We start from the raw sequence: 144,179 nt of genomic DNA, 5'->3' as shown, positions 1-144,179 counted from the left end.
GGGATCTGAAACGAGTCTTTCAGCTCTTGGAAGACTTTGGAGCAGTTTCGGGCTACAAGGCCAACCCTACTAAGTCTGAACTTCTCTTATTACATAACCGGCCCAAAGACACTGCTTCTTTCCCGCTAGATGTTCCCATTCATATAGCTAGTACTTCCATAAAATACTTGGGAATACATATAGGAAGGCGTCCGGAATCCCTGTACTTATTGAATTATCCCCCTCTTATTAAATCTATTTTGGCAGATTTGGATAGGTGGAGAAAGTTCCCGCTGTCATTGGGGGGGAGATGTCAGTTACTAAAAATGATCAGCATCCCGAGGATATTATATCATCTGCAGAGTATTCCTCTCTTGCTCAAACATTTAGACATGGCCAAACTGGAATCAGCATTCCGATCCTTCTTATGGGTTGGGAAGATGCCCAGAATAGCTTTACGTAAGCTTCAATTACCAAAACAAAAAGGTGGGCTGTCATTTCCCTGTCTTCGGCTTTATAATCTGGCAGGATTGCTGAGACACTGTATTGATTGGATCTTTGACACCAGCTTCTACTCCAACTGTAGGTTGGAATCTCAATTGGTTAGTCCCTGGTCTTTGGGAGCGCTGCTTCACACTAGGCTGGCTGACATTCCTCCCCTAATCAAAAGCAGTCTTACTGTTCGGGATACTATAGCTGCCTGGAAAGAGGTATGTAAAACCCTTAAATTGCCCTTCTTGCTCTCCAAGCTCATGCCTATCTGGGGACATCCAGAATTTGCGGCGGGAGTGGAGTCAAAACACTTTGGGGAGTGGAGAGCAAAAGGAATTAAAAGAATGAGAGATATCTGGAATGGCCAGGAGGGGCGCCTTAGCTCCTTCTTGAAAATTAAGGACAAATATAGGCTCACTCACTCCCAACACTTATTTGCATATATGCAAATTAAACGTTTTCTTAAACATAGAACCCAAACCCCTGCGGCAATAATGCTCCCTAATGTCTTGGACAGGCTTTTAGGTAAGGGAAAGGTTAAAAAATCCCTTTCAGAGTTATATTTGGAACTTAGGGAAATTAAACAAAAAACTTTGTCAGACACGGTTTTCGCACACTGGAAAAAAGAGTTCCCTCTCATATCGGCGGAAAATACAATCATCCCAGGATTAGAAAAGGTTAGGAAAATAACTTGGAATGAAGGATGGAGAGAAACACACTTCAGGATATTACATAAAGCCATCTATGGCTTCAACTGTGCTGGGAAAGATCCGGACCAATCTAGAATTGTCGCTTGTCCAAAATGTCACCTTAGGGGGTCGGATATGATTCATGGGCTCTGGTCTTGTCCAGACTCCATGCAATTTTGGAAAATGGTTAAACATCATATCAAAGCACATCTGAAAATAACGATTCCAATCACACCAGAACTTATTATTTTTCATTCATCTCCAGAACGTAACCTCATTACTCCAGTAGTCCACATAGCAATTTTGACGGCCAAGCGTTGTCTTCTGAGAAACTGGCTGCAACCTCAGGTTCCGACAGCCTCTGAGATATTCATTCAAATCAAGAGGTGCTTTGATATGGAAAGAATGGAGGTGGAACAGGCTGGAGGGTCATTAATTAGTTTGTTCTTTAAAAAATGGAAGACATTCATGTCCACGGTATACTCAGACCAAAAATTGAAAATACTCATGAAACCCTTTTTGGGTTCAGAATGGTACCTAAAGAGCAGGATAGCAGGCTCCTTAGGGAGGCTATTATTAGTTGATTAGGTTGTTAATCTTAACTGTGTTGAAGGAGGGACACCGTATTGTTTAGGGGGGGAGGGGGTATAAGTTGGAAAATTAAGATGACTTATGTGAAGTAACAGTAGGTCAACTCTATTCATATGACTGATTTAATTGACAATGGATGGTAATGATATTATGTGCAAATCTCATATACGGGTTTTGTATATGTTTCATGCTATTATATATGTGATTCATTGAAACTGATTAACATTAATGTGAGCATTATGTATGTACTTAAATTCATTCCATGGCTATGTACTACTAAATATGAATGATCAATAAAAATTTATATTTAAAAAAAAAAGTGTATAAAGTCAAATTTAGCCTGCAGCATTTAAATAAACTGTCATATGGCAATGACAGTTTATTTAAATGCTGCAGGCTGTTCAGGAGGAAGCCGCGCAGCCTGACCTCAGTGGATCCCCTGCAGCAGTCGCAGCTGGCTCCAGTACACCGCCAGCCGCTGCAGCAGCCAGCATGATGCCACTAACCATGCCATACTACTTTGGAGCCCCTTGGTTCCCTCGATACTCTGGGGAAACTCACACCCTAAGAGACTTTAAAGAGAAAATGTGTGCCTTGTTCAGATTGTTTCCACAGAGCAGCAAATGGAAATACTAGGAGCCGCACTCCGGGAGGTGAAGTTCTGGCCTAGCTCTGAAAGAAGAACACCGGGACAGATCTTTGAAACACTCTACACCACCTTTGAACCCAAGACTGTGTCAGAAGTCAAAATGAGGTTCTTCAGCACAAAACACCGAACAGGTGAGTCACTCAGAGACTTTGCATTGTCATTACAAGAAGCCCTTAGAGCTGTCATTCAGGTAGACCCCCGTGAGGCAGAGAACCAAGACAAAACTTTAAAGGAACAATTCATTGAAGGTGTTAGCACTGACAATCTAAAGAGCCAGTTGAGAATGTTAGCTGCACAACACCCAAGTGTCACATTCCTAGAATTTAAAGAGCTAGCCATTAGTATTCTGGGAAAGAGTCCGCAGCCAGAGCCTACTAAAATTGCTGAAACTCTTGTCCACACACCTGCTACCTCTTCCAAATGTTGTCCGGTAGCCAGTCAGGCAGCTCAAACTCCAGACCCTGACGCTGTAGCAGCCTAGACAGAACAGGTTAACTTTTTGACAAAAAGTCTGGAGAAGGTTTGACAGAAATTAGAACAGTGGGAGAAGCCTTTATTATTAGAGGATAAGAGACCAGTATGAAAATAACTTTTCCCTCCTGACTACAAAAATATATATCCTAGAAGTCCTGGCGGGCGCCCAAATGACCACTCCAACGTCCGCAGGTGACCTATTTGTACCTACTGTCATAGGATAGGACATACAGAAACAATGTGCTGGTGGTTAAAAGAGAAACCCTTGAGACTGAAGATCGCCCCTCGAGAGGTAAACCAATAGGTCCACAAGATCCCAACTGGATGCCCAGATATGTAGGATCCTGTCCAGAAGTAGCAATACGAATTAACGGAATTCCTTTTGTCGCCCTACTGGACACCAGATCTCAGGTCACTACCATCCTACGGCCTGCATTTGATAAATACTGGGACCAGAGCCAACTTACGCAACCACCAGAATCCTGGTTGGATCTTACAGCTTGCAACGGGAAACCCGTACCTATACATGGTTATTGGGAACCAACTCTGCAAGTAGGAGAAACCACCCTACCTAGACAAGGTGTTATTGTTATACAAGACGGAGACAAAGGTGGCTTAGTAATTGTTACACTGAAATGCTTGAGGCATTACACCAATCTATGCCTACTGCTTCACCTGCCTCCAAAAGGGGAATACAACAGACCATCCGTTTGCTAAGCGCACAACAGAAATTTGCCAATGACAAAGGAGAAATCTGCTGTGTCCACATCCGAGGTAACCAGCCTGTGATCCTTAAGCCAAATACAGAGACACTCTTATGGTGCCGTGCCACCCTGGGAATTCAAGGTCAAGACTACCAAGCCATGGTAGAGCCCTTAGCGCTAGATGACCATCCTCTAGTCAGAGCCGCCAGGAGCTTAGTGACTGTTTCCCAAGGAAAAGTGCCTGTCCGTCTCATAAACTTGAATGATCACCATGTTACCCTCCATAAACATTATCCTGTTGCTCAGTTATTGCAAGTCTTTTTCCAGGATGTTATCAGCGTGCCTACAACTAAAATAGGACAATCTGCGCAGAGCTCCAGTACTCCAGAACATGCTCCGCCTGCATCATGGTGGTAAGAACTCAACGTGGGAGACAACTCTACGCCCAAAAACCAAATTGAAGGAGTTTTGAACATCGTGAAGAAACATCATCAAGCCTTCAGTAAGCACTACGGATTATGGGGAAGTCCATGGGATCAAACACACTATCCCTACCGGTTCTCACCCCCCAATAAAAGAAAAGTACCGTCCTATACCACCCACGATGTACCAATCTGTGAAACAAATGATCTGAGGGATGAAGGATTCCAATATTATCCAAGACAGCCATAGTCCATGGGCTGCACCCCTAGTTCTAGTCTGGAAAAAGGATGGCAATATCAGTGTCAACGCCACTTCTGTGAGAAGGTCTGGCAGACGTTCTTCTCTACCTCTTGTATGATGTTCTTTGTTTTGGTTTCACTTTCTCATCTCCTTTCCTTCTGCCAGGTGTCACTTATTTAGACATAATCGTCTTCCTTTATATTCCCTCCCATACTGCCTCACTTTGTGGTTTATACTACTTCCTGGATGAAGTGTTCACTGCTAGAGGCTGCGTCTGCTGTTTGCTCAGATAAGTCCTTTACTTTATTGTGTTTGCTTGCTGGCTTGATTCTAGGAGACCCTGACTCCCTCCGTATTAAGTGCAGGGAGCCGGTGGTCGTGTCCCCTCACTATTATAGGGTTTTCAGGTGTCACACAGGCTTAGGTACGTGGGCATGCAATCATCTACCATCGAGACCCTTGTATGTGCATAGCAGTCAGGGAGAGCTCTTAGGGTTTTATGGGGCTCACCTAATAGCTCCTTAGTTTGGGATCAAGCCATTTGCTTGTTTATTTATAAGTTCCAGCTATCTGCAAATCTCATCCATGACATTATAAACCGCCATAACCATCTTAAGCATGGATCCGGTTTCAGCCTTGATTGACCGCATGCAAGGTTTTTCGCTGGAAGTAGCAGATCTCCGTAAAACTGTGTCTTAGTTTCAGGTGACCGGTTCTGCTGGAGTTCATGGAGTTTGTTCCGAGCCTAAGATCTTGCTTCCGGATACGTTCTCCGGGGGTAGTGAGAATTTTGTTCGCTTTAGAGAGGCTTGCAAACTCCATTTTCGCCTACTTCCCCATTCCTCTGGTGATGAGGAGGAGAGGGTGGGGATCATCATCTCGCTGTTCAGGGATAATGCTCAGTCTTGGGCCTTTTCGCTGCCGGTGGGGGCACAGCCCCTCCGATCGGTGGATGAATTTTTTGTAGCCCTGGGGCAGATATATGATGACCCGGATCGTATTGCTCTGGCTGAATCTAAACTGCGTTTTTTATGCCAGGGTAAACACTCCGCAGAGACATATTGTTCTGAATTTTGGAGTTGGGCAGCTGATACTGGTTGGAATGATGCTGCACTCCGAAGTCAATTTTGCCATGGTCTTTCGGAAAGATTGAAAGATGCATTCGCTTTTCATGAGAGACCAGCGTCATTAGAGTCTGCCATGTCTCTAGCTGTTCGTATTGGCAGGCATCTTAGAGAGAGAGAGGAGACCACTCTTTCCTGTCATATTCAGCCCAAGGACAGTGGGGCTGTCTCATTCAGTGTGCAGGGGTCTCAGTCTGTCTCAATCCCCTCTGAGGAGGAGGCCATGCAGCTGGGTTTGCTTGCCTCTGATAGTAGAGGATTCAGCTCTCAGAGGAGGGTTTGTTTCTGCTGTGGGGGTATAAATCATTTAGCTAATGTTTGCCCCTCTAGGAGATTCATGAAGTTTTCTGAGGGTAATAAAAACAAAACAAAACAAAAAAAAAACTCATTTGCTACTATTGGCAAGGTTGATGCGGAAATTGAAGGTTTGCCGTTTGCTTGTAGTTCCCGTTTTCTTCTACCTGCCAGGGTGGCATTAGACAGCAAGAACATTGTGAGATTTTTGGAGATAGTGGAGCAGCTGTCAATCTCATTGATAATCAATTTGCAACAACGCATGGTTTCCAGGTATGCACTTTGTAAAAGGATATACCTGTTTTTGCTATCGATTCCGCTCCACTTTCCCAAAGATCGTTAAAGGGCATAGTTCACAATATCCGTTTGACTGTGGGTGACGCTCATGTTGAGGATATGTCATGTTTCATCTTAAACGGATTACCTACTACTCTAGTGTTGGGGCTACCCTGGCTCACTAAACATAATCCCACCATTGATTGGCAAGCAAGGCAAATAAATGGTTGGAGTGAGTTTTGCAGAGAGAATTGCCTCACGGCATCTCTTATAGAGGTTACTACCAAGACTGTGCCATCTTTTCTCTCAGAATTTTCGGATGTGTTTTCCGAGAGTGGCGTCCAGGAGTTGCCCCCTCACCGGGAGTACGACTGCCCTATTAATCTCATCTCAGGCGCCAAGCTGCCAAAATCACATCTATACAATCTCTCCCAACCTGAAAGAGTTGCTATGCATACTTATATCTCTGAGAGCCTGAGAAAGGGACACATCCGACCCTCGAAGTCACTTGTTGCCGGTTTTTTTTTTTTTGTTAAGAAAAAAGATGCTTCTTTAAGACCTTGTCTGGATTTCAGGGAGCTGAACCGTATCACGATTCGTGACCCATATCCGCTTCCTCTGATCCCGGACCTGTTTAACCAGATTGTTGGGGCTAAAGTTTTTTCTAAGTTGGATTTAAGAGGGGCATACAACCTAGTCAGGGTCAGGCAAGGGGACGAATGGAAGACGGCCTTCAAAACCCCTGAGGGTCATTTCGAAAATTTGGTTATGCCCTTTGGCTTGATGAATGCTCCGGCCGTCTTCCAACATTTTGTGAACAGCATTTTTTATCATTTAATGGGGAAATTTGTACTGGTGTATCTAGATGACATTTTGATTTTTTCTCCTGATTTCAAGACTCATCGGGACCACCTATGTCAGATCTTGCTGATTCTGCGGGAGAATAAATTGTACGCTAAACTGGAAAAATGTGTGTTTGCGGTTCCGGAGATTCAATTTATTGGTTTTCGGATGGACCCTGAGAAGGTCCGCGCTGTGCTTGATTGGGAGCTTCCTGAGAATCAGAAGGCACTGATGCGGTTTTTGGGTTTTGCCAATTATTACAGAAAGTTTATTTTGAATTATTCCTCTGTTGTTAAGCCACTCACTGATATGACTAAAAAGGGGGTGGATTTTTCCTCGTGGTCAGTAGATGCGCTTAAAGCCTTTTCTACTATTAAAGAGAGTTTTGCTTCCGCTCCCATTTTGGTACAACATGATGTCTCTCTACCTTTTATTGTTGAGGTGGATGCTTCTGAGGTGGGTGTGGGTGCGGTCTTGTCTCAGGGTCCCTCTCCTGCCAAATGGCGACCGTGTGCCTTTTTCTCAAGGAAACTATCATCTGCAGAGAGAAATTACGATGTGGGAGATAGGGAGTTGTTGGCCATCAAATTAGCTTTTGAGGAATGGCGCCATTGGTTAGAGGGAGCCAGACACCCTATTACCTTGTTTACCGACCATAAGAATCTGGCCTACTTGGAATCGGCCAAGCGTCTGAACCCGAGACAGGCCAGATGGTCTTTGTTCTTTTCTAGGTTTAATTTTGTGGTTATGTTCCGCCCTGGGGATAAAAATGTGAAGGCGGATGCCCTGTCACGTTGTTTTCCGGAAGGGGGGAACTTTGAAGACCCGGGTCCCATTTTGGCTGAAGGGGTGGTCGCCTCTGCTCTTTATCTTGATTTGGAGGCAGAGGTTCAGGCAGCCCAGGCAGAGGCTTCTGATCTTTGTCCTCCTGGGAGGTTGTTTGTGCCTCTCGCTTTACGACACAAGGTTTTAAAGGAGCACCACGATACTGTCCTTGCTGGGCACCCGGGGAGTAGAGCCACAGTGGATCTCATTGCTCAGAGATTCTGGTGGCCGACTCTTCATAAGACGGTTGAGGGTTTTGTGGCAGCCTGCGAGACCTGCACTCGTGCCAAGGTCCCTCCTTTGCGGCCATCGGGTTCTCTCCTCCCGTTACCCATTCCTTCCCGTCCTTGGACGCATCTGTCCATGGACTTCATTACGGACCTGCCTCGTTCCTCGGGGAAGACTGTGATTCTGGTGGTAGTGGACCATTTTAGCAAAATGGAACATTTCATTCCCTTTCCTGGGTTACCTAATGCTAAGACGCTGGCGCAAGCGTTTGTTGATCATATTGTTAAATTGCATGGCATCCTTTCAGACATCGTTTCTGATAGGGGCACGCAATTTGTTTCCAGATTCTGGAAGGCTTTCTGTTCTCGCTTGGGGGTTCGGTTGTCGTTCTCTTCTGCTTTTCACACGCAGTCGAATGGTCAGACCGAACGTGTCAATCAGAATCTGGAGACATATCTGCGCTGTTTTGTGGTGGAGAATCAGGAGGATTGGTATTCTTTTTTGTCCCTTGCTGAGTTTGCTTTAAATAACCGTCGCCAGGAGTCCTCTGATAAGTCACCATTTTTTGGTGCATATGGGTTTCATCCGCAGTTTGGGCATTCTCTGGAGAGGGGTCTTCTGGTTTACCTGATGAGGAGAGATTTTCCTCGTCTTTGTCATTTATTTGGCAAAAGATTCAGGGTAATCTGAAGAGGATGAGTGAGAGATATAAGCGTGTGGCGGATAAGAGACGTGTGCCTGGTCCGGACCTGAATGTGAGTGATCTGGTGTGGTTGTCTACAAAGAATATCAAACTGAAGGTTCCCTCCTGGAAGTTGGGTCCTAGGTTTATTGGGCCTTACAAGATCTTGTCCGTCATCAATCCCGTTGCCTTCCGTCTTGATTTTCCTCAGACTTGGAAGATCCATAATGTTTTTCACAAGTCCCTATTAAAACCTTATGTCCAATCCACTGTACCCTCCTCTTTGCCTCCTCCTCCGATTATTGTTGATGGTAATCTTGAATTTCAGGTCTCTAGGATTGTGGATTCTCACATTATCCGCGGTTCTCTCCAGTACCTCGTTCATTGGGAGGGTTATGGTCCTAAGGAGAGGATGTGGGTCCCAGTGGCGGACATTAAGGCCACTCGTTTTATCAGGGCTTTCCATAGGTCTCATCCTGAGAAGGTGGGCTCTGAGTGTCCGGAGTCCACCCGTAGAGGGAGGGGTACTGTCACCGCCACTTCTGTGAGAAGGTCTGGCAGACGTTCTTCTCTACCTGTTGTATGATGTTATTTGTTTTGGTTTCACTTTCTCATCTCCTTTCCTTCTACCAGTTGTCACTTATTTAGACATAATCGTCTTCTTTATATTCCCTCCCATACTACCTCACTTTGCGGTTTATACTACTTCCTGAATGAAGTGTTCACTGCTGGAGGCTGCGTCTGCTGTTTGCTCAGATAAGTCCTTTACTTTAGTGTGTTTGCTTGCTGGCTTGATTCTAGGAGACCCTGACTCCCTCCGTATTAAGTGCAGGGAACCGGTGGTCGTGTCCCCTCACTATTATAGGGTTTTCAGGTATCACACAGGCTTAGGTACGTGGGCATGCAATCATCTACCATCGAGACCCTTGTATGTGCATAGCAGTCAGGGAGAGCTCTTAGGGTTTTATAGGGCTCACCTAATAGCTCCTTAGTTTGGGATCAAGCCAGTCGCTCGTTTATTTATAAGTTCCAGCTATCTGCAAATCTCATCCATGACAATCAGGTTCTTTGTGGATTACAGAAAACATAATCAAATCACCCACAAGGATGCCTATCCTTTTCCCAGAATTGAAGAATCCCTGACAGAACTGGGGTCATCTCTCTACTCTTGATCTGACCAGTGGATACTGGCAAGTACCCATGGCTCCTGAAGACCGAGAGAAAACAGCTTTTACCACCCCCATGGGCCTATTTGAATTTAATTCCATGCCCTTTGGACTTTGTAATGCGCCAGGAACGTTTCAACGACTAATGGAACGCTATTTAGGCCATAGAAACTTTGAGACTGTCCTACTCTACCTGGACGATATCATTATTTATTCCAAATCCTACGAAGACCACTTAAAACATCTTGCAGAAGTCTCCCAAGTCTTCATTAAACATGGACTTAAGATCAAACAATCTAAATGCTACCTGCTGAAGCCAGAAGTCAAGTACCTGGGACATGTTGTCAGTGGAGAAGGTGTTAAACCCGATCCTGAAAAGTTAGCTGCAGTCCGGAATTGGCCTACTCCTACCACAGTAAAAGAGGTGAGAAGTTTCATTAGTTTTGCAGGATATTACAGACGCTTCATCCCTCACTTCGCCCAGATTGCTGAGCCAATTCAGGAACTCCTAAGAGGACATCCAAAGAAGTATCAGAAGACGCAGATACCTGTGGAGTGGAATGAAGACAGAGAAATTGCCTTCCAGCTCTTGAAGAAGAAGCTGACCGAACCACCTGTTTTGGGATATTTAGATTACCAGCAGCCCTTCCATCTCTACACTGATGCCAGCTAGAAAAGCCTGGGAGCTGTTCTGTCCCAAGTGCAAGAAGGTAAAGAGAGAGTAATTGCTTATGCTAGCAGATTCCTGAAAGGAGCTGAAAGGAATGACCGGACCTACAGCTCTTTCAAGTTAGAGTTCCTCGCACTTGTGTGGGCTGTCACTGAAAAATTTAAGGATTACCTTGCAGCAACTCCCTTCATAGCTTTCACTGATAACAACCCACTGGCACATCTCAATACAGCCAAGCTAGGTGCCTTAGAACAAAGATGGGCATCACGCCTTGCTAACTACAACTTCACAGTCAAATACTGAACAGGCAAGTCCAACGAGAATGCACATGTCTTATCGCGCCTACCTACCAAAGAAGATCCTACTACACACATAGATGTCTGGGAAGAAGGGGAGATGCCTAATTTCTACAAAAACTTCGCCCAACAAAGCATCCTCTCCATCAAAAGCAAAATAGTCCTAAATCCCAATCTACAGAACAATCCAGAATCTCAAATTGAAAAGGAGAGATGAATCAAACTTCAGTTAGAAAGTAGAGTAATCGGAGAACTACATGACTTCCTCACAAGTGGAAGAACACCTGAGAGAATCCGCAGAATAAATGCAGATCCAGAACTGTTGAAGCTGTGGAGACACCGAAAACAACTCTTTCTGCAGAAGGGACTACTATTGAGAAGAAGCCTGGATCCTATGACAGTGTATACCAAATCCTAATCCCCTGTCGGGATGCAAGCATAATTCTTGAGATGTACCATGACAAATCAGGACACTTTGGAGTGCAGTAGACAGAAGCTAACGTCCGTAGACGATTCTATTGGATTGGAATGCGAGAAGACATTGAGAAGTGGTGTTCCGCCTGTGCTATTGGACGAGGTGAAAAGCATGACCAAAAAGCACCTTTACATCCTATTGTAAGCCAAAAACTATTGGAGATCGTTGCAATTGACCATGTGAAGCTAGAACCAAGTCGCTCAGGCTACACATACGCTATGAACATCTACACCAAATTCATTGTAGCCGTACCTGTTAAAGACTTGACTGCTAAAACAACTGCAGATGCCTTCTGGAAACATTTCCTGTTACCATACGGATGTCCAGAGAAAATTCTTACAGATCAAGGATCTGCCTTTGAATCACAACTCTTCAAAGAACTTCACAATTGCCATAAAATCAGAATGACAGCTTACCACGCCCAAGGTAATGGACTTTGTGAAAAAATGAACCAGACCCTAATAAAAATGATTAGAGCTGTGCCACCTGCTACCAGAAATTATTGGCCTACTCTTCTACCTCAATTGATGCATACCTATAATAATACCATTCACTGTTCTACGGGGTATACACCTTACTATCTCATGTTTGGCCGACAAGGTAAACTACCTGCTGACCATACTTTGGACATACAAGTGCCTGATGCCATCAATCCCTTGCCAAAAACTGAGTGAACATCAAAGACGTCTAGCTGATGCACAAGAAATTGTTCACCAATGCATGGAACATGCTCACAAAAAGCAGCAAAAAGAATATGACCAATCTGCCAAAGCAGAGCCTCTTGAAATTGGTGATTATGTCTGGCTAAAGAACAACCATCGCATTAGCAAGTTGGATAGTAAGTGGGAAAGAGTTCCCTACATCATTTCAGGTATCCCTAATCCAGCAACTGACACCTATGAGATCACCAGAGAAAACAAATCACCTCCAATAGTACATTGCAATTGCTTAAAAATTGTGTAACAAGGAGAAAGATACTCCAAGAGGAATCCTTCCAGATGAAACTGTTACAGAGGAACATCAACCTCCAATTCAAGTGCCTGAACTACCAGTTAAGTCTGTAAAGCCTATGCAAACTTTTGAAAAACTAACGACAGAAACAGATCCTCTAAAATGGTTCCTTACACCCTGGTTAAACATTGCTGTGCCTGCTCCAGTCAGTACAGTGTCACATCAGCCAGAGGAACCACCTCAAGAAGAAGTTTCAGTAGAGCAAGAAACTCTAGAAGTACCAAGTCCCCTTGCGCCAAGGTGAGAAGAAGGACCACTACTTCGCAGATCCAGTCGGATTACAAAGGGACAACTACCTGCTCGTTATAGGGAGTATTTAATTTAGAATCAGTGGAGAGACCTTCCAGATACTCCAGTTTAATGTGAATTACAATTTTGCGTTTTGATGAGACTACAGAGCCTGAGTAAGAGACTGCTTGACTCTGATTATTTGACTTACTCAAGGGACTCTCTACAGCCTTGTTTGTTTTGTTGATGCAACGTTCAAGACTGTGCTCGGAGATAGACTCAAATGCATCTGAGCCTCTGTGTTTTTCATCATCTTTACTTCCCCTATGCTCAGGGAACGGACTCATGCCCTGTGAGCCTCCTGATTTTCATTCATGTTCATTATTTTCCCCATTATTGACTATCCTGGTGTTATTGGTCCGCTGTGCCAGGTCAGCGCCCCGGTTCATCAGTCTTCAGAGAAAACAAACAATGCCCCTTTCCACTTGTTTATTACCAATTGTGATGTTTGCCTGATATTTACAATTGTGCCTAACCAATTGCTTTTCAGATGTCAAGAAGAAGTATTGATATGGGTTATGGTACTGTTCTTTATACCTGCAGGATTTTTCTCTTTTTCATTTTTCAGGAGACCTACATCTTCATGTCGAGGCCGACACAGGTTAAACAAGAGGGGTATGCAGCGTCCCACTACCCTTGTGGGTACTGCAAAGTTGTTGTATTGTACTTATAATGCCTTATATAACCTGTTTTTATGCTGCATTGTGTCCTTATGCATAATCCCTGCTAATAGGTGTATTAGAATGCATTTACACTGAGCTTACCACTAGGGGGAGATAATACCTCCCATATATATAGTTCAGCTCAGGCCTAGCCAGTTCAGTTCAAATTCCAGATAACTTCCTGTTGAGACTAGAGTTACAGTTGAGCACAGCCTAGCAGTTTATGCAGTCTGTTATCTTTATCCCTCAGCCAAATCTTAGCCCAGAGCTGAAGTGATTTATCTACATTACAGAAAGGAGACCCCCAAAGGGTTATGAACACATCTTATTAGTGCCTTAGGACCTTTGGACTCCACCGTGAAGGATTTACCAGCTTTTGGCAACTTCACCAGCCTGAACCAGGATCACAAGGACCGTTCCTGAGGACCTCTATCAGTAAGGCTACAATTTCCTTATTTAATATCTAGAGAGGGACAGTTACACCTGTCAGCAGAGGACTTGCAGCAGTATATGTCTGTGTTAAGAGACTGTTTAAATGCTTCAGATGCACTGTTATCAAAAGTCATCTTCAGTAAAGTTCCCTTTTGAGTTCCATCCTGCTTGCCTCAGACTAAAGTTCCTCTATTAATACTATGGTAAATGGTTGTACCTCCATACAAAAGGTACTGGCATCATGACTACAAGGGACCTTTCCATAGGCACATTAATACACACCACCAAGGGCACCTCAAACCACCAAATGGCCTGTGTCCCTTACACCAGAGTGTGCCCCAGAGAATTCTTGTGCCGTTCTCCTTTTCACTTATGCGAGCCTGCCCAGGGACGACATAACCGTGAGTAACCAGAACTGTATTTACCTCGGCACACCTATTGCAAGGTCTGGCATACTGCAATAATTGAAATTGGCACTGTGTGAGAACAAAACCTGCAAAACCCTGCTTTATTGTGGATTGCCTATTGTGAATGAGCCCCAACTGTTTATTGCTTCTATTGGGCCAAGGAACTGTTAAAACTGCTTAAAGACTGTCTGCATGTATTACGACCTCATACATAATTCCCCTGCAAGGTCTGGCATACCGCATGTTGAGGACTATGTGTCAGCCAGTGGTACCTGTGCACATGGTAAGGTGACACATACTCGGCCTTCCGGATCTCTGCTTCCATTGCCCATCCCATCCAGACCTTGGACCCATTTGTCCATGGATTTTATCACAGATTTACCGAATTCTTTGAGAAAAAACATGATTCTGGTGGTTGTCGATCGTTGTAGTAAAATGGCACAATTTATTGCATTACCTAGTCTACCCAATGCTTAAACTCTTGCTCAGGTGTTTGTCAATAACATTTTTGAACTACATGGCATTCCCTCTGATGTGGTGTCCGATAGAAGGACTCAGTTTGTTTCCAGATTTTGGAGAGCGTTCTGTACTCGTCTGGGTGTACAATTGTACTTCTCTTCGGATTTTATTCCTCAGTTGAACGGACAGACGGAGCGCACTAATCAGAATCTGGAGACATACTTGTTTTGTTTCAGACTATCAGGAAGAGTGGTCTTTATTTTTGTTGTTAGCTGAGTTTGCTATAAATAACCGTACACAGGAATCCACTGATAAGTCGCAGTTTTTTGGGGCATATGGGTTCTATCCACAGTTTGGTACATTTTCTGGTGCTCAAAATTCCGGCATTCCTGAGGAGGAACAATTTTCCTCTTCTTTGTCTTCTATTTGACGGAAAATCCCAAATAACCTGTAAAAGATGGGCAACAGTTACAGTACAGACCAAAAGTTTGGACACACCTTCTCATTCAAAGAGTTTTCTTTATTTTCATGACTATGAAAATTGTAGATTCACACTGAAGGCATCAAAACTATGAATTAACACGTGGAATTATATACATAACAAACAAGTGTGAAACAACTGAAAATATGTCATATTCTAGGTTCTTCAAAGTAGCCACCTTTTGCTTTGATTACTGCTTTGCACACTCTTGGCATTCTCTTGATGAGCTTCAAGAGGTAGTCCCCTGAAATGGTTTTCACTTCACAGTGACTGTGCCCTGTCAGGTTTAATAAGTGGGATTTCTTGCCTTATAAATGGGGTTGGGACCATCAGTGGCGTTGAGGAGAAGTCAGGTGGATACACAGCTGATGTTCTTACTGAATAGACTGTTAGAATTTGTATTATGGCAAGCTAAGTAAAGAAAAATGAGTGGCCATCATTACTTTAAGAAATGAAGGTCAGTCAGTCAGCCGAAAAATTGGGAAAACTTTGAAAGTAAGGGCTATTTGACCATGAAGGAGAGTGATGGGGTGCTGCGCCAGATGACCTGGCCTCCACAGTCACCGGACCTGAACCCAATCGAGATGGTTTGGGGTGAGCTGGACCGCAGAGTGAAGGCAAAAGGGCCAACAAGTGCTAAGCATCTCTGGGAACTCCTTCAAGACTGTTGGAAGACCATTTCAGGGGACTACCTCTTGAAGCTCATCAAGAGAATGCCAAGAGTGTGCAAAGCAGTAATCAAAGCAAAAGGTGGCTACTTTGAAGAACCTAGAATATGACATATTTTCAGTTGTTTCACACTTGTTTGTTATGTATATAATTCCACATGTGTTAATTCATAGTTTTGATGCCTTCATAGTCATGAAAATAAAGAAAACTCTTTGAATGAGAAGGTGTGTCCAAACTTTTGGTCTGTACTGTATAAGCGTGCGGCTGACAGGAGATGTATGAGTGGTCCAGACCTGAAAGTGGGTGATTCTGTGTGGTTGTCAACAAGAAACATTGAACTTAAGGTACCTTCTTGTAAGTTAGGCCCAAGATTTATTGGTTCATATAAGATCACTGCCATTGTTAACCCTGTAGCCTTCCATCTTGAACTTCCTCAGGCTTTGAAAATCCATAACGTATTTCATAGGTCGTTGTTAAAAAAATGTGTCGAACCTGTTGAGCCGTCCTCCTTACCTCCCGATCCTGTCATGGTGGGTGGACGACAATTTAGAATTTCAGATAAAAAAGATTGTGGACTCCCGAGTTCTCCGGAGATCCCTCCAGTATCTCATTCATTGCAGAGAGTATGGACCAGAGGAGAGGATGTGGGTTCCAGTGACCGATGTTAATGGAGAACACCTTGGCGCCGACAATCTGATTGAATAAATCTGGGATCAAAGGAAGAGGTTAGGGATCACGGATAGTGATGGATTACGGTCACAGAAGAGTTCCATCCATTTTTTTATTAACAAAGAAGAAAACCCCGTTGTCATTGGTGATTTGGATGTTCTAATATGTCCTTTAGCCAAACTCTCGGTGATATACTCTTGCACGGCTACTCTTTCGGGTTCAGAAAGATTATACAACCGAGACTTTGGCAATCTAGCTCCGGGAATAAGGTTGACGGGGCAATCATACTCCCGATGAGGAGGCAACTCCTGGTCTCCACCCTTAGAGAATACATCAGAAAAATATGAAAGGAAAGGAGGTAACATTTTAAAAGTTACAACAGAAAGCGACGTGTCAAGGCAGAAATCACTCCAATCGAGAATCTGTCTCGCTTGCCAAATCAATAGTAGGGTTATGTTTGGTTAACCATAGTGAATATAACACCAGAGGAGCAGGCAAACCCTCCAGCACAAAACATGAAATGGATTTGATATGAGAATCTCCCACCTTTAGGCGAATGTTCTGCACCATTTGAGAAAGACACTTTTGAGAGAGAGGGGCGGAATCAATCACAAACACAGAAATATTTTTGTCTAATGCGCTTGTTGTCAAACCATGCATACGGGCAAACTGGCCATCCACTAAGTTAACCCCTGCCCCACGGTCAATAAATACTTCCATTTCCACAGTTTTGGAATCTAGCGCCACCTTGGCAGGCAGGAGAAATCGGGTACTACCAGTAAAAGACAAAAGTACATTCTCAACTTCCCCATCCACACTACCAAGAGTGAGAAGAGGACTAGACACATTAAGACTTTTTTTCCCTTTTCACCTTGTTGTTTAACATAAGGACATACATTAACAAAATGTCCCCCTTGACCACAGAAAAAGCAAAGTCTTTTCTTAACCCTAAAGTTTTTATCCCCTGGTCCAGGGGTGACCTGACTCAATTGCATTGGCTCATCACCAGACACGAGCTCGAGTATCTCTTTACCCAGAGTGTCAGAAGAGACCACTTCCCTGTATGATAATACGTCCCAAGCGAGAGAAACTTTAGATCTCTCCCTCAGGCGTCTATCAATACGCATCAAAAGAAACATGGCTGCCTCCAATGACTTTGGATTTGCATGAAATGCCAAGGCGTTCTTCAGGTTCTCAGACAGTCCTTGACAAAATTGGCTATGGAGAGCTGGGTCATTCCACTCCGTATCAGTTGCCCACCTCCTAAATTTAGAGCAACAGGACACCGCTGAACGTTCTCCCTGCCTCAAGCAATGCAACTTAGATTTGGCCAGGGAAACCTGATCTGGGTCATCGTAGATAAGTCAGAGCTCTCAAAAATGTATCTACCGACTGGAGGGATTGTGCACCAGTGAGCAAAGAGAAAGCCCAAGACTGAGCGTCACCTTTCAGCAACGAAATAATAATCCCCACTCTCTGACTCTCGTCCCCAGAGCTAGGATGCAGTCTGAAATATAATTTGAACGATTCTCTGAAGCGAACAAAGTTGTCATTGACCACGGAAAACCTATCCGGGAGAGCAACCTTCGGTTCAGGGCAGGCCTGGTTCCCACTGTGGTCTCTGAAACTGTGCAATGGCCATGCGGAGGTCAGCCACCTCCAAAGACAGCCCCTGCATACGATCGACCTGTGCAGAAACAGTATCCATAGCTGCACTGATAATACAAAGGATAACGGTTTTGGCGGTTGATAATGTCACAGGTTAAGGGGAAGGGAAAACACCAAATACACACCACAACGAATAGACTACAATCTAGGCCTCAAAAGCTAAGGAAGAGGGTTGGTGACCTCCTAGTAATCCCTAGGCCTTTCCCTAACTCCTGCCAGTATGAGCAGATCCTAATGGTGGAAATACTCATACACCGGATACCTAAAGCCCTGCTAAAACTGACAAGCCCTAGGATAGGTAGCAGGGGATGAGACAGCTGGTTCCTTCCAGAATGAAGGAACCTGCGTCTCCCTGAGGCCTAGAAACAACACATTACAGATAATAAGAAACAGCGAAGGCAACAAGTACTTAGCTTAGAGATGTATGGAGAAGCAGGAGATCCAAGACAATCCAGCACTAGCAACTCTAAGCAGAAACTATCAACCGTATGGTCAGCAGTGTGAGGCGGATCTAAATGGAGCCTCATCACTGATAACGAGCGTGTCACGATACTAGTGGAATACTGCTGCAATCCAATGGCAGGGACAAGGCCTGTACACAGGAAACACTGGAGTCTTGAATAGAAGGTTGCAGGACTGAAGGATGTAGCAGAGCCAAGCAAGCGGAGCCATAACCGGTAGCAACGTGCAGGACTGAAGGATGCAGCAGAGCCAGGCAGGCGGAGCCGTTACCGGTAGCAACGGTGCAGGACTGAAGAATGCAGCAGAGCTGAGGTCAGACGAGCAATGGGTCAAGGGCAGGTGGCACAGGAATGTAGTCAAGCAATCCGGGTTGGCAACAGGATCTCACAAGGTAGCAGGGTAAACCACAAGTAGGAGGAACAAACCAGAGAGATAGTTCCAAGCAAGAGGACTGCATGAGCAGAAGCTAAGCACAATACTCAAGCAATTAGTAACAGGCTTGATTGGTTTAAATGTGAAACAGGAAGTAAGATAGCACCCAGCTGAGACACAATCCACCATCTTAACTGAGGGAGAACTTGATGGCAAGAGAATCTGAACTAAACAGACGTAGCAGGATGATTCCTGACAGAGTGGCACCTGAGGAGAGGTGCGATCCTGCCAAATAACAACATACATAGAGAAAAACAGAGAGACCTGTTAGATAGCCTCACGTGCAGCAAGTCTATCCGATCTCACCTCTCTCACAGGAGGGACCGTGACACCCATCCACTTCTCCGCCCATGCCATGCTCCCTATTTTAAACCTGGTGTGAGTGGGGAAAAGTTGCAGATTGCAGCGCAAATAACCTTTGAGACACAATCTGCGACAGATATACAACAGAAAATTGGCATGTATCTGGTAATGACGCCCTGAGAGCCTAAGTATAGCTGTGCAAGAGTACAGCTGCCATGAGACAACCCTAAGCAAGAGCCAGAGGCTAGGATAAAAGCCTGACTCATACTGCACAGCAAGGTCTAAGTCTAGCTGCCTGGAGACAAGTGTTGCAGGGCCCTACGAGGTACTCGAAAAATTGGAGATGTAAACTACAAGGTACACCAGTCAGGGTGGCGAAAGCCTGAGCAGATTTACCATGTGAATTTACTCAAACCGTGGAAAGATAGGGGAACCTGTACAGAAGACAGACCCTCTGTCTGATGCAAGAAAGGTGGCTGCCACAGTAAAAATTGCTGACAGCCTCTCCTCTAAACAGATTCAAGAGGCTATGGAGTTCGCTAGTCGGAACACGGATGTGTTCTCGGACCTCCCTGGATGCACTTCCATAATCCAGCATGACATTGTCACTGAGCCTCAGGCAAAAGTCTGATTAAAACCATACCGGGTACCCGAGGATTGGCGATGAGCCATATCGGAGGAGGTGCAGCTAATGTTGCAGCTAGACATTGAGGAGTCAAAAAGTGAGTGGGCCAGTCCTATAGTATTGATACCCAAGCCAGACAGGACGTTGCGGTTTTGTAACGACTTTCGAAAAGTTTACGAGATTTCCAAATTTGATGCATATCCCATGCCCCGGGTGGATGAGCTCATCGAGAGGTTAGGACAAGCTCGGTATTTTTCTGTTTTGGACCTCACGAAAGGGTACTGGCAGGTGCCCTTAATGGAGGCTGCCAAAGAGAAAACTGCCTTCATCACGCCTGAGGGGCTGTATCAATATAAGGTCTTACCCTTTGGTCTGCATGGCGCCCCCGCCACTTTTCAGCGACTAATGGACATTGTGCTTCGTTCACATCGTTGGTACACTTCGGCTCACCTGGACGATATTGTCATCCACCTACCCCAAATAGGGCGACAAAAGTCCTTTTAAGGACTGGTACAGGTGTGCTATCGATAGGTGTGACTTACTGAGGGGTGTAATATACTTATAATATACTTTCTAACATAGAAAGTATATTATAGTGTATTTGTATTGTGCAGCAGCTGTGTGCGGTTCTGCTGCGATTCTGCAGCTACAAAGAGTGCCAAACGCTATTGGAACAAATAATTTCTACTGGTGTGATATACCAGTTGCCCCCCAAAAAAACTGATTGAAGCAGGGGTGTTGTATACCAATAATATACTTTCTATATAGAGCAGTTGGGTAGTGCAGCATTTGTTTGCAGTTTAGCTGCATTACCTCAGCTACAGATATTGACAAACGACATTGGAATAAATAATTTCTACTGGTGTGATATACCAGTTGCCCCCCAAAAATTTTTATTGAAGCAGGGGTGTGATATACCAATAATATACTTTCTATATAGTGCATTTGGGTAGTGCAGCATTTGTTAGCGGTTTAGCTGCATTACCTCAGCTACAGATAGTGACAAATGACATTGAAACAACGTGGCCTAAAATAAAAATTTTCTAGGCTCCAACAGGACACATTTCAGAGAATTTCCTTTTAAGGCGCATACAAATGTCGCCTGATTAAGATACATATTTTTTGTTGGAATTTTTGTCATTGATCCCCCTCTAGTATGTCACTGTCCATGTTGTGGGACTATTTGTACACTACTACTAAGTATTTGGCGGCTGCAAATATGAGCTAAAGGTTTTTTAGGTTCGTCTGCCATTAAAGTGAATGGAGCCCGCTGCAAACTTGCGGTTCGCGAGCATTTGGTCGCGTTCGTGCGATCGTGTTCATGAACCGTCCCAGCCGGTGGTCATCCATCACTACTCCTGGGAATGGTGGGCTACTACATAAGGTTTGTTCCCCACTTTGCTACTCTAGCCGCGCCCTTGACAGGGCTCTTGAAGGGAAAAATCTGTGATGGTTCGCTGAGATGATCGGGAAGAGGCTTTTGGCGCTTTGAAGTCGGCCCTGTGTGGGTCACCTGTTTTGGTGACGCCTGACTTCAAAAGGGAGTTCGTGGTACAAACGGATGCCTCTGAAGTAGACCTCGGTGCTGAATTGTCTCAGGAAGTCAACGGGGAGGAGTATCCCATTGTCTTCCTGACTCGCAAGCTCACCCCAGTCGAAACCAGGTACAGTATAGTGGAGAAAAAGTGCCTGGCTATCAAGTGGGCACTCGAGTCTCTCCGCTACTATTTGTTGGGGAGAAAGTTCCGCCTGCTGACCGACCACTCCCCTCTCAAGTGGATGAGCCAGGCCAAAGACAGGAATCCCTGGGTCACCAGATGGTTTTTATCTACATAGAACTTTAAGTTCTTGGTAGAACACAGAGCAGGCCGGTTGCAGGGAAACGCGGATGCCCTGTCTCGGGTGCATTGTCTGCCATGTGTCCACCCCCTCAGGGTTGAACAAAGGGGGGGTATGTGACACAGTGAGGGGTTGTGTCTGGCAAGGCAGGAATTTTCCTCCCAGCATGTGCGGCTGGGCTGGTTTCCAGCCAGGTGAGGTCAAATACCGGACCGGAGTTTCAGTGCTGTTCCAGGTTTTGGCAGCACCTGGCTGTCCTTAAATAGGAAGCTGGGCTCAGCAGAGATGTCTCTGTTTTGGGATCTGAGGCTTTGTGCCGTGCTGGAGGGCTGAGAGCCGCACGCTGGGAAAACAGGCCCCCTAAAACCTGCTGTGGACTACTGGAGGCAAAACTGCCAGCAAGGTGACTTGTGTTATATTAACTTTCCATTGTGTGTGAATTAACACCAAGACTGCAAAGTTATGTGCTGTTTTGTGCAATTGCCTCAAGTGTGAATAAACACTGATGTTTTGAGTTAAGAACTTGTATTTTGCATCTGTAATGCGCCCACTTACCCTATCTACCAAAGCGAAACCCCACAGCAGTGAATAGTACATTCCTGGAATACTGCTATAAAATCATTTTTTCAGTGACTAATCTAGGTAAAATATGTTTAAACAAGTTCAAACCTTGCATTAAAATTACTTTCTAAGTATTTATGTATGAATAAACTGTGAATGGAATCATATACTATGTGCAATGTTTAATTAGTAATCCCCTTCTACTCTTCATTCGCACATCAGCTGTACTTCACCTGAAGAAAAATCTATTTGGAGCCAAAACTAAGAAGATCGCTCATTTGGTGGCATCCTGTTATTTCTGCTTTTTCTTTGGCTATGTGCTTACACTCCGGATGTAAATACTTGCAATGCTGACAGTCTCATCAGGATGGTTTTTCTAAGAACGTAACCCAAGGATTCATGACATGAACGTGGTGTTAATGCCTTCATAAATATGCCCCAATGTGTTTATTGTTGAATCTGGTCCAGTATGGAAAACTATTTTTTAATATGTTGGTTTACATAAGAAAGATGACCTAGAAACAATATAAAGCATGTGCAGTGACCCATATTCATCTAACCCAACAATCAGGAATCCAAGCTGTAGATGGCCATTGTTAACTTTGTCATTATCAACACTGCTAGTTTTCAAGAACTATAAGAGAAATCATAGCAAATATGTAAAAGTGTTGCTCTCCTTTTTTGGGGGGCATTTGGGCAGAACCCCCCTCCTGGCCAGAACTGCCCAAGGAAGCATAATTACATGCTTCCTGCTGCTGGGTACCAGCTTCACTATCTGGCCGCCGCTGCCTCAAGTCTCCTGCTGTCAACATCTACTTTGATGCTACTGCAGCCAATAACTGGCTGCAGCGGTAAGCTGCCCCCCTTGTCTCATGTCAATTTGGCTTTTGATACAAGGGGCCAGGTCAACAATTTGCAGCCAGTCATAGGATCAACGTGTTCCGCACATGGGACTAGTGGCTTAGGTGATAAAAGGGGCTGTCCTTCCCCTCAACAGTGAAAAGGGCCTATAGAGACACTACAGGCATACAGATGAGAAGCCACATGCCAAGACAGTTCCATGTGGAATACTGGCTACTTGGAGACTATAGAAGAAAGAGGCTGTGAGTGTGACCCCGGACCACAACGGGATTGGGTGCAGAATATAACATACTGTACAGCCAATTGGGGATTCCCTCACATTTAACCTCACTGAGGTTAACCAAAGATCTGTAATACCGAAAAAGTATCCTTGGGTGGTAACGGACCCTGTAGTTTCATAACTATTTTTATTTGTTCAAGTTTTCTGATGTGGTTTTGGAAGCCAAAATTAGAAGTGGATCATAAAAGTAAAGAAAGTATTCAGGACAGAAACTTCTCTTTTTTGAATTCACTCCTAGTTTTGTCTCCCAAAACTGCATCCGGAAACCTGGCCATGTTCTTTACGGCTTTGTAGGCTCTCAATCAAGGTGGCATAATACATATTATGGCATCAGCAAGATTACTGACAATACCCTATCAGTATGCAGCTTGCTGAATAGGGGCTTCTTGAGACACTGATGATGTCATAGGGTTGCAGATTTCCCCCAACCCCTATAGCTGTTTTACCTCTGCTCACAATTTTTGTGTGGGTTGCAAAAATATAAAAAATAAGCCCAGATAGACTCTGTTTGGCACATCCTCCTCCAACTCAACGCACACTGACATTGATGTTGAGCATTCTCTGATGCAATAAAGCTGGAGAGGACAGTGATGTTGTGGACCTGGCAACCAGAATCTAGATTTCGCTATACAGGTGTAGTATAGAAAACCATTATATTAGAGCAATGTCAGAGCAAAAGCTGCTGCATATTAGTTTCTCTCCCTCTGGCTAAAAACAGTGGGTAATCCTCTATGATGTCCATTTGCTCTGAAAGGCATATGGATGGAGATTGCCCCAATGGGACAATCCATTTAACTTTGGCTAACCTGGAATCGACTGCATAATTCGATGCTGGGCTACGTACAGGAAGTGAAATTCCATTTGGTTATGTATTTTTCACTCTCCAATGCTCTTGTCTTAACCTAGGTCTAAAGGTGGACAGCAGGAACATTGCAGTGGGCAACATAATAAGCTGTCAAGTGTCACCTGCACAATGAGTCTTACCATACTCATTAGGGAGTATGTGTGATTATTTGCCATGCTGCAGTGTGGGATAGACAGGAATACGACAAGAACTCTAATAAAGGCATCAGGTGATGATAGCAACAGTAAAGATATGTCATTCAGTGTTGTTTCTAATCTGAACTATAGCCCGCTCAGAATTCTTAGATGAGTTAAACAAAATGAATGAACTGAAATAGAAAAAAGTAAAAATACTCCAATATATCTTTAGCATGTTGCCAGTGATAATTCAAAAATGTGCTTAAAGACAAAGTAATAAATTCCCAAAACATTAATCAAGAAGCAAAAACAATGACATAACAAAACAAAGTGCCAATTTCAGTGAGAAAGAAACTCTTTCAGATCTTTAGCTACAAGGCAAGCACAATGAACCTCTTAAATGAAACTTGCCATCACAAAATGACATTGTTTAAATGAAGATTTTATGGTCGACATATTTTAAAGTATTTAGCTGATGTTATTTTTAATTTTCTGTCACTATCTATATCTAAAAAAAAAATTCCTAAAATGCTGCAGTTGTTGTGCTGGCCACTAGGCCTAATAATAGGTGCGACTTCTCGGTCTGTACATATCACTTTACTGCAGTTACCTGATTATCATTACTAGAGGTGGGACGAATCCAATTATTTTCGAATCCGAATCCGAAAAGGTTCTCGAATATATCGAATCTTTCGAATCTCGAATCCTACGAATCCTGTACATAATTGTGTGAACGGTGTAAGAAACAAAGTCAGACCGCGTCAGTTTGTCTGAACCTCCACCTCCCAGTCACGGTCACACCCTATATGACCGCGATGACCCCTGCTATGACCCCTGCTCCTATCACTACAGAACATACAGGGTAATACAGCCACATACCTCTTACATCCAGTGACGTCTCTTGTAGATGTTCTCTTTCCTCATCTTCTCCTTTCAAACCTTCAGACCAGACACCATTTTTCAGCCATTTTTCGTCTCTGCAGCTTGACAAAAAAAAAATCTTAGTTTACTACTTTTCCATCATCCTCCCATCTTCTGGACAAATCATCCTAACACCCCCAATACTGTTCCGCTGTGCTCCCCTATACTATACTGCAGAAACAGATAATACCCCTGATAATACTAGTACCACACAGAGCCCCCCATATAAAATACCCCTTCTTTGTGGCCTCAGTAGATGCCCCCATAGTGCCCCCCAATAATGTGCCAATAAGAAGTGGCCCCACAGTGCCACCCAATAATGTGCCAGTAAGTGTCCCCATAGATGCCCCCCTAATCATGTGCCAGTATCAAGTGCGGAGTGCCTCTCTCCTCCCCCCCATGTGCCGGTATCATAGTGCCATCTCCGCCCCAATGTGCCAGTATCATAGTGCCACCTCCCCCCATAATGTGCCCGTATCATAGTGCCTCCCCCAATGTGCCAGTAGTATCATAGTGCCTCTCACCTCTCCCCCTGGCATCCAAAGATCCCCCATCCTATAACAGTGCCATCCACAGACCCCCCCATCCTATAACAGTGCCATCCACAGGACCCCCCACCCCATAACAGTGCCATCCACAGACCCCCCCCTACCCCATAACAGTGCCATCTACAGACCCCCCCACCCCATAACAGTGCCATCCACAGACCCCCCCACCCCATAACAGTGCCATCCACAGACCCCCCACCCCATAACAGTGCCATCCACAGACCCCCCCCATCCTATAACAGTGCCATCCACAGACCCCCCCATCCTATAACAGTGCCATCCACAGACCCCCCCATCCTATAACGGTGCCATCCACAGACCCCCCCACCCCATAACAGTGCCATCCACAGACCCCCCAACCCCATAACAGTGCCATCCACAGACCCCCCCACCCCATAACAGTGCCATCCACAGACCCCCCACCCCATAACAGTGCCATCCTCAGACCCCCCCACCCCATAACAGTGCCATCCACAGACCCAGCCCACCCCATAACAGTGCCATCCACAGACCCAGCCCACCCCATAACAGTGCCATCCACAGACCCAGCCCACCCCATAACAGTGCCATCCACAGACCCCCCCACCCCATAACAGTGCCATCCACAGACCCAGCCCACCCCATAACAGTGCCATCCACAGACCCCCCCACCCCATAACAGTGCCATCCACAGACCTCCCCCATCCTATAACAGTGCCATCCACAGACCCCCCCATCCTATAACAGTGCCATCCACAGACCCCCCCACCCTATAACAGTGCCATCCACAGACCCCCCCACCCTATAACAGTGCCATCCACAGACCCCCCCACCCCATAACAGTGCCATCCACAGACCCCCCCACCCTATAACAGTGCCATCCACAGACCCCCCCACCCCATAACAGTGCCATCCACAGACCCAGCCCACCCCATAACAGTGCAATCCACAGACCCAGCCCACCCCATAACAGTGCCATCCACAGACCCAGCCCACCCCATAACAGTGCCATCCACAGACCCAGCCCACCCCATAACAGTGCCATCCACAGACCCCCCCACCCCATAACAGTGCCATCCACAGACCCCCCTATCCTATAACAGTGCCATCCACAGACCCCCCATCCTATAACAGTGCCATCCACAGACCCCCCCCACCCTATAACAGTGCCATCCACAGACCCCCCCACCCTATAACAGTGCCATCCACAGACCCCCCCACCCTATAACAGTGCCATCCACAGACCCCCCCACCCCATAACAGTGCCATCCACAGACCCACCCCCCACCCCTTAACAGTGCCATCCACAGACCCAGCCCACCCCATCCTATAACGGTGCCATCCACAGACCCACCCATTGCCGCTCCAGTAGTTATAAAATGTGTAATTCTGATTAATAATCATGCTGCCCCCTCTGTCTGTAGTATAACATTCAATGAATCTTACTCACAGGGCTACTGCTATCGTAATGCAGGCCGGCCGGGCAGACGAGCGGCAGTGACTGACTGACGTCACCTGCCTGTGCCGCCTGCTTTATGAATGAAGCAGGCAGCGCAGGCAGGTGACGTCAGTCAGTGACGCTGCCGCTCGTCTGCCCGGCCGGCCTGCATTACGATATCAGTAGCCCTGTGAGTAAGATTCATTGAATGTTATACTACAGACAGAGGGGGCAGCATGATTATTAATCAGAATTACACATTTTATAACTGTACTGGAGCGGAGGGGCCGGAGCACAGTGAACGCACCGGCCCCCAGCTCCTCCTCCCAGTCCCTCCCACCGAGATTCGTCGGATTCGTTTCAGGCAAATTACGTCGGGATTCGAGTCCACGAATCCCACGAATCCAGCAAGATTTCTGTCCTGTCTATTGTGTCTATGGCCAATTTGGCTGCCATAAAGCATATCTCTAAATGCTGTTAACAACAGCTCAGGTAAGGCTACTTTCACACTGGCGTTTCTGGGTCCGCTTGTGAGATCCGTTTCAGGGCTCTCAAAAGCGGCCCAAAACGGATCAGTTCAGCCCCAATGCATTCTGAATGGATAAGGATCCGTTCAGAATGCATAAATTAGGCTGCGTTTAGTCTCTGTTGCGTTTTTTAGATGGTCACTGAAACGCAGCTTGCAGCGTTTTGGTGACAATCTGACGATACGGAGCCAAACGGATCCGTCCTGACTTACAATGTAAGTCAATGGGGACGGATCCGTTTTTCACTGACACAATCTGGTGTAATTGAAAACGGATCCGTCCCCCATTGACTTTCAATGTAAGTCAAGACAGATCCGTTTTGACTTAGAATTTTTTTGAATAAATAATGCAAACGGATCCTTTATTAACGGATACAAGCGTTTGCATGATACAAGACGAATCTGCACCAAACGCGAGTGTGAAATTAGCCTAAGATGGCAGACCCCTTAATCTTGTTCAGGAAAGAGAATAAAAAGATCTTCATAAAATAGCAGATCAGACAAAAAAGGATATGTGTCACTATCTGGTTTTAACTGGTGGAAAAAATGATAGGTGACATATTCTCTTTATTTCTAGTATTTTGTCCCAGGTCAAAAACACCCACCCATGGCTGTCCTTAGAGGTACGCACATCATGCTTGCACAGTTAGGGAATGTCACCTTGCCTATAGCTCCTGTAACCGACTATTCCATCCCTATTCCCATTCTTTAGTCTTCTTCCTCTTCATGGTAGGCTATTTGCATACCACCGTCCATAGTCCTCAAATAAACTTTATGTCTGTAAAGAAATTGTCTCCTTAAGTTGTTGGGCCCCATAGCAGTTGCTATGTCTGGTAGTCACACCTATGCCTATAGGTGTGACCAGCTTTTATTACAAATAGACATCATAGAGGACTACCCCCTGTTTTTAGCCAGAGGGAGAGAAACTAATATGCAGCAGCTTTTGCTCTGACATTGCTCTACTATAATGATTTTCTATACTACACCTGTGCAGCGAAATCTTTTCAGCGACAATGAGATTTGTGAGGATAGTTAGCAGTTACAAGCCAGCCCAGACTTGGAGGAGAGATCTTCTGCGGACTCCTTTATGCGTGCAACTACCGATTATAACATTCGGGTGAGAGCACATGTTGAGAGAGGTCAGGGATGTGCGCAAAAGACAGGTGAGGGTGACACAAATGACGAGCAAACATATGTAGATGATGTAGCCAATCGGAAATGGGAGCTGGGTGAAGAGGGGGCATTGTCATCATCAGGGGGGCGAGGGTGACTGCGTGAGCGTGAGCCAGCAGGGTGGAAGCAGTGGGAGATCTGGAGCCAAACGTGGGTACATCGTCATCTACTTGGGAAACTACCTGTGAGGAACACACTAGCAGAGCATTGGTTCATAAAAGCAGTGGCAGACATCATGCAGTAGTGGAGGGAAAATGCCATACTTGGCAGTGTGGGTACATTGTCACTGGGGGACACTAGCATGGCAGTATGCAGGATGTGTGGGCAGAAGGTGAGGCCAGGGTGCTAATGTTGGCACAATGGCCCTGTGTCAACACATAGAGCATCACCATAAAGTGGCGTGGGAAAATCATGCCACTTATTCAGCATTACAGCCTGATCCAGCATCTCCCACCGGCCCACACCCCCTCTTAGGCTACATTCACACGAACGTATTTTGTTTCCGTGTCCATTCAGTTTTTTTTGCAGATAGGATGCGGACCCATTCATTTCAATGGGTCTGCAAAAAATGCGGACAGTACACCACGTGCTATCCGCATCCGTATGTCCATTCCGTAGCCCCGCAAAAAAGATAGAACATGTCCTATTCTAGTCCGATTTGCTGACAAGGATAGGCATTGTTACAATGGATCCGCAAAAAAAAAACGGATGCCATACGGAACTTCATCCTTTTTTTTTGCAGACCGCAGAACACATACGGTCGTGTGAATGTAGCCTTAAGCAGTCAGGGCTCATCAACGTCAGCAGAAGGAAGCTGTGGTTCCTTCCCATCCACATGTTGTTAATTGCTCCTGATGCTCCTACTACTACTACTCGTTACCTGGTTTGACAGCAATCGATCACGAGGCGATTACAAAAATACAACAGTATGTGTACACTCATCCAATGGCACATAAGCTGAACATGCACCTGGCCAAGTTGCTGGTACTACAGTCCCTCCCTTTCCATATAGTTGCACACTTCAGAGAACTGATGGTTTGTGCCCACCCGAGATGGAGAGTCCTGTTGTAGAAATATTAATAGTTGTAATCTGCTCTCCAATGTCTTTATGTACGGAAATGTAAAAATCTCAACCGCAGTCAGCCAAAGATGTTTTCATGTTGAATTCTTGCTGAGCAACCGCCCCGCCCTGATCAATCTGTTCACTTTTATTTACTCACAAAAGGTGTAAAAGGGGCTGGCCCATAACAAGGATACAGGAAGTGATGACATAGGAAGACAAGACACCATCATTTAGAATACCGTAGCCAACAAACACATGTATGCAATAATCTACCATTACCACTGGAGTTAATTTTATCCAGCCTTGCTCAGTGATCAATGCCAGATAAAGTTACTATGATCCTCATGCATGTTTATTTACAGGACAACGTCATTATCTCCAGCGGCTGATCAGGCGCACTAGAGACAACAAACGCACGTTCCTTTCATATATTGTTCTCTTAACAAATGCATCCACGCCAAGCCAATAAATCCACGTCTTGAGCGGGGGCCCTAGCCGGCGTCCATACATCAGTCAACAAAACACTGCTCTGCTGAACACATCAGTCTCCCCCGTCCACAGCCCAGTGCTTAGCACATGGACCATTCGCCGACGGAGACCTCTGCGCCCAGCAGCTGTGACAGGACATACACGGGAAGATATCCACTCCAATGGTTTACCCTGACACTGAGAGACATGGTGACAATACACAATATATTAAATACACATCCTAATAAAATTTCCACAACAGTCCCAAGCCATGGTGCATGTCTTCAATTTAATCCTCACCTAGTTCCTCAAGTCTTCCATTGAACTACAAGAGCTGTTAAAAATGTCCAGGAAACCGTGCATGCACTTCAGCCTCTCTTACCATGCAAGATTAGAAGTCTAGTGACAGGTGCATTGTCAGGATTTGGCAAAGGGCTGACTACTGGCTATCCGCATTGTTTCACCATCGCTATCGGTTAAATTTTTTTTAGACCTTTTGAGAGGGATACAAAAATGGACTACTAGAGACATGGGGCCAGATTTATCATTACTCTGACAGCTCAATCCACTTTCACATATGGCTAAAGTCAGTTTTAGCCAAGTCAGATTTATGATCGGCCCTTTAAGACTGTAATAAATGTGGTTTGACGGTAGCAGTTTATCCATCAGTAAGCAGCTTTACAAAAGTCGCACATCTTTACGAAAAAGTCACACGTTTTTATGAAAAAGTCGCATGTTCTATTAAAAAGTCTCATAAGATAAGCATGGTCCTCACTGGAGTGAAATTGCGACTTTTTAAATAGTCCCAATAGTAAATCTGTCTAGAGATTCATTTACATAAGAAAACACGCCCACTTTCAGAAAACTGGCGAGCATAGTGCAGAGCAGAAAAAAGTCGCAAATTTGTGCGCAGTTTTAGCGTTTGGGACTTTTTTTGGGACTTTTTCACTCCATTATTCTGACCTGAGCTAATGATAAATCTGGCCCATGCTGTATAGTTGGTTGGTCACTGCTAGGGATAAGAAGGTACCACTAGGAACCAAACCAGAGTTCGAAACCAAGGTTTTTACAGTAATAATTAATTCCCGAAGTTATTACATGAAGTCTCGTGCAACTTCGCGAAGCAATAACTTTGGCTCATGGGAGCCAATACATTCTAATACTGTACGGAGCGGGATCTCCGTACAGTATTAAAACGTAGTTTTTAGCGAATCAACTTAGGATGGTACATTCACTCATCCCTAGTAACTGCCTACGAGCGCCATCACGAAGGTCTGTCATGGAGCCACTATTGTCACTATTACCACCACTGCTGTTGCTGTCACCCCTCCCACTCTGTCACGGGGCCACTACTGTCACTGTTACTGCCACTGCTGATGCTGCCACCCTCCTTACTCTGTCATGGGGCCTCTAGTGTCACTGTTACTGCCTCTGTTTCTGTTGACACCCTCCCCACTCTGTCATGGGGCTACTATAGTTACTGCCACTGCTGCTGCTGCTGTCACCCGCCTCACCATGTCATGGAGCCAGTTTAAGACCTCAGATCAGACCCCCATTAGACCCCCATGTCAGAACCCCCAATATCAGACCTCAGATCAGATGCCCAATAGACCGCCATGTCAGACCCCCCAATATCAGACCTCAAATAAGACCCTCATTAGACCTCCAGACTACTCATATCAGACCTCATACCAGACCCCATTAGACCTCTCAAACCCCCATTAGACCTCTCAGATCCCCATATTAATCCCCCATTAGACCTCCAGACATCGATATCCAACCTCAGACCAGACCTCCAGACCCCCATATCAGACCTCAGACCAGACCTCCAGACCCCCATTACACCTCAGACCAAACCTCCAGACCCCCATTAGACCTCAAGACCCCCATATCAGACCACCAATAGACCTCCAGACCCTTATATAAGACCACCATTTGACCTCCAGACCCCCAATTAGACCTCCATTAGACTTTCAGACCCCCATCAGATCCCCCATATCAAACCTCAAATCAGACTTTAAAATAAATAAACTTACCTCTCCTGCACAGCAGCCACTCTCCCATTCCGGTGGTCTCCCCGACTCTCTTCTCTTCTTTGGGCCTGTGCTGCAGAGTCACCTGACTGTCTGCAGCATCAGGTCACAGTGCCCTCTGTACGTCCTGACGCTGTAGGCAGAGCAGCGTGGGCCCTGACAACAGCAAACAAGGAGGAGGGGTAAGTACAGCGCTGCTGCCACCTTTCCCACTCTGTCATGGGGCCACTATTATTACAGTTACTGCCACTACTGCTGCTGCCACCCTCCCCACCATGTCATGGGGCAACTATTGTCACTGTTGCTGCCACTGCTGCCATCATCCCCACTCTGTCATAGGGCCACTATTGTCACTGTTACTGCCGCTGCTGCCAACCTCCCAACTCTGTCATGGGGCCACTACTTGAATATTGGTGCACTGCACAGTTAAGTACATGGTGACAAATTGTAGCAGAGTCTGTAGTTCAGCAGTCTCCTACATTCTTCCTGCAGTTTAACTTCCAAGTCTTCACATTGAGATTGGGCCACCAAGAGGGAAGAATATGATTAGTCAGATTGGGCTGGGTATACCAGATTTATAGCTATTTGTGACTAATTAATCCAGAACTAGAGTTGACGAACCCGAACTGTAAAGTTCGGGTTCGTACCGAACTTTAGGGTTTTCGGGTTCGGTGTTCGGCGATTTTTAAGGCGCTTTTTGAAAGGCTGCAAAGCAGCCAATCAACAAGCGTCATACTACTTGCCCCAAAAGGCCATAACAGCCATGCCTACTATTAGCATGACTGTGATTGGCCAACTGCAGCATGTGACCCAGCCTCTATTTAAGCTAGAGTCACGTAGTGCCGCCTGTCACTCTGCTCGGATTAGTGTAGGGAGAGGCTGCAGCTGCTGTGAGGGAGAGATCAGGGAGAAATCTTATCAAGAACTGCTTCTTTACTCAGCGATCTGCAGAAAAAGTGTTTTGTGGGTGCAGTGCACAATTTTTTTAAGCCTGCCCTGAGCCAACTACTGCTGAAAACGAACTTTTTTTTTCTTCAGTTAGTCAATATCAATACATGATCGGCAGCCATTTTATGCAACGATAGTGCACCAGCATAGGCTATCTGCAAGTCCAGAAATATAGCTTTGGCATACTGGGGTGAAAAAACCCTTTAATATACTGAACATCTGGGATTAGACAAGCATAAGGCCTCATGCACACGACCGTTGTGTGCACCCGTGGCCGTTGTGCCGTTTTTCGTTTTTTTTTCGCGGACCCATTGACTTTCAATGGGTCCGTGGAAAAATCGGAAAATGCACCGTTTTGCAGCTGCATCCGTGATCCGTGTTTCCTGGCCGTGAAAAAAATATGACCTGTCCTATTTTTTTCACGGCCAACGGTTCACGGACCCATTCAAGATTGGCATCCGTGTCCGTGATCCGTGGCCGTAGGTTAGTTTTTATACAGACGGATCCGAAGATCCGTCTGCATAAAAGCTTTTTCAAAGCTGAGTTTTCACTTTGTGAAAACTCAGAACCGACAGTATATTCTAACACAGAGGCGTTCCCATGGTGATGGGGACACTTCAGGTTAGAATATACTAACAGAACTGTGTACATGACTGCCCCCTGCTGCCTGGAAGGTGCTGCCAGGCAGCAGGGGGCAGCCCCCCCCCTGTAGTTAACACATTGGTGGCCAGTGTGGCCGCCCCCCCCTCCCTCCCCTGTAGTTAACTCATTGGTGGCCAGTGTGGCCGGCCCCCCCTCCCTCCCCTGTAGTTAACTCATTGGTGGCCAGTGCGGCCGGCCCCCCCCTCCCCTGTAGTTAACTCATTGGTGGCCAGTGGGCCCCCCCTCCCCTGTAGTTAACTCATTGGTGGCCAGTTCGGCCGGCCCCCCTCCCTCCCCTGTAGTTAACTCGTTGGTGGCCAGTGGGCCCCCCCTCACTCCCCTGTAGTTAACCCGTTGGTGGCCAGTAGGCCTTCTCCCCTCCCTCCCCCTCCTAATTAAAATCTCCCCCCTATCATTGGTGGCAGCGGAGTGTACCGATCGGAGTCCCAGTTTAATCGCTGGGGCTCCGATCGGTAACCATGGCAACCAGGACGCTACTGCAGTCCCGGTTGCCATGGTTACTTAGCAATGGTTACTTGTAGAACCATTATACTTACCTGCGAGCTGCGATGGTCTGCGTCCGGTCGGGAGCTCCTCCTACTGGTAAGTGACAGGTCATGTCACTTACCAGTAGGAGGAGCTCCCGGCCGGACCTGTCACTTACCAGTAAGAGGAGCTCCCGACTGGACGCAGACCATCGCAGCTCGCAGGTAAGTATAATGCTTCTACAAATTTCTAAGTAACCATGGCAACCGGGACTGCAGTATCGTCCTGGTTGCCATGGTTACCGATCGGAGCCCCAGCGATTAAACTGGGACTCCGATCGGTACACTCCACTGCCACCAATGATAGGGGGGAGATTTTAATTAGGAGGGGGAGGGAGGGGGGGCCCACTGGCCACCAACGAGTTAACTACAGGGGAGGGAGGGGGGCCGGCCACACTGGCCACCAATGAGTTAACTACAGGGGAGGGGGGGCCCACTGGCCACCAATGAGTTAACTACAGGGGAGGGGGGGGCGGCCGCACTGGCCACCAATGAGTTAACTACAGGGGAGGGAGGGGGGGCCGGCCGCACTGGCCACCAATGTGTTAACTACAAGGGGGGGGCTGCCCCCTGCTGCCTGGCAGCACCTGCCAGGCAGCAGGGGGCAGTCATGTACACAGTTCTTTTAGTATATTCTAACCTGAAGCGTCCCCATCACCATGGGAACGCCTCTGTGTTAGAATATACTGTCGGATTTGAGTTTCACGATGTAACTCAAATCCGACTGTATATTCTAACATAGAGGCGTTCCCATGGTGATGGGGACGCTTCAATTTAAAATATACCATCGGATTGGAGAAAACTCCGATCCGATGGTATATTAACTCCTGACTTTACATTGAAAGTCAATGGGGGACGGAGCCGTTTGAAATTGCACCATATTGTGTCAACGTCAAACTCCGTCCCCATTGACTTGCATTGTAATTCAGGACGGATCCGTTTGGCTCCGCACGGCCAGGCGGACACTAAAACGACTTTTTTTTCATGTCCGTGGATCCTCCAAAAATCAAGGAAGACCCACGGACAAAAAAACGGTCACGGATCACGGAAAAACGGAACCCCGTTTTGCGGACCGCAAAAAAATACGGTCGTGTGCATGAGGCCTAAGTGACTGTCACATTTAGGACAGAAATACAGCTTTTTGGTTAGGGTGAAAAAAGCCTCTAATATACTGCACATCTGGGATTAAACGTCCATAAGTGACTGTCACATTTAGGACAGAAATACAGCTTTTGATTAGGGTGAAAAAACCCTCTAATATACTGCACATCTGGGATTACACGTGCATAAATCACTGTCACATTTAGGACAGAAATACAGCTTTTTGGTTAGGGTGAAAAAACCCTCTAATATACTGCACATCTGGGATTACACGTGCATAAGTCACTGTCACATTTAGGACAGAAATACAGCTTTTTGGTTAGGGTGAAAAAACCCTATAATATACTGCACATCTGGGCTTACACGTGCATAAGTCACTGTCAGATTTAGGACAGAAATACAGCTTTTTGGTTATGGTGAAAAAACGCTCTAATATACTGCACATCTGGGATTACACGTGCATAAGTCACTGTCACATTTAGGACAGAAATACAGCTTTTTGGTTAGGGTGAAAAAACCCTCTAATATACTGCACATCTGGGATTAGACGTCCATAAGTCACTGTCACATTGAGGACAGAAATACGGCTTTGGCATACTGGGGTGAAAAAAGCCTCTCATATACTGCACATCTGGGATTACACGTGCATAAGTCACTGTCACATTTAGGACAGAAATACAGCTTTTTGGTTAGGGTGAAAAAACCCTCTAATATACTGCACATCTGGGATTACACGTGCATAAATCACTGTCACATTTAGGACAGAAATACAGCTTTTTGGTTAGGGTGAAAAAAGCCTCTAATATACTGCACATCTGGGATTACACATGCATAAGTCACTGTCACATTGAGGACAGAAATACGGCTTTGGCATACTGGGGTGAAAAAAGCCTCTCATATACTGCACATCTGGGATTACACGTGCATAAGTCACTGTCACATTTAGGACAGAAATACAGCTTTTTGGTTAGGGGGAAAAAAACCTCTAATATACTGCACATCTGGGATTAGACGTCCATAAGTCACTGTCACATTGAGGACAGAAATACGGCTTTGGCATACTGGGGTGAAAAAAGCCTCTCATATACTGCACATCTGGGATTACACGTGCATAAGTCACTGTCACATTTAGGACAGAAATACAGCTTTTTGGCTAGGGTGAAAAAACCCTCTAATATACTGCACATCTGGGATTACACGTGCATAAGTCACTGTCACATTTAGGACAGAAATACAGCTTTTTGGTTAGGGTGAAAAAAGCCTCTAATATACTGCACATCTGGGATTACACATGCATAAGTCACTGTCACATTGAGGACAGAAATACGGCTTTGGCATACTGGGGTGAAAAAAGCCTCTAATATACTTGTCACGGATGATGTTGCAGATAGCTGGAAGTTATAAATAAACATCCGACTGGCTTGATCCCAAACTAAGGAGCATAAAGGTGACCCCTATAAAACCCTAAGAGCTCACCCTGACTGCTAAGTACATACAAGGGTCTCAGAGGTAGACGATTGCATGCCCTCGTACCTAGACTGTGTGACACCTGAAAACCCTATAATAGTGAGGGGACACGACCACCGGCTCCCTGCACTTAATACGGAGGGAGTCAGGGTCACCTAGAATCAAGCCGAAAAGGAAACACAATACATGACAGGACTTATCTGAACAAGCAGCAACAGAAGTCTCCAGCAGTGAACACTTCAATCCAGGAAGTAGTATAAACCGCAAAGTGCGGCAGTATGGGAGGGAATATAAAGGAAAGAGGATTAGTCTAAATAGGTGACACCTGGGAGATGGAAATGAGATGACAAAGTGAAACCAAAACAAAGAACATCATGCAAGAGGTAGAAAAGGACGTCTGTCAGACCTTCTCACAGAAGTGGCGGTGACAATACTGCACATCTGGGATTAGACAAGCATCAGTGACTGTCACATTTAGGCCAGAAATATGGCTGTTTGGTTACTGCGGTGAAAAAACCCTCTGATATACTGCACATCTGGGATAAGACGTGCATAAGTGAGTGTCACATTTAGGCCACAAATACCACTGTCATATAGACTTTAAAAAAAAAAATAGAGTGCAATACCCTACATCAGGGTTTATATTGGCAGTTAATAATTTTTAACATACTTAACCACTTTTTACTTTGCTTTGTGAACGCTAACTATGAGGCAAACATCTAATAAGGGACGCGGTCATGGTCGTGGTGGTGCTGTTGGTGGAGCCTCTGGTGCAGGGAGAGGACGTGGCCGTTCTGCCACAGCTACACGTCCTACTGAACCTACTACCTCAGGTCCCAGTAGCCGCCAGAATCTACAGCGATATTTGGTCGGGCCTAATGCCGTTCTAAGGATGGTAAGGCCTGAGCAAGTACAGGCGCTAGTCAATTGGGTGGCCGACAGTGGATCCAGCACGTTCACATTATCTCCCACCCAGTCTTCTGCAGAAAGCGCACAGGTGGCGCCTGAAACCCATGCCCATCAGTCTGTCACATCACCCCTGTGCATATCGGTGAACCTGTCTGAGCCTCAAGTCATGCAGCAGTCTCTTATGCTGTTTGAAAACTCTGCTGGCAGGGTTTCCCAAGGGTATCCACCTAGCCCTTCCCCAGGGGTGGAAGACAGAGAATGCACTGACTTTCAGAGTTTGGAGGAAGAGGCAGTGGTGAGACCGAGCCAACAGCGTAGCAAAAGCAGGAGCAGGGTGCAAAAGCAGAGCAGCCGTCGCCAAAACAGTTTGCCTGCTACTGGCCACCGTCAACAGGGACCGAGCACACCAAAGGCAGCTTCAAGGAGTTCCCTGGCATGGCACTTCTTCACACAATGTGCTGACGACAAGACCCGAGTGGTTTGCACGCTGTGCCATCAGAGCCTGAAGCGAGGCATTAACGTTCTGAACCTTAGCACAACCTGCATGACCAGGCATCTACATGCGAGACACGGGCTGCAGTGGAATAAGCACCTTCAAAACCAAGAAAGGGCTCAGACCCTTCCTGCTCCCTCTTCTGCTGCTGCCTCAGCCTCTTCCTCCGCCTCTGGAGGAATGTTGGCACCTCCCAACCAGCAAACAGAGGATGTGCCACCAACAACACCACCTCCGTCACCAAGCATCTCCACCATGTCACACGGAAGCGTTCAGCTCTCCATCTCACAAACCTTTGAGAGAAAGCGTAAATTCCCACCTAGCCACCCTCGATCCATGGCCCTGAATGCCAGCATTTCTAAACTTTTGGCCTTTGAAATGCTGTCATTCAGGCTGGTGGAGACGGACAGCTTCAAACAGCTCATGTTGCTTGCTGTCCCACAGTACGTCGTTCCCAGCCGCCACTACTTCTCCTGGAGAGCCATGCCCTCCCTGCACAACCAAGTATCCGATAAAATCAAGTGTGGACTGCGCAACGCCATCTGTGGCAAGGTCCACCTAACCACAGATACGTGGACCAGTAAGCACGGCCAGGGATGCTATATCTCCCTAACTGCACACTGGGTAAATGTAGTGGCGGCTGGGCCCCAGGCGGAGAGCTGTTTGGCGCACGTCCCTCCGCCGCCAAGGATCGCAGGGCATCATTCTTTGCCTCCTGTTGCCTCCTCTTCCTACTCGGCTTCCTCCTCCTCTTCTACCACCTCCTCATCTGGTCAGCGACAGACCTTCACCACCAACTTCAACACAGCTAGGGGTAAATGCCAGGCCCCACACCGCACAGGAGTTGTGGCGGGGTATAGAACAACAGACCAACGAGTGGTTGCTGCCAGTGAGCCTCAAGCCCGGCCTGGTGGTGTGCGATAATGGGTGAAATCTCATTGCAGCTCTGAGACTAGACGGTTTGACGCACATCCCTTGCCTGGCGCATGTGCTGAATTTGGTATTGCAGAAATTCATTCACAGCTACCCCGACATGTCAGAGCAGCTGCATAAAGTGTGGGCCGTCTGTGCGCGCTTCTGGCGTTCTCATCCTGCCGCCGCTCGGCTGTCTGCTCTACAGCGTATTTTGGCCTTCCCGCTCACCGCCTCATATGCGACGTGCCCACCAGGTGGAACTCCACCTTGCACATGCTGGAGAGACTGTGCGAGCAGCAGCAGGCCATAGTGGAGTTTCAGCTGCAGCAGGCACGGGTGAGTCGCACTGCAGAACAGCACCACTTCACCACCAATGACTGGGCCTCCATGCGAGACCTGTGTGCCCTGTTGCGCTGTTTCGAGTACTCCACCAACATGGCCAGTGGCGATGACGCCGCTATCAGCGTTACAATACCACTTCTATGTCTCTTTGAGAAAACACTTAGGGCGATGATGGAAGAGGATGTGGCCCAGGATGAGGAGGAGGAAGAGGGGTCATCTCTAACACTTTCAGGCCAGTCTTTTAGACGTGGCTCAGAAAGAGAATTTTTGCAACAGCAGAGGCCAGGTACAAATTTTGCCAGCCAGGGCCCACTACTGGAGGATGAGGAGTAGGAGGATGAGCAGGAGGAGGAGGATGGGGATGAAGCATGTTCACAGCGGAGTGGCATCCAACGCAGCTCGGGCCCATCACTGGTGCATGGCTGGGGGGATACGGTGGACGCAGACAATACGCCTCCCACAGAGGACAGCTTGTCCTTACCTCTGGGCAGCCTGGCACACATGAGCGACTACATGCTGCAGTGCCTGCGCAACGACTGCAGAGTTGCCCACATTTTAACGTGATCTGACTACTGGGTGGCCACCCTGCTGGATCCCCGTTACAAAGACAATGTGCCGTCCTTAATTCCCTCACTGGAGCGTGATCGGAAGATGCGCGACTACAGGCGCGCGCTGGTAGACGCGCTCATGAGAGCATTCCCAACTGACGCCGGGGGACAAGTGGAAGCACAAGGCGAAGGCAGGGGAGGAGGAAGAGGTCGCCAACGCAGCTGTGTCAGCGCCAGCTCAGAAGGCAGGGTTAGCATGGCCGACATGTGGAAAAGCTTTGTCACCTCGCCGCAACAACCGGCCCCAACTGCTGATATAGAGCGTGTTAGCAGGAGGCAGCATTTGAACAACATGGTGGAACAGTACCTGTGCACACGACTAAACATACTGACTGATGGTTCTGCCCCATTCAACTTCTGGGTCTCCAAATTGTCCACATGTCCAGAGCTTGCCCTGTATGCCTTGAAGGTGCTGGCCTGCCCTGCAGCCAGTGTACTCTCTGAACGTGTATTTAGCACGGCAGGAGGCGTCATTACAGACAGATGCAGCCGCCTTTCCACAGCCAACGTGGACAAGCTCACGTTCATTAAAATGAACCAGGCTTGGATCCCACAAGACTTGTCTTTACCTTGTGCAGAATAGACATTTATACCACCATCAAACATACATTCTTGTACTCAAGTCAAATGCAATGATTCTTTGTTTTATTTTATTTTATTTGTCCCAATATTTTGGGGGCTACCTACCCCAATAAAAAAAAAAAAAAAACATTGTTGGCTACCTCCTCCTCCTCCATTGCTGCCTCCACCTACAACACCACATTCACCGCCTCCTCAACCTCCGACTCCATATTCACCTCCTTCTCTGAGTTGCAGGTTAATAATTTGCCATTTTTAGTTATTTTATTTCATTTTAAGTTATTTCCCTATCCACATTTGTTTGCAGAGCAGTTGCCATGCTCTTAAGCACATTTTACTGCCTTTTACATCCCTCTAGCCTTCTCAAGGACTATTTTAGAGCCAATTTAATAAAATAAAAAAAAGTGCCAATTTTAGTGCCCTAAATTGAAAAAATTCTTATTTTCAATTGTCGGGTGACATTTTACCATTTTTGGCGTATACAAACCCCTGCTATGCCTGGGTGACAGGGGCCTAAATCTCTCAAAATCCTCTGTTGTATTGCTGGGTGACATGAACCCCCTTTTGCGGTGAATGAACCCCTGCTGTGCCTGGGTGACAGGGGCCTAAATCTCTCAAAATCCTCTGTTGTATTGCTGGGTGACATGAAAACCCTTTTGCCGTGAATGAACCCCTGCTCTGCATTGCTGACAGGGGCCTAAATCTCTCAAAATCCTGTGTTCTATTGCTGGGTAGAGATGTCGCAAACATAAAATTTTCCATTCGCGAACGGCGAACGCAAATTTCTGTAAATGTTTGTGAACGGGCGAACCGGGCGAACCGCCATAGACTTCAATAGGCAGGCGAATTTTAAAACCCACAGGGACTCTTTCTAGCCACAGTAGTGATGGAAAAATTGTTTTAAGGGGACTAACACCTGGACTGTGGCATGCCGGAGGGGGATCCATGGCAAAACTCCCATGGAAAATTACATAGTTGACGCAGAGTTGGATTTTAATCCATAAAGGGCATAAATCACCTAACAATCCCAATTTTTTTTGAACAACGTGGTTTAAAACATCCAGTGTGTGTATACGATCAGGTATGATGTTGTATCGATCAGGTAGTGTAAGGGTTACGCCCGCTTCACAGACATTGACAGACCAAACTTCCCTTTTAATGCACCGCAAACAACCGCAAACAGTCCATTTGCCCAACCGCAAACTCCCCATTTGTACAAGGTTGGATACCAAGCTAGCCATGTCCCGTTGATGTCATTGAAGGTTTCTTCCTCCACCCAGCCACGTACAACACCAAGGGTCCCGGAAAGGTGAATTGAATAGATTTTTTGAACGGGGAGATGGTTAAAAAAACGCTGTCTCCCTCCCCTTTGTTTGAATCCATGCCACGGTCACTGCGTCTGCGCCGTGCAATTTACTGTCACACCCGATATGAGTGGTATTTTCTGTAGTTCTCTCTTCTCATCAGTTTAATCCCTGTTACGTCCCCAATCTGGGGTCCATTTATTAAATAGATTTTTCGAACGGGGAGATGGTTAAAAAAACGCTGGCTCCCTCCCCTTTGTTTGAATCCATGCCACGGTCACTGTGTCTGCGCCGTGCAATTTACTGTCACACCCGATATGAGTGGTATTTTCTGTAGTTCTCTCTTCTCATCAGTTTAATCCCTGTTACGTCCCCAATCTGGGGTCCATTTATTAAATTGATTTTTCGAACGGGGAGATGGTTAAAAAAACACTGGCTCCCTCCCCTTTGTTTGAATTTACGCCACGGTCACTGCGTCTGCGCCGTGCAATTTACTGTCACACCCGATATGAGTGGTATTTTCTGTAGTTCTCTCTTCTCATCAGTTTAATCCCTGTTACGTCCCATATCAGGGTGGGATTGCCTTTTGTGAAAAAAAATTTAGGCCCGGTACCTTCGACTGCCTTCACAGTGACAGACCAAACTCTGATACACCAAACTGAATTGATTTTAGGAACTGGGAGATGGAAAAAGCAGCTTGGTTGGTCCTCTTACTCCCAAGTTGGGGCACTGCGTGTGCACGGAGCAATGTGCTGTGACACCCTATATGAGTGGTGTCTTAACTAGTACTATTCCTATCAATTTAATCCCTGTTACGTCCCCTATCTGGGGACGTGTGTCGAATTGATTAACCATTGTCGAATTAACAAACCATTACGACATCCTGGAATAATTTAGTTCTGAGCTTTGTACTTGCTTTGTATTGGAATTGATGGGGATTTTTTTTAATTGTCTGCATTATTTCTAATAAACTATTAAGAGACTTTATTATGATTTTTTTATTTTATGTATTAAAAACCCACCCATACAACTTAAAAATAAAAAAATAAAAAATTTAGTTTTTTCTATGAAAAATTATCCAGCCGATCGCTTTTGGTCTGATCATAATGAAGCAACGGCCTTATCATCTGGGGTGTGGCAACATTGCCAACACACTCAGAGGTGATGATCGCTTCATTGTGATACGCAAGCCCCTTCACCACAACAAGGTAACGATCACGAAGGGGAATTGACACTTGTATGTGCCTTTTTTTTTTGTTTTGTCTTTGCAGCCACAGTGCAGCACCAGAGGCCAGAAAAATTAGGCATGTACACATGCCTGAAAAATAATGTTATTGTTGCAGCCGCTTTTGTAGCAGCGGCCGGAAAAATTAATGTTTTCAAGGCAGAAAGGTGACTAAAACATTGCGGCTTGAACCCTAGTTGGTGGCAGAGAATTCAAGAAAGTCATCCGGTATGCAGACATTAAATACAGCAGCGTGGGGACCATTTTGAGGCCAAGGCATGTCATCAGGCCTTTTGTTAGTCAAACGTATCACCCACTGTCAGTCCCTTCGGGATCCATGCCTCATTCATCTTAATGAAGGTGAGGTAATCAACACTTTTTTGACTGAGGCGACTTCTTTTGTCAGTGACAATGCCTCCTGCTGCACTGAAGGTCCTTTCTGAAAGGACACTTGAAGCGGGGCAGGCCAGAAGTTCTATCGCAAACTGGGATAGCTCAGGCCACAGGTCAAGCCTGCACACCCAGTAGTCAAGGGGTTCATCGCTCCTCAGAGTGTCGATATCTGCAGTTAAGGCGAGGTAGTCTGCTACCTGTCGGTCGAGTCGTTCTCTGAGGCTGGATCCCGAAGGGCTGTGGCGATGTGTAGGACTGAAAAAGCTCTGCATGTCCTCCATCAACAACACATCTGTAAAGCATCCTGTCCTTGCCGTCGTGGTCATGGTAGGAGGAGGATTACTTTCACCTCTTCTTTCATCTCTTAGATTCCCGTTGTGCTGTGACATCCCCCTTATAAGCTGTGTAAAGCATATTTTTTAGTTTTGTTTTGAACTGCTGCATCCTTTCTGACTTTCGGTAAGTTGGTAACATTTCCGCCACTTTCTGCTTATACCGGGGGTCTAGTAGTGTGGCCACCCAGTACAGGTCGTTCTCCTTCATCCTTTTTATACGAGGGTCCCTCAACAGACATGACAGCATGAAAGACCCCATTTGCACAAGGTTGGATGCCGAGCTACTCATTTCCCGTTCCTCGTCCTCACTGAGGTCATTGACAGTCTGTTCTTCACCCCAGCCACGTACAACTCCACGGGTCCCAGATAGGTGACAACAACGAGCACCCTGGGATGCCTGCTGTGGTTGGTCTTCCTCCTCCTCAAAGTCACATTCCTCCTCTGACTCCTCTTCCTCATTCTCCTCTTGCAGCGTTGCCGCAGGTCCGGCAAGCGATGATGACAAGGCTGTTTCTGGTGGTGATGGTGACCACAACTCTTCCTCTTCCTCTTCACGCTCATCTACAGCCTGATCCAGCACTCTTCGCAGGGCACGCTCCAGGAAGAAAACAAATGGGATGAGGTCGCTGATGGTGCCTTCGGTGCGACTGACTAGGTTTGTCACCTCCTCAAAAGGACACATGAGCCTACAGGCATTGCGCATGAGCGTCCAGTAACGTGGAAAAAAAAATCCCCAGCTCCGCAGAGGCTGTCCTAGCACCCCGGTCATACAAATACTCGTTGATGGCTTTTTCTTGTTGGAGTAGGTGGTCGAACATTAGGAGTGTTGAATTCCAACGTGTCGGGCTGTCGCAAATCAAGCGCCTCACTGGCATGTTGTTTCAGCGCTGAATGTCTGAAAAGTGCGCCATGGCCGTGTAGGAATGCCTGAAATGGCCACACACCTTCCTGGCCTGCTTGAGGACGTCCTGTAAGCCTGGGTACTTAGACACAAAGCTTTGTACGATGAGATTCAACACATGTGCCATGCACGGCACATGTGACAACTTGCCCAAATTCAATGCCGCCAACAAATTTCTTCCATTGTCACACACCACTTTGCCGATCTCTAGTTGGTGCGGGGTCAGCCACTGATCCACCTGTGCGTTCAGGGCGGACAGGAGTGCTGGTCCGGTGTGGCTCTCTGCTTTCAGGCAAGTCAATCCCAAGACAGCGTGACACTGTCGTATCCGGGATGTGGAATAGCCCCTGGGGAGCTGGGGGGATTCAGTTGATGTGCAGCCAGACACCGCAGCAGAAGAGGACTCAGCCGAGGAGGTTATGGAAGAGGATGGAGTAGAAGGAGTAGAGGAGGTGGCAGTAGGCCTGCCTGCAAGTCGTGGCGGTGTCACCAACTGCGCTGCAGAGCCACGCATTCCATGCTTGTCAGCCGTCAGCAGGTTGACCCAATGCGCAGTGTAGGTGATATACCTGCCCTGACTGTGCTTTGCAGACCAGGTATCAGTGGTCAGATGGACCCTTGCCCCAACACTGTATGCCAGAGATGCCATGACTTCCTTTTCAATCACTGAGTAGAGGTTTGGGATTGCCTTTTTTGAAAAAAAAATTCGTCCGGGTACCTTCCACTGTGGTGTCCCAATAGCGACAAATTTTTTGAAGGCCTCAGACTCCACCAGCTGGTATGGTAAAAGCTGGCGGGCTAAGAGTTCCATCAAGCCAGCTGTCAGACGCCGGGGAAGGGTGTGACTCTGTGACATTGGCTTCCTACGCTCAAACATTTCCTTTACAGACACCTGACTGTGGGCAGATGAGATGGAACTGCTGAAGGTGAGAGGCGGAGTGGCGGGTGGTTGAGAGGGGGCAAGGAGGACAGCAGTGGTTGACGTGGCTGAAGATGCTGGACCAGGAGGAGGATGGTGGCTTTGAGCTTGTGTGCTGCTTCTACTCGTCATCATGTGTTGATCCCATAGGCGTTTGTGATGTGCGATCATGTGCCTTCGCAAAGCAGTTGTACCTAGGTGGGTGTTGGATTTCCCACGACTCAGTTTCTTTTGGCACAGGTTGCAAATGGCATCGCTGTTGTCAGAGGCAGACACACACAAAAAATGCCACACTGCTAAGCTTTGCAATGACGGCATTCTGGTGGTGGCAACAGCATGTGTTGATTGGCGTGATGTCTGGTTGACCCCAGGTGCCGATACCTGCTGTCGTAGTGTGCCACTAGCTCCTTGCGACGACCTCCCCCTGCTTCCAACTCATCTCCTCCTTCTCTCTGTCTCCCCTTCTGAACTTTCCCCCTCTTCTTCTTCTCTTCGAGCAGGCACCCACGTGGCATCCACGGACACATCGTCATCATCAACCACTTCATTTGTATCTGACACCTCAGCAAAGGAAGCAGCAGCAGGTACAACATCATCATCATCACACTGTACGTCCATGTGTGTAATGCTGCCTGACTGAGACATATCCCTGTTATCTCCATCCTCTGGCAATAATGGTTGCGCATCACTAATTTCATCCAACTGATGTGTAAATAACTCCTCTGAGGGATCAAGTGAAGCGGCTGTGGTGGTAGTGGTGGTGGTGGCGGCGGGCGGGAGAGTGGTAACTTGAGAGCAGGTGACCAAAGCTCAGCTGGAGGAGGATGGTGCGTCAAGGTTCTTAGCGGAAGCTGTTGAAGATTGGGTGTCCTATGTAAGCCAGTCAACTATTTTCTCAGAATTTTTTGGGTTCAGGGTACGTGGCCTCTGAACACTGGGCATTATTCCAGGGCCAGTGGAAATCACAGCACCACGAAAACGACGGCCCCTGCGGCGTGGCCTGCCTCTGCCTGTCATTTTTTATTAGATAAGTGTTACTATGCGTCCAAGGTACTGTGCCACCCTATATAAGTGGTGGGCAGTGGGCACAGTACAGTCTGTGTGGGTCTGGCACACACTGGCTTGCAAATGTGATTATATCACAGAAAAATATTAAATAGAATTTTTATTTATCTGCGAGGTATTTGTAAGTGAGTGACACCCTGTAACGGTATAAGTGGAGGCCTAGCCACTAGCCAGTGGCCACAATACAGTCTGTGTGGGCCTGACACACACTGGCTTGCAACTGTGATTATATCACAGAAAAATATTAAATAGAATTTTTATTTATCTGCAAGGTATTTGTGAGTGAGTGACACCCTGTAACGGTATAAGTGGAGGCCTAGCCACTAGCCAGTGGCCACAATACAGTCTCTGTGGGCCTGACACACACGGGCTTGCAACTGTGATTATATCACAGAAAAATATTAAATAGAATTTTTATTTATCTGCGAGGTATTTGTAAGTGAGTGACACCCTGTAACGGTATAAGTGGAAGCCTAGCCACTAGCCAGTGGCCACAATACAGTCTGTGTGGGCCTGACACACACTGGCTTGCAAATGTGATTAGATCGCAGAAAAATATTAAATATAATTTTTTTTATCTGAAAGGTATTTGAGTGAGTGACACCCTGTAACGGTATAAGTGGAGGCCTAGCCAGTGGCCACAATACAGTCTGTGTGGGCCTGACACACACTGGCTTGCAACTGTGATTATATCACAGAAAAATATTAAATAGAATTTTTTTTTATCTGCGAGGTATTTGTGAGTGAGTGACACCCTGTAACGGTATAAGTGGAGGCCTAGCCACAAGCCAGTGGCCACAATACAGTCTGTGTGGGCCTGACACACACTGGCTTGCAAATGTGATTATATCACAGAAAAATATTAAATAGAATTTTTATTTATCTGCAAGGTATTTGTGAGTGAGTGACACCCTGTAACGGTATAAGTGGAGACCTAGCCAGTGGCCACAATACAGTCTGTGTGGGCCTGACACACACTGGCTTGCAACTGTGATTATATCACAGAAAAATATTAAATATTTTTTTTTTTTATCTGCGAGGTATTTGTGAGTGAGTGACACCCTGTAACGGTATAAGTGGAGGCCTAGCCACTAGCCAGTGACCACAATACAGTCTGTGTGGGCCTGACACACACGGGCTTGCAAATGTGATTAGATCGCAGAAAAATATTAAATCAAATTTTTTTTTATCTGAAAGGTATTTGAGTGAGTGACACCCTGTAACGGTATAAGTGGAGGCCTAGCCACTAGCCAGTGGCCACAATACAGTCTGTGTGGGCCTGACACACACGGGCTTGCAAATGTGATTATATCGCAGAAAAATATTAAATAGAATTTCTTTTTATCTGAAAGGTATTTGAGTGAGTGACACCCTGTAACGGTATAAGTGGAGGTCTAGCCACTAGCCAGTGGCCACAATACAGTCTGTGTAGGCCTGACACACACTGGCTTGCAAATGTGATTAGATCACAGAAAAATATTAAATAGAAGTTTTATTTATCTGCGAGGTATTTGTGAGTGAGTGACACCCTGTAACGGTATAAGTGGAGGCCTAGCCACTAGCCAGTGGCCACAATACAGTCTGTGTGGGCCTGACACACATGGGCTTGCAAATGTGATTATATCACAGAAAAATATTAAATAGAATTTTTATTTATCTGAGAGATATTTGTGAGTGAGTGACACCCTGTAACGGTATAAATGGAGGCCTAGCCAGTGGCCACAATACAGTCTGTGTGGGCCTGACACACACTGTCTTGCATATATATATAAAAAAATAAAATAAAAGCAGACTGATGTACCAGCCCTGAAAAGGGATTTTTGGGGTGCTGTCAGGACGCTGTCCTTACAGCAGATGAGTCTGTGGACACAGAACAATGCCCTAGCTAACGCTTTCCCTATTGAATCAGCAGCAGCAGCACTGTCCCTCCTCTCACTGAGAATGCAGATTCCGAATGAATCTAAAATAAATGCTGTCCAGGAGGTGGGAGAATCTGGGATGGAGGGTCTGCTGCTGATTGGCTGGAATGTGTCTGCTGACTGTGAGGTACAGGGTCAAAGTTTACTCAATGATGATGTATAGGGGCGGACCGAACATCGCATATGTTCGCCCGCCGCGGCGAACGCGAACAAGCTATGTTCGATGGGGACTATTCGCCGGCGAACTATTCGGGCCATCACTATTGCTGGGTGACATAAACCCCCTTTTGCCGTGAATGAACCCCTACTCTGCATTGCTGACAGGGGCCTAAATCTCTCAAAATCCTCTGTTCTATTGCTGGGTGACATGAACCCCCTTTTACCGTAAATGAACCCCTGCTGTGCCTGGCTGACAGGGGCCTAAATCTCTCAAAATCCTCTGTTGTATTGCTGGGTGACATGATCCCCCTTTTGCCGTGAATGAACCCCTGCTGTGCCTGGGTGACAGGGGCCTAAATCTCTCAAAATCCTCTGTTGTATTGCTGGGTGACATGAACCCCGTTTTGCCGTGAATGAACCCCTGCTCTGCATTGCTGACAGGGGCCTAAATCTCTCAAAATCCTCTGTTCTATTGCTGGGTGACATGAACCCCCTTTTGCCGTGAATGAATCCCAGCTCTGCATTGCTGACAGGGGCCTAAATCTCTCAAAATCCTCTGTTCTATTGCTGGGTGACATGAACCCCCTTTTGCCGTGAATGAACCCCTGCTCTGCATTGCTGACAGGGGACTAAATCTCTTAAAATCCTCTGTTGTATTGCTGGGTGACATGAACCCCCTTTTGCCGTGAATGAACCCCTGCTGTGCCTGGGTGACAGGGGCCTAAATCTCTCAAAATCCTCTGTTGTATTGCTGGGTGACATGAAAACCCTTTTGCCGTGAATGAACCCCTGCTCTGCATTGCTGACAGGGGCCTAAATCTTTCAAAATCCTCTGTTGTATTGCTGGGTGACATGATCCCCCTTTTGCCGTGAATGAACCCCTGCTGTGCCTGGGTGACAGGGGCCAAAATCTCTCAAAATCCTCTGTTGTATTGCTGGGTGACATGAACCCCCTTTTGCCGTGGATGAACCCCTGCTCTGCATTGCTGACAGGGGCCTAAATCTCTCAAAATCCTCTGTTCTATTGCTGGGTGACATGAATCCCCTTTTGCCGTGAATGAACCCCTGCTCTGCATTGCTGACAGGGGCCTAAATCTCTCAAAATCCTCTGTTCTATTGCTGGGTGACATGATCGCCCTTTTGCCGTGAATGAACCCCTGCTGTGCCTGGGTGACAGGGGCCTAAATCTCTCAAAATCCTCTGTTGTATTGCTGGTTGACATGAACCCCCTTTTGCCGTGAATGAACCCCTGCTCTGCATTACTGACAGGGAACTAAATTTAGTGAAAACATCTGTTACTGATCGGAAGATGCGCGACTACAAGCGCACGCTGATGATAGCATTCCCACCTGACAGTGGGGGCACAGTGGAAGCACAAGGCGAAGGCAGAGGAGGAGGAAGAGGTCGCCAACGCAGCTGGGGCACCACCAGCACCTGAGAAGGCAGGGTTAGCATGGGCAAAATGTGGAAAAGCTTTGTCAGCTTTGGAGGTGCTGACCTGCCCTGTAGCCAGTGTATAGTGTTAACGTGTGTTTAGTACGGCAGAGAGCATTATCACAGGCCGCAACCAATGTGGACAAGCTTATGTTTATTAAAATGAACCAGGCATGGATCCCACAGGACTTGTCCGTACCTTGTGCAGAATAGACATTTATACCAGCCTCAACCATCCATTCTTGTACTCAAGTGCACTTATTCTTAGTTTTATTTTGTTATATGTCCCAATATTTTGGGGGATACCCCAATTTAAAAATAAAAAATAACACAAATCAGTTTTGGCTACCTATTCCTTTCACCGCCGCTTCCACCTACACCGCCACGTCAACCTACACCGCCACATTTTAAGTCATTTCCCTATCCACATTTGTTTGCAGAACAGTTGTCATGCTCTGAAGCACATTTTGATGCCTTTTGCAGCCCTCTAGCCCTTTCCAGGACTATTTTAGAGCCATTTTAGTGCCCAAAAGTTCGGGTCCCCATTGACTTCAATGGGGTTCGGATTCGGGGTCAAGTTCGGGTCCCGAACCCGAACTTTTTTTTCAAGTTCGGCCGAACCTGCCGAACCCGAACATCCAGGTGTCCGCTCAACTCTATTCAGAACTAATGAATTTTTTCGCCGAATTGAATTTTTCGAAACTTCACTCATCTATATACAGTACAGACCAAAAGTTTGGACACACCTTCTCATTCAAAGTTTTTTCTTTATTTTCATGACAATGAAAATTGTAGATTCACACTGAAGGCATCAAAACTATGAATTAACACATGTGGAATTATATACATAACAAACAAGTGTGAAACAACTGAAAATATGTCATATTCTAAGTTCTTCAAAGTAGCCACTTTTTGCTTTTATTACTGCTTTGCACACTCTTGGCATTCTCTTGATGAGCTTCAAGAGGTAGTCCCCTGAAATGATTTTCACTTCACAGGTGTGCCCTGTCAGGTTTAATAAGTGGGATTTCTTGCCTTATAAATGGGGTTGGGACCATCAGTTGCGTTTTATGGCAAGAAAAAAGCAGCTAAGTAAAGAAAAATGAGTGGCCATCATTACTTTAAGAAATGCAGGTCAGTCAGTTAGCCGAAAAATTGGGAAAACTTTGAAAGTAAGGGCTATTTGACCATGAAGGAGAGTGATGGGGTGCTGCGCCAGATGACCTGGCCTCCACAGTCACCGTACCTGAACTCAATCGAGATGGTTTGGGGTGAGCTGGACCGCAGAGTGAAGGCAAAAGGGCCAACAAGTGCTAAGCATCTCTGGAAACTCCTTCAAGGCTGTTGGAAGACCATTTCAGGTGACTACCTCTTGAAGCTCATCAAGAGAATGCCAAGAGTGTGCAAAGCAGTAATCAAAGCAAAAGGTGGCTACTTTGAAGAACCTAGAATATGACATATTTTCTGTTGTTTCACACTTGTTTGTTATGTATATAATTCCACATGTGTTAATTCATAGTTTTGATTCCTTCATAGTCATGAAAATAAAGAAAACTCTTTGAATGAGAAGGTGTGTCCAAATGTTTGGTCTGTACTGTATATATACATATATACACTGCTCAAAAAAATAAAGGGAACACAAAAATAACACATCCTAGATCTGAGTTAATTAAATATTCTTCTGAAATACTTTGTTCTTTACATAGTTGAATGTGCTGACAACAAAATCACACAAAAAAAATAAATGGAAATCAAATTTTTCAACCCATGGAGGTCTGGATTTGGAGTCACAATCAAAATTAAAGTGGAAAAACACACTACAGGCTGATCCAACTTTGATGTAATGTCCTTAAAACAAGTCAAAATGAGGCTCAGTAGTGTGTGTGGCCTCCACGTGCATGCTCCTGATGAGGTGGCGGACGGTCTCCTGAGGGATCTCCTCCCAGACCTGGAGTAAAGCATCTGCCAACTCCTGGCAGATGGTGGATAGAGCGAGACATGATGTCCCAGATGTGCTCAATTGGATTCAGGTCTGGGGAACGTGCGGGCCAGTCCATAGCATCAATGCCTTCGTCTTGCAGGAACTGCTGACACACTCCAGCCACATGAGGTCTAGCATTGTCTTGCATTAGGTGGAACCCAGGGCCAACTGCACCAGCATATGGTCTCACAAGGGGTCTGAGGATCTCATCTCGGTACCTAATGGCAGTCAGGCTACCTCTGGCGAGCACATGGAGGGCTGTGCGGCCCTCCAAAGAAATGCCACCCCACACCATTACTGACCCAATGCCAAACCGGTCATGCTGGAGGATGTTGCAGGCAGCAGAACGTTCTCCACGGCGTCTCCAGACTCGTCACGTCTGTCACATGTGCTCAGTGTGAACCTGCTTTCATCTGTGAAGAGCACAGGGAGCCAGTGGCAAATTTGCCAATCTTGGTGTTATCTGGCAAATGCCAAACGTCCTGCACGGTGTTGGGCTGTAAGCACAACCCCCACCTGTGGACGTCGGGTGTAACGGGGTTCCGAAGGTGCACTCGGTCCCCCATTGTCCGCAGAACTGTTGCTTAGCTTTGGGAATGAGGATCTGTGTTTGACCTCATCATCAGGGCGGCTTTACTGCTGGGTGGCTCCCTGCTCCTAAGTCTGCCTTGAGAGCCGAGCTGATCACTCGGTGCTCAACTGGTTGGTCTGTCGGTCATGTGACACTGGCCACGTCACATGACCCTCACTCCCCACTATAAATACAGGCAGCCTGCTAGCCACAGGTTGCCTTTTAATTTCTAGGTTCCTGGCTATTTGTTGGACTACTGAATACTCACCTGATTCCGTTCCCTGATGATCCTTTTGCCTGCTCCTCCTGTACTGCGCATCCGTCCTGGTATTGTGACCTCGGCTCCCACCTGACTACTCTCTTAGGACTCCTCTTGTACTTCTCTACTCTCCTGGTATTTGACCCCGGCTTCTCCTGACCATTCTTTGCTTAACCATTTGTACTGCGTAGCTCTCTTGGTTCTGACCCGGTCCGTTCATGTTCCGTATTTTGTCTTGTCTGTCTTTCCTGCACGTATCCTAAGTTAGGGACTGTCGTCCAGTTGTCCCCTGTCATCAGGACTCGTGAGGCAAGTAGGCAGGGCCAGGGGTGAGGGTGGAGCGCAGTGGTCACTATCCTTCCCCCTGTGTGTGTGTGTGTGTGGACGTGACCGTTACATCGGGCCCTCATATCACACTCATGGAGTCTGTTTCTGCACATTTGTGGCCTGCTGGAGGTCATTTTGCAGGGCTCTGGCAGTGCTCCTCCTGTTCCTCCTTGCACAAAGGCGGAGGTAGCGGTCCTGCTGCTGGGTTGTTGCCCTCATACGGCCTCCTCCACGTCTCCTGATGTACTGGCCTGTCTCCTGGTAGCGCCTCCATGCTCTGGACACTACGCTGACAGACACAGCAAACCTTCTTGCCACAGCTCGCATTGATGTGCCATCCTGGATAAGCTGCACTACCTGAGCCACTTGTGTGGGTTGTAGACTCCGTCTCATGCTATCACTAGAGTGAAAGCACCGCCAGCATTCAAAAGTGACCAAAACATCAGCCAGGAAGCATAGGAACTGAGAAGTGGTCTGTGGTCACCACCTGCAGAACCACTCCTTTATTGGGGGTGTCTTGCTAATTGCCTATAATTTCCACCTGTTGTCTATCCCATTTGCACAACAGCATGTGAAATTGATTGTCACTCAGTGTTGCTTCCTAAGTGGACAGTTTGATTACACAGAAGTGTGATTGACTTGGAGTTATATTGTGTTGTTTAAGTGTTCCCGTTATTTTTTGAAGCAGTGTATATATATATATATATATATATATATAAAAATATAATGTATGGTACTAGACGCTTGCTCCTAATTACCATATAACCATTTCTGAATTGTATTCCCCATTTGCACAGCTGTCCATTTGTTCCTGCAATATATTTTATTTAACTTTTATTTCTTGACATAATCAGTGCACTCTGCCTTTTATCTGTTAATAGATCGGTTAATGAGAAAATAGAACTCACTGAATGGCATCACAATCCAGAACATCTTCAAAGAATTAAACAGGTTAAGCTGCAGTCAATGAATACACTATGAAGCGAATCATTACGTTAAGGGAGCAGCTGTTGACCTGAGGACAAATTCAAGGATATCAGATGCTAATGGTAATTGCAAGCTGTATTGGGACTGTGTCCCTTGAAATGTTAATGAATAGTCTTGATAACAGTCTATCATTTGTGAGAAGGTAAGGTTGACCATACATCTACTCCAGCATACAGCAAGTTGTCTATAAACTGGTCCATAGCAAGACATATAATTTGCCATATTTACTGCCTCTGTCAGCCCACTGGTGTGATTGCAGCATGCTAAAAGGTTATAATGGCAGGCGGGGGCTAAAACCCAACCATAGAGGCTTGGCCTAATAGATTTCCTGTCACTAACAGACAATGATGCTTTGGAATGCTAGAGATAGGTTTACACGGGCAGTATCGTTCCTTCCCGACAGTCGGCTGCTCGTTCAGTGAAGGAGACCGCTGTATTTACATGCAGTGATTAGGATGCGCAATCGTTCGTCCCCATACAGCTGCACTGTTTCTGGGCAGCAGATCGCTGTTTGGAGAGCACAATCTGCTGCCCAGGAATGATAATTTAGGTGCCTGAACGAACTACACAATCACCCGATGATATCATAATAATAATATAATTATCATAATGATGTTATCACCTCTAAAGGCATTCCGTTACGCATTCCGTCATAGAATTGCGTCTAACGTCATAATAGAAGTCTATGGGCCGTCCCATTTCCGTTATGCAGGGGAGTCCTCTCAAACAAAGCGTGAACGAATTTCTAAATATGAAATTCGCTCATCCCTAATTGACACAATGCAGGTTAAGGAGGTTGTCTCACTTCAGAAAATTGCATTTATCATGTAGAGAAAGTTAATACAAGGCACTTACTTATGTATTGTGATTGTCCATACTTGCACACTATAGGAAAAAGAGAGAGGTCGACACTTTCTCCTATAGTGTGCAAGAACAACCACCGCTGCTGGATTGCAGAGTGGTTGTAACCATCAGGGGCGGACTGGCACCTTAAAGTGGCCCTGGAAAAAATAAACTAAAAGTGGTCTCATTTTGTAGGCAGGTCCAAATTAACAGAAGTTGGGGCAACACAAGTAGGCAGGGTCAACAATACCATAGTGCAAAATACCATCCCAGCAGAACCAAATAACACAGTGTAGCACAATATACTGCCTCAAAAGCTGTCCCTCTGTGGTGGCCGTCAATAGCTACCATCTTCTGTCCTCCTCCTCCAGTTGAATTCAGGAGGGCAGGTGCAGTAGCTGGCTGGATACATGAGTACCTGATTCTCACAGCGTTAATTACAGTCAGCGGCAGAGAGGAGGAGGAGTTGGGTGGCCCCCTGGGGCATCGGCCCATCAGGAAATTTCCCTGTAGGTTCTATGGCCAATCCGCCCCTGGTAACCATGGAAATGAGCAGTGTATAATGTGATGAAAAAATGAATCCAGCCAGCAAACAGGACAATATGGACCATCACAATACATTAGGAAGTGCCTTGTAATAAAATTCTCTACATGATAAATGCTATTTGATGAAGTGAGACAACCCTTTAATGGCCTCTGCAGTAAGGTACATTGACAGTCACTAAAGGGTTAACCCTTTGGAACACTACCACAAACATTAGTCATAGACACTTGTGACATCACAGGCACCTGTGTCATAAGAGAAAAACCCTTGTAAAAAGCAGGCTATCAGCAAAATTTGGTGCTGTACTTGATGGCCTGAGGACTTTGAGCTTGGCTTACCCTTCCCACCCCACCTTGATGAAATTTGGAGGTTCTAGCAGGAAGCCCATCACCCAATGGGAGAAGAGAGACATCCGCCTAGCCAACCAGATCAGCCCGGCTCCTCCCCTAATATTCATGTGGCAGCCACATAGTGGCATTACCCTCTAAGTCCATGGGAAGGGCAGCTCTCCAGCCATGATTCCTTAGAGGTTTCCTCCACAGGGCATTTTCCTCTCCTGAGTGCTGGAGGGTGACTCTCCGTGAGCCGGGGGTTTGCCATTTTTTAAATTTTATATAAACAATTTGGCCATTTATCCCCCAATTATTGTGTTCTGTGTCTTTATTCTGTTTCTTTAATTTGCTTTACTTGATTTCAGGGGTGTATGCATGATGTTCTCAGGGAGGAGGTTAAAGGGGTATTCCAATCTGGGACATATACGGCATATATCGATAGGATGTGCCATAAATGTCCTATAGGTGGGGGGTCCCACCTCTGGGACCCGCTCATATCTCCAGAACAGGAGGCCAAAGTAAATGGAGAGCACATTGCGCATGTGCAGCATCCTCTCCATTTATTGCTATGGGAGTTCCAAAATAGCAGATAGCAGCGAATGGACAACGAGCAGCAGAAGCGCGGCCACCTCTCCATTCACCACTATAGGACTCCTAAAAATTGCTAAACCGCCGCTCAGCTATTTTCTGAAGTTCCATAGCAGTGAATGAAGGTCGCCATGCATGCGCAATTGCTGTCTGTACACTTCGTAGACCCCATCCTATGGATAAGGCCTCATGCATATGACCGTTCCGTTATTTGCGGTCCGCAAACCGCGTATCCGCAAAAAACAGAAGTCGTCCGTGTGCCTTCCGAACGAAACGGGCGGCCCATTGTAGAAATGCCTATTCTTGTCCACAAAACAGACAAGAATAGGTGGTTTTGCAGAAACTAAGGAGCATACGAAAGAGCCCTATAAAACCCCTAGAGCTCTCCCTGACTGCTATGCCCATGCAAAGGTCTTTATGGTAGATGATTGCATGCCCACATACCTAATACTGTGTGACACCTGAACACCCTATAATAGTGAGGGGGCACAACCACCGGCTCCCTGCACTTAATACGGACGGAGTCAGGGTCACCTAAAATCAAGCCAGCAAGGAAACACAAATAAAGGAAAAATACTTATCTGAGGAATCAGCAGTAGCAGCCTCCAGCAGTGAACAACTCATCCAGGAAGTAGTATAAACCGCAAAGTGAGCCAGTATGGGAGGGAATATAAAGGGAGACAATTAGTGTAAATAGTTGACAGCTGGGAGAAGGAAAGGAGATGACAAAGTAAAACCAAAACAAAGAACGTCATGCAAGAGGTAGAGAAGAACGTCTAACAGACCTTCTCACAGAACTGGCAGTGACAGTACCCCTCCCTCTACGGGTGGACTCCGGACACTCAGAGCCCACCCTCTCAGGATGAGACCTATCGAAAGCCCTGATGAGACGAGTGGCCTTAATGTCCGCCACTGGGACCCACATCCGCTCCTCAGGACCATAACCCTCCCAATGAACGAGGTACTGGAGAGAACCGTGGATAATGCGAGAATCCACAATGCTAGAGACCTGAAATTCAAGATTACCATCAACAACAATCGGAGGAGGAGGCAAAGAGGAGGGTACAGTGGGTTGGACATAAGGTTTTAATAGGGACCTGTGATAAACATTATGGATCTTCCAAGTCTGAGGAAGATCAAGACGGAAGGCAACAGGATTGATGACGGACAAGATCTTGTAAGGCCCAATAAACTTTGGACCCAACTTCCAGGAGGGAACCTTCAGTTTGATATTCTTTGTAGACAACCACACCAGATCACCCACATTCAGGTCCGGACCAGGCACACGTCTCTTATCCGCCACACGCTTATATCTCTCACTCATCCTTTTCAGATTACCCTGAATCTTTTGCCAAATAAATGACAAAGACGAGGAAAATCTCTCCTCATCAGGTAAACCAGAAGACCCCTCTCCAGAGAATGTCCCAAACTGCGGATGAAACCCATATGCACCAAAAAATAGCGACTTATCAGAGGACTCCTGGCGACGGTTATTTAAAGCAAACTCAGCAAGGGACAAAAAAGAACACCAATCCTCCTGATTCTCCGCCACAAAACAGCGCAGATATGTCTCCAGATTAACGCGTTCGGTCTGACCATTCGACTGCGGGTGAAAAGCAGAAGAGAACGACAACCGAACCCCCAAGCGAGAACAGAAGGCCTTCCAGAATCTGGAAACAAATTGCGTGCCCCTATCAGAAACGATGTCTGAAGGAATGCCATGCAATTTAACAATGTGATCAACAAACGCTTGCCCCAGCGTCTTAGCATTGGGTAACCCAGGAAAGGGAATGAAATGCTCCATTTTGCTAAAATGGTCCACTACTACCAGAATCACAGTCTTCCCCGAGGAACGAGGTAGGTCCGTAATGAAGTCCATGGACAGATGTGTCCAAGGACAGGAAGGAATGGGTAACGGGAGGAGAGAACCCGATGGCCGTGAATGAAGGACCTTGGCACTAGCGCAGGTCTCGCAGGCTGCCACAAAACCCTCAACCGTCTTACAAAGAGCCGGCCACCAGAATCTCCGAGCAATGAGATCCACTGTGGCTCTACTCCCCGGGTGCCCAGCAAGGACAGTATCGTGGTGCTCCTTAAAAACCTTGTGTCGTAAAGCGAGAGGCACAAACAACCTCCCAGGGGGACAAAGATCAGGAGCCTCTGCCTGGGCTGCCTGAACCTCTGCCTCCAAATCAGGATAAAGAGCAGAGACGACCACCCCTTCAGCCAAAATGGGACCCGGGTCTTCAAAGTTCTCCCATCCCAAAAAACAACGTGACAGGGCATCCGCCTTCACATTTTTAACCCCAGGGCGGAAGGTAACAACAAAATTAAACCTACAAAAGAACAAAGACCATCTGGCTTGTCTCGGGTTCAGATGCTTGGCCGATTCCAAGTAGGCCAGATTCTTATGGTCTGTAAACACGGTAATAGGGTGTCTGGCTGCCTCTAACCAATGGTGCCATTCCTCAAAAGCTAATTTGATGGCCAACAACTCCCTATCTCCCACATCGTAATTTCTCTCTGCAGAGGAGAGTTTCCTTGAGAAAAAGGCACACGGTCGCTATTTGGCAGGAGAGGGACCCTGAGATAAAACCGCACCCACACCCACCTCAGAAGCATCCACCTAGACAATAAAAGGTAGAGAGACATCAGGTTGTACCAAAATGGGAGTGGAAGCAAAACTCTCTTTGATAATAGAAAAGGCTTTAAGCGCATCTACCGACCACGAAGAAAAATCTACCCCCTTTTTAGTCATATCAGTGAGTGGCTTAACAACAGAGGAATAATTAAAAATAAACTTTCTGTAATAATTGGCAAAACTCAAAAACCGCATCAGCGCCTTCTGATTCTCAGGAAGCTCCCAATCAAGCACAGTGCTGACCTTCTCATGGTCCATGCGAAAACCAGAAGCGGAGAGAAGAAAACCAAGAAATTGAATCTCAGGAACCGCAAAAACACATTTTTCCAGTTTAGCGTACAATTTATTCTCCCGCAGAATCAGCAAGACCTGACGTAGGTGGTCTCGATGAGTCTTGAAATCAGGAGAAAAAAATCTAAATGTCATCTAGATACACCAGTACAAATTTCCCCATTAAATGATAAAAAATGCTGTTCACAAAATGTTGGAAGACGGCCGGAGCATTCATCAAACCAAAGGGCATAATCAAATTCTCAAAATGACCCTCAGGGGTATTGAAGGCCGTCTTCCATTCGTCCCCTTGCCTGACTCTGACTAGGTTGTATGCCCCTCTTAAATCCAACTTAGAAAAAAATTTAGCCCCAACAATCTGGTTAAACAGGTCCGGGATCAGAGGAAGCAGATATGGGTCACGAATCGTGATACGGTTCAGCTCCCTGAAATCCAGACAAGGTCTTAAAGAACCATCTTTTTTCTTAACAAAAAAAAACAAAAACGGGGCAACAGGTGACTTCGAGGGTCGGATGTGTCCCTTTCTCAGGCTCTCAGAGATATAAGTACGCATAGAGACTCTTTCAGGTTGGGAGAGATTGTATAAACGTAATTTTGGCAGCTTGGCGCCTGGGATGAGATTAATAGGGCAGTCATACTCCCGATGAGGGGGCAACTCCTGGACACCACTCTCGGAAAACACATCCGAAAATTCAGAGAGAAAAGATGGCACAGTCTTGGTAGAAACCTCTGAAAGAGACGCCGTGAGGCAATTCTCTCTGCCAATCAATGGTGGGGTTATGTTTAGTGAGCCAGGGTAGCCCCAACACTAGAGGAGTAGGTAATCAGCTTAAGACAAAACATGACATATCCTCAACATGAGCGTCACCCACAGTCAAACGGATATTGTGAACTATGCCCTTTAACGATCTTTGAGAAAGTGGAGCGGAATCGATAGCAAAAACAGGTTTATCCTTTTCCAAAGTGCATACCTGGAAACCATGCGTTATTGCAAATTGATTATCAATAAGATTGACAGCTGCTCCACTATCTTCAAAAATCTCACAAACAATGTTCTTGCTGTCTAGCGCCACCCTGGCAGGTAGGAGAAAACAGGAACTACAAGTAAATGGCAAACCTTCAATTTCCGCATCAACCTTGCCAATAGTAGCAAATGGAAAGTTTTTAGAGGGTTTTTTTCTTTTATTACCCTCAGAAAACTCCATGAATCTCCTAGAGGGGCAAACATTAGCCAAATAATTTATACCCCCACAACAGAAACAAACCCTCCTCTGAGAGCTGAATACTCTACTATTAGAGGCAAGCAAACCCATCTGCATGGCCTCCTCCTCAGAGGGGATTGAGACAGACTGAGACCCCTGCGCACTGAATGAGACAGCCCCACTGTCCTTGGACTGAATATGACAGGAAGGAGTAGTCTCCTCTCTCTCTCTCTCTATGACGCCTGTCAATACAAACAGCTAGAGACATGGCAGATTCTAACGAGGCTGGTCTCTCATGGAAAGCAAATGCATCTTTCAATCTTTTCGAAAGACCATGGCAAAATTGACTTCGGAGTGCAGCATCATTCTAACCAGTATCAGCTGCCCATCTCCGAAATTCAGAACAATATATCTCTGCGGACTGTTTACCCTGGCATAAAAGACGCAGTTTAGATTCAGCCAGAGCAATACGATCCGGGTCATCATATATCTGCCCCAGGGCTACAAAAAATTCATCCACCAATCGGCAGCGAAAAGGCCCAAGACTGAGCGTTATCCCTGAGCAGCGAAATGATGATCCCCACCCTATGCTCCTCATTTCCAGAGGAATGGGGAAGTAGGCGAAAATGGAGTTTGCAAGCCTCTCTAAAGCGAACAAAATTCTCACTACCCCCGGAGAACGTATACGGAAGCAAGATCTTATGCTCAAACAATCTCCATGAACGCCAGCAGAACTGGTCACCTGAAACTGACACACAGTTTTACGGAGATCTGCTACCTCCAGCGAAAGACCTTGCATGCGGTCAATCAAGGCTGAAACCGGATCCATGCTTAAGACGGTTATGGCGGTTTATAATGTCACAGGTGGTGTTGCAGAAAGCTGGAACTTATAAATAAACATCCGACTGGCTTGATCCCAAACTAAGGAGCATATGGGTGAGCCCTATAAAACCCCTAGAGCTCTCCCTGACTGCTATGCCCATGCAAAGGTCTTTATGGTAGACGATTGCATGTCCACGTACCTAATACTGTGTGACACCTGAAAACCCTATAATAGTGAGGGGACACGACCACCGGCTCCCTGCACTTAATACAGACGGAGTCAGGGTCACCTAGAATCAAGCCAGCAAGGAAACACAAATAAAGGAAAAAGACTTATCTGAGGAATCAGCAGTAGCAGCCTCCAGCAGTGAACAACTCATCCAGGAAGTAGTATAAACCGCAAAGTGAGGCAGTATGGGAGGGAATATAAAGGGAGACAATTAGTGTAAATAGGTGACAGCTGGGAGAAGGAAAGGAGATGACAAAGTGAAACGGAGCAACGAATGCGGACAGCACACGGAGTGCTGTCCGCATCTTTTTTGGCCACATTGAAGTGAATGGGTCCGCACCCGAGCCGCAAAAAATGCGGCTCGGATGCGGACCACATCAACGGTAGTGTGCATGAGGCTTATAAAAAATGTCCTAGATATCCGTGAAAATTGAATATCCCTTAAAATGAAATTCATTATGAAATAACTATGTTAGAAGAGGATTGCTAGGACTCAGAGCAGTGTTAGGAGTCCCAGCACCATTGTGCCGAATGAGAACAGTCGCTGGTGATGCTGTGGGTCAATGATCGTTCAGGTGAACGGATCAATCTTCTACACCAGTTTTATGATTAAGAGAGCATCTTTCATTTTTCCAGAGCACTAAAGAAATTAAAGCTGAGCTCTGATTGGTCGCTAGAGGCAACAAGGACAGTCCTTGGTAAATGAGGCCTTAAGATGTATGCTGGAACAGATTTTTCACATTTCTGTATCATCACAGTGCACCAATAACACCACAAGTCGCAGTCCCAGCGCCCTCACTGTGCCCATTTGCCATAAGTGCTAGACTGAGCCCTCATACATTTATTCAAGAGTCTGGTATTGCCCTTATAACTGCCAACCATAGTTAGTGCCATCCACACTACCCCTATGGATACTAGAATTCTAGATACTAGATGAAGAATGGCACAGCAGTGAAACATGATGCACAGGGCAATTACATAGAGCCTGCACTGTCCATGCAGTCTCCCTGTGCTCCCTGACAGTGTCTGAAAACTCTCCCTACAGTGTCTCTGCTGTGTGCCTGCACTGTCCCTATCCAATATTCTACAATTAAAAGATTGCTAAAACACTGTCCCTAGCACTTGCCATGTTTCTCCCTATGCTCAGCTCACAGTAAAATAGCAGAGAGCCGATAGGATTAGGCTTTTTATAGGGCTGTGACATCACAGGGGATAGCTATCTGCTGCTTGGCTGGCTGCACGGCATTATGGGTCATATCTTGTTCCTGGGCTTCTTACTTTCACTTTGTAACACATGTAGCCTCCATTTTAGGATAAAAAAACAATTCATTACCACAAAGTGCAAGGAAATTTGGATTTGTGGTGAATCAAAGATTTCCCGAAAATTGGATCGATTTCAAATTTGATTCACTCAACACTAATACTTATGATGAGCAAATGAAGCTCTTCATTAACTACAAGCTTCTAATGTATTTTATATTGGTAACTCACCACAGGCCACTTAGGTGTTCACTCTCTGACTGAGACTGCATACAAATGACAGAATCTGTAATACAATGTAATAGATTAAACATGTAGCTGTGTGAATTAAAACTTAAAAAAAATGGCCTAAAATGTATATGTACCAGATTTTGCCATCACAAACATTAACCCCTTCAGGACCCTGTCATTTTCACCTTAAGGACCAGGCTGTTTTTTGGAAATTTTACATGTGCCATTTTTGTGATAATAACTTTGGTTGTAAATTTTGGTTTTATTGGAAAATATAACAAAGGCATTACAAGCTTTAAACAATGCAAATTAGGATGTCAATCACCATTATAATTGCATAGATACATATGTGATGTCAGTCAATGATATGATAACATGAATATAATGTAATTCCTAGTTCAAAAAGGAGAAACATATGATTGGTATGTCTAGTGTTATTATACTAATACTTAACCTAAGCATAAAACAGATAAGGAAAGGCATTCTTTATTTATGATTACAATTTAATGAAATTTATATATAGCATTTGAGATAGGCGCATAAAATGGTGAGAGGAGGGAGGGGGAGGGAGGGGGAGGGAGGGGAGGGGGGAATGGGAAGGGAAACAGACAACAAAGGGTCATAAAGGGGGAAACAAAACAAAACATTGTCACATGTTGTTTTTTTATAAAAAATCTAAGAAAAAAGTCAATCATATCTCAAAGACATACTTTAATCAAAGTATTTGGATATCATGCTCATAGATGCATAGTCGTTCCATTTTGTCCAGATCCTGAGATACTTCTTTAGATTCCCTGCAATTGTCCAATTGAGTTTTTCAAATCTACTAATTATCGTAACCTCCCTTAGCCATTCCTGTATAGATGGAGTCTCTACACTCAACCAGTGTCTTGGTATGATGGACTTAAGTGCAGCAATCAGAAAAGGAAATAATTATATCTCTAAGGCAGGTGTGTTTCTTACTGTAAAGTCCTAACAGTACTAGATCTTTATCTACCTCCAATTTCGTTTCATACATCTCAGAGATTATCTGATTAAATTTAGACCATAGTGGGGTAATTTTATTGCAATCAAACCAGATGTGTATGTAGGAACCGACTCCTCCACCGCATCTCCAACAGTGAACAGGGATCTCTGGATTAATCTTGTTCAAAAGAACAGGGGTCCTGTACCATCTGGAAATAAGTTTAAAGTGTGATTCTTGGAGTCTTGTTGAGGTTATTTTGGGTACTGAGGATTGCAAAATCGATGTCGTTTCTTGTTCGTTAAAGGATTTTTGGAGTTCAGTTACCCAACTGCCAAGATACGGCGGAGGAAGTACGGCTTCATTAATAATAGAATAAAATCTAGATATGCCATGATAAAAGGGAGCCCTGCTAAGCATCATTTTAGAGAGATTGTTTCCGAACTTTTGTGGTATGGCTCTATACTTTACCCCCTCTGCACAAGTGCTAGTTAATGGGACAGCATCGCAGCCCTTTACAATTCATAATGGCACCAGGCAGGGATGCCCTCTATCCCCTCTTTTGTTCATTATATCTTTGGAGCCTCTCTTGGCTAAAGTTAGGCAAAATAAGGGGGTTGCTGGCTTGAAGACAAGAAGATTTATCCATAAATCTGCTGCATATGCGGATGATGTTTTATTTTTTGTCTCCGATCCAGTGACTTCTATCCCAAATCTTCTTAAAGAGATAGATGATTTTGGCAGACTTTCATACTTCAAAATAAACCTTTCAAAGTCTACAATCTTTAATGTGAATATAGACAGTCAAACGTGGGATAAACTTAAATCCATTAGTAGCCTTAAACCAACTACCAGACATTTTAAATACTTAGGCATTAACATAACAAACAATCCCAATGATTTATACTCCCTGAACTTTAACGCATTAATTCAGAAAGTTAAATCAGATTTGGAAGAATGGAGCGATCTCTTTATCTCCTGGTTTGGGTGCATCAACCTTGTGAAGATGATCACTCTCCACAGGATCTTATATTTTTTACAAGGAATCCCCATGGCTTTACCTAGGAGCTTCTTTATAATCATCAAAAGGGCAATTCTTTCCTTTATATATGGAACGAGGGACAGAACCGTATGTCTTACGACACATTAACAAGACCAAAGTATAAGGGTGGTCTTGGTCTCCCAGACATTGAAAAATACAGCGTGGCTACTTCGCTAACGAGAATTAAAGAATAGAATGTATATCCATTAAGGAAATATTGGGTGGACTTAGAAGAAGAATGTGCGTCGTGCCCACTGAATTGTCTAATCTGGAAGACCAAAAATAACAAATATATGTACAACAAAGTTTACAATCCCTATACGATTCACACAATTAAAATCTGGCTTAATCTCCAAAGAAAACACAAAATACAAATGCCTGATAGTGTAGAACTACCTCTGCTGGTCTCAGTCCCGAAAAAACTGAGATTAGTCAGAAATAGGATTAATTCCTTTCCGGATGGTCACACACCATTATTGAGAGACTTACTGTTGGTCAATACACCGATGGACTATACTAACTACATACAAAATAAAAAGCTTCCCCAGTTTACTGAAAAAGAGTATGACCAGATTATGAAGCTGCTAGCATCAGTGATAATAACTTTGGAACGCTTATACTTATCCAAGCCATTCTGAGATTGTTTTCTCGTGACACATTGTACTGCATGATAGTCATAAATTTCATAAATTTAAAGAGACAGGGGACACACCATATACTTAAAGGAGTGCAAAGGGTGGTAAAACTACATATGACACATGATCTGACCCAGGAGAGAGTCAAAAGCGCCACCCCATAAATGCACATCCGACCATAAAGAATATAAAAATATATAAAGTTTATTAGACACAACAACACACACGCATTAAAAAATTGTATACAATGTAGAACAAAGGGCGGTATGCAATAAAATATATGTAACCGACACACACAGGTCCACTGAATTGTCACATATAAATGTATGCGTTATCAACCAGCATATAAAGCAATACAATAAATCACATGTAGCAAATGTAAGGTAAGGTAAGACCACTATAATAGAAAATACAGACAGACCGACATGGGGTCACATGTCAAGCGCCAAACCTACATAGCCAGCTGATGGAGTGGACCAGGAAACATAACAAGCGACCAACGCGTGTCGCCGGAGCAATCCGGCTTCCTCAGGGGTAAAGGACTGTGTGTTGGAGCGTCAGTTAATATAAGGTGTTAAATAAACTGTAATTGCATTCACCTGTGCAGCAGGAACTGTAGTCAGTGCATGAGCATATCAAAATCCGGTCAGAGCAGGAAACCGGAAGTGTATGTCACATGATCGGCTGGTGGAACGCATGGTGTTGGTGGGAGGAGACACACATGTACCCCACTGCAATGTATCGTGAACATGTACTTGCATGGTATCGGTATATTGATGACCTCTTGATTTTTTGGCAGGGCACAGTTGAACAGTGTACTGAGTTTGTCAGCCTGCTGAACACCAACTCACTCAACATCTCACTCACCCATAAGATATCGGATACTACCGCTGATTTTCTGGACTTGCGATGGAAACTGGACGAACAGGGTATTCGCACATCACTTTTCCGCAAGGAAACTGCTACAAATAGCTTGTTACGTTTTGACAGCTTCCACCCGGCCCACCTGCGGAGAGGGATCCCCAAGGGCCAGTTCTTAAGATTACGCCGCAACTGCACCACCACCCCTGACTTCAGTGAGGCCTCTATCGACTTGACGAACAGATTTAGAGCACGTGGCTACCCGAAGAAAGTAATATCAGGGGCTTTTGAGAAGGCGAAGACAACTGATCGTCTGGAATTGTTGAAACCTAATCCTAAACCCCGGAGCACCCAGGTTCATCTTATCACCAAATATAACAACCAATGGCGTGATTTATATACAATACTAAATGCACACTGGCATCTTTTACTGGCGGATCCCAAGCTGAGCGACCATGTAAATCCAACTACGAAGATCATTGCACGTAGAGCCCCAAATCTACGCGACAAATTGGTACGTAGCCATTTCCAGAGGCCCACACAGGGGTTGGGAAGGGGTGTTAGATTGCGTGGGACATACCCATGCGGAAATTGCAATATTTGCCAATATATGATCTGTGCTGATTCCTTCTCTACCTGCAGGCTTCCGGCAGGGATATCTTTGGATCATTACATCAACTGTCGTACAAGAAATGTAATCTATGCACTTATCTGTGAATGTGGGAAGCTATACGTGGGACAGACCGGCCAGGAAGTACGAAAACGTATTCAACAACATCTATCAAACATTGCTTTGGCCCGACGTGATAAGACTCAAGCAAAGAAACCGTTAACTTCAGTCGCTGCACATTTTCTGGATTGTTATATTCTTGGTGCAATTAGAGCACTAATAGTGGGGATACATCAGGGGGTCTGGTTTTATGTGGAGGCATTTATTCTATTTCATTTTGATAGTGTGTTATCCAGCCATTGCATTGAGGCATTTAATAGCCATATATTTTGGCGTAAATTGGGCATTGAACCACTATTGCCTCTACGGGGGGTTTATTTCAGGGGGGTTGCAGTCAGGACATAGATTATAGAAGGTTTGTGTTTGTTATTACTATTGGTCCCACATTAAATAATTGTTTGTTCATTTGTGTTAACCCCATTATGCTAGTCTTTACAGGCTCTTATCACGCTTTACTTTCACGCACTATTTCACACGCACGGTTCGGGCATGTTTTCACCATTCTTTTCACTTCCACATCTGTGGTCTTATCACGCAGGATTAACCTCATTATTAAACTTTTTTTGCCCCCCTTTTTTGTAGGTCCATATTGGATCAGGGATTATATATTAGGGTCAATTATTATTATGTGTGTATGTTTTATACCATACATGCATATCATTGTTCACTTCTTCAAATGTTTATGGTTTTGTAGGGACGTCTATTGGGATCTCTGATAGCACTATGTATACAGATGCTTCATATATGTGTATATATATATATTTTCATATGCACCAATTATATTATATATAATCTATGTCTATGTCCTTTTCATACATTGCATATCTGAGTTCTCTATATCTTGTATGTATATGTATATGGCCAATTTTCTATCAGTGTGCTCACTGCTATGTATCTGATATATTATTATTTATTGTGATTATTATCTATACACAGACTAGCAGTTGTATATGCACTTATCATACTACTGTAGGTATATGGATTGAGCTCTGTTTTGCATATCATCATTATATTTCCCCCATCCTCCTGGTGTCCGCCTCCTTAGCTCCCCTGCTTGCTCCTACCAGTATGCTGCCGTGCCTCTGGGCGTGTGCTGGACGCATCATGCACTCCACCATCTACAGTGGAGCGCACTATGCGTTCCACCATGCATTCCACAGCGGTACCTCACTTCCGGTTTTGCGATCTGCATCCGGTTTGGAAATACTGCCTTGATCATTCATTAGCTTGCTTTGCATAGCTCATGTGGGTCCTAATGGCTTCATCTCATTACCTTATTACTGTTTTTCAATGTTTAGCTTAAGTATGCGTGTCCTCAATGTCCTCTCTTGTTATGTGGCTGTGTTTTGGCTGATGGAACGCATATGCGTTCCACCATCTGATCATGTGACTCACACTTCCGGTTTCCTGCTCTGACCGTGTTTTGATATGCTCATGCACTGACTACAGTTCCTGCTGCACAGGTGAATGCAATTACAGTTTATTTAACACCTTATATTAACTGACGCTCCAACACACAGTCCTTTACCCCTGAGGAAGCCGGATTGCTCCGGCGATACGCGTTGGGCGCTTGTTATGTTTCCAGGTCCACTGCACCAGCTGGCTATGTAGGTTTGGCGCTTGACATGTGACCCCATGTCGGTCTGTCTGTATTTTCTATTATAGTGGTCTTACCTTACCTTACATTTGCTATATGTGATTCATTGTATTGCTTTATATGCTGGTTGATAACGCATACATCTATTTGTGGTAATCCAGTGGACCTGTGTGTGTCGGTTACATATATTTTATTGCATACCGCACCTTGTTCTACATTGTATACAATTTTTTAATGCGTGTGTGTTGTTGTGTCTAATAAACTTTATATATTTTTATATTCTTTATGGTCGGATGTGCATTTATGGGGTGGCGCTTTTGACTCTCTCCTGGGTCAGATCATGTGTCATCAGTCGTAAATTTCAGTCAATATAATTATTTTTTTTAAATGCCAAATTGAAAAAAAAATTAATTGAAAAATTCACATCTTTCCAAATTTCAATTTCTCTGCTTTTAAAACAGATAGTGATACCTCATATACTAGTTATTACTTTACATTTCCTATAGGTCTACTTTTTTTCTTGTTCCTTACCCTTTTATCCCCATAAAGTATGTACCTCTCACAATTAGAGTTTAGGATTGGTCACTATTTCCCAGGTGCCCGCAAACTGCACATCTGTTGTTCTGTCAGGTCTATTGGTTAATACTATGTCTAGTATGGCTGTTCCTCTTGTCGGGTCCTGAACCAGTTGGGAAAGTCTTTTGTTATTGCCTAGCACCTGTTTCCTTTATGAGATCTACAGGTTTCGGTTTCCCAGTCTATATCACGGTAGTTGAATTCCCTCATAATAACAACCTCATTATGGTTTGCTGCTTTATCTTTTGCCCTTGGTAGTAGATTTTCTGTGGCTTATACCAAACTCCTATCAGTATTTTATTATTGTTTTTGCCTCCATATATTTCTACCAACAGTGACTCCACATGTTGATGTCCCTCACATATCTTCCCGTAGTGTGGGCTTTAGACAAGACTTTACATAAAGGCAAACCCCTCCCCCTCTCCAGTTTCTAAAAAGGCTGTAAGGGTGCAGGAACAGATGCGGGTGCGTTGCGGGAAAATTTGCAATTTTTCCCCGCGAGTGCAAAGCGTTTTAATGCGTTTTGCACGCACATGAGAAAAATCGGCATGTTTGGTACCCAGACCCGAACCCGGACTTCTTCACAGAAGTTCGGGTTTGGGTTAGGTGTTGTGTAGATTTTATTATTTTCCCTTATAACATGGTTATAAGGGAAAATAATAGTATTCTTTATACAGAATGCTTAGTAAAATAGTGATGGAGAGGTTAAAAAAATAAAAATAAATTTAACTCCCCTTAATCCACTTGTTCACGCAGCCCGGCTTCTCTTCTTTCTTCTTGTTTGAGGAAAAGGACCTTTGGTGAAGTCACTGCGCTCATCACATGGTCCATCACATGATCCATCACCATGGTGAAGTACCATGTGATGGACCATGTGATGAGAGCAGTGACGTCACCACAGGTCCTTTTCCTCAAAGAAGAAGAAAGAAGAGAAGCCGGGCTGCGCGAACAAGTGGATTAAGGTGAGTTTAATATTTATATTTTTTTTAACCCCTCCATCCCTATTTTACTAAGCATCCTGTATTAAGAATGCTATTATTTTCCCTTATAACCATGTTATAAGGGAAAATAATGATGATCGGGTCCCCATCCTGATCATCTCCTAGCAACCATGCGTGAAAATCGCACCGCATCTGCACTTGCTTGCGGATGCTTGCGATTTTCACGCAGCCCCATTCACTTATAGAAACATAGAATGTGTTGGCAGATAAGAACCATTTGGCCCATCTAGTCTGCCCAATATACTGAATACTATGAATAGCCCTTGGCCCTATCTTATATGAAGGATGGCCTTATGCCTATCCCATGCATGTATGGGGCCTGCATTGCATGAAAAACGCACAATATACAGCATGCTGCGATTTTCACGCAACGCACAAGTGATGCGGGAAAATCACTGCTCATGTGGTTAAGAAAAAAAAACCTCTCAGGCTATGAGCTGAGTGCTGCGATTGGCCAGCGCTACAGCCTGGGAGAAGGAGACGCCGGCAGGCTCCACCCAGTTGAGCCGAACATATGAAGATACCGGAGCCTATACCGGGAGAACGGAGCGGCGCCCAGGGATAATAGTAAGTGCAGGGAGATCCCTGGGCGCCGCTCTCCATGTCAGCATACTTAGTTTACATTTTTTATTCTAGTGAAAGATCCTCTTTAAACAATAATAAATGATGTTCCAGCACTGCAAAGTAATTGTTGTGGTCGCTTATCTCTTTATTCATAGTAGCAAAATTACAGCATGTGGATCAAACCTCACACTCCAACACCAGTTTAATTTTGGCGGATTTTCCATTGTAATAAATTTTTTTCTTTAACACATCGAGGGTTAACAGCCAAACAAAACTAAATATTTATATCCCTGATTCTGCGGTTTCCAGAAACACCCCACATGTGGTGGTAAACTGATGTAACACGGCAGGGAGCAGAAGAAAAGTAACGCCATATGGTTTTTGGAAGGCAGATTTTGCTGGACTGGTTTTTAGATGTCATGTCCCATTTGAAGCCCCCCCTGATGCACCCTTACAGTAGAAACTCCCAAAAAGTGACCCCATTTTGGAAACAAGGGGATAAGGTGCCAGTTTTATTTGTACTATTTTGGGGTACATATTATTTTTAATTGCTCTATATTAAGTTTTTTGTGAAGCAAGGTAACCAAAAAATGGGTGTTTTGGCACCGTTTTTTTTTTGTTTTTTTTTACAAGAATCATCTGACAGGGTAGATCATGTGCTATTTTTATAGAGCAGGTTGTTGTGGACGCAATGATATCAAATATGTCTACTTTCTTTGTTTCAGTTTTACATAATAAAGCATTTTTGAAAAAGATATAATGTTTTTGTTTCTCCATTTTCTGAACGCCTTATTTATTTATTTTATCTGCCGATCGTCTTGTGAAGGGGCTAGTTTTTTGCAGGAAGAGTTGATGTTTTTATTGGTACCATTTTTGAGTACATATGATTTTTGATCATTCATTATTATACTTTATGGGGCAAGGTGACCAAAAAATGTGTTTATTTTTACAGCGTTCACCCGAGGGGTTAGGTCATGGGGCATTTTTATAGAGCAGATCATTACGGACGTGGCAATACCTTATATGTATACTTTTTCTTATTTATTTAAGTTTTACACAATAATAGCATTTTTTAAACCAAAAAATTATGTTTTAGTGTCTCCATAGTCTTAGAGCCATAGCTTTTTTATTTTTTGACTGATTGTAATTATGGTCTCATTTTTTGCGGGATGAAGTGACAGTTTTATTGGTACAATTTTGGGGGCATACGTCTTTTTGATCTCTTGGTGTATGCAATTTTTGGGATGTAAAATGTAAAGGTGACAAAAAATGGCTTTTTGGCACAGTTTTTTTTTTTTCTATGGTGTTTAGCTGAGGGGATAGGTCATGCGATATTTTTATATCACTGCTTGTTACGGACGCGGTGATACCAATTATGTATACTTTTTTAAAATTTATTTCACTTTAACACAATAATAGCATATTTAAAACTAAAAAATTATGTTTTAGTGCCTACATGTTCTAAGAGCTATAGTTGTTTTTATTTTTTAAGCGATTTTCTTATGTAGGAGCTCTTTTTTTTCTGGATGAGGTGACTGTTTCATTGGTACCATTTTGTGGGACATACACCTTTTTGATCGCTTGGTGTTCCACTTTTTGTGATGTAAAATGACAAAAATGGCTTTATGGTGTTTATCGGACGGGGTGAATTATGTGATATATATATAGAGCCAGTCGTTACGGACGCGGTGATACCTTATATCTGTAGTTTATATATATTATTTTTTTTTTAATCTCTTATAAATGAGCGGATATAGGAAAAGGCAATTTATTTTATTTTTAATTTACATTTTTATTTATTTATTTTTTTAACTTTTTTTTATTTTCACACTTTTTTATCAAGTCCCACTTGGATCTTGAAGATCCAGTGGGGCTGATGGCTGTACTATACTTTGCAATACTCTTGCATTGCAAAGTATAGTACTATCAGGTTTCCTGATAGATGGCAACATCAGACACCTTTGCAAGGCGTCCAATCGCCATGGCAGCGGCAGCCTAATGGTTGAGAGAGGGAGCCCCCTCCCTCTGTTAACTCCTTGGATGCCGCTGACCACGGCATCTAAGGGGTTACAGCAGTGTCAGAATACAGCTGACACTCTCTGCTGATCACAAATATCAGGGGGACGAGCGGGGGTCGAAATGGGGGCAGGGCTGGCACAGATGGGGGCAGGGCCGGCATGGAGGAAACACAGCCACAACATACAGAGAATGGCCGGCACAGATGGGGCATCCAGACACCAGGGAGCAGCAGGAAAGTCATTAAGGAAAAGACAGGCCACATCATGGGGCACAAAGCGGGGGCACAAAGCGGGGCATCGAGCAGCAAGTGCCTGATTTTAGGTTTTGATCTGCAAAGTGCAGATCAGAGCTGGCATTTTTACACTGCTGCCATCCCATTGGTTAGTCTGCACAGACTAACCAAACGGAGCGATTGCTGGCAAGGGACCACTCTGATTGGTTCCTTGCTGGCATTACTGGACTTTACACTGTCCCTGACAGCGTCAGTCCAGGGGCAGAAGCTTTAATCCAACTTTTTTGCAGCGCTTGGATTAAAGAGCTGCCAGAACGTTTATATACGTGCACATATATAGCACGTATATAGCCGTATGGCAGTCGGGAAGGGGTTAAGGACTCTCCACCTACCTCTAACTTTGTCATTGGTTCCAATGTGGACCATGACTGATGGATCTTCGCCAGCCCCTCCTAGTAATCTATCAAACCGATCTGCGATATGTCGAAATTGAGTACCAGGAAGATAACACACTGTTCGACGATGCCAATCTTTGACAGATCGGCCTATTTGTACCCCTAATAATTAAGTCTCCCACTACCAGCACCTGTCTGGCCTGCCCTGCTCTCCTGGTCCCCTGCTTACTGGAGCTGACATTCCTCTGACTGGCAGAGGAAGTGTCCGGCTGCAGCAGTGCCGTCCCTATACTGACATCCCCCTCATCTGCCAACCGAGCAAACTTGTTGGGGTGTGCCAGATCAGGGCTACCCTCCTTTGCACTCTTCCGTCTACCACGCTTTCTAAGTGCTATCCAGCTAGCTCTGATCCTCCATACTACCACCTTCCTGCCTCCCAAGTGTCCCTCTTTTGGAGGGACAGTCCCTCTTTTTGACCCAAGTCCCTCTGTCTCTCTTTGATCCTTAAATGTCCCTCTTTTTGAATTGGGGAATTAATGCATAAATGTGCATCAATACATTTATTAAATTGCTCCTTACTAAACTATCTGTACAGTTTCTACTGTTATATCAGACCAGAACTTCATTATTTTGTGCAATTTCTACCTTAAAATATCTATAATGCGATGATTATTTGCTAATATTATATTTTTTTTTTTATTGAAAATTTTTATTGTTTTAAATTTTTCAAAGCTTTGTACATTTTCTGAGAGGTAGATTATACAACAATACATGTGACATAAGAAGGAGCGACATTTACCTATTTTTAGGTGTCACAAGTGTAAATAACTAACGGGCGGTTAAGCCCAACATGACAGGCATCAGCAAGAAAAATCATATGATTAAGTCAAATAGAGCATATAATCTTGGGAGTTAAATCCTATTACAAGTGGTGCATAAGTGTATACAAGAAGGGGGGAGGGAAGAGTAAATAAGTAAATTTCTATATGGGGGTGAAAAAGGTATGGGATTAAGGGACAGCCCTTTGTCACAGTTCCTAAATAAAATTTCTATATAGCTTCCAAGGTGTCCAAGTTTTTAAGAAAGAGGATCTGGAGTGTGACTCCCAGTGTGAGATTTCCTCTAATCTATATATTTGATCGACCTTATTGGTCCAATGTTCAATACTAGGGATATCTGAGGACAGCCAGTGAGTCGGCAAGAGCAATCTGGCAGCTGCCAACATGAGGGTAAAAAGGTATTTTTTATATTTGTCCATACCCTCCATCCCAAGTGATAATAAAGTCAGGTCTGTAGAACAGGATAGGGATGTAAGACATATCTGGTTACATAATTGAGTTATTGTATGCCACCATGGATTGATCAGGTCACATGACCACCAAATGTTGCATGAAGGTGCCTTTAGTTTTGTGGCATCTCCAACATAGGTCAGAGGCAGTTTTGCTATATCTACAAGTTTTGTCCGGAGTCTTATACCAGTGCATAAGAATCTTATAGCTGTTTTCTTGGATGCGTATGCATCTAGATATCTTGTGTGGGAGAATTAATATTTTAGAAATCTCTTGCGGTGTCAAGGATCGTTGGAGGTCTTTTTCCCGTTGGCCCACTATTGCGGGCTTAATGGTGGAGGTAGGAGACTTCAGACATTTGTAGATTGTAGAAATAGGTTTAGGGGGATCTCTTATTGCTCAGCATTTCCACAAACCAGTTTATTTCTTCTGATGGGGGGGGGCTTTTAGCCAAATTAAGCAACACTGTTCTAAGGAAGTGCACTAGGGTGGGGTTATGAATCTGCTTTCCCAGGAGTTTGCATATTTCAGATTCTGGAAGTAGACATCCTTCAGGATCTAGAAATTGAGATATAGGGGTCACCGAAGACCTTATGTGAAGCGGACAGCTTTCTTTCAGCTCTTTGGGGGCCAAATCGATTATATCTTTTATAAGCATAAGTGGAGCAAGGGGTTTTGGGGCCCCACTGCTGGACGAGAAACCCCCCCAGACCTTCAAAGTGCTGCGTATAATAGGGTTGGGTATTAAGCTTAGGGTCGGGGGTGGTCTGTCAGCCAGCAAGAGGGCACGGGGAGAGGAGGAGAGGAAAGCAGTCTCCAATGTGAGCCAGGATTTATGAGTGGGTTCTCGTATCCAATCTATAACTCTAGAGAGCTGGATAGCAGACATATAAGACTTCGGATCCGGGAGGCCTATGCCCCATCTAGCCCTAGGTTTAGTCAAAGTGTCAAAGGAGATACGTGGGCTTTTACCTTGCCAAATGAACTTGCGAATATGTTTGTTCAGGGATATAAAATAGGACCTAGGGATATCAATAGGGAGAACCTGCATCATATATGTGAGTTTTGGCATAACCAATGACATAAAGATGTTCTTCCTTCCGAACCAGGAGAGATAAGGAGAGTCTCAGGAATCCATCTGATTTGTCATAGATGTTAGGAGGGGTCTGTAGTTTAATTGAAACAAGTCAGGTAAGTGAGGGGATAATTTGATGCCCAAGTAGGTTAATTGTTGGGTTTGCCAATTGAAAGGAGAATTTATTTGGAGGGAGGAGAGACTGGCGGAAGAGAGGCCCATATGCAAAACCTGGGATTTAGAGGGGTTAACCTTAAAGTTGGAAAGGGAGCCAAAAAGGCTAAGTGTTGAAAGTATCTTGGGCATGGATCTTTGTGGATTAGTGGTGACAATAAGTAAATCGTCAGCAAGGGCTGCCAATTTAAATTCTCGTTTCCCCACTTTCAATCCTTTAATTTCTCCATCCTGTCTTGGGCTTGCAGAAGAGATTCCATCACCAGGACAAAGAGGAGAGGGGAGAGGGGACACCCCTGCCTTGTACCATTTCTAATAGGGAAATGGGAGGAGAGAAGCCCATTTACTGACACGGACGCCGAGGAGCAAGTGTACATGGAGAATATAGAGTTGATATATTGTTCCGGTATTCGGAATTTAGACAGGGTTAGTCTGATATAAGTCCAGTCAAGTCTATCAAATGCTTTCTCGGCGTCCGTGCCAAGCAGGACCAGGGGGATGGATTTATGTGAGGCGTAAAACAGGGCATCTAGTATTTTTGTGGTATTGTCCTTGCCTTCTCGACCCTTGACAAAGCCAACCTGATCTGGGTGGATTAGCTCAGGGAGCAGGTTTTGTAACCTAGAGGCTAACATCTTGGCTAAAAGTTTAAGATCGACATTAAGTAAGGAGATTGGGCGGTAATTGGGGCAACTCGTGGGGTCTTTACCTTCTTTGGGGATTATCGTAATGAAAGTGAGTGATCAGCCATTGTTAAATTACAGATAGGGAGTAAGTGGGGTAGCAAGATATCTTTGAAGGATGAATAGTAAGATATAGGGAGACCATCAGGGCCTGGACATTTGCCTTTAGGGGTAGATTTAATGGCAGTAAGTAACTCAGGGATAGTGAACGGTTTAATCAGGGATTCCTGTTGTGTCAGATGTAATGCAGGGAGGTCAAGGGTCTCCAGAAAGGAGCTAATGTTAGACTCTCTACTAAAGGATGGTTTAGGGAGATCCGGGGCTGGGAGGTTATAGAGGGATTTATAAAATAGTCTAAATTGTTCAGCAATTTCTTCTGCTTTGAAGAGTTGTATACCTTGGGGGGATTTAATGGATTGAACATATCGGGAATTTCTCCTCTGTTTAATTCGACTCATAACATATTTATAGGCTTTGTTACTATGAGCAAAGATCTTCTGCTGAGCGGACAGGAAAAATTTGGCTGAGCGCTCATTCAGAAGATTCTTCAACTGGGTTCTAAGAGAAGAAAGTTCCGACAGCTGTTGTGCCATTAAAGATTGCTTATGTGTTTTTTCTACCTGGTGGATTTGTGATAGCAAGGTGTTGAGTCTTTTCCTCTGATTCTTTCTTAAGAAAGGAGCAGAGACTGATCAACCTGCCTCGAATATAAGCTTTATGGGCGTCCCAGAGGACGTGGGGAGATACCTCAGAGGTATTATTGGATAAAAAATATTCCTTTAAAGGGTTTCTGTCACCCCGCAAAACTAATTTTTTTTTTTTTGGATAGTTAGATTCCTCATAGTGCGATATAGGAGAATATAATGCTCTTACTTACTTTCATGCGGCCGATTCTTTATAAAACGAACTTTTATAATATGTAAATGAGGGCTCTACCAGCAAGTAGGGCGTCTACTTGCTGGTAGCTGCTGCAGAAATCCGCCCCCTCGCCGTGTTGATTGACAGGGCCAGCCGTGATCTCCTCCTCCGGCCGGCCCTGTCAGTAATTCAAAAATCGCGCGCCTCGCGTCATTCGGCGCAGGCGCTCTGAGATGAGGAGGCTCGTCTCCTCAGCACTCCCTCAGTGCGCCTGCGCCGATGACGTCTTCTCTTTCGGTGATGTCATCGGCCATATGTCAGTGTTTTGATCTGTTCACCATCAACATTGCGTGCAGCAGGAACCACAGCCTCCCAGACACTGTTCAGAGAGGTGTACTGTTTTCCCTCCTTGTAAATCTCACATTTGATGATGGACCACAGGTTCTCAATGGGGTTCAGATCAGGTGAACAAGGAGGCCATGTCATTAGATTTTCTTCTTTTATACCCTTTCTTGCCAGCCACGCTGTGGAGTACTTGGACGCGTGTGATGGAGCATTGTCCTGCATGAAAATCATGTTTTTCTTGAAGGATGCAGACTTCTTCCTGTACCACTGCTTGAAGAAGGTGTCTTCCAGAAACTGGCAGTAGGACTGGGAGTTGAGCTTGACTCCATCCTCAACCCGAGAAGGCCCCACAAGCTCATCTTTGATGATACCAGCCCAAACCAGTACTCCACCTCCACCTTGCTGGCGTCTGAGTCGGACTGGAGCTCTCTGCCCTTTACCAATCCAGCCAAGACTCACTCTCATTTCATCAGTCCATAAAACCTTAGAAAAATCAGTCTTGACATATTTCTTGGCCCAGTCTTGACGTTTCAGCTTGTGTGTCTTGTTCAGTGGTGGTCGTCTTTCAGCCTTTCTTACCTTGGCCATGTCTCTGAGTATTGCACACCTTGTGCTTTTGGGCACTCCAGTGATGTTGCAGCTCTGAAATATGGCCAAACTGGTGGCAAGTGGCATCTTGGCAGCTGCACGCTTGACTTTTCTCAGTTCATGGGCAGTTATTTTGTGCCTTGGTTTTTCCACACGCTTCTTGCGACCCTGTTGACTATTTTGAATGAAATGCTTGATTGTTCGATGATCACGCTTCAGAAGCTTTGCAATTTTAAGAGTGCTGCATCCCTCTTAAGGGAGCAGGGAAGCGGTCAGACATTCACTGCGCATGCGCCGAATACAGACGCGCACGGCGCATGCACGAGAATTCATCCGCTGGCTCACAGGGAGGATCGCATTCCGGAGGAGATGGGCGGGCTGGAGGGACGCGCTGGGCGGCGGCATTTTGTGAAGGTAGACCGAGCCTCTAGGTGCTAATGATGCCACCATAGCACCTAGAGGCTCATTAGCATATCAATATAAGTTATTTTTTTAGCGAAACGGCTGCACCAAAAGCTATTATATTAGGATTGTTTGGTAGAGCAGACACTAGCGGATCGCTAGTGTCTGAAAGCTAATTATGTGAAAACGAAGTGGTAGAAACCCTTTAAGGAGCAAGTATCGACCATCTGCGTCTTGTACATGAGACTTATATTGGAAAGGAAGGCGTCTGCGGAAGCCTATACTGACCCCCCTCGAAGCTGCACCCCCGGCCCCACAATGGTACCAGCAGGGGAATTTAGAAAAAGAAAGATTGGGATAATTATTGTGTTTAAAGTGCGTCTCCTGAAGAAAGACTATTGAACATTTCTCTTTGTGCAGGAGAGACAAGATCTGGCATCTTTTAGAGTGGGATCTCAGCCCCTTAACATTGTATGATGCTAATTTAAAGTCAGCCATAACTTTTTAGTAAGGTGGGGAATCAGAGGGCTATACTTGATGTAGCAAGGAAAATATTGACAAACCAGATACAGCGTGGGGAGGAGGGTGCAGCCACGATGAGAGCCAGAAAACATCCAAATTTCCCGGATGACCCATTCAAAAGCCCTTCTTCTCAGCGGGGATCCCCGTTCACATATTTGACAGGGTGTTGAAGCATTTCTTGAGTACCTGTCAAGGTAAGAACAAAGCAGAACACAAAACAAAAAAGTAAATGGAAACAGAAAATAAGTGGATCTCATCCAGGCAAGGCAAGATACATCACCTTTGGCTCTCTGGGTGAATAACATGTAGGGGAGGAAAGGGTAGTTTACCCAGAAGCACTTCCCTCTACAGTGATAAATATACTGGAGCCTAATGATTCTTATGATGATGGCGGAGGTAAAATGGGGATCAGTATGGTAACTAACATGGTATTCAGATTTTGGCCCTCTATAGAGCAGGTAAAGGTTAAATGATGGGTGTAGATTATATCCACACTCATCTGGTGGAGAGGATAACATAGGGTGCTTAGATGTATAGGTGAGTAGGTGAGAGTATTTCACCCGACACCTAAGATATAGAAGCGCATAATTAGACGGGGCGCTATTAGAGCAATAGATGGGTTAATTAACAGTAACATGACTGACCTAACCTTCAAACAGATGGGAAAACTCAGGGGAGAAATCCCTACTGTCTCTAAATCTATTACTAGGTGGAGAACGAGGCTCGAATATAAAGCAAGCCCGGCTCTCCCCCCAGCACATAGCATGCAGTCAGAGAACAAACTATGGAACAACAATTCAAAGGTAATAAGTCCCGTCTGGTGATTCTCATTTTCTCCCAAGTCTAGGGAGGAATAAGCAGGGTAGACTACTTATCTGCCATGGCTAGGCGTTTTGGGGTGGAGAAGGAGTCTCTTCCTCTGCTTCTTTGGAGCCTTGGGGTGTGTTGGGGCTCCGAGGGATTCATCTTGGGTAGGCCAGGTAGAGAATTCAAATTCTGGACCAGGTCCCAGTTTGCAATAGGTAATGGAGGCAGCTGGAGGAGATCATACGCCTTGTCCAAATCTGTAAAAGAGGATATATGGATACGGCGGCCCTCATGCAGGAAGGATAGACCGAAAGGGAATGTCCATCTATAGATAATCCTGTGTTGTCTCAACCAATCCGTGAGAGGCTTCAATGCTTTACGCTTCTTGAGTGTTGATTGCGCCAAGTCTTGGTAAATAGTGATGTTGTTTTCTTCCCACTCCACAGAATTGGAGTTTCTGGCGTTTGCCAGTATGGCTTCTTTTACAGGGAAATGCAGGAATTTACAAATTACATCCCTGGGGGGTTCATTTGCTTGCGGTTTGGGTCTGAGGGCTCTATGTGCCCGTTTAAGTAGGACCTCATGTGCTGAGTCAGGACCTAAGATTTTGAGGCATATCTGGATTATCGTTTCCGGAAATGTCCATAGCCAAGATGGTTTCAGGGATTCCTCTAAAACGCAGGTTATTGCGTCTACTTCTATTTTCTTGGTCCTCCATGGCTGTATATAAGGCATTTATATGGCACTGGGCTAGCGACATGCTTGCTGACACTTCGCTCTGGTGTTAAAGGATTGTAGCCTGAGTTTCCTCCAAGGCCTCCACTCTCCTACCAATGTGCTTAACATCTTCTTTTATTGAAGAAATGTCCACACTAAGGGGACCCAGGGCTTCTGCAAGAGCCTCTTTCAAGAAAGCTCTAGAGATCGGCAGGCATTCCACCTCGCTGGGGTCGTCCCCTACCTTGTCACTGTAAGAAGCAGCAGGCTGCCTGTGTCCGGAGCGTGGGGTGCCGGGCGCCATCTTGGAGTCTCGGTTCACTGCAGCAGCGGCAGCTTTTTTGATAAATTTATCCATCTCCCCAGCCTTGTTTTGGGAGCGGCTGCTTCCTAGCTGGTCTGTGGGCTTTTGGCCCCCGATCTTGACCATTTCGGCTTCCAGTTAGCATATAAAAAGGTGCTGAGAGGGATATGCAGGCGGGAAAGCAATGCTTCACACGTCCATCCGAATCAAGCGCTGGCTCCCGATTATTTGCTAATATTTAAATAGATTTTGAAGCGCATGAAATTGCCCCAGGGGATCCACATGTTGCAAAAAAATAAAGAAATTTACTCTCACGTAACCAGTCCCCAGCTGCTGCAGTTCTGACGGAGTCAGTAATTATGCTTTAGGAGGAGTTAGAGGCGTGGCCTAGTATGAAAAAATTGCCGCGATGCTTGCCGCACATATTGTCCGTCTTTGTGATTTTTAAAAGTTGGGAGGTATGCACCCCTTCCCCCCGCATCTACCCCATAGAATGTCTGCTCCATGAGCAGCAAATTTTATTTCCAAGTTGCCAAGACTTATCAGTGTCGAAACTCGCTTGATTCCAAACTAGCAATTTGTTCACATTTTGAACAAAGATATGTTCCCTCAAACGGCTGTTCCAGGACTGCACATACATTTGACATAGTGACAGAAAATTTGCCTTCTATGTCCATGAGTAGATATAATGTAGCCTTTACTATAAGCAGCCAAGCGCATGTGTAACAGAATATATTGTAATTAGAACAAGGTGTTGGAGGAATATGCAGGCTCCACAGTACTTGCTCTGTGCATTGATCATGTTCACATGACTAGTTACTAGGGATGAGCTAACCCGAACTGTATAGTTCGGGTTCGTACCGAATTTTGGGGTGTCCGTGACACGGACCCGAACCCGAACATTTTCGTAAAAGTCCGGGTTCGGCGCTTTCTTGGTGCTTTTTGAAAGGCTGCAAAGCAGCCAATCAACAAGCGTCATACTACTTGGCCCAAGAGGCCATCACAGCCATGCCTACTATTGGCATGGCTGTGATTGGCCAGTGCACCATGTGACCCAGCCTCTATTTAAGCTGGAGTCACGTAGCGCCGCACGTCACTCTGCTATGATCAGTATAGGGAGAGGTTGCAGCTGCGACGTTAGGGCGAGATTAGGCAGATTAACTCCTCCAAAAGACTTCATTCTGTGATCGATCTGCAGCTGTGGATCATTGAAGTGCTATTATTGACTTGCTCACTTTTTTGAGGCTGCCCAGAGCGTTTTTAGATCACTTCTTTTCTGGGGTGATCGGCGGCCATTTTGTGACTTGTGGTGCGCCAGCACGAGCTATCACCAAGTGTATTTAACCATCGATAGTGTGGTTATTTTGTGCTATATCCTACATCAGCTGCAGGTTGAGCCTGTTTCACCCAAGTGCATTTAACCATCAACAGTCTGATTATTTTTTGGCCATATACTACATCAGCTGCAGGCTGAGCCTGTGTCACCCAAGTGTATTTAACCATCGATAGTGTGGTTATTTTGTGCTATATCCTACATCAGCTGCAGGCTGAGCCTGTGTCACCCAAGTGCATTTAACCATCAACAGTCTGATTATTTTTTGGCCATATACTACATCTGGTGCAGGCTGAGCCTGTGTCACCCAAGTGCATTTAACCATCAACAGTCTGATTATTTTTTGGCCATATACTACATCTGGTGCAGGCTGAGCCTGTGTCACCCAAGTGCATTTAACCATCAACAGTCTGATTATTTTTTGGCCATATACTACATCTGGTGCAGGCTGAGCCTGTGTCACCCAAGTGCATTTAACCATCAACAGTGTGGTTATTTTTTGGCCATATATTACATCAGGGGCAAGTTGAGCCTGTCACCCAGCGCCTAAAAAATAGACCTGACATTTCTATTCAACCAAATCTGTACTGTTTTAGCTGGTCAAGTTATTTGTATTGACCTTAAAAGCACACTTTTTTTTCTGGGTTGAAAAAGCATTCCCAAATTTGCCATTCTCAAAATAACTAGTTTCTGGTATTTGAGGCCTACTTGAAATCTATCCCAAAAAGAAAATCTTACATTGAAGGTATTGATAGTGTCATTCAGAAAAACCTAAGACACACGCTAGCGTGCTGATAGAAGTGTGATTCTGTGATTAAACCTATACCTGTCACACAGCGCAAAAAAAAAAACAGGTCTCACATCTCTATTCAACCAAATCTGCACTGTTGTAGCTGGTCAAGTTATTTGCAGTGACCGTAAAAGCCCTATTTTTTTTCTGGGTTGAAAAACTATTCCCAAATTTGCCATTCTCAAAATAACTAGTTTCTGGTATTTGAGGCCTACTTGAAATCTATCCCAAAAAGGATATCTTACATTGAAGGTACTGATAGTGTCATTCAGAAAAACCTAAGACACACGCTACCGTGCAGATAGAAGTCTGATTCTGAGATTAAACCTTAACCTGTCACACAGTGCAAAAAAAAAACAGGTCTCACATTTCTATTCAAGCAAATCTGTACTGTTTAATCTGGTCAAGTTATTTGTAGCGACCGTAAAAGCCCTATTTTTTTTCTGGGTTGAAAAACTATTCCCAAATTTGCCATTCTCAAAATAACTAGTTTCTGGTATTTGAGGCCTACTTGAAATCTATCCCAAAAAGGATATCTTACATTGAAGGTACTGATAGTGTCATTCAGAAAAACCTTAGACACGCTACCGTGCAGATAGAAGTCTGATTCTGAGATTAAACCTTAACCTGTCACACAGTGCAAAAAAAAACAGGTCTCACATTTCTATTCAATGGTCTGCCGGGTGTTCACTCCAAGGTCATGGAAGTCACGCCTGCGGCCACCCCGTTCTCCAAGGGATATGTCCTGAAATACAGCTGAAAGCTGCAGAACATCAGTCGGAGGTCTCTCCACTACTGGCGGGCCTCTCTGGCGCCCTCTTCCCACAAGCAAAGGCTCGGCTGGTGGCTGCTGGGGTCTTTCAATGCGTCTAGGTTCTTGAGCCTCTTGCTCCTGTCCAGGCTGTCCTTGGCTGGGCTGCCCCCTGGCACGTGCTCTTCCACGGGCTCTGGCTCGTCCACTCATCTTCTATTCCTGAGAGGATATAAACCGCTAATAAGGTCAATCTGCCGCCTAGCAGCTCCGCCGTGGCACAATCACTTCAGAACTCGCACACTGGTGACTTTAGGTATCTTCACTGGTCACTTTGAGCAGAATGATGACATCTGAGTCACGGCACCAAATGTAACCCTCTTTTCCTTGCACCATCTGCGACACCTCCAGCTTTCACACTCACTCGGTCACCAGCTCCTCCAGGCATAAACTCTAAGTGGACTCTAAGGGACGACACTCAGGTCTTCTGTGGTTTAAAGCTTTATTGAGATGGAGTGCACTTGGCTGGAGCCTGTAATACAACAGGGAAACACTGCCACTATGTGGTATACAGCCAGGTCACCAGCACACCTATATCATAACAGGCAGTCATTATATTACATTCCCACATACATGTTACAGGATATAACAAAGCATACAGAAAAATGAACAAGAGAAAATCATTTACAAAGATATTGCAGCAGGGTGACCTGGAATACAGCATGTCTTGCAGCCATTTTAGGAAAAACACATGGCTCTCTAACTGTACATCATCTACTCAGCCTAGCATGTGTTGCAGGGTTTAAAGGCTGCTAAAAAAACATACAGTCACCTCTTTACATTCTACAGAACTATTATGGGTATATATTATAACTTTTTACAATAGATAAATGAACTTTAGCTTTAGAGAACTTAGACAGAGATCCTACCTCCTTCACAGTAAATGTCTGCACTGAGGAGACCAAACCAAGTAGCAGAATACACAGGGGGCTTTCTGGAAGAGTCCACTGTAAAGACTCTGTCTGTTAAAACATTTCTGTTATCTAATAGCACATTTGAAGAGGTTTTTTTAGCATGTCCTGACTCTCTGCTAACAGCTTATGAATATATGGAACTATATTTAACAAGTGATCATTGCTGCAGCTCCTGTATATTGGTATGACCCTATTGCAAACCTGCAGACTGGATATTTGGTGAAACTTCATGTGGTTCATATTTACTGTACTACACCACTGACTTGGTGCCTGGGCCTAAATATGTGACAGTGGCCTGTTCCAGTGGTGGGTGACGTGATGCCTGATTCTCTGCTATGACATGAAGACAGATTCTGTGCTGACATAAGGCCAGATTCTCTGTTACGGGACCTCTCTCCTCTGCCTGGGTGCCGGGGCCTAAATGTGTGACAGTGTCCTGTTCCAGTGGTGGGTGACGTGATGCCTGATTCTCTGCTATGACATGAAGACAGATTCTGTGCTGACATAAGGCCAGATTTTCTGTTACAGGACCTCTCTCCTCTGTCTGGGTGCCGGGGCCTAAATGTGTGACAGTGGCCTGTTCCAGTGGTGGGTGACGTGAAGCCTGATTCTCTGCTATGACATGAAGACTGATTCTGCGCTGACATAAGGCCAGATTCTCTGTTACGGGACCTCTCTCCTCTGCCTGGGTGCCTGGGCCTAAATGTGTGACAGTGGCCTGTTCCAGTGGTGGGTGACGTGAAGCCTGATTCTCTGCTATGACATGAATACAGATTCTGCGCTGACATAAGGCCAGATTCTCTGTTAAGGGACCTCTCTGCTCTGCCTGGGTGCCTAGGCCTAAATGTGTGACAGTGGCCTGTTCCAGTGGTGGGTGACGTGAAGCCTGATTCTCTGCTATGACATGAAGACAGATTCTGCGCTGACATAAGGCCAGATTCTCTGTTACGGGACCTCTCTCCTCTGCCTGGGTGCCGGGGCCTAAATGTGTGACAGTGGCCTGTTCCAGTGGTGGGTGACGTGAAGCCTGATTCTCTGCTATGACATGAATACAGATTCTGCACTGACATAAGGCCAGATTCTCTGTTACGGGACCGCTCTCCTCTGTCTCGGTGCCGGGGCCTAAATGTGTGACAGTGGCCTGTTCCAGTGGTGGGTGACGTGAAGCCTGATTCTCTGCTATGACATGAAGACAGATTCTGCGCTGACATAAGGCCAGATTCTCTGTTACAAGACCTCTCCTCTGCCTGGGTGCCTGGGCCTAAATGTGTGACAGTGGCCTGTTCCAGTGGTGGGTGACGTGAAGCCTGATTCTCTGCTATGACATGAAGACTGATTCTGCGCTGACATAAGGCCAGATTCTCTGTTACGGGACCGCTCTCCTCTGTCTGGGTGCCGGGGCCTAAATGTGTGACAGTGGCCTGTTCCAGTGGTGGGTGACGTGAAGCCTGATTCTCTGCTATGACATGAAGACAGATTCTGCGCTGACATAAGGCCAGATTCTCTGTTACGGGACCTCTCTCCTCTGCCTGGGTGCCTGGGCCTAAATGTGTGACAGTGGCCTGTTCCAGTGGTGGGTGATGTGAAGCCTGATTCTCTACTATGACATGAAGACTGATTCTGCGCTGACATAAGGCCAGATTCTCTGTTACGGGACCTCTCTCCTCTGCCTGGGTGCCTGGGCCTAAATGTGTGACAGTGGCCTGTTCCAGTGGTGGGTGACGTGAAGCCTGATTCTCTGCTATGACATGAATACAGATTCTGCGCTGACATAAGGCCAGATTCTCTGTTAAGGGACCTCTCTGCTCTGCCTGGGTGCCTAGGCCTAAATGTGTGACAGTGGCCTGTTCCAGTGGTGGGTGACGTGAAGCCTGATTCTCTGCTATGACATGAAGACAGATTCTGCGCTGACATAAGGCCAGATTCTCTGTTACGGGACCTCTCTCCTCTGCCTGGGTGCCGGGGCCTAAATGTGTGACAGTGGCCTGTTCCAGTGGTGGGTGACGTGAAGCCTGATTCTCTGCTATGACATGAATACAGATTCTGCGCTGACATAAGGCCAGATTCTCTGTTACGGGACCGCTCTCCTCTGTCTGGGTGCCGGGGCCTAAATGTGTGACAGTGGCCTGTTCCAGTGGTGGGTGACGTGAAGCCTGATTCTCTGCTATGACATGAAGACAGATTCTGCGCTGACATAAGGCCAGATTCTCTGTTACAAGACCTCTCCTTTGCCTGGGTGCCTGGGCCTAAATGTGTGACAGTGGCCTGTTCCAGTGGTGGGTGACGTGAAGCCTGATTCTCTGCTATGACATGAAGACTGATTCTGCGCTGACATAAGGCCAGATTCTCTGTTACGGGACCTCTCTCCTCTGTCTGGGTGCCGGGGCCTAAATGTGTGACAGTGGCCTGTTCCAGTGGTGGGTGACGTGAAGCCTGATTCTCTGCTATGACATGAAGACAGATTCTGCGCTGACATAAGGCCAGATTCTCTGTTACGGGACCTCTCTCCTCTGCCTGGGTGCCTGGGCCTAAATGTGTGACAGTGGCCTGTTCCAGTGGTGGGTGACGTGAAGCCTGATTCTCTGCTATGACATGAAGACTGATTCTGCGCTGACATAAGGCCAGATTCTCTGTTACGGGACCTCTCTCCTCTGCCTGGGTGCCTGGGCCTAAATGTGTGACAGTGGCCTGTTCCAGTGGTGGGTGACGTGAAGCCTGATTCTCTGCTATGACATGAATACAGATTCTGCGCTGACATAAGGCCAGATTCTCTGTTAAGGGACCTCTCTGCTCTGCCTGGGTGCCTAGGCCTAAATGTGTGACAGTGGCCTGTTCCAGTGGTGGGTGACGTGAAGCCTGATTCTCTGCTATGACATGAAGACAGATTCTGCGCTGACATAAGGCCAGATTCTCTGTTACGGGACCTCTCTCCTCTGCCTGGGTGACGGGGCCTAAATGTGTGACAGTGGCCTGTTCCAGTGGTGGGTGACGTGAAGCCTGATTCTCTGCTATGACATGAATACAGATTCTGCACTGACATAAGGCCAGATTCTCTGTTACGGGACCTCTCTCCTCTGCCTGGGTGCCTGGGCCTAAATGTGTGACAGTGGCCTGTTCCAGTGGTGGGTGACGTGAAGCCTGATTCTCTGCTATGACATGAAGACAGATTCTGCGCTAACACAAGGCCAGATTTTCTATTACGGGACCGCTCTCCTCTGTCTGGGTGCCGGGGCCTAAATGTGTGACAGTGGCCTGTTCCAGTGGTGGGTGACGTGAAGCCTGATTCTCTGCTATGACATGAAGACAGATTCTGCGCTGACATAAGGCCAGATTCTCTGTTACGGGACCGCTCTCCTCTGTCTGGGTGTCGGGGCCTAAATGTGTGACAGTGGCCTGTTCCAGTGGTGGGTGACGTGAATCCTGATTCTCTGCTATGACAAGAAGATAGATTCTGCGCTGACATAAGGCCAGATTCTCTGTTACGGGACCTCTCTCCTCTGCCTGGGTGCCTGGGCCTAAATGTGTGACAGTGGCCTGTTCCAGTGGTGGGTGACGTGAAGCCTGATTCTCTGCTATGACATGAAGACAGATTCTGCGCTGACATAAGGCCAGATTCTCTGTTACGGGACCGCTCTCCTCTGTCTGGGTGCCGGGGCCTAAATGTGTGACAGTGGCCTGTTCCAGTGGTGGGTGACGTGAAGCCTGATTCTCTGCTATGACATGAAGACAGATTCTGCGCTGACATAAGGCCAGATTCTCTGTTACAAGACCTCTCCTCTGCCTGGGTGCCTGGGCCTAAATGTGTGACAGTGGCCTGTTCCAGTGGTGGGTGACGTGAAGCCTGATTCTCTGCTATGACATGAAGACTGATTCTGCGCTGACATAAGGCCAGATTCTCTGTTACGGGACCGCTCTCCTCTGTCTGGGTGCCGGGGCCTAAATGTGTGACAGTGGCCTGTTCCAGTGGTGGGTGACGTGAAGCCTGATTCTCTGCTATGACATGAAGACAGATTCTGCGCTGACATAAGGCCAGATTCTCTGTTACGGGACCTCTCCTCTGCCTGGGTGCCTGGGCCTAAATGTGTGACAGTGGCCTGTTCCAGTGGTGGGTGACGTGAAGCCTGATTCTCTGCTATGACATGAAGACTGATTCTGCGCTGACATAAGGCCAGATTCTCTGTTACGGGACCGCTCTCCTCTGTCTGGGTGCCGGGGCCTAAATGTGTGACAGTGGCCTGTTCCAGTGGTGGGTGACGTGAAGCCTGATTCTCTGCTATGACATGAAGACAGATTCTGCGCTGACATAAGGCCAGATTCTCTGTTACGGGACCTCTCTCCTCTGCCTGGGTGCCTGGGCCTAAATGTGTGACAGTGGCCTGTTCCAGTGGTGGGTGACGTGAAGCCTGATTCTCTGCTATGACATGAAGACAGATTCTGCGCTGACATAAGGCCAGATTCTCTGTTACGGGACCTCTCTCCTCTGCCTGGGTGCCTGGGCCTAAATGTGTGACAGTGGCCTGTTCCAGTGGTGGGTGACGTGAAGCCTGATTCTCTGCTATGACATGAAGACAGATTCTGCGCTGACATAAGGCCAGATTCTCTGTTACGGGACCGCTCTCCTCTGTCTGGGTGCCTGGGCCTAAATGTGTGACAGTGGCCTGTTCCAGTGGTGGGTGACGTGAAGCCTGATTCTCTGCTATGACATGAATACAGATTCTGCGCTGACATAAGGCCAGATTCTCTGTTACGGGACCTCTCCTCTGCCTGGGTGCCTGGGCCTAAATGTGTGACAGTGGCCTGTTCCAGTGGTGGGTGACGTGAAGCCTGATTCTCTGCTATGACATGAAGACAGATTCTGCGCTGACATAAGGCCAGATTCTCTGTTACGGGACCTCTCTCCTCTGCCTGGGTGCCTGGGCCTAAATGTGTGACAGTGGCCTGTTCCAGTGGTGGGTGACGTGAAGTCTGATTCTCTGCTATGACATGAAGACAGATTCTGCGCTGACATAAGGCCAGATTCTCTGTTACGGGACCGCTCTCCTCTGTCTGGGTGCCGGGGCCTAAATGTGTGACAGTGGCCTGTTCCAGTGGTGGGTGACGTGAAGCCTGATTCTCTGCTATGACATGAAGACAGATTCTGCGCTGACATAAGGCCAGATTCTCTGTTACGGGACCTCTCTCCTCTGCCTGGGTGCCTGGGCCTAAATGTGTGACAGTGGCCTGTTCCAGTGGTGGGTGACGTGAAGCCTGATTCTCTGCTATGACATGAAGACAGATTCTGCGCTGACATAAGGCCAGATTCTCTGTTACGGGACCGCTCTCCTCTGTCTGGGTGCCGGGGCCTAAATGTGTGACAGTGGCCTGTTCCAGTGGTGGGTGACGTGAAGCCTGATTCTCTGCTATGACATGAAGACAGATTCTGCGCTGACATAAGGCCAGATTCTCTGTTACGGGACCGCTCTCCTCTGTCTGGGTGCCGGGGCCTAAATGTGTGACAGTGGCCTGTTCCAGTGGTGGGTGACGTGAAGCCTGATTCTCTGCTATGACATGAATACAGATTCTGCGCTGACATAAGGCCAGATTCTCTGTTACGGGACCTCTCTCCTCTGCCTGGGTGCCTGGGCCTAAATGTGTGACAGTGGCCTGTTCCAGTGGTGGGTGACGTGAAGCCTGATTCTCTGCTATGACATGAAGACAGATTCTGCGCTGACATAAGGCCAGATTCTCTGTTACGGGACCGCTCTCCTCTGTCTGGGTGCCTGGGCCTAAATGTGTGACAGTGGCCTGTTCCAGTGGTGGGTGACGTGAAGCCTGATTCTCTGCTATGACATGAATACAGATTCTGCGCTGACATAAGGCCAGATTCTCTGTTACGGGACCTCTCCTCTGCCTGGGTGCCTGGGCCTAAATGTGTGACAGTGGCCTGTTCCAGTGGTGGGTGACGTGAAGCCTGATTCTCTGCTATGACATGAAGACAGATTCTGCGCTGACATAAGGCCAGATTCTCTGTTACGGGACCTCTCTCCTCTGCCTGGGTGCCTGGGCCTAAATGTGTGACAGTGGCCTGTTCCAGTGGTGGGTGACGTGAAGTCTGATTCTCTGCTATGACATGAAGACAGATTCTGCGCTGACAAAAGGCCAGATTCTCTGTTACGGGACCGCTCTCCTCTGTCTGGGTGCCGGGGCCTAAATGTGTGACAGTGGCCTGTTCCAGTGGTGGGTGACGTGAAGCCTGATTCTCTGCTATGACATGAAGACAGATTCTGCGCTGACATAAGGCCAGATTCTCTGTTACAAGACCTCTCCTCTGCCTGGGTGCCTGGGCCTAAATGTGTGACAGTGGCCTGTTCCAGTGGTGGGTGACGTGAAGCCTGATTCTCTGCTATGACATGAATACAGATTCTGCGCTGACATAAGGCCAGATTCTCTGTTACGGGACCTCTCTCCTCTGCCTGGGTGCCTGGGCCTAAATGTGTGACAGTGGCCTGTTCCAGTGGTGGGTGACGTGAAGCCTGATTCTCTGCTATGACATGAAGACAGATTCTGCGCTGACATAAGGCCAGATTCTCTGTTACGGGACCGCTCTCCTCTGTCTGGGTGCCTGGGCCTAAATGTGTGACAGTGGCCTGTTCCAGTGGTGGGTGACGTGAAGCCTGATTCTCTGCTATGACATGAATACAGATTCTGCGCTGACATAAGGCCAGATTCTCTGTTACGGGACCTCTCCTCTGCCTGGGTGCCTGGGCCTAAATGTGTGACAGTGGCCTGTTCCAGTGGTGGGTGACGTGAAGCCTGATTCTCTGCTATGACATGAAGACAGATTCTGCGCTGACATAAGGCCAGATTCTCTGTTACGGGACCTCTCTCCTCTGCCTGGGTGCCTGGGCCTAAATGTGTGACAGTGGCCTGTTCCAGTGGTGGGTGACGTGAAGTCTGATTCTCTGCTATGACATGAAGACAGATTCTGCGCTGACAAAAGGCCAGATTCTCTGTTACGGGACCGCTCTCCTCTGTCTGGGTGCCGGGGCCTAAATGTGTGACAGTGGCCTGTTCCAGTGGTGGGTGACGTGAAGCCTGATTCTCTGCTATGACATGAAGACAGATTCTGCGCTGACATAAGGCCAGATTCTCTGTTACAAGACCTCTCCTCTGCCTGGGTGCCTGGGCCTAAATGTGTGACAGTGGCCTGTTCCAGTGGTGGGTGACGTGAAGCCTGATTCTCTGCTATGACATGAAGACTGATTCTGCGCTGACATAAGGCCAGATTCTCTGTTACGGGACCGCTCTCCTCTGTCTGGGTGCCGGGGCCTAAATGTGTGACAGTGGCCTGTTCCAGTGGTGGGTGACGTGAAGCCTGATTCTCTGCTATGACATGAAGACAGATTCTGCGCTGACATAAGGCCAGATTCTCTGTTACGGGACCTCTCCTCTGCCTAGGTGCCTGGGCCTAAATGTGTGACAGTGGCCTGTTCCAGTGGTGGGTGACGTGAAGCCTGATTCTCTGCTATGACATGAAGACTGATTCTGCGCTGACATAAGGCCAGATTCTCTGTTACGGGACCGCTCTCCTCTGTCTGGGTGCCGGGGCCTAAATGTGTGACAGTGGCCTGTTCCAGTGGTGGGTGACGTGAAGCCTGATTCTCTGCTATGACATGAAGACAGATTCTGCGCTGACATAAGGCCAGATTCTCTGTTACGGGACCTCTCTCCTCTGCCTGGGTGCCTGGGCCTAAATGTGTGACAGTGGCCTGTTCCAGTGGTGGGTGATGTGAAGCCTGATTCTCTACTATGACATGAAGACTGATTCTGCGCTGACATAAGGCCAGATTCTCTGTTACGGGACCTCTCTCCTCTGCCTGGGTGCCTGGGCCTAAATGTGTGACAGTGGCCTGTTCCAGTGGTGGGTGACGTGAAGCCTGATTCTCTGCTATGACATGAATACAGATTCTGCGCTGACATAAGGCCAGATTCTCTGTTAAGGGACCTCTCTGCTCTGCCTGGGTGCCTAGGCCTAAATGTGTGACAGTGGCCTGTTCCAGTGGTGGGTGACGTGAAGCCTGATTCTCTGCTATGACATGAAGACAGATTCTGCGCTGACATAAGGCCAGATTCTCTGTTACGGGACCTCTCTCCTCTGCCTGGGTGCCGGGGCCTAAATGTGTGACAGTGGCCTGTTCCAGTGGTGGGTGACGTGAAGCCTGATTCTCTGCTATGACATGAATACAGATTCTGCGCTGACATAAGGCCAGATTCTCTGTTACGGGACCGCTCTCCTCTGTCTGGGTGCCGGGGCCTAAATGTGTGACAGTGGCCTGTTCCAGTGGTGGGTGACGTGAAGCCTGATTCTCTGCTATGACATGAAGACAGATTCTGCGCTGACATAAGGCCAGATTCTCTGTTACAAGACCTCTCCTCTGCCTGGGTGCCTGGGCCTAAATGTGTGACAGTGGCCTGTTCCAGTGGTGGGTGACGTGAAGCCTGATTCTCTGCTATGACATGAAGACTGATTCTGCGCTGACATAAGGCCAGATTCTCTGTTACGGGACCTCTCTCCTCTGTCTGGGTGCCGGGGCCTAAATGTGTGACAGTGGCCTGTTCCAGTGGTGGGTGACGTGAAGCCTGATTCTCTGCTATGACATGAAGACAGATTCTGCGCTGACATAAGGCCAGATTCTCTGTTACGGGACCTCTCTCCTCTGCCTGGGTGCCTGGGCCTAAATGTGTGACAGTGGCCTGTTCCAGTGGTGGGTGACGTGAAGCCTGATTCTCTGCTATGACATGAAGACTGATTCTGCGCTGACATAAGGCCAGATTCTCTGTTACGGGACCTCTCTCCTCTGCCTGGGTGCCTGGGCCTAAATGTGTGACAGTGGCCTGTTCCAGTGGTGGGTGACGTGAAGCCTGATTCTCTGCTATGACATGAATACAGATTCTGCGCTGACATAAGGCCAGATTCTCTGTTAAGGGACCTCTCTGCTCTGCCTGGGTGCCTAGGCCTAAATGTGTGACAGTGGCCTGTTCCAGTGGTGGGTGACGTGAAGCCTGATTCTCTGCTATGACATGAATACAGATTCTGCGCTGACATAAGGCCAGATTCTCTGTTACGGGACCTCTCTCCTCTGCCTGGGTGCCGGGGCCTAAATGTGTGACAGTGGCCTGTTCCAGTGGTGGGTGACGTGAAGCCTGATTCTCTGCTATGACATGAATACAGATTCTGCACTGACATAAGGCCAGATTCTCTGTTACGGGACCTCTCTCCTCTGCCTGGGTGCCTGGGCCTAAATGTGTGACAGTGGCCTGTTCCAGTGGTGGGTGACGTGAAGCCTGATTCTCTGCTATGACATGAAGACAGATTCTGCGCTGACACAAGGCCAGATTTTCTATTACGGGACCGCTCTCCTCTGTCTGGGTGCCGGGGCCTAAATGTGTGACAGTGGCCTGTTCCAGTGGTGGGTGACGTGAAGCCTGATTCTCTGCTATGACATGAAGACAGATTCTGCGCTGACATAAGGCCAGATTCTCTGTTACGGGACCGCTCTCCTCTGTCTGGGTGTCGGGGCCTAAATGTGTGACAGTGGCCTGTTCCAGTGGTGGGTGACGTGAATCCTGATTCTCTGCTATGACAAGAAGATAGATTCTGCGCTGACATAAGGCCAGATTCTCTGTTACGGGACCTCTCTCCTCTGCCTGGGTGCCTGGGCCTAAATGTGTGACAGTGGCCTGTTCCAGTGGTGGGTGACGTGAAGCCTGATTCTCTGCTATGACATGAAGACAGATTCTGCGCTGACATAAGGCCAGATTCTCTGTTACGGGACCGCTCTCCTCTGTCTGGGTGCCGGGGCCTAAATGTGTGACAGTGGCCTGTTCCAGTGGTGGGTGACGTGAAGCCTGATTCTCTGCTATGACATGAAGACAGATTCTGCGCTGACATAAGGCCAGATTCTCTGTTACAAGACCTCTCCTCTGCCTGGGTGCCTGGGCCTAAATGTGTGACAGTGGCCTGTTCCAGTGGTGGGTGACGTGAAGCCTGATTCTCTGCTATGACATGAAGACTGATTCTGCGCTGAAATAAGGCCAGATTCTCTGTTACGGGACCGCTCTCCTCTGTCTGGGTGCCGGCGCCTAAATGTGTGACAGTGGCCTGTTCCAGTGGTGGGTGACGTGAAGCCTGATTCTCTGCTATGACATGAAGACAGATTCTGCGCTGACATAAGGCCAGATTCTCTGTTACGGGACCTCTCCTCTGCCTGGGTGCCTGGGCCTAAATGTGTGACAGTGGCCTGTTCCAGTGGTGGGTGACGTGAAGCCTGATTCTCTGCTATGACATGAAGACTGATTCTGCGCTGACATAAGGCCAGATTCTCTGTTACGGGACCGCTCTCCTCTGTCTGGGTGCCGGGGCCTAAATGTGTGACAGTGGCCTGTTCCAGTGGTGGGTGACGTGAAGCCTGATTCTCTGCTATGACATAAAGACAGATTCTGCGCTGACATAAGGCCAGATTCTCTGTTACGGGACCTCTCTCCTCTGCCTGGGTGCCTGGGCCTAAATGTGTGACAGTGGCCTGTTCCAGTGGTGGGTGACGTGAAGCCTGATTCTCTGCTATGACATGAAGACAGATTCTGCGCTGACATAAGGCCAGATTCTCTGTTACGGGACCGCTCTCCTCTGTCTGGGTGCCGGGGCCTAAATGTGTGACAGTGGCCTGTTCCAGTGGTGGGTGACGTGAAGCCTGATTCTCTGCTATGACATGAATACAGATTCTGCGCTGACATAAGGCCAGATTCTCTGTTACGGGACCTCTCCTCTGCCTGGGTGCCTGGGCCTAAATGTGTGACAGTGGCCTGTTCCAGTGGTGGGAGACGTGAAGCCTGATTCTCTGCTATGACATGAATACAGATTCTGCGCTGACATAAGGCCAGATTCTCTGTTACGGGACCTCTCTCCTCTGCCTGGGTGCCTGGGCCTAAATGTGTGACAGTGGCCTGTTCCAGTGGTGGGTGACGTGAAGCCTGATTCTCTGCTATGACATGAAGACAGATTCTGCGCTGACATAAGGCCAGATTCTCTGTTACGGGACCGCTCTCCTCTGTCTGGGTGCCGGGGCCTAAATGTGTGACAGTGGCCTGTTCCAGTGGTGGGTGACGTGAAGCCTGATTCTCTGCTATGACATGAAGACAGATTCTGCGCTGACATAAGGCCAGATTCTCTGTTACAAGACCTCTCCTCTGCCTGGGTGCCTGGGCCTAAATGTGTGACAGTGGCCTGTTCCAGTGGTGGGTGACGTGAAGCCTGATTCTCTGCTATGACATGAAGACTGATTCTGCGCTGACATAAGGCCAGATTCTCTGTTACGGGACCGCTCTCCTCTGTCTGGGTGCCGGGGCCTAAATGTGTGACAGTGGCCTGTTCCAGTGGTGGGTGACGTGAAGCCTGATTCTCTGCTATGACATGAAGACAGATTCTGCGCTGACATAAGGCCAGATTCTCTGTTACGGGACCTCTCTCCTCTGCCTGGGTGCCTGGGCCTAAATGTGTGACAGTGGCCTGTTCCAGTGGTGGGTGATGTGAAGCCTGATTCTCTACTATGACATGAAGACTGATTCTGCGCTGACATAAGGCCAGATTCTCTGTTACGGGACCTCTCTCCTCTGCCTGGGTGCCTGGGCCTAAATGTGTGACAGTGGCCTGTTCCAGTGGTGGGTGACGTGAAGCCTGATTCTCTGCTATGACATGAATACAGATTCTGCGCTGACATAAGGCCAGATTCTCTGTTAAGGGACCTCTCTGCTCTGCCTGGGTGCCTAGGCCTAAATGTGTGACAGTGGCCTGTTCCAGTGGTGGGTGACGTGAAGCCTGATTCTCTGCTATGACATGAAGACAGATTCTGCGCTGACATAAGGCCAGATTCTCTGTTACGGGACCTCTCTCCTCTGCCTGGGTGCCGGGGCCTAAATGTGTGACAGTGGCCTGTTCCAGTGGTGGGTGACGTGAAGCCTGATTCTCTGCTATGACATGAATACAGATTCTGCGCTGACATAAGGCCAGATTCTCTGTTACGGGACCGCTCTCCTCTGTCTGGGTGCCGGGGCCTAAATGTGTGACAGTGGCCTGTTCCAGTGGTGGGTGACGTGAAGCCTGATTCTCTGCTATGACATGAAGACAGATTCTGCGCTGACATAAGGCCAGATTCTCTGTTACAAGACCTCTCCTCTGCCTGGGTGCCTGGGCCTAAATGTGTGACAGTGGCCTGTTCCAGTGGTGGGTGACGTGAAGCCTGATTCTCTGCTATGACATGAAGACTGATTCTGCGCTGACATAAGGCCAGATTCTCTGTTACGGGACCTCTCTCCTCTGTCTGGGTGCCGGGGCCTAAATGTGTGACAGTGGCCTGTTCCAGTGGTGGGTGACGTGAAGCCTGATTCTCTGCTATGACATGAAGACAGATTCTGCGCTGACATAAGGCCAGATTCTCTGTTACGGGACCTCTCTCCTCTGCCTGGGTGCCTGGGCCTAAATGTGTGACAGTGGCCTGTTCCAGTGGTGGGTGACGTGAAGCCTGATTCTCTGCTATGACATGAAGACTGATTCTGCGCTGACATAAGGCCAGATTCTCTGTTACGGGACCTCTCTCCTCTGCCTGGGTGCCTGGGCCTAAATGTGTGACAGTGGCCTGTTCCAGTGGTGGGTGACGTGAAGCCTGATTCTCTGCTATGACATGAATACAGATTCTGCGCTGACATAAGGCCAGATTCTCTGTTAAGGGACCTCTCTGCTCTGCCTGGGTGCCTAGGCCTAAATGTGTGACAGTGGCCTGTTCCAGTGGTGGGTGACGTGAAGCCTGATTCTCTGCTATGACATGAAGACAGATTCTGCGCTGACATAAGGCCAGATTCTCTGTTACGGGACCTCTCTCCTCTGCCTGGGTGCCGGGGCCTAAATGTGTGACAGTGGCCTGTTCCAGTGGTGGGTGACGTGAAGCCTGATTCTCTGCTATGACATGAATACAGATTCTGCACTGACATAAGGCCAGATTCTCTGTTACGGGACCTCTCTCCTCTGCCTGGGTGCCTGGGCCTAAATGTGTGACAGTGGCCTGTTCCAGTGGTGGGTGACGTGAAGCCTGATTCTCTGCTATGACATGAAGACAGATTCTGCGCTGACACAAGGCCAGATTTTCTATTACGGGACCGCTCTCCTCTGTCTGGGTGCCGGGGCCTAAATGTGTGACAGTGGCCTGTTCCAGTGGTGGGTGACGTGAAGCCTGATTCTCTGCTATGACATGAAGACAGATTCTGCGCTGACATAAGGCCAGATTCTCTGTTACGGGACCGCTCTCCTCTGTCTGGGTGTCGGGGCCTAAATGTGTGACAGTGGCCTGTTCCAGTGGTGGGTGACGTGAATCCTGATTCTCTGCTATGACAAGAAGATAGATTCTGCGCTGACATAAGGCCAGATTCTCTGTTACGGGACCTCTCTCCTCTGCCTGGGTGCCTGGGCCTAAATGTGTGACAGTGGCCTGTTCCAGTGGTGGGTGACGTGAAGCCTGATTCTCTGCTATGACATGAAGACAGATTCTGCGCTGACATAAGGCCAGATTCTCTGTTACGGGACCGCTCTCCTCTGTCTGGGTGCCGGGGCCTAAATGTGTGACAGTGGCCTGTTCCAGTGGTGGGTGACGTGAAGCCTGATTCTCTGCTATGACATGAAGACAGATTCTGCGCTGACATAAGGCCAGATTCTCTGTTACAAGACCTCTCCTCTGCCTGGGTGCCTGGGCCTAAATGTGTGACAGTGGCCTGTTCCAGTGGTGGGTGACGTGAAGCCTGATTCTCTGCTATGACATGAAGACTGATTCTGCGCTGAAATAAGGCCAGATTCTCTGTTACGGGACCGCTCTCCTCTGTCTGGGTGCCGGCGCCTAAATGTGTGACAGTGGCCTGTTCCAGTGGTGGGTGACGTGAAGCCTGATTCTCTGCTATGACATGAAGACAGATTCTGCGCTGACATAAGGCCAGATTCTCTGTTACGGGACCTCTCCTCTGCCTGGGTGCCTGGGCCTAAATGTGTGACAGTGGCCTGTTCCAGTGGTGGGTGACGTGAAGCCTGATTCTCTGCTATGACATGAAGACTGATTCTGCGCTGACATAAGGCCAGATTCTCTGTTACGGGACCGCTCTCCTCTGTCTGGGTGCCGGGGCCTAAATGTGTGACAGTGGCCTGTTCCAGTGGTGGGTGACGTGAAGCCTGATTCTCTGCTATGACATGAAGACAGATTCTGCGCTGACATAAGGCCAGATTCTCTGTTACGGGACCTCTCTCCTCTGCCTGGGTGCCTGGGCCTAAATGTGTGACAGTGGCCTGTTCCAGTGGTGGGTGACGTGAAGCCTGATTCTCTGCTATGACATGAAGACAGATTCTGCGCTGACATAAGGCCAGATTCTCTGTTACGGGACCGCTCTCCTCTGTCTGGGTGCCGGGGCCTAAATGTGTGACAGTGGCCTGTTCCAGTGGTGGGTGACGTGAAGCCTGATTCTCTGCTATGACATGAATACAGATTCTGCGCTGACATAAGGCCAGATTCTCTGTTACGGGACCTCTCCTCTGCCTGGGTGCCTGGGCCTAAATGTGTGACAGTGGCCTGTTCCAGTGGTGGGTGACGTGAAGCCTGATTCTCTGCTATGACATGAAGACAGATTCTGCGCTGACATAAGGCCAGATTCTCTGTTACGGGACCTCTCTCCTCTGCCTGGGTGCCTGGGCCTAAATGTGTGACAGTGGCCTGTTCCAGTGGTGGGTGACGTGAAGTCTGATTCTCTGCTATGACATGAAGACAGATTCTGCGCTGACATAAGGCCAGATTCTCTGTTACGGGACCGCTCTCCTCTGTCTGGGTGCCGGGGCCTAAATGTGCGACAGTGGCCTGTTCCAGTGGTGGGTGACGTGAAGCCTGATTCTCTGCTATGACATGAAGACAGATTCTGCGCTGACATAAGGCCAGATTCTCTGTTACAAGACCTCTCCTCTGCCTGGGTGCCTGGGCCTAAATGTGTGACAGTGGCCTGTTCCAGTGGTGGGTGACGTGAAGCCTGATTCTCTGCTATGACATGAAGACTGATTCTGCGCTGACATAAGGCCAGATTCTCTGTTACGGGACCGCTCTCCTCTGTCTGGGTGCCGGGGCCTAAATGTGTGACAGTGGCCTGTTCCAGTGGTGGGTGACGTGAAGCCTGATTCTCTGCTATGACATGAAGACAGATTCTGCGCTGACATAAGGCCAGATTCTCTGTTACGGGACCTCTCCTCTGCCTGGGTGCCTGGGCCTAAATGTGTGACAGTGGCCTGTTCCAGTGGTGGGTGACGTGAAGCCTGATTCTCTGCTATGACATGAAGACTGATTCTGCGCTGACATAAGGCCAGATTCTCTGTTACGGGACCGCTCTCCTCTGTCTGGGTGCCGGGGCCTAAATGTGTGACAGTGGCCTGTTCCAGTGGTGGGTGACGTGAAGCCTGATTCTCTGCTATGACATGAAGACAGATTCTGCGCTGACATAAGGCCAGATTCTCTGTTACGGGACCTCTCTCCTCTGCCTGGGTGCCTGGGCCTAAATGTGTGACAGTGGCCTGTTCCAGTGGTGGGTGACGTGAAGTCTGATTCTCTGCTATGACATGAAGACAGATTCTGCGCTGACATAAGGCCAGATTCTCTGTTACGGGACCGCTCTCCTCTGTCTGGGTGCCGGGGCCTAAATGTGTGACAGTGGCCTGTTCCAGTGGTGGGTGACGTGAAGCCTGATTCTCTGCTATGACATGAAGACAGATTCTGCGCTGACATAAGGCCAGATTCTCTGTTACAAGACCTCTCCTCTGCCTGGGTGCCTGGGCCTAAAAGTGTGACAGTGGCCTGTTCCAGTGGTGGGTGACGTGAAGCCTGATTCTCTGCTATGACATGAAGACTGATTCTGCGCTGACATAAGGCCAGATTCTCTGTTACGGGACCGCTCTCCTCTGTCTGGGTGCCGGGGCCTAAATGTGTGACAGTGGCCTGTTCCAGTGGTGGGTGACGTGAAGCCTGATTCTCTGCTATGACATGAAGACAGATTCTGCGCTGACATAAGGCCAGATTCTCTGTTACGGGACCTCTCCTCTGCCTGGGTGCATGGGCCTAAATGTGTGACAGTGGCCTGTTCCAGTGGTGGGTGACGTGAAGCCTGATTCTCTGCTATGACATGAAGACTGATTCTGCGCTGACATAAGGCCAGATTCTCTGTTACGGGACCGCTCTCCTCTGTCTGGGTGCCGGGGCCTAAATGTGTGACAGTGGCCTGTTCCAGTGGTGGGTGACGTGAAGCCTGATTCTCTGCTATGACATGAAGACAGATTCTGCGCTGACATAAGGCCAGATTCTCTGTTACAAGACCTCTCCTCTGCCTGGGTGCCTGGGCCTAAATGTGTGACAGTGGCCTGTTCCAGTGGTGGGTGACGTGAAGCCTGATTCTCTGCTATGACATGAAGACTGATTCTGCGCTGACATAAGGCCAGATTCTCTGTTACGGGACCGCTCTCCTCTGTCTGGGTGCCGGGGCCTAAATGTGTGACAGTGGCCTGTTCCAGTGGTGGGTGACGTGAAGCCTGATTCTCTGCTATGACATGAAGACAGATTCTGCGCTGACATAAGGCCAGATTCTCTGTTACGGGACCTCTCCTCTGCCTGGGTGCCTGGGCCTAAATGTGTGACAGTGGCCTGTTCCAGTGGTGGGTGACGTGAAGCCTGATTCTCTGCTATGACATGAAGACTGATTCTGCGCTGACATAAGGCCAGATTCTCTGTTACGGGACCGCTCTCCTCTGTCTGGGTGCCGGGGCCTAAATGTCTGACAGTGGCCTGTTCCAGTGGTGGGTGACGTGAAGCCTGATTCTCTGCTATGACATGAAGACAGATTCTGCGCTGACATAAGGCCAGATTCTCTGTTACGGGACCTCTCTCCTCTGCCTGGGTGCCTGGGCCTAAATGTGTGACAGTGGCCTGTTCCAGTGGTGGGTGACGTGAAGCCTGATTCTCTGCTATGACATGAAGACAGATTCTGCGCTGACATAAGGCCAGATTCTCTGTTACGGGACCGCTCTCCTCTGTCTGGGTGCCGGGGCCTAAATGTGTGACAGTGGCCTGTTCCAGTGGTGGGTGACGTGAAGCCTGATTCTCTGCTATGACATGAAGACAGATTCTGCGCTGACATAAGGCCAGATTCTCTGTTACGGGACCGCTCTCCTCTGTCTGGGTGCCGGGGCCTAAATGTGTGACAGTGGCCTGTTCCAGTGGTGGGTGACGTGAAGCCTGATTCTCTGCTATGACATGAAGACAGATTCTGCGCTGACATAAGGCCAGATTCTCTGTTACGGGACCTCTCTCCTCTGCCTGGGTGCCTGGGCCTAAATGTGTGACAGTGGCCTGTTCCAGTGGTGGGTGACGTGAAGCCTGATTCTCTGCTATGACATGAAGACAGATTCTGCGCTGACATAAGGCCAGATTCTCTGTTACGGGACCGCTCTCCTCTGTCTGGGTGCCTGGGCCTAAATGTGTGACAGTGGCCTGTTCCAGTGGTGGGTGACGTGAAGCCTGATTCTCTGCTATGACATGAATACAGATTCTGCGCTGACATAAGGCCAGATTCTCTGTTACGGGACCTCTCCTCTGCCTGGGTGCCTGGGCCTAAATGTGTGACAGTGGCCTGTTCCAGTGGTGGGTGACGTGAAGCCTGATTCTCTGCTATGACATGAAGACAGATTCTGCGCTGACATAAGGCCAGATTCTCTGTTACGGGACCTCTCTCCTCTGCCTGGGTGCCTGGGCCTAAATGTGTGACAGTGGCCTGTTCCAGTGGTGGGTGACGTGAAGTCTGATTCTCTGCTATGACATGAAGACAGATTCTGCGCTGACATAAGGCCAGATTCTCTGTTACGGGACCGCTCTCCTCTGTCTGGGTGCCGGGGCCTAAATGTGTGACAGTGGCCTGTTCCAGTGGTGGGTGACGTGAAGCCTGATTCTCTGCTATGACATGAAGACAGATTCTGCGCTGACATAAGGCCAGATTCTCTGTTACAAGACCTCTCCTCTGCCTGGGTGCCTGGGCCTAAATGTGTGACAGTGGCCTGTTCCAGTGGTGGGTGACGTGAAGCCTGATTCTCTGCTATGACATGAAGACTGATTCTGCGCTGACATAAGGCCAGATTCTCTGTTACGGGACCGCTCTCCTCTGTCTGGGTGCCGGGGCCTAAATGTGTGACAGTGGCCTGTTCCAGTGGTGGGTGACGTGAAGCCTGATTCTCTGCTATGACATGAAGACAGATTCTGCGCTGACATAAGGCCAGATTCTCTGTTACGGGACCTCTCCTCTGCCTGGGTGCCTGGGCCTAAATGTGTGACAGTGGCCTGTTCCAGTGGTGGGTGACGTGAAGCCTGATTCTCTGCTATGACATGAAGACAGATTCTGCGCTGACATAAGGCCAGATTCTCTGTTACGGGACCGCTCTCCTCTGTCTGGGTGCCGGGGCCTAAATGTGTGACAGTGGCCTGTTCCAGTGGTGGGTGACGTGAAGCCTGATTCTCTGCTATGACATGAAGACAGATTCTGCGCTGACATAAGGCCAGATTCTCTGTTACGGGACCTCTCTCCTCTGCCTGGGTGCCTGGGCCTAAATGTGTGACAGTGGCCTGTTCCAGTGGTGGGTGATGTGAAGCCTGATTCTCTACTATGACATGAAGACTGATTCTGCGCTGACATAAGGCCAGATTCTCTGTTACGGGACCTCTCTCCTCTGCCTGGGTGCCTGGGCCTAAATGTGTGACAGTGGCCTGTTCCAGTGGTGGGTGACGTGAAGCCTGATTCTCTGCTATGACATGAATACAGATTCTGCGCTGACATAAGGCCAGATTCTCTGTTAAGGGACCTCTCTGCTCTGCCTGGGTGCCTAGGCCTAAATGTGTGACAGTGGCCTGTTCCAGTGGTGGGTGACGTGAAGCCTGATTCTCTGCTATGACATGAAGACAGATTCTGCGCTGACATAAGGCCAGATTCTCTGTTACGGGACCTCTCTCCTCTGCCTGGGTGCCGGGGCCTAAATGTGTGACAGTGGCCTGTTCCAGTGGTGGGTGACGTGAAGCCTGATTCTCTGCTATGACATGAATACAGATTCTGCGCTGACATAAGGCCAGATTCTCTGTTACGAGACCGCTCTCCTCTGTCTGGGTGCCGGGGCCTAAATGTGTGACAGTGGCCTGTTCCAGTGGTGGGTGACGTGAAGCCTGATTCTCTGCTATGACATGAAGACAGATTCTGCGCTGACATAAGGCCAGATTCTCTGTTACAAGACCTCTCCTCTGCCTGGGTGCCTGGGCCTAAATGTGTGACAGTGGCCTGTTCCAGTGGTGGGTGACGTGAAGCCTGATTCTCTGCTATGACATGAAGACTGATTCTGCGCTGACATAAGGCCAGATTCTCTGTTACGGGACCTCTCTCCTCTGTCTGGGTGCCGGGGCCTAAATGTGTGACAGTGGCCTGTTCCAGTGGTGGGTGACGTGAAGCCTGATTCTCTGCTATGACATGAAGACAGATTCTGCGCTGACATAAGGCCAGATTCTCTGTTACGGGACCTCTCTCCTCTGCCTGGGTGCCTGGGCCTAAATGTGTGACAGTGGCCTGTTCCAGTGGTGGGTGACGTGAAGCCTGATTCTCTGCTATGACATGAAGACTGATTCTGCGCTGACATAAGGCCAGATTCTCTGTTACGGGACCTCTCTCCTCTGCCTGGGTGCCTGGGCCTAAATGTGTGACAGTGGCCTGTTCCAGTGGTGGGTGACGTGAAGCCTGATTCTCTGCTATGACATGAATACAGATTCTGCGCTGACATAAGGCCAGATTCTCTGTTAAGGGACCTCTCTGCTCTGCCTGGGTGCCTAGGCCTAAATGTGTGACAGTGGCCTGTTCCAGTGGTGGGTGACGTGAAGCCTGATTCTCTGCTATGACATGAAGACAGATTCTGCGCTGACATAAGGCCAGATTCTCTGTTACGGGACCTCTCTCCTCTGCCTGGGTGCCGGGGCCTAAATGTGTGACAGTGGCCTGTTCCAGTGGTGGGTGACGTGAAGCCTGATTCTCTGCTATGACATGAATACAGATTCTGCACTGACATAAGGCCAGATTCTCTGTTACGGGACCTCTCTCCTCTGCCTGGGTGCCTGGGCCTAAATGTGTGACAGTGGCCTGTTCCAGTGGTGGGTGACGTGAAGCCTGATTCTCTGCTATGACATGAAGACAGATTCTGCGCTGACACAAGGCCAGATTTTCTATTACGGGACCGCTCTCCTCTGTCTGGGTGCCGGGGCCTAAATGTGTGACAGTGGCCTGTTCCAGTGGTGGGTGACGTGAAGCCTGATTCTCTGCTATGACATGAAGACAGATTCTGCGCTGACATAAGGCCAGATTCTCTGTTACGGGACCGCTCTCCTCTGTCTGGGTGTCGGGGCCTAAATGTGTGACAGTGGCCTGTTCCAGTGGTGGGTGACGTGAATCCTGATTCTCTGCTATGACAAGAAGATAGATTCTGCGCTGACATAAGGCCAGATTCTCTGTTACGGGACCTCTCTCCTCTGCCTGGGTGCCTGGGCCTAAATGTGTGACAGTGGCCTGTTCCAGTGGTGGGTGACGTGAAGCCTGATTCTCTGCTATGACATGAAGACAGATTCTGCGCTGACATAAGGCCAGATTCTCTGTTACGGGACCGCTCTCCTCTGTCTGGGTGCCGGGGCCTAAATGTGTGACAGTGGCCTGTTCCAGTGGTGGGTGACGTGAAGCCTGATTCTCTGCTATGACATGAAGACAGATTCTGCGCTGACATAAGGCCAGATTCTCTGTTACAAGACCTCTCCTCTGCCTGGGTGCCTGGGCCTAAATGTGTGACAGTGGCCTGTTCCAGTGGTGGGTGACGTGAAGCCTGATTCTCTGCTATGACATGAAGACTGATTCTGCGCTGACATAAGGCCAGATTCTCTGTTACGGGACCGCTCTCCTCTGTCTGGGTGCCGGCGCCTAAATGTGTGACAGTGGCCTGTTCCAGTGGTGGGTGACGTGAAGCCTGATTCTCTGCTATGACATGAAGACAGATTCTGCGCTGACATAAGGCCAGATTCTCTGTTACGGGACCTCTCCTCTGCCTGGGTGCCTGGGCCTAAATGTGTGACAGTGGCCTGTTCCAGTGGTGGGTGACGTGAAGCCTGATTCTCTGCTATGACATGAAGACTGATTCTGCGCTGACATAAGGCCAGATTCTCTGTTACGGGACCGCTCTCCTCTGTCTGGGTGCCGGGGCCTAAATGTGTGACAGTGGCCTGTTCCAGTGGTGGGTGACGTGAAGCCTGATTCTCTGCTATGACATGAAGACAGATTCTGCGCTGACATAAGGCCAGATTCTCTGTTACGGGACCTCTCTCCTCTGCCTGGGTGCCTGGGCCTAAATGTGTGACAGTGGCCTGTTCCAGTGGTGGGTGACGTGAAGCCTGATTCTCTGCTATGACATGAAGACAGATTCTGCGCTGACATAAGGCCAGATTCTCTGTTACGGGACCGCTCTCCTCTGTCTGGGTGCCGGGGCCTAAATGTGTGACAGTGGCCTGTTCCAGTGGTGGGTGACGTGAAGCCTGATTCTCTGCTATGACATGAAGACAGATTCTGCGCTGACATAAGGCCAGATTCTCTGTTACGGGACCGCTCTCCTCTGTCTGGGTGCCGGGGCCTAAATGTGTGACAGTGGCCTGTTCCAGTGGTGGGTGACGTGAAGCCTGATTCTCTGCTATGACATGAATACAGATTCTGCGCTGACATAAGGCCAGATTCTCTGTTACGGGACCTCTCTCCTCTGCCTGGGTGCCTGGGCCTAAATGTGTGACAGTGGCCTGTTCCAGTGGTGGGTGACGTGAAGCCTGATTCTCTGCTATGACATGAAGACAGATTCTGCGCTGACATAAGGCCAGATTCTCTGTTACGGGACCGCTCTCCTCTGTCTGGGTGCCTGGGCCTAAATGTGTGACAGTGGCCTGTTCCAGTGGTGGGTGACGTGAAGCCTGATTCTCTGCTATGACATGAATACAGATTCTGCGCTGACATAAGGCCAGATTCTCTGTTACGGGACCTCTCCTCTGCCTGGGTGCCTGGGCCTAAATGTGTGACAGTGGCCTGTTCCAGTGGTGGGTGACGTGAAGCCTGATTCTCTGCTATGACATGAAGACAGATTCTGCGCTGACATAAGGCCAGATTCTCTGTTACGGGACCTCTCTCCTCTGCCTGGGTGCCTGGGCCTAAATGTGTGACAGTGGCCTGTTCCAGTGGTGGGTGACGTGAAGTCTGATTCTCTGCTATGACATGAAGACAGATTCTGCGCTGACATAAGGCCAGATTCTCTGTTACGGGACCGCTCTCCTCTGTCTGGGTGCCGGGGCCTAAATGTGTGACAGTGGCCTGTTCCAGTGGTGGGTGACGTGAAGCCTGATTCTCTGCTATGACATGAAGACAGATTCTGCGCTGACATAAGGCCAGATTCTCTGTTACAAGACCTCTCCTCTGCCTGGGTGCCTGGGCCTAAATGTGTGACAGTGGCCTGTTCCAGTGGTGGGTGACGTGAAGCCTGATTCTCTGCTATGACATGAAGACTGATTCTGCGCTGACATAAGGCCAGATTCTCTGTTACGGGACCGCTCTCCTCTGTCTGGGTGCCGGGGCCTAAATGTGTGACAGTGGCCTGTTCCAGTGGTGGGTGACGTGAAGCCTGATTCTCTGCTATGACATGAAGACAGATTCTGCGCTGACATAAGGCCAGATTCTCTGTTACGGGACCTCTCCTCTGCCTGGGTGCCTGGGCCTAAATGTGTGACAGTGGCCTGTTCCAGTGGTGGGTGACGTGAAGCCTGATTCTCTGCTATGACATGAAGACTGATTCTGCGCTGACATAAGGCCAGATTCTCTGTTACGGGACCGCTCTCCTCTGTCTGGGTGCCGGGGCCTAAATGTGTGACAGTGGCCTGTTCCAGTGGTGGGTGACGTGAAGCCTGATTCTCTGCTATGACATGAAGACAGATTCTGCGCTGACATAAGGCCAGATTCTCTGTTACGGGACCTCTCTCCTCTGCCTGGGTGCCTGGGCCTAAATGTGTGACAGTGGCCTGTTCCAGTGGTGGGTGACGTGAAGCCTGATTCTCTGCTATGACATGAAGACAGATTCTGCGCTGACATAAGGCCAGATTCTCTGTTACGGGACCGCTCTCCTCTGTCTGGGTGCCGGGGCCTAAATGTGTGACAGTGGCCTGTTCCAGTGGTGGGTGACGTGAAGCCTGATTCTCTGCTATGACATGAAGACAGATTCTGCGCTGACATAAGGCCAGATTCTCTGTTACGGGACCGCTCTCCTCTATCTGGGTGCCGGGGCCTAAATGTGTGACAGTGGCCTGTTCCAGTGGTGGGTGACGTGAAGCCTGATTCTCTGCTATGACATGAATACAGATTCTGCGCTGAAATAAGGCCAGATTCTCTGTTACGGGACCTCTCTCCTCTGCCTGGGTGCCTGGGCCTAAATGTGTGACAGTGGCCTGTTCCAGTGGTGGGTGACGTGAAGCCTGATTCTCTGCTATGACATGAAGACAGATTCTGCGCTGACATAAGGCCAGATTCTCTGTTACGGGACCGCTCTCCTCTGTCTGGGTGCCGGGGCCTAAATGTGTGACAGTGGCCTGTTCCAGTGGTGGGTGACGTGAAGCCTGATTCTCTGCTATGACATGAAGACAGATTCTGCGCTGACATAAGGCCAGATTCTCTGTTACGGGACCTCTCCTCTGTCTGGGTGCCTGGGCCTAAATGTGTGACAGTGGCCTGTTCCAGTGGTGGGTGACGTGAAGCCTGATTCTCTGCTATGACATGAAGACTGATTCTGCGCTGACATAAGGCCAGATTCTCTGTTACGGGACCGCTCTCCTCTGTCTGGGTGCCGGGGCCTAAATGTGCGACAGTGGCCTGTTCCAGTGGTGGGTGACGTGAAGCCTGATTCTCTGCTATGACATGAATACAGATTCTGCGCTGACATAAGGCCAGATTCTCTGTTACGGGACCTCTCCTCTGCCTGGGTGCCTGGGCCTAAATGTGTGACAGTGGCCTGTTCCAGTGGTGGGTGACGTGAAGCCTGATTCTCTGCTATGACATGAAGACAGATTCTGCGCTGACATAAGGCCAGATTCTCTGTTACGGGACCGCTCTCCTCTGTCTGGGTGCCTGGGCCTAAATGTGTGACAGTGGCCTGTTCCGGTGGTGGGTGACGTGAAGCCTGATTCTCTGCTATGACATGAAGACAGATTCTGCGCTGACATAAGGCCAGATTCTCTGTTACGGGACCTCTCCTCTGCCTGGGTGCCTGGGCCTAAATGTGTGACAGTGGCCTGTTCCAGTGGTGGGTGACGTGAAGCCTGATTCTCTGCTATGACATGAAGACTGATTCTGCGCTGACATAAGGCCAGATTCTCTGTTACGGGACCGCTCTCCTCTGTCTGGGTGCCGGGGCCTAAATGTGCGACAGTGGCCTGTTCCAGTGGTGGGTGACGTGAAGCCTGATTCTCTGCTATGACATGAATACAGATTCTGCGCTGACATAAGGCCAGATTCTCTGTTACGGGACCTCTCCTCTGCCTGGGTGCCTGGGCCTAAATGTGTGACAGTGGCCTGTTCCAGTGGTGGGTGACGTGAAGCCTGATTCTCTGCTATGACATGAAGACAGATTCTGCGCTGACATAAGGCCAGATTCTCTGTTACGGGACCTCTCCTCTGCCTGGGTGCCTGGGCCTAAATGTGTGACAGTGGCCTGTTCCAGTGGTGGGTGACGTGAAGCCTGATTCTCTGCTATGACATGAAGACTGATTCTGCGCTGACATGAAGCCAGATTCTCTGCTATGGCATGAAGAGACTGATTCTCTGCTGACATGAAGCCAGATTCTTTGCTATGGCATGAAGAGACTGATTCTCTGCTGATGTGAAGCCAGATTCTCTGCTATGAGACCTCTGTCCAATTGATATTGGTTCATTTTTATTTTTTTAATTTTAATTTTAATTCATTTCCCTATACACATTTGTTTGCATGGGATTTACCTACATGTTGCTGCCTTTTGCAGCCCTCTAGCTCTTTCCTGGGCTGTTTTACAGCCTTTTTAGTGCCCAAAAGTTCGGGTCCCCATTGACTTCAATGGGGTTCGGGTTCGGGACGAAGTTCGGATCGGGTTCGGATCCCGAACCCGAACATTTACGGGAAGTTCGGCCGAACTTCTCGAACCCGAACATCCAGGTGTTCGCTCAACTCTACTAGTTACATCATTTTTTGAATTCATGTAGCCCACTGTGCAGACCCCGCAGACAAGTGGAGGGGGAAGCAGGGCTGTGGGAAATGAGCCTTTCCATTGTGGAATCACTCATCTTTTATCAGAGGCGGCTCTAGACTTTGTGAGGCCTTAGGCAAAACTCGAACATGAGGATTGTTGGGATGCTCGTGATCTCCTGTATGGCGCCCCGCCTCAATCCTCAAGAAATAAGCTGTGTCAACCACCGCACGGAGCGGTGGTGTGGTCAACACTCCCCCTCCATGTATCTCTATGGAGGACTCGGAGATACACAAGTGTTGTTTCTGCGGCTCTCCCATAGATACATGGAGAGGGAGTGTTGACCACCGCTTTGGGCACAAGGAGATCCGGAGTACCATACAGGAGATCGTGGGGGATCCCAACGGCCAGACCCCCCTGATCAGACACTTGTCTCCTATCCTTTGGATAGGGGATTTATTTTCCTATCCCAGAGTACCCCTTTAATATGCAGTGACATCACAGTAAAGGGTTAATATGCACAGTGACAACACAGTACAGGGCTTATATTCACAGTGCATATTAACACTTTGCATTAACCCTGGCCCAGTTCTCTAAATCGACCCTCCCCCCACACACCGCATTGTGCTGTACTTGCTATACAGCAGCACATACCGGTCACATCCAGGGCCTCCAGGTGACATCTCCTCCGATGTAGATCTTCTCTGTCATCGTCTTCTCCATTCAGTCCGGACACTTCTCTCAGCCGCCTCGTCTCTGCAGAGTGTGACACACAGACATCTTAGCTTCCTCAAATTTCTATCATCATGCCCCAACCTGGAGTCCCCACAGTGTTATCCTGCTGCTCACTGTGCCCCCAAATACTATCCTGAAGAAATATTAGTGCCCCCCATAGTAATAGTACTCCTCATAGTCCCACCAATAGTAATTCCCTTCTAGAATGCTCTCATTAGTAATACTGTCCCCCACATTGCCCCCATTAAGTAAATTGCCCCCCACACTGCCCACATTAAGTGATTTGCCCCCCACACAGCCAGCATTAAGTGATTTGCCCCCCACACAGCCCCCATTAAGTAATTTGTCCCCCCACACAGCCCCCATTAAGTCATTTGCCCCCCCACACAGCCCACATTAAGTAATTTGCCCCCCACACTGCCCCATTAAGTAATTTGTCCCCCCACACAGCCCACATTAAGTAATTTGCCCCCCCACACAGCCCACATTAAGCAATTTGTCCCCCCACACTGCCCCCATTAAGTAATTTGCCCCCCACACTGCCCCCATTAAGTAATTTATCACCCCACACTGCCCCCATTAAGTAATTTTCCCCCCACACTGCCCCCATTAAGTAATTTGCCCCCCCACACTGCCCACATTAAGTAATTTGCCCCCCCACACAGCCCACATTAAGTAATTTGCCCCCCCCACACAGCCCACATTAAGTAATTTGCCCCCACACTGCCCCCATTAAGTAATTTGCCCCCCCACACTGCCCCCATTAAGTAATTTGTCCCCCCACACTGCCCCATTAAGAAATTTGCCCCCACACTGCCCCATTAAGTAATTTGTCCCCCCACACTTCCCCCATTAAGTAATTTGTCCCCCCACACTGCCCCATTAAGTAATTTGTCCCCCCACACTGCCCCATTAAGTAATTTGTCCCCCCCACAGTGCCCCATTAAGTAATTTGTCCCCCCCACACTGCCCCATTAAGTAATTTGTCCCCCCACACTGCCCCCATTAAGTAATTTGTCCCCCCACACTGCCCCATTAAGTAATTTGTCCCCCCACAGTGCCCCATTAAGTAATTTGTTCCCCCACACTGCCCCCATTAAGTAATTTGTCCCCCCACAGTGCCCCATTAAGTAATTTGTCCCCCCACAGTGCCCCATTAAGTAATTTGTCCCCCCACACTGCCTCACAAATTTGCCCACACACTGCTTCATATTATGAAATTTCCCCCCCACCTTGTACTTGTCCGCTGATCTGCTAGGCTGCTGCGCGGGCATGAGTTCAACTTCAGTCACTTGACAGCGCAACCCCATCCTGTGGCGCGTAATCCTGCGAGACCTGTGACCTCCCGCCGGTCTCACGAGATTACGCACGTAACGCACCGCACGACTGGGTTGCGCTGTCAAGTGACTGAATTCATGACCGCGCAGCGCAGCAGCCTAGCAGATTAGTGGACAGACAAGTACAAGGGGGGTGGGGAATAGCATTCGGGGCCTGGAATGTTTTGACCTAAGGACGCTCCCACCCGACACTGCCGCAAGTACTTGTGGCGGTGTCGGGTGGGAGCCAGAGCGAGGCCCCCACCAGCGCGAGGCCTTAGGCGGTGGCCTAAGTGGCCTAATGGAAGAGCCGCCTCTGTCTTTTATATTCAGCTGTACAGTTGAATGCTGTGGCGGGGCAAGGGAGAGATGTCTCCCTGACCGATTCTTCTAATAGGTGCAGGCAGTGCAATGACGTCATCGTCAATGTGCCATCTGAGCCAGGCAGCATACAGCGCAGGACACAGGCCAGAAGAGGTGACAGCTGCATAAAGGTAAGAATTTTTTTTTTTTTTCATTTGGCACCATGCTGTTGGGCCACTATGGGGAAGGGGGAAAGGAGCACTATGGCGGCATCTACTGGGGGCACTAAATTAGGGTATTTTGTACTGGAATACATTATAGGGGGCACTATAGGGACATTATCTCAACTGGGGGCACTAATATTTTTTTTTTTTTTTTTTGTGCCGGTACACAAAGGAGGACATTGGCTCTACTAGGGGTGTTAAGAGGATGTATTTTTATACTGGCACACTGACGGGGCTTTTTTTATAGGCACACATTATGGGGGCACTATGGGGACTTAGGCTCTACTAGGGGCACTAAGAGGGGGAATTTTTTGTTCTGGCACACAGTAGGAGCCATTTTTTGTACTGGCACACACTATAAGGGGTAATTTTGTGCACTGATACACATAGGGGTACTTTTTACACTTTTTGTACTGGCCCACATAAGGGGGATTTTTTTTTACTAGAGCACATTATAAGGGGGCATTTTTATACTGCACACACTATAAGGGGTCTTTTTTAACAGGGCATTTTTTGTACCGTACACATTATAAGGGGGCATTTTATGTACTGGCACACACAAGGGGGCATATTTTGTACTATTATAAGGGGGCATTCTTTAGTACTAGCGTACATTATAAGGAGGCATTTTTTGTAGTGGCTCATATTATAAGGGGAAATTTTTCCACTGGCACACATTACAGGCTACTGTCACACATTATAAGGAAAATCATTACTACTGGGGGACTATGGAGAACATGATTACTAATATGGGCACAGTGGGGACATTATTACTGTTGGGGGCATTGTAGGGGCACTATTACTACTAAGTGCACTCTGGCATTGAATTATTACTATTGGTGGGACTTTTGGGAGAACTATTACTGTGGGGGGCACCCTGGCACAGTTTCAGCTTAGCACAATTATTTTTGGATGACATTATGTTTACCCCCTTAAGGACTTAGGACGTACTGGTACAGCATGGTTCCCGAGTCCTTAAGGACCCATGACGTACCGATACGTCATGTGTTGTTCCAATCACCGCCGCCCGGCGGGCGGTGATCGGAACCCGATGCCTGCTCAAATCATTGAGCAGGCACCTTGGCTAAATGCGCGGGGGGGTCCCGTGACCCCCCCGTGTCGGCGATCGCCGCAAACCGCAGGTTAATTCAGACCTGCGGTTTGCGGCTTTTACCTGCGGTTGCGGTGGTGATCGGGCGTGCCATCGGGTCCCCATGCGGCTGTAGGGGGGACCCGATAACATGGAAGGCAGCGCGATGTCTATGGAAGGCATCGCGCTGCCTTCCGGTGACAAGCCTGTGAGATCCAGCCCCCTGGATCTCACAGGCCGGAAGCTGTATGAGTAATAGACACAGTATTACTCATACAGCCAATGCATTCCAATTCCAAAAACTGAAAAAACTATGGCTCTCAGAATATGGAGACACTAAAACATTTTTTTTTTTGTTTCAAAAATGATATTATTGGGTAAAACTTACATAAATAAAAAATAGTATACATATTAGGTATCTCCGCGTCCGTATCGACCGGCTCTATAAAAATATCACATGACCTAACCCCTCAGATGAACACCGTAAAAAATTTAAAATAAAAAACTGTGCTAAATAAACCATTTTTTGTCACTTTACATCACAAAAAGTGTAATAGCAAGCAATAAAAAAGTCACACGCACTCCAAAATAGTGCCAATAAAACCATCATCTCATCCCGCAAAAATCATACCCTACCCAAGGTAATCGCCCAAAAACTGAAACAATTATGGCTTTCAGACTGGAAAAACGAAAACATGATTTGTTTTGCTTCAAAAAAGAAATCATTGTGTAAAACTTACATAAATAAAAAAAAAAGTATACATATCGCCGCATCCGTGACAACCTGGTCTATAAAAATATCACATCATCTAAACTGTCAGATGAATGTTGTAAATAACAAAAAATAAAAACGGTGCCAAAATAGCTATTTCTTGTTATTTTGCCTCACAAAAAGTGTAATATAGAGCAACCAAAAATCATATATACCCTAAACTAGTACCAACAATACTGACACCCTATCCCATAGTTTCTAAAATGGGGCCACTTTTTTGGAGTTTCTACTCTAGGAGTGCATCAGGGGTGCTTCAAATGGGACATGGTGTAAAAAAAAACAGTCCAGCAATACTTGCCTTCCAAAAACCGTATGGCATTCCTTTCCTACTGCGCCCTGCCGTGTGTCCGTACAGCGGTTTATGGCCACATATGGGGTGTTTCTGTAAACTACAGAATCAGGGCCATAAATATTGAGTTTGGAAAAAAATTATTAAAATGGAAAATCTGCCAAAAAAGTGAAATTTTGAAATTGTATCTCTATCTACATTAATTCTTGTGGAACACCTAAAGAGTTAACAAAGTTTGTAAAAATCTGTTTTGAATACCTTGGGGGGTGTAGTTTATAGAATGGGGTCATTTTTGGGTGGTTTCTATTATGTAAGCCTCACAAAGTGACTGAAGCTCTTTCCTTATTATAACTCATGGGTTTGTCCTTTCTTCGGTGGGAGTGTCCTTTCTCAGTAGGCATATCCTTTCTACTGTTGCTCTTTCTCTCTGTAACTTGTCATAGCTACTAACATTAAATTGTGCTGTTGGCAGCTAAAGGATGGAACTAGTGTATTGCCCTGGAACAAGGGTACATTACATTATGGATGTTTGTGGACATTTGACCCTTTTGCTACTACACAAAGCCATCAACTCAATACTTTAGTGGACTTGCTTTGGAAGGGTTAATTTGCACTATGATTTATTTGTTTACACTTATACTCTTTTTATATTGTTGAACTGCATTTTATATCTTTATTATAATTTATCCTGTTTATTTGCACACTATATCTGAACTGCATTGCGTAAATGGTTAATGCATGGACAGCTAATACTGAGAGACTCTGGGACTTTCTACCTATGAAATAAGAAATTTGAAATCTTCCAAAGTTACTATAAGGGGCTATCCAAAGTTTTGGAGGTAAAAAACTGACACTATTGACTGTCTGGTGTCACATACTAAGGCTACTTTCACAGTAGCGTTCGGGGTTCCACTTGTGAGTTCCGTTTGAAGGCTCTCACAAGCGACCCCGAACGGATCCGTACGGCCCCAATGCATTTTGAGTGGATGCGGATCCGCTCAGAATAACTCAGTCTGGCACCGTTTGACCTCCGTTCCGCTCAGCAGGCAGACACCCGAACGCAGCTTGCAGCATCCCCATCACCATGGGAACGCCTCTATGTTAGAATATACCATTGGATTTGAGTTAGATCGTCAAAACTCAGATCCGACAGTATATTCTAACACAGAGGCGTTCCCATAGTGATGGGGACGCTTCAAGTTAGAATATACTACGAACTGTGTACATGACTGCCCCCTGCTGCCTGGCAGCACCCGATCTCTTACAGGGGGCTTTGATCAGCACAATTAACCCCTCAGGTGCCACACCTGAGGGGTTAATTGTGCGTATCATAGCCCCCTGTAAGAGATCAGGTGCTGCCAGGCAGGAGGGGGCAGACCCCCCTCCCCTGTATTTAACTCATTGGTGGCCAGTGCGGCCTACCCTCTCCCCCCCACCTAATTAAAATCACCTTCCCCCATCATTGGTGGCCAGTGCGGCCTCCCCTCTCCCCCCCCCTGATTAAAATCACCTTCCCCCATCATTGGTGGCAGCGGAGAGTTCCGATCGGAGTCCCAGTTTAATCGCTGGGGCTCCGATCGGTAACCAGGGCAATCAGGACGCTACTGCAGTCCTGGTTGCCATGGTTACTTAGCAATTTTAGAAGCATTATACTTACCTTCGCTGTCTGTGACCGGCCGGGCGCTCCTCCTACTGGTAAGTGAAAGGTCTGTGCGGCACATTGCCTATAGCACAGACCTGTCACTTACCAGTAGGAGGAGCGCCTGGCCGGTCAAAGACATCGCAGGTAAGTATAATGCTTCTAAAAATTGCTAAGGAACCATGGCAACCAGTACTGCAGTAGCGTCCTGGTTGCCATGGTTACCGATCGGAGCCCCAGCGATTAAACTGGGACTCCGATCGTAACTCTCCGCTGCCACCAATTATGGGGGAAGGTGATTTTAATTAGGGGGGTGGGGAGGCCGCACTGGCCACCAATGATGGCGGGGGTTATTTTAATTAGGGAGGGGGGAGGCCGCACTGGCCACCAATGATGGCGGGGGTGATTTAATTAGGGGGGGAGAGGGGAGGCCGCACTGGCCACCAATGATGGGGGAAGGTGATTTTAATTAGGGGGGTGGGGAGGCCGCACTGGCCACCAATGATGGCGGGGGTTATTTTAATTAGGGAGGGGGAGGGGGGAGTCCGCACTGGCCACCAATGATGGCGGGGGTGATTTAATTAGGGGGGGAGAGGGGAGGCCGCACTGGCCACCAATGATGGGGGAAGGTGATTTTAATTAGGTGGGGGGGAGAGGGTAGGCCGCACTGGCCACCAATGAAAATAATACTGGGGAGGGAGGGAGGGGGCCGCACTGGCCACCAATGAGTTAAATACAGGGGAGGGAGGGGGGCCGCACTGGCCACCAATAAATTAAATACAGGGGAGGGAGGGGGGCCGCACTGGCCACCAATGAGTTAAATACACGGGAGGGGGGTCTGCCGCCTCCTGCCTGGCAGCATCTGATCTCTTACAGGGGGCTATGATACGCACAATTAACCCCTCAGGTGCGGCACCTGAGGGGTTAATTATGCTGATCACAGCCCCTGTAAGCAGGGGGCAGTCATGTACAAAGTTCTTAGTATATTCTAACTTGAAGCGTCCCCATCACCATGGGAACGCCTCTGTGTTAGAATATACTGTCGGATTTGAGTTTTCACAAAGTGAAAACTCAGCTCTGAAAAAGCTTTTATGCAGACGGATCTGCGATCCGTCTGTGTGAAAGTAGCTTACGGCCACGGATCACGGACGCGGATGCCAATCTTGTGTGCATCCGTGTTTTTTCACGGAGCCATTGACTTGAATGGGTCCGTGAACCGTTGTCCGTCAAAAAAATAGGACAGGTCAGGACAGGAAACACGGATCACGGCCGCGGATGAAAAACGGTGCATTTTCCGAGTTTTCAACGGACCCATTGAAAATCAATGGATCCGCAGAAAATCACGGAAAACTGAATAACGGCCACGGATGCACACAACGGTCGTGTGCATGAGGCCTTACTCTGTAATTCCTCTAGCGCCGTTCTATGGTAACAGTAGGTTTAAAGAGCACACCAAATGCTTGAAATAACTTCTTTATTAACTTAAACTTTTCTTCATATATAACACTGCCGCCTCTGCAGCAGATAGTACATGTACATAACACGTGTTGAAAAGATATCACAAAAGGGCGGTATGCATAAGATGGTGGTTCAACTGTTCAATCTTGTGTCACCGCCAGATCTCTGAGAAGTTCTGACAGACGTTTTTCAGTACCTCCTGCATGATGTTCTTTTGTTTTGGTTTCGCTTTGACATCTCTTCTCCCTCTCCCAGCTGTCATCTATTAGCAGTGATTGCCTCCCTTTTTATCCCCTCCCATACTGCCTCACTTTGCGGTTTATACTACTTCCTGGATTGTGCTCACTGCTAGAAGTTGCAACTGCTGGTTCCTCAGATAAGTCTATTCCTTTATTTGTGTTTTCCTGTTGGCTTGAATCTAGGTGACCCTGACTCCCTCCGTATTAAGTGCAGGGAGCCGGTGGTCGTGTCCCCTCACTATTATAGGGTTTTCAGGTTTCACTCAGTCTAGGTACGTGGACATGCAATTTTCTATCATAGAGATCTTTGCATGGGCTGAGCAGTCAGGGAGAGCTCTAGGGCTTTTATAGGGCTCACCCTTTTGTTCCTTAGTTTGGTATCAAGTCAGTCGGATCTTTATTTGTTACTTCTTGTTTTCTGCAACACCATCCGTGACATCTTGTCATTCAACATAAAATGGTGGATATATTTCTCTCTTGAGTATCTGTACTCTCACCTTAAGTAATTTAAGCACTTTATGATCTCTCTGCAAGGTTTATCTGGGGTCTAACTAATAGTTCACTTGCTGAATTTGATCGCAATTTGCAGTATGCAGTTAACAGTAACTATTTGCAGATTGGTTGAGTATGATCTGGTATGGTTGTATGCAATTTGGTTTGCAATATAGAATTTGAATTGTGAACTTTGTAGTTGCAATTGAATTTGTGGTTTGCAATTGTTTGTATGGTATTTGTAGTTTGCAATTGGTGGAACTGTAAGTAAACACACATATAACTGGTTCAGTATACAGTTCTAATCACTATATTAACAGTAGGAACATTATATAACTTTTTCCAATACCTATTTTTGCCTCTCTGCTTCCATAAAACACAGCTCTTAGTGCTTCTCTCCTCTGGTGTAGTAATTCTAGCAGGAGGGGAATTTCCCACACAGGCTGTGTGTGAGGCTGGCTGTGATTGGTCAAAACTCTTGCTGTGTGTGAGGCTGGCTGTGATTGGTCAAGACTCCTGCCCAGCAACAACAGTTTAACTCTATGCTTTCTGTTGTTTCTACTGTGTCATTGAGCTGACAGGCTCATTATGTGTCATTGAGCTTAAAGGCTCATTATCTTTCTGCTTCTGTGAACACAATATACACTCACCTAAAGAAAAATTAGGAACAACTGTTCTATTTCTCATTAATGCAATTATCTAGTCAACCAATCACATGGCAGTTGCTTCAATGCATTTAGGGGTGTGGTCCTGGTCAAGACAATCTCCTGAACTCCAAACTGAATGTCAGAATGAGAAAGAAAGGTGATTTAAGCAATTTTGAGCGTGGCATGGTTGTTGGTGCCAGACGGGCCGGTCTGAGTATTTCACAATCTGCTCAGTTACTGGGATTTTCACACACAACCATTTCTAGGGTTTACAAAGAATGGTGTGAAAAGGGAAAAACATCCAGTATGCGGCAGTCCTGTGGGCAAAAATGCCTTGTGGATGCTAGAGGTCAGAGGAGAATGGGCCGACTGATTCAAGCTGATAGAAGAGCAACGTTGACTGAAATAACCACTCGTTACAACCGAGGTATGCAGCAAATCATTTGTAAAGCCACAACACACACAACCTTGAGGCGGATGGGCTACAACAGCAGAAGACCCCACTGGGTACCACTCATCTCCACTACAAATAGGAAAAAGATGCTACAATTTGCACGAGCTCACCAAAATTGGACTGTTGAAGACTGGAAAAATGTTGCCTGGTCTGAGGAGTCTCGATTTCTGTTGAGACATTCAAATGGTAGAGTCTGAATTTGGCGTAAACAGAATGAGAACATGTATCCATCCTCTGATGGCTACTTCCAGCAGGATAATGCACCATGTCACAAAGCTTGAATCATTTCAAATTGGTTTCTTGAACATGACAATGAGTTCACTGTACTAAAATGGCCCCCACAGTCACCAAATCTCAACCCAGTAGAGCATCTTTGGGATGTGGTGGAACGGGAGCTTCGTGCCCTGGATGTGCATCCCTCAAATCTCCATCAACTGCAAGATGCTATCCTATCAATATGGGCCAACATTTCTAAAGAATGGGCTATCAGCACCTTGTTGAATCAATGCCACGTAGAATTAAGGCAGTTCTGAAGGCAAAAGGGGGTCCAACACCGTATTAGTATGGTGTTCCTAATAATTCTTTAGGTGAGTGTATATAACAGTTATATGACATCCAAATATGAAGTCACTGTAAATAACTCTTCTTTTGTCTTTAACACACAAACATAGGAACTGTATTAAGGTTATTGTCAGGTCTAGCTGTATAAACACTCAAGCTATATTAGCAACCTAGGACAGGTCTTAGCTAGCCAGCTACATGCACCACAAATACAGTACAGACCAAAAGTTTGGACACACCTTCTCATTCAAAGAGTTTTCTTTATTTTCATGACTATGAAGGCATCAAAACTATGAATTAACACATGTGGAATTATATACATAACAAACAAGTGTGAAACAACTGAAAATATGTCATATTCTAGGTTCTTCAAAGTAGCCACCTTTTGCTTTGATTTCTGCTTTGCACACTCTTGGCATTCTCTTGATGAGCTTCAAGGTAGTCCCCTGAAATGGTCTTCCAACAGTCTTGAAGGAGTTCCCAGAGATGCTTAGCACTTGTTGGCCCTTTTGCCTTCACTCTGCGGTCCAGCTCACCCCAAACCATCTCGATTGGGTTCAGGTCCGGTGACTGTGGAGGCCAGGTCATCTGGCGCAGCACCCCATCACTCTCCTTCATGGTCAAATAGCCCTTACTTTCAAAGTTTTCCCAATTTTTCGGCTGACTGACTGACCTTCATTTCTTAAAGTAATGATGGCCACTCGTTTTTCTTTACTTAGCTGCTTTTTTCTTGCCAGAATACAAATTCTAACAGTCTATTCAGTAGGACTATCAGCTGTGTATCCACCTGACTTCTACTCAACGCAACTGATGGTCCCAACCCCATTTATAAGGCAAGAAATCCCACTTATTAAACCTGACAGGGAACACCTGTGAAGTGAAAACCATTTCAGGGGACTACCTCTTGAAGCTCATCAAGAGAATGCCAAGAGTGTGCAAAGCAGTAATCAAAGCAAAAGGTGGCTACTTTGAAGAACCTAGAATATGACATATTTTCAGTTGTTTCACACTTGTTTGTTATGTATATAATTCCACATGTGTTAATTCATAGTTTTGATGCCTTCATAGTCATGAAAATAAAGAAAACTCTTTGAATGAGAAGGTGTGTCCAAACTTTTGGTCTGTAATGTATACAGCAGTGTGAGCCACTCTTCCATACTGAGCCTGATGTGTGACCTTAATTTCTTAAAGTAATGATGGCCACTCGTTTTTCTTTACTTAGCTGCTTTTTTCTTGCCAGAATACAAATTCTAACAGTCTATTCAGTAGGACTATCAGCTGTGTATCCACCTGACTTCTACTCAACGCAACTGATGGTCCCAACCCCATTTATAAGGCAAGAAATCCCACTTATTAAACCTGACAGGGAACACCTGTGAAGTGAAAACCATTTCAGGGGACTACCTCTTGAAGCTCATCAAGAGAATGCCAAGAGTGTGCAAAGCAGTAATCAAAGCAAAAGGTGGCTACTTTGAAGAACCTAGAATATTACATATTTTCAGTTGTTTCACACTTGTTTGTTATGTATATAATTCCACGTGTGTTAATTCATAGTTTTGATGCCTTCATAGTCATGAAAATAAAGAAAACTCTTTGAATGAGAAGGTGTGTCCAAACTTTTGGTCTGTACTGTACACAGCAGTGTGAGCCACTCTTCCATACTGAGCCTAATGTGTGTTTTGGCGGGTAGCCACATATTTTAGATACATTTAAATAAAGTATATTTTAAGCATCTTATTCATGCAGTTAACCCTTTATACACTTGCACTTAACTAAGAAGGGATTGTCATCCAGTTGTAGGCCTTCACCCCCTGAAAAGATACAATCCCTTACAGTTGGTGGAGGATGCAGGCACCAACAACAGCAGGTTGCTAACAAGACTGGTTGCTAGAGGCAGCGACAGGCAGAAAAAACAGGTGCTGCTCGTGCTAATCCGGACACTTTCTGCTGTGCTGGAATTAAAAGTGTGTGGAGCTTAAAGGGCCAGAAACCCGGTGAAAGAGACTGTTCCGTTGAATTTTTTTTTTTTAGGGTGTGGTCACTATGAGGTCTGTGCAAACCCACCTACATCAGGACTGCGCAATCGAAAAATCCCGCGAGATGATGATTGAGAGATACCACTGTGTCTCTGTCCTTTGTAACAGACTGTGGCTCAGTGCAATGGGAGCTCTTTAAATGTGAGACCCTGAGAGTGGAGTGTGTGCTGGGCAAGGACTTTCCGTTATTTTGGCAGCTGTGGAGCGGAAAAAGTGAGTTAAGTCATGCGGCCGGAGTTCCGGAGGAACAGTAGATGTGTGTCGTTGCCAAGGGCAACCGTCGGGAAGAGAAGGAGGTGGAGAGCAGTGCGGCTCTCAGGAGGTCCTATGTTTCTTGCACGTGTGCACAAAGTCTAAAAGGGTGTGTATGGAGTGACCATCCGGAAAAAAGACTTGAGTCAAGGCCAAGGCATTTCCCGTGGCAACTACTGCATTGAGGAGAAGGGTGATGACCGTGCTGGAGATATTCCTGACTACCCTCATCTCCCGTGAGTGCCGAATCCGTGACAACAATCGGTAAGATCATTCCACATGGGTACAGAGCCCTTTAAATAAAGTGACCATTAGAAACAATAGTGTTGATAAGGTGCAAGGGGATTGTACCCAGTTTAGGGAAATGCATAATGTGATGTCATGTGAAATATGTGATGATGATGATGACGACATGCCTTTCCTGTTGCAGGGTGTGGACAGGGGAGAAGTGCCCCCAGTAGGTAAAAATGTAAATGATGCAGAAGTGTGGATAAATGTTGTGAGCACAGAGTGGAGCGAACCTACTGAACGTGCAGGAAGTGTAGCAGTCCTAGAGGGTCTACCAAACATACCAGAGGTGGATATGCAGTCTCCACGGGGTTCTATGGTTGCAGGGGAGGTGTCCAATGTGGGGTTTGCCTCATCGGTGCCCCTAATGGTCAGGATTGATAATGGCCCGAGCGGTATATATGACGTATGTGCTGTGACTGATAGCAACTCAGAGAGGGAGGCTACCATGTCAAGGTCTTGCGAAATCAAGGTAGTTGCTAGTAGCGACCAGACAACAGTTATACCTGACATGACGAGAAATAAGTGGGGAGACGTCACCATAGGGTCTGAGAATTATACCCTGGCAGTGGAAGACTGCCTGGCAGGTCTTACCAAACAAAATGAGCGTGTAGAAGAGCATGACCGACTGCTGGCAGAGGCTCACTACCAGCTGGGCCTGGCAGGTCAGTACAGCTGCAAACTTGAAAATGTTTTCGCCAGCTCTGCACAGACCCTAATTACACTAGAGAAGGGACTAGCTGTTCTCGCAGAGCAACTGCAGAAAGCTCCAGAAGAGTCAAAGGAGGAGACTCAGAAAGAGATTAATGAACTAAAGGATCTAGAGTCACAAATAGAAGCGGAAATTCCTCAACTTCAAGAGGAACTTGCAGCTTCTGAGTGATCGAGACGTCATGCACAGCAGGAAAGAGATGAGCTGGCTGATGAGGTCTCAAACAGCATCTCAGGAAAATCTGCTCTCTTGGAGGAGAAAAGACATTTGGAAGCCAGGATTGCTTAACTTGATCAAGAGTTGCGTGATCGGATGGTGGACCTGAATCACCAGAGACAAATTGTGTCTTAAGCCTCATGCACACGACCGTGGTGTGTTTTGCGGTCCACAAATTGCAGATCCGCAAAACACGGATGGCGTCCATGTGTGTTCCGCAATTTGCGGAACGGCACGGACAGCCTTCAATATAAATGCTAATTCTTGTCTGCAAAGCGCGGACAAGAATAGGACATGTTATATTTTTTTAGCGGGGCCACGGAACAGAGCAATGGATGCGGACAGCACACGGAGTGCTGTCCGCATCTTTTGCAGCCCCGTTGAAGTGAATTGGTCCGCATTTGAGCCACCAAAATGGCGGCTCGGATGCGGACCACAATAACGGCCATGTGCATGAGGCCTTAGTTGGAGAAGAAACAGAAGTTTGTCCAGCTCCTGGCTGAAGAGAAAAGCACCTCTGCCCGGTATGCCGAAGAACGTGACCAAGCGGAGACTGATGCTCGGGAGAAGGAGACCAAGGCCCTCTCCTTGGCTAGAGCCCTTGAAGAAGCGCTTAAGGAGCGAGATGAATTTGAGAGGCTGAACAGGCAACTCAGAGCAGAGATGGAAGATCTCATGAGCTCAAAGGATGACATCGGGAAGAACGTCTATGAGCTGAAGAAGTCTAAGCATGCTCTCGAGCAGCAGGTGGAGGAAATGAGGGCTAAACTTGAAGAGTTAGGCCTCATACACACAGCCATTGTTTTGGTCCGCATCTGAGCCACAGTTTTGGCGGCTCGGATGTAGACCCATTCACTTCAATGGGGCCGCAAAAGATGCGGATAGCACTCCGCGTGCTGTCCGCATCCGTTGCTCCGTCCGTGGACTGAAAAAAAAAAAATAACCTGTCCTATTCTTGTCTGCACTTTGCTGACAAGAATAAGCAGTTATATTAAAGGCGGTCCATGCCGTTCCGCAAATTGCGGAACGCACACAGACGTCATCCATGTTTTGCGGATCTGCAATTTGCGGACCGCAAAACACACAACGGTTGTGTGCATATAGCCTTAGAGCAGGCATTGCCAACCTACGGTTCTCCAGCTGTTGTAAAACTACAACTCCCACCATGCCCTGCTGTAGGCTGCTATCTGTAGGCAGTCTAGGCATGCTGGGAGTTGTAGTTTTGCAACAGCTGGAGAGCCTCAGGTTGGCTATCCCTGCCTTACAGGCAAGACCTTCTCGAGATGACAGGCTGGCTCACTCAAAGAAAAATGTGAAACCTGAATAGGAGAGTCCTCTAAAAGATGCCAAGAAGTCTAAGCCAGAGCTTGTTAAGAATGGGTCTGGAGATGGTGGTGCCGCGGTGCCGGCCGAGGCAGAGAAGATGGAAGATGGTTCTGCGGAACCAGGCAATGTGGCTGATATGGATGCTGAATCCAAGAGACTCGTTGTAGTGAGTAGCCAGGACCTGGTCATGAAAGACATTCCCTCTGCCGTCAATGTCTTTCAGAAAGCCAGCGGTCTACTGGGGAAGAAATATGAGGAGACAGACGACCAGCATGCAGATGTTGTCTACTACTGTGAGATGGCTCTCCTAGAGCCTACATGAATGGGGAACAATATCCTGGGTGACCCTCTGGAGGGAATGCCAGAAGACGAAGAGTCTGTTAAAGACCCCGGTGTCCCCAGTACCTCCAACCTTGATAAGAAAGAAAAGGAGGAGTTAAGAGGGCAGGTATATGATATATGTCCAAGAAGCATGAGAAGGATCACAAAGTGAATGGAGACTCCAAAGAGACAAAGGCTGAAGAAGCTAAGGCCGATGAGTTGGAGTGGGAGAAATTCTCAGATGTTGCAGAGATCAAAGAAAAGGCTGAAGGAGAGTCTGTCGAAGTGGAAAAAGCCACTGAAGTAGCAGAGGTCTCTGAAACTGAAGCCAAACCTGAGCTAACCCCTGGGGGGAGTAAAGGAAAAAGAGAGATACTATTTGTTGATAGAATAAAGAAACAAAGCAAGTGTGAACACCAGGTGACAGAGCGGCTGAAGGGTGGTATAAAACTGACCAGCCGGATCTCCAACAAGAGGAGGAGGTGGGAGCTCCCCGTGAAAACGCGGCTGTAAAGGTTATGGAAGTTAAAGGTCATGGACCTAAGAAGAAATCTGGAAAAGAAGCAAGCCAGAAAGCTAAGAAGTTCTCCAGCGAAGAGGAGATTGAGGAGTCCCTTAGACATTGTAGGCTAGGTAGAAAGTTAGTGTTTATGAAAAACCAAGCTCTGCTAGCCTGGGGGTGGCAGAATAGAGGGAAAAATGTCACACTGACCACATCTTCTAGAGGGCATGGAACGATGTGGGAAATTCCCCAGACCTCCGGTCTGAAGAAGAGGGGGGAATATGTGGCAATGTGAACAGTGATGTGTATGGTGAAGCCCTGGTAGGGGTGTATATCTCATCTAGGTGAGATAAGTAAAGTCCAGGAAGATGGCGCTGGCTTCAGCAAACCTAGTTGCTGAAGCTATTTTCTTTATTTTTTCAGGGCTGGATTTTATTGGATTGGGATGGTAGGTTTGGCAGTGGAACCTCCCAATCCACCCCGTCATTCCAGGGCATATTTTCCTTTCACCTGAGGTGATCGCAGGTGAGGCCTGCTGTAATCAGGTCAACATAAAGCACCTCCCAGTGTGTCTGTCTGGGGAGGGAGAGAAAGAGTGCTTGCAAAGCAGAGTCCTGCTGAGGCTCTGGGTGTGTGGTCTCAGCTAGCAAGGCTGAGGGGCCACAAGGCTAGGGTATAGCCTAAAGTTTGGGGGACGCAGTGACGCCTGCGGAAAAAGAGTCACTAGGTCATGGTCAGGAGGACTACTGGACCACAATCCCCCAAAAGGTACGGGAATTGCCACAGCATGGAGGTTGCTGGATTGTTGTTGGCTGAGGAAAGCCGCATATGATGTCCATGTGTGAACTGGGCTCTACGAGGGAGGTAGGGACGTATTTTGTTTAGGTAGTGCCTAAATGGGCAGCTTTTGTTTTTTAAGTTTTGGCGGTGCGGGAACCTCACCCCACCCAGTGATATATAACTGGACTATCCTGTATGAGAAGAGTGCCAAAATAAATGCACAGTTTGGACATGGAAATCCGTTGTCTAGCGAGATATCTGTGAGTGTGACCCCCTGAAAAGAGACGATCCCTTTCACTATACTAAATTTATAATTGCATACAAATACAAAAGTATTTCGATCCATGTGCTGGGTTGAAAAATGTTGAAGATTTTTTCATGAGACAACCCCTTTAAGCAACAGCCTGTAAATGATTAAGATAATTATTTATTTATGTGCAAAATTACTCAGATTTTTGTCATGCACATAAAATACCCTTGTCTATGGATACTAACAACTTCCTGATAGTCATTGGTACAAAACGCTAGGTGTAGTTGGTGTTCTCTACTAATAATGGCACTTTGCCTGTTTGTATACTTGTTGGTGATAGGTCTTATTTATGCATATATTGTATTGTTGTTAACCTGTGTGGGCACTGCTCCCACTTACCAGTGTATTATTGTCAATAGTTACTATTGCCACTGTTAGTCTGTTTTATTGTGTATACATACTGACTGATTTGATTTTGTCTATTTGATGGATTATAATAATTTTGGATATCCTGGTATTTGTGGTCTAGCCCTTTTTTGTTTAGGTATGTTGGATTTGCTTGGTTTGTTAGTTAGTTTGTTTATGACCTGATATATTGGTTTAAAGTGGTTTTCCAGCAGTAGATCTGCCAGTTCTGAGACTTCACCATCCAAAATGATCACACTGCTTCTCAGACTACCTGATGTATACTGTGAATTTGGTTGCCGAAGACATTTCCCGCTGCCCTGAGATTGGCCTGCACTGCTCACATGAATAGTGCTAACCAATCAAAAAAAAAGCTTGTACAAGTAGGAAATGTCTTATACTAACAATGCAGATCTGCAGCTGAAAATATGAAAAGGAGGCCACTTCATTCCCCAGTTCATGTGATTTTTTATTTTTTATTTTTAAGTTTATTTGTAAACTAACCTATTTCCATATTTTTCCTTTATTTTTATTTTCTGTCGTTTATTACATGCTGCATTGTATTACATTTCTATGTTGCTGCTGTTAAATGTGATTGGAAAATACAAAATTGCAGACTATACACTTAATTTCACATATAAAGCTATTGGGGTCATTCTTGAAAAAAAGCTATGGGAGACTGGGACTTTATTGGTAACATAAAATTAGGACAGGTAACAAAATAGTAATAGCTGGCAATTAAATACATATTTTATTATTATTCTAATTTATTTGTACTAATTCTATTTAACCCCTTAAGGACTCAGCCCTATTTCACCTTAAGGACTTGGCCATTTTTTGCAAATCTGACCAGTGTCACTTTAAGTGCTGATAACTTTAAAACGCTTTGACTTATCCAGGCCATTCTGAGATTCTTTTTTCGTCACATATTGTACTTCATGACATTGGTAAAATTAAGTAAAAAACAAGATCTTTTTTATTTATAAAAAAATACCAAATTTACCAAACATTTGTAAAAAATTGCATATTTCCAAGTTTCAATTTCTCTACTTCTATAATACATAGTAATACCTCCAAAAATAGTTATTACTTTACATTCCCCATATGTCTACTTCATGTTTGGATCATTTTGGGAATGATATTTTATTTTTTGGGGCTGTTGCAAGGCTTAGAAGTTTAGAAGCAAATCTTGAAATTTTTCTGAAATTTCCAAACACCCAATTTTTAGGGACCAGTTCAGGTCTGAAGTCACTTTGCGAGGCTTACATACGGTAATAGAAACCACCCAAAAATGACCCCATTCTATAAACTACACCCCTCAAGGTATTCAAAACTGATTTTACAAACTTTGTTAACCCTTTAGGTGTTCCACAAGAATTAATGGAAAATAGAGATACAATTTCAAAATTTCACTTTTTTGGCAGATTTTTCATTTTAATAATTTTTTTCCAGTTACGAAGCAAGGGTTAACAGCCAAACCAAACTCAATATTTATGGCCCTGATTCTGTAGTTTACAGAAACACCCCATCTGTGGTCGTAAACCGCTGTACGGGCACACGGCAGGGCGCAGAAGGAAAGGAATGCCATACGGTTTTTGGAAGGCAGGTTTTGCTGGACTGTTTTTTTTTACACCATGTCCCATTTGAAGCCCCCCTGATGACCCCTAGAGTAGAAACTCCAAAAAAGTGACCCCATTTTAGAAACTATGGGATAGGGTTGCAGTATTGTTGGTACTAGTTTAGGGTACATATGATTTTTGGTTGCTCTATATTACACTTTTTGTGAGGCAAGGTAACAATAAATATCTGTTTTGGCACCGTTTTTATTTTTTGTTATTTACAACATTCATCTGACAGGTTAGATCAGGTGATATTTTTATAGACCAGGTTGTCACGGATGCGGTGATACCTAATATGTAGACTTTTTTTTATTTATGTAAGTTTTACACAATGATTTCTTTTAAACCCAAAAAATCATGTTTTAGTGTTTCTATAGTCTGAGAGCCATAATGTTTTCAGTTTTTGGGCGATTACCTTGGGTAGGGTAAGATTTTTGCGGGAAGAGATGACGGTTTTATTGGCACTATTTTGGGGTGCGTGTGACTTTTTGATCACTTGCTTTTACACTTTTTGTGATGTAAGGTGACAAAAAATGGCTTTTTTTACACCATTTTTTTTTTTTTACGATATTCACCTGGGGGGTTAGGTCATGTTATATTTTTATAGAGAAGGTAATTACGGACGCTGCAATACCTAATATGTATACTTTTTTTTTATTTATGTAAGTTTTACACAATGATTTCATTTTTGAAGCCAAAAAAAATCATGTTTTAGTGTTTCCATAGTCTGAGAGCCCAAATTTTTTCAGTTTTTAGGCGATTACCTTGGGTAGGGTATGATTTTTGTGGGATGAGATAACAATTTTATTGGCACTATTTTGTGGTGCGTGTGACTTTTTGATCGCTTGCTATTACAATTTTTGTGATGTGAGGTGACAAAAAATTGTTTATTTAGCACAGTTTTTACTTAAATTTTTTTACGGTGTTCATCTGAGGGGTTAGGTCGTGTGATATTTTTATAGAGCCGGTCGATACGGACACAGAGATACCTAATATGTATACTTTTTTTTATTTATGTAAGTTTTACACAATAATATAATTTTTGAAAAAAATAAAAAATCATGTTTTAGTGTCTCCATATTCTGAGAGCCATAAGTTTTTTTTTCAATTTTTGGGCGATTATCTTAGGTAGGGTCTCATTTTTTGCAGGGTGAGATGACGGTTTGATTGGCATTATTTTGGGGTGCATATGACTTTTTGATCGCTTGCTATTACACTTTTTGTGATGTAAGGTGACAAAAAATGGTTTATTTAGCACAGTTTTTAATTTTTATTTTTTACGGTGTTCATCTGAGGGGTTAGGTCATGTGATAAGTTTATAGAGCCGGTCGATACGGACGCGGCGATACCAAATATGTCAACTTTATTTTTTTTCCTATCTTTTACCAATTTTTTGAAACTTTATTTGGGGAAAATGACGTTTTTTGTTTATTTTTACTTTTATTTTTTGGGGGGAAAACTATATTTTTTCTACTTTTTTTTGTCCCACTTTGGGACTTCAACTTTTGGGGGCCTAATCCCTGTTTTAATGCATTCCAATATTTCTGTATTGGAATGCATTGGCTGTATGAGTAATACTGTGTGTATTACTCATACAGCTTCCGGCCTGTGAGATCCAGGGGGCTGGATCTCACAGGCTCGTCACCGGAAGGCAGCACAGATGCCTAAGGAAGGCATCACGCTGCCTTCCATGCCATCGGGTCCCCCCTACAGCCGCATGGGGACCCGATGGCACCGCCGCCCGCCGGATAAGGTAAAACCGCAAACTGCAGGTCTGAATTGTCCTGCAGTTTGCGGCGATCGCAGATGCGGGGGGGTCACATGACCCCCCCCCCCGGCGTTGTGACAGGATGCTTTCAGCGGACATCCTGTTCCGATTAACTCCCGCCGCGCCGCAATGTAATTTTAAATGTTAGGACGTACCGGTACGCCCTGGGTACTTAAGGACTCGGCAAACATGGCGTACCGGTACGTCCTAAGTCCTTAAGGGGTTAAAGAGGACCTTTCACCGTTCCTGACATGCCTGTTTTAATAGCTTCATCCATTCCCCATGTAATAACAATTCTGGAGCAGCTATTCCTATGGCTCTATGTTGTGCCATTCTTTTATTATTCCTGCTAGAAGTTATGAATTAATTGCTATTAGCCTTCAGTAAGGGTACAGAGGGGAGGTAACCAGTTGGGGGTGTGTACCTGCACAGACTCACTCTATTCAATCAGTGCTGCCATGTTCATGTGTGTAAGTACACACACCCAACTGGTTACCACCCTTCTGTACCCTTACTGAAGGCTAATAGCAATTTATTCATAACTTCTAGTAGAAATAATAAAGAAATGGTTCATCATGGAGCCGTAATGCTCCATATTTGTTATCATATGGGGAATGCATAAAGAAATTAAAACAGACATGTCAGGAGTGGTGAAAGGTCCTCTTTAAAGGGGTTGTACTATGAGTGATATAAAAATGAAAATCAGATATATCATACACAATATTTTTCTAACAAAGCTAGAATCAGTCCTGTACCTCACATGAATCCAGGGTTTCCCCATTCATTGCTCCAATTGCTCTACTAGATTCTCTTCAGGCTGGCAGCTCAGGACAAGTGTCCTTTCTCAGGAGAGGGTGTGACCTTTCTCAGGAGCATGTCCTTTCTGCTGCAGCTCTCTCCCTGTAACTGTCACTGCTTCTATGGCTGGTGGCAGTTGAAGGATTGAACTGAGCACGTTGGATCACTCAGTAGGTGTGCATGCCCATTACATTACAGATTAAACACCAGGGAGCACCATTATAATGAAATGTGAAGAGGATCTCACAGCTGCCTGATCTCACAAATCTCCTCCTTGCTCAGATCCTGCATAGTGTTCCTTTCCTGTGCTGGTATCGGCCTCAGGGAAGGAACTGCGCGTGCGCGAGCTCGCGCCCCGCGAGATTACGGCGGTCTGAGTTTGTGAGGAGATTCGTGGGTACAGGCGGTGTACTCCTTCACAGGGGGCGTAGCTGGGCTCCAGAATGGTTAGTGCAGCCCCTTGGGCTCCTTACCAGGCTGATTTACATATATATAAAATCTTTTTTTACACTCAATAAAACCACTCAGAGATATGGGACAGGTATATTGCGGACATGCTAGCGGCGATCTAGCCATGCATGTCCGCATCTCTATAAAGATGTCGCAAACATAAATTTTCCATTCGCGGACGGCGAACGGGAATTTACGCAAATATTTGCGAACGGGCAAACCGGGCGAACCGCCATAGACTTCAATAGGCAGGCGAATTTTAAAACCCACAGGGACTCTTTCTGGCCACAATAGTGATGAAAAAGTTGTTTCAAGGGGACTAACACCTGGACTGTGGCATGCCGGAGGGGGATCCATGGCAAAACTCCCATGGAAAATTACGTAGTTGACGCAGAGTCGGGTTTTAATCCATAAAGGGCATAAATTACCTAACATTCCTAAATTGTTTGGAATAACGTGCTTTAAAACATCCAGTGTGTGTATACGATTAGGTATGATGCTGTATCGATCAGGTAGTGTAAGGGTTACGCTCGCTTCACAGTGACAGACCAAACTCCACGTTTAATGCACCGCAAACAACCGCAAAGAGTTGTCGTCAATAGTTGACACACTCAAGACATAAATTTTATTCCTCTATGCGTCAATCTTGGTGTAGTGATGACTGTGCTCGTGCACACGTTTGGGAGATTGCAGGCGATGGTGGTTTTTCAAAGCCTATGGTCGTGCTGAGGTAGTTCAGTTACAGTTAAGTGACCCAGAAAACAATGATTCTGCAGTGTGGGCCCATTGTTGGCCTAGTAGGCTTTAATGATCACCTTAGATCAGTGGTGGCGAACCTATGGCACTAGTGCCAGAGGCGGCACTCAGAGCCCTGTCTGTGAGCACCCGCACCCTGGAAAAAGTCTAAGGCATACCCACCATTCATCAGCGCAGGGCGCACTATGTACAGCACGAGCAGCGCACTAAATGAAGGCAGGATATTATAGCCAAATGATAAAGTACATAGAAGATGTACTATATTGGACTGTAGTATTCAGGGTAAATTGCCGTGTTGGCACTTTGCGATTAATAAGTGGGTTTTGGCACTCGGTCTCTAAAAGGTTCACCATCACTGCCTTAGATGATCACAAAGAAAATGTATTTTTTTTCTAAGAAAATTTATCCAGCCGATCGCTTTTGGTCTGTTCACAATGAAGCAACGATCTTATCATCTGGGGTGTGCTAACAATGCCAACACACTCATAGAGGTGATCGCTTCATTGTGATACGCAAGCCCCTTCACCACAACAAGGTAACGATCACGAAGGGGAATTGACACATGTATGTGCCTTTTTTTTTGTTTTGTTTTTGCAGCCACAGTGCAGCACCAGAGGCCAGAAAAATTAGGCATGTACACATGCCTGAAAAATTAGGTATTGTTGCAGCCACTGCTCTAGCAGCGGCCGGAAAAATTGATGTTTTCCAGGCAGAAAGTGCACTAAAACATTGCGGCTTGAACCCTAGTTGGTGGCGGAGAAGTCACGCAAGTCATCCGGCATGCAGAGATTAAATACAGCAGCGTGTGGACCATTTTTAGCCCAAGGCATCTCATCAGGCCTTTTTTAGTCGAATGCATCCCCCACTGTCAGGTGAGGTAATCTAGACTTTTTTTACCTAGGCGACTTCTCTTCTCAGCGACAATACCTCCTGCTGCGCTGAAGGTCCTTTCTGACAGGACACTTGAAGCGGGGCAGGCCAGAAGTTCTATCGCAAATTGGGATAGATCAGGCCACAGGTCAAGCCTGCACACCCAGTAGTCAAGGGTTCATCGCTCCTCAGAGTGTTGATATCTGCAGTTAAGGCGAGTCGTTCTCTGAGGGTGGACCCCGAAGTGCTGTGGCGATGTGTAGGACTTAAAAAGCTCCACATGTCCTCCGTCAACAACACGTCTGTAAAGGGTCCTGTCCTTGCCGGCGTGGTCGTGGTAGGAGGAGGATTACTTTCACCTCTTCCCCTTCCCCTGTTAAATTCCCGTTGTGCTGTGACATCACCCTTATACGCTGTGTAAAGCATACTTTTTAACTTGTTTTGGAACTGCTGCATCCTTTCCGACTTCCGGTAATTCGGTAACAATTCAGCCACTTTCTGCTTATACCGGGGGTCTAGTAGCGTGGCCACCCAGTACAGGTCATTCTCCTTCAGCCTTTTAATACGAGGGTCCCTCAACAGGCATGACAGCATGAAAGACCCCATTTGAAGGTCTGTTCTTCCCCCCAACCACATACAACACCACGGGTACCAGATAGGTGACAACGAGCACCCTGGGATGCCTGCTGTGGTTGGTCTTCCTCCTCCTCAAAGCCACATTCCTCCTCTGACTCCTCTTCCTCAGACTCCTCTTCCAGCGTTGCCGCAGGTCCAGCAAGCGATGATGATAAGGCTGTTTCTGGTGGTGATGGTGACCACAACTCTTCCTCTTCCTCTTCACGCTTATCTACGGCCTGATCCAGCACTCTTCGCAGGGCACGCTCCAGGAAGAAAACAAATGGGATAATGTCGCTGATGGTGCCTTCGGTGCGACTGACTAGGTTTGTCACCTCCTCAAAAGGACGCATGAGCCTACAGGCATTGCGCATGAGCATCCAGTAACGTGGCAAAAAAATACCCAACTCCGCAGAGGCTGTCCTAGCACCCCGGTCATACAAATACTCGTTGATGGCTTTTTCTTGTTGGAGCAGGCGGTCGAACATTAGGAGTGTTGAATTCCAACGTGTCGGGCTGACGCAAATCAAGCGCCTCACTGGCATGTTGTTTCGCCGCTGAATATCGGAAAATTGCGCCATGGCCGTGTAGGAATGCCTGAAATGGCCACACACCTTCCTGGCCTGCTTGAGGACGGGCTGTAAGCCTGAGTACTTATGCACAAAGCGTTGTACGATAAGATTCAACACATGTGCCATGCACAGAACATGTGTCAACTTGCCAAAATTCAATGCTGCCAACATATTGCTTCCGTTGTTACACACCACTTTGCCGATCTCTAGTTGGTGCGGGGTCAGCCACTGATCCACCTGTGCGTTCAGGGCGGACAGGAGTGCTGGTCTGGTGTGACTCTTTGCTTTCAGGCAAGTCAACCCCAAGACGGCGTGACACTGTCGTATCCGGAATGTGGAATAGCCCCTGTGGAGCTGGGGGGGTGCAGTTGATGTGGAGCAAGACGCAGCAGCAGAAGAGGATTCAGCCGAGGAGGTTAGCGAAGAGGATGGAGTAGGAGGAGTAGAGGAGGTGGCAGCAGGCCTGCCTGCAAGTCATGGCGGTGTCACCAACTCCTCTGCAGAGCCACGCATTCCATGCTTGGCAGCCGTCAGCAGGTTTACCCAATGCGCAGTGTACGTGATATACCTGCCCTGACCGTGCTTTGCAGACCAGGTATCAGTAGTCAGATGGACCCTTGCCCCAACACTGTGTGCCAAACATGCCATGGCTTCCTTTTCCAAAATAGAGTACAGGTTGGGGATTGCCTTTTGTGAAAAAAAAATCCGGCCAGGTACCTTCCACTGCGGTGTCTCAATAGCTACAAATTTTTGAAGGCCTCAGACTCCACCAGCTTGTATGGTAAAAGCTGCCGTGCTAAGAGTTCTGACAAGCCAGCTGTCAGACGCCGGGCAAGGGGGTGACTTTGTGTCATTGGCTTCTTATGCTCAAACATTTCCTTGACAGACACCTGACTGTGGAAAGATGAGCAGGAACTGCTGAAGGTGAGAGGCGGAGTGGCGTGTGGTTGAGAGGGGGCAAGGAGGACAGCAGTGGTTGACGTGGCTGAAGATGCTGGACCAGGAGGAGGATGGTGGCTTTGAGTTTGTGTGCTGCTTGTACTCATCATGTGTTGATCCCATAGGCGTTTGTGATGTGAGATCATGTGCCTTCGCAAAGCAGTTGTACCTAGGTGGGTGTTGCAAATGCCATCGCTGTTATCAGAGGCAGACACACAAAAAAAATGCCACACTGCTGAGCTTTGCAATGACGGCATTCTGGTGGTGGCAACAGCATGCGTTGATTGGCGTGCTGTCTGGCTGACCCCGGGTGCCGATACATGCTGTCTGACTGTGCCACTAGCTCCTTGCGGCGACCTCCCCCTGCTTCCAACTCGTCTCCTCCTCCTCTCTGTCTCCCCATCTGAACTTTCCCCCTGTTCTTCTTCTCTTCGTGACATCCACGGACACATCGTCATCATCAACCGCTTCACTTGTATCTGACAACTCAGCAAAGGAAGCAGCAGCGGGTAAAACATCATCATCATCACACCGTACGTCCATGTGTGTAATGCTGCCTGACTGAGACATATCCCTGTTATCTACATCCTCTGGCAATAATGGTTGCACATCACTCATTTCTTCCAACTGATGTGTAAATAACTCCTCTGACAGATCAGGTGAAGCGGCTGTGGTGCTAGTGTTGGTGGTGGCTGGCGGGCGAGTGGTAACTTGAGAGGTGCCCGAAGCTGAGCTGGAGGAGTATGGTGCGTCAAGGTTCTGAGCGGAAGCTGTAGAAGATTGGGTGTCCTGTGTAAGCCAGTCAACTATGTCCTCCGAATTTTTTGAGTTCAGGGTACGTGGCCTCTGAACACTGGGCATTATTCTAGGGCCAAAAGGAAATCACAGCACCACGACCACGACGGCCCCTGTGGGGTGGCCTGCCTGTCATTTTTTTTTAGATTAGTGGTACTATGCGTGCAAGGTACTGTGCCACCCTATATGAGTGGTGGGCAGTGGGCACAGTACAGTCTGTGGGCCTGACACTCACTGGCAGGCAACTGCAAGTATATTACAGAGGAAAAATTAAAAAACTTTTTTTACAGCAAGGTCCTGTGCCACCCTACATGAGTGGTGTGCACACAGTACAGTCTGTGGGCCTGACACACACTGGCAGGCAACTGCAAGTATATTACAGAGGAAAAATGTAATGACTTTTTTTACAGCAAGGTTCTGTGCCACCCTACATGAGTGGTGGGAAGTGGGCACAGTACAGTCTGTGGGCCTGACACTCACTGGCAGGCAACTGCAAGTATATTACAAAGGAAAAATGAAATGAATTTTTTTACAGCAAGGTGCTGTGCCACCCTATATGAGTGGTGGGCAGTGGGCACAGTACAGTCAGTGGGCCTGACACTCACTGGCAGGCAACTGCAAGTATATTAAAGAGAAAAAATGTTATGACTTTTTTTATCTGCAAGGTACTGTGCCACCCGATATGAGTAGTGGGCACAGTACAGTCTGTGGAGCCGTGTCCTCTCACACACGGGCAGACAACTGCAATATATATATAAAAAAATAAAAATAAAAGCAGACTGATGTACCAGCCCTAAAAAGGGCTTTTTGGGGTGCTGTCAGGACGCTGTCCTTACAGCAGATGAGTCTTTCAGGACTGGAGTGGACACAGAACACTGGCCTAGCTAACGCTTTCCCTATTAATTCAGCAGCAGCACTCTCCCTACTCTAACTAACACTGCAGCTTCAGAATGAATCTAAGATGGATGCTGTCCTTGCTTTTTTTTAGGAGGTGGGAGAGTCTGGGAGGGAGGGTATGCTGATTGGCTGGAATGTGTCTGCTGACTGTGAGGTACAGGGTCAAAGTTTGCTCAATGATGAGGTATAGGGGGCGGACCGAACATCGCATATGTTCGCCCGCCGTGGCGAACGCGAACAAGCGATGTTCGCCGGCGAATAGTTCGGGACATCTCTACATCTCTATAGGGTAAAAAGAGGTGACAGGATCCCTTTAACTATATGAAGTAAAGTCAGGTCCATAAATATTGGGACATCGACACAATTCTAAAATTTTTGGCTCTATACACCACCACAATGGATTTGAAATGAAATGAACAAGATGTTCTTTAACTGCAGACTGTCAGCTTTAGTTGGAGGGTATTTACATCCAAATCAGGTGAACGGTGTAGGAATTACAACAGTTTGCATATGTGCCTCCCACTTGTTAAGGGATCAAAAGTAATGGGACATAATAATAATCATAAATCCAACTTTCACTTTTTAATACTTGGTTGCAAATCCTTTGCAGTCAATTACAGCCTGAAGTCTGGAACGCATAGACATCACCAGACGCTGGGTTCCATCCCTGGTGATGCTCTGCCAGGCCTCTACTGCAGCTGTCTTCAGTTCCTGCTTGCTCTTGGGGCATTTTCCTTTCAGTTTTGTCTTCAGCAAGTGAAATGCATGCTCAATCGGATTCAGGTCAGGTGATTGACTTGGCCATTGCATAACATTCCACTTCTTTCCCTTAAAAAAACTCTTTGATTGTTTTTGCAGTATGCTTTGGGTCATTGTCCATCTGCACTGTGAAGCGTTGTCCAATGAGTTCTAAAGCATTTGGCTGAATATGAGCAGATAATATTGGCCGAAACACTTCAGAATTCATCCTGCTGCTTTTATCAGCAGTCACATCATCAATAAATACAAGAGAACCAGTTCCATTGGCAGCCATACATGCCCACGCCATGTTGTGCCTTTTCATAGGTAAATGCATTGATATCCAATTCATTCTAGTCAAGATGGATGTTCATTGCCTTTAAGAGCCATGCTCGACTATATTTACAATTTTGTATGTCTTGAGTAGGCCAAAGTAAGGTCATACAAAGGTTTCTGCTCTTTAGTATTATTCTTTTCATGAATGTACCAGTCTGAGAAGAAGCCTCCTTGTTTACTTTTAAATTTATGACGGGAGATAAAGATAAGCTCTATGCAGCTGGTGATAATTACCTATACAATTAGGCATTTATTAATGAAGCAAAATACACTGCTCAAAAAAATAAAGGGAACACAAAAATAACACATCCTAGATCTGAATTAATTAAATATTCTTCTGAAATACTTTGTTCTTTACATAGTTGAATGTGCTGACAACAAAATCACACAAAAAAAAAAAATGGAAATCAAATTTTTTAACCCGTGGAGGTCTGGATTTGGAGTCACCCTCAAAATTTAAGTGGAAAAACATACTACAGGCTGATCCAACTTTGATGTAATGTCCTTAAAACAAGTCAAAATGAGGCTCAGTAGTGTGTGTGGCCTCCACGTGCCTGTATTACCTCCCTACAACGCCTGTGCATGCTCCTGATGAGGTGGCAGACGGTCTCCTAAAGGAACTCCTTCCAGACCTGGACTAAAGCATCTGCCAACTCCTGGACAGTCTGTGGTGCAACGTGACGTTGGTGGATAGAGCGAGACGTGATGTCCCAGATGTGCTCAATTGGATTCAGGTCTGGGGAACGGGCGGGCCAGTCCATAGCATCAATGCCTTCGTCTTGCAGGAACTGCTGACACACTCCAGCCACATGAGGTCTAGCATTGTCTTGCATTAGGAGGAACCCAGGGCCAACCGCACCAGCATATGGTCTCACAAGGGGTCTGAGGATCTCATCTCGGTACCTAATGGCAGTCAGGCTACCTCTGGCGAGCACATGGAGGGCTGTGCGGCCCTCCAAAGAAATGCCACCCCACACCATTACTGACCTTATGCCAAACAGGTCATGCTAGAGGATGTTGCAGGCAGCAGAACGTTCTCCACGGCGTCTCCAGACTCTGTCACGTCTGTCACATGTGCTCAGTGTGAACCTGCTTTCATCTGTGAAGAGCACAGGGCACCAGTGGCGAATTTGCCAATCTTGGTGTTTTCTGGCAAATGCCAAACGTCCTGCACGGTGTTGGGCTGTAAGCACAACCCCCACCTGTGGACGTCGGGCCCTCATATCACCCTCATGGAGTCCGTTTCTGACCGTTTGAGCAGACACATGCACATTTGTGGCCTGCTGGAGGTCATTTTGCAGGGCTCTGGCAGTGCTCCTCCTGTTCCTCCTTGCACAAAGGCGGAGGTAGCGGTCCTGCTGCTGGGTTTTTTCCCTCCTACGGCCTCCTCCACGTCTCCTGATGTACTGGCCTGTCTCCTGGTAGTGGATCCATGCTCTGGACACTACGCTGACAGACACAGCAAACCTTTTTGCCACAGCTCGCATTGATGTGCCATCCTGGATAAGCTGCACTACCTGAGCCACTTGTGTGGGTTGTAGACTCCGTCTCATGCTACCACTAGAGTGAAAGCACCGGCAGCATTCAAAAGTGACCAAAACATCAGCCAGGAAGCATAGGAACTGAGAAGTGGTCAGGTCACCACCTGCAGAACCACTCCTTTATTGGGGGTGTCTTGCTAATTGCCTATAATTTCCACCTGTTGTCTATCCCATTTGCACAACCGCATGTGAAATTGATTGTCACTCAGTGTTGCTTCCTAAGTGGACAGTTTGATTTCACAGAAGTGTGATTGACTTGGAGTTACATTGTGTTGTTTAAGTGTTCCCTTTATTTTTTTGAGCAGTGTATATAATATTCATGTATTCATTTAATGAGCCTTAGTTAGTCCTTAGCATAAGACAATCAGTAGGACATATATATATTTGTTTATATTATATTGTTATATGTTACGAAGACAACATGTATCCAGTATATTATATATATATATTTCTCATTAGGAGAATATCTGTCTCTAAAAGAGTGTCTGTGAAGATGTGTATTTTGTAACAATGAATCGTATCTTTGGTGTGACAGGTTACTGATATCTCTGTGAGAAAACAAGGCCATTCACATACCATCATAGTCCATAAATCAACAGTGAGAGAAACATTCAGAGAGACGCCTAGAGGTCTGTCTCTAATTGCTACAAGTGTCAGAATTAATCCCTATGGCTTTGAATTAAAGCTTCTAAGTTCAAAATGTATACAGGGAGTGCAGAATTATTAGGCAAGTTGTATTTTTGAGGATTCATTTTATTATTGAACAACAACCATGTTCTCAATGAACCCAAAAAACTCATTAATATCAAAGCTGAATATTTTTGAAAGTAGTTTTTAGTTTGTTTTTAGTTTTAGCTATTTTAGGGGGATATCTGTGTGTGCAGGTGACTATTACTGTGCATAATTATTAGGCAACTTAACAAAAAACAAATATATACCCATTTCAATTATTTATTTTTACCAGTGAAACCAATATAAAATCTCAACATTCACAAATATACATTTCTGACATTCAAAAACAAAACAAAAACAAATCAGTGACCAATATAGCCACCTTTCTTTGCAAGGACACTCAAAAGCCTGCCATCCATGGATTCTGTCAGTGTTTTGATCTGTTCACCATCAACATTGCATGCAGCAGCAACCACAGCCTCCCAGACACTGTTCAGAGAGGTGTACTGTTTTCCCTCCTTGTAAATCTCACATTTGATGATGGACCACAGGTTCTCAATGGGGTTCAGATCAGGTGAACAAGGAGGCCATGTCATTAGATTTTCTTCTTTTATACCCTTCCTTGCCAGCCACGCTGTGGAGTACTTGGACGCGTGTGATGGAGCATTGTCCTGCATGAAAATCATGTTTTTCTTGAAGGATGCAGACTTCTTCCTGTACCACTGCTTGAAGAAGGTGTCTTCCAGAAACTGGCAGTAGGACTGGGAGTTGAGCTTGACTCCATCCTCAACCCGAAAAGGCCCCACAAGCTCATCTTTGATGATACCAGCCCAAACCAGTACTCCACCTCCACCTTGCTGGCGTCTGAGTCGGACTGGAGCTCTCTGCCCTTTACCAATCCAGCCACGGGCCCATCCATCTGGCCCATCAAGACTCACTCTCATTTCATCAGTCCATAAAACCTTAGAAAAATCAGTCTTGATATATTTCTTGGCGCAGTCTTGACGTTTCAGCTTGTGTGTCTTGTTCAGTGGTGGTCGTCTTTCAGCCTTTCTTACCTTGGCCATGTCTCTGAGTATTGCACACCTTGTGCTTTTGGGCACTCCAGTGATGTTGCAGCTCTGAAATATGGCCAAACTGGTGGCAAGTGGCATCTTGGCAGCTGCACGCTTGACTTTTCTCAGTTCATGGGCAGTTATTTTGCGCCTTGGTTTTTCCACACGCTTCTTGCGACCCTGTTGACTATTTTGAATGAAACGCTTGATTGTTCGATGATCACGCTTCAGAAGCTTTGCCATTTTAAGAGTGCTGCATCCCTCTGCAAGATATCTCACTATTTTTGACTTTTCTGAGCCTGTCAAGTCTTTCTTTTGACCCATTTTGCCAAAGGAAAGGAAGTTGCCTAATAATTATGCACACCTAATATAGGGTGTTGATGTCATTAGACCACACCCCTTCTCATTACAGAGATGCACATCACCTAATATGCTTAATTGGTAGTAGGCTTTCGAGCATATACAGCTTGGAGTAAGACAACATGCATAAAGAGGATGATGTGGTCAAAATACTCATTTGCCTAATAATTCTGCACTCCCTGTATTCAGACTTACATAAGTTAACCCTTTATACCAGGGGTACTCAACTGGCGGACCGCGGTCCAAATACGGACCGCGGCCGCCAGTTGTCCGGACCCCGGCCATCCTTCAGAGCGCTCCTCCTCCTGCACACTGTACCGTGCAGGAGGAGGAGCTTACCGGCGCACTTCCTCCTGTCCCACTCCCAGAGCGCTGAGCGCAGTGAGACATGTAGCGCTCCTCCTCTCCTGCACACTCTGGTACGTGCAGGAGGAGGAGCTTACCGGCGCACTTCCTCCTTCCCAGGGGCGCAGTGAGAGACGGCTCTCTCCACATGCAGGCACCAGCGCTTTCATCCGACACCTGCAAGTGGAGGGCGCTTTCTCCCACAATGTGCTCACAGGTCCCTCCTCCCCTGCAGCAGTGGCAGCACGTAAGGGAGCTTCAAGCTCCAAAGGACACTTACGTGCTGCTGGAGAGGGGAGGGACATCACCACTGCCACCAATGAAATAAATGTCACATTTGGGGAGGAAGGGGGGCGTGGAGAGGGCTGCAGGAAAGGACTCCAGTCAGTGTCGTGTTCCCATCTCTCCTGGGCCATTTTCTTTAGGTAACCTGATTAAATAAAGTGAT

This window comes from Bufo bufo, chromosome 1 (assembly GCF_905171765.1).
Source record: "Bufo bufo chromosome 1, aBufBuf1.1, whole genome shotgun sequence".
NCBI classification, from domain to species: Eukaryota; Metazoa; Chordata; class Amphibia; order Anura; family Bufonidae; genus Bufo; species Bufo bufo.
The sequence above is the reverse complement of the archived record's forward strand: the minus strand, read 5'-3'. Positions refer to the sequence as shown.